A 108,275-nucleotide genomic window follows, 5' to 3' on the forward strand; every position below is an offset into this window, starting at 1 on the left:
ATATCGTAGGCACGCCTCATTTGTAGGGTGCAACCTATGAGTATCGTATCTGACATCACTTAGACTTGTATTAAGGACATTAATGAGCTCAACAAAATACGTGTTAAATGACGTTCTATCCAGGTGCGTTCTTGATATTGCACTCCGGTTGCATACATTGTGTGTGTGTGTGTGTGTGTGTTTGGGGGGTGGGGGGGGGGGGGGGGGGAAGCATTCCAGTTGCTGCACTTCACAATCAATCATAAATCCAAAATTAGTGCTTGTCAAAAAAAATCGAATTGAAAACAAAAACGTTACAGCATATTTTGGGTAGTTCTTCATTCAACCGACCGGTTTAAACGATAAGTGATTCTAAAATTTAGAAAGTGCCTCTAAACTAATGTTGCGATATTTTACTGAATCGTGGACCATAAATGAACTTTTTCAAGTTGTCGTTTCCTGGGGAAAATGTAGTAGCAGCATTTTACCGCAAACCGTAAACAAAAATTCTACCAATTCTTTACATTAAAAAAATGTACGTAAGGATTAAAATATAGACTTAAATCGGTTACTAATTTGCACAAATATGTGTAATCTGTTTTATTTGGTATGCAGGAGTATCAGAAAAAGTTTGGGACTGAGACGTTAAAATTCTCTGAACACAGCAAGTGTTTTCTATTCTCGATACAATCATATCCAGTCACATTTTAAATATAGTTACTATATTTGGTTAAATGTTAATATCATATATCAGCTAGTGGTAAATTGATATATTTGAATATTCAAAAGAATAAAAGTGCTGCGGGCGGTACTACTATAGGGAAATCAGATCAACTTTTTAAAACATATTCCTACAAAAATGTGTCCGTTAATTTGAACACTAATTTACAATTATCGCGGGAGAAGTTTGACACTCAATCTACTCTATTTACACAATATATTTTCTAATAGGATACCTATTAGCGGCATGCATTATGTACGAACAAAGTAAAGATCATTCCGTGTAAACGAGAAACAGTTAATTTAAATTCCGGTTCCGAACACGAAAGGCTATTGCAGTCCTCGGCAAGAGACTACAAGAAACTTATAAATTATAGGAATGTAACGAATGAAGATTTTTGATATATAATTATAGGATTTATTGTTGATTTAAATATCAAAACGACCAATGAAAAGATTTAACAGACAAAATAATTCGTATAATGTTGAATTAGTTGCCCCAAAAGAGATAGAAACATTAAAATGATTTAAGTACCGCAGCTCCGTCTACAGATTTGCATGCTTGTATCCCCAACAAGCTGCGAATATGATCGCTATAAACTGCGTTGGATTTGTGCCACTTAAAAAATTCTGCAAGTAAAATGTTACAACTAAATGGATTCCTCGCACAAGATGAAATCTGGTGTACGCCGTGTGTTTACAATCTTGTACTACATAGTAAATTACATGAAGCATGTAAAAGCTTTAGTTCTGTTATAACTAGTATTTTAACCGTGAAATAAAGAAATATACTTTTACTCCTAAACATTTAAACGCATCCTTCCCAGCTAATAATCAATAAAACACGCAAGATTTAAAACTATCATAACCGTCAATCAAAAGGTAAATTTGAGATTCTGCAAACATGCAACACGAAATCAGAACTCGCCGCAAAAATGATTAATTATGTGAAGGAATAAAATATTTCCAAGGCTACACGGATTCCATTCGTTTTATTGTTTTACTTTACACATGAATGTATACAAACTGGCAAAAAAAAACAGGATCTGTGACATTCACTTCACAGACGGAACAGAATGAAAGTATATCCATATACAAGCACGATAATATCTTTACAGAATAGACAAAATTTACATATCAGCCCTGAAAAGCGTCATAGACCCCCACGCCCCCTCCCATCCTCACCCCAAACTCCTATTGCAAACAGATCATAATATACTCCTCGGAGGATCTTTGTCACTTGAACAACGTGGCAACTTCAGGAATTGAACTCTAAAATTCTACGTTTCTACAAAACGAATGCATTAAAACCTATTCTATAATCTGAGCCGTCTGAGAACAAATAACGCAAAATGCCACTACTCTACCATTTAAAATAATCTGTACATGTGATTTATATAGAACCGTCTCAACACCAACGATAAATGTTGGCCACATTGGAATTGAATCGAAGTTTCCTGTACAGACATGATTTACATACCCAAATTTCAATTGAAGTACGAGGTGGTGGGGAGTTGGGGGCTGGGTGGGGAGAGGTCTGTACAGATGAACACACGGATTTTAAACTTCACTCTTATAATTATTTATCACATTTAAACACTGACGGGGTTTACAAAACACCGGCCTGTGCATCCGAGCCCGGGATTGCCACCGTAAACAGGCATCATCACCACAACCAGGAGAGGAAAAGGGGCGTCTTTGTGCAGCAAACTGAACTCTCGCTTTTGGCACCAGCCGTTCGCTGATCAAAGAGCTGGGAGCTGGCGTGGCTTTTGGCACTTTCTCGGGGAGGCGAGAGACTTGAGAGGCAGGCGGGTCCTCCCCGCCCCGGCCGGCCGGCCGGCCCGCAGGGAGGCCTCTAGGCGTGAGAGTAGAAGCCGTAAAAGGCCATCTCCTTGGCGCAGTTCTTCTCGCAGTCTCTCGGGGTCAGCGCCTCGCTCTTGAGGGGAGACGAGCTCTCGGGGGCGGCGGCCGGCGCCGGGGCGGGCGGCGGCGGCGGCGCGTCCGCCGAGATGCGCCTCCTCTTGGCCTGCTCGTAGATGCCCGAGTCGCCGGAGTCGATGGACTTGATGGAAGACTGCGTCTCGATCCAGGCGGCGTCGGGCAGCTCCTTGGCTTTAGTGTCCTCGGCTCCGGCCGCCAGGGGCGAGCGGTCCGTGCCGGGCCCCGCGCCCGGGCCCAGACCCTCGGCGGCGGCCGCCGCGGCTGCAGCCGCCGCCGCCTCTTCCAGGTAGGAGTTAGTCGAGGCGCCGCGGCCCCAGGGCAGCACCGAGCTCGATTTACACGAGTACTGCGGGCTGCGCGCCCCCCAGCCCGAGGGGTCGGGGTAGTAGCCGAGGGGCCGGGTGCCGGCCTGCAGGGGCAGCGCCTTCACCCCCACCCCGTACGACAGGATGGCGTTGCCGGCGAAGTCGGTGTCGTAGGCCGAGAAGTCGAGGCGGTTGTTGGCGGGCTGTTGCAGCGGGGTGACGAACCAGCGCTGAGGCGAGGGCGCGGCGGGCTCCTCGGCCTGCTGCGGCGACAGCAGCCCGTTGCTGTGGGGGACGCTGCGCTCGCCGCCCCCGGGCCCGCCGTGGTGGAAGCGGGCCTTGGCGTAGTTGTTGACGAACTGCTCCTGCAGGAAGGACTGGGTGACGGCGTAGCGGGTGCCCGGCACGATCTGGGAGCGCGGCGAGTCGCTGGGGGACGGGGTGAGCCGGTCCACCTCGCAGCCCGTGTAGATCCTGCGGCGAGAGGGGATGGGGATTGGGGAGAGAGAGAGAGAGAGAGATAACGTGAGAGCCCCTGTTTCACTGGCACTACCTTCACACTAACCTCGCACTTGTTGTGCACATCAACAACCGGGCACCCCATGTTGGTTTGGTCACCTGGAATATCGGTCACCTCGGAGAAACCCCAGGCGCCATTTGAAATATTTAGACATTAGATGCGAGTTGGCCTTGAGCATTCCTGTACTATTGTTAAGTTATTGACATCCTCATGGAAACCGCGCAGTACAAAATAGATTGTCTCCTTGGAGCTTTAACATCAGACGTGCCCAACGTTATTCAAAGGAGTTATTTAAAATAAAATGTAAATCACTGTAACAAAAACAGTCATAACGCTGAGCCCAAATTGAGAATGCCTTCAGGTAACTGAAAATAAATTTCTACTTTTAAAACGTTAATAAAACCATTCAGCAAATGTGTTAATTAAAACAATAATAAACTTACGTGTCATAGTTATCTCTGAATCCTTTGGCAAAAGGATTGTGGTCTATTTTCAACTGTGTGATCTGTTTAAAATATAAAAATAATACGTTTGTATCTAGTCACTCCGGTTTCTAAGGAACCAAACGATGTGCAGATAACTTAAGGTATTGATGCAAATTGCATGGGGGGTCGTTTTTTATGGATTTGTGGGATACAGTGCGAGAGTAGAGATACAGCAGAGGCTGTGTTCCTGGTGGGATTTTATTCCATAACTCAGACGATGACATTTTTGTAAGTGATCAGAAATAGAAAAACTCGGCAGGTATGATTTCCAGTTTTTTTTACAGTATTACCTCATTCCGTGTCCTGTTCGATATTAAGTACAATTTAATTTTTGGCATTTGATTTTGGGGGAAAAAAATCACTTATAAACAGAGGGAGCAGACTAAAATGGTTCATAATTGTACACGTTTAATTTTTTTTCCTGAAGACAATTATTCAGCTTTAAATTCTATACTCTGCATTCCCAGTTATTTCCTTACATCTGTATTTTGATATGCTGTAACTGCTATAAACTGCGTTTCTGGAAAGGTGAATGTCTGAACCCTGCCGGGCTGATTAGAATCCTCCGCTCCATCCTCATTCACTTCAACTACATGTAGTCTTGGCTGGTATTTATGTAAAGACTGCAAAACGACCATCTGTCGGTAAAACAACATGGAAACGCATTACTTTGATTTCATAAAACACACGGATAAGCAAAAGCGCTCACTTTCTCAATATTTTAGCTGCCATACAATATTTCGTCAAAGTAGCACTCACGTACCGCGGACTGTAAACTCATTTGTTAAATGCTGAAATTAACTTAAAAAGAAATCTTGTCACATGGAGAACAACGAAATTGCATCAGGATAAATTCATTACCTGACCGTTATTGTTTGATGCACCCTTGTTATTGGTCAGCTTTAATTTTCCAAAGGAAATTTCTTGTCTCATCCAGTGAGCACCCGTGTTTGGTGAATCTGGGTGCATATAGATCCTATTGCCTATAAAAGATTAAGAAATAACAACCCATTAATGGAATGCCCCTCTAATAAAAGAGCAAATATATCACAAAACGGTAAACAGGTAGCAGGTTTGATCGAGACTTGAGGAATAAAGGACAACTCTGGGAAGGAGTTACCAAAATAGTTTGATTGTACATTTAAGTTGTTCCAATTGCTGAACCAAAGCTAGAACAGATTACTGGAAAAACTTGCCTTGCACGTTAGTATCCGCTTTTCCACAAGGTACCCATTTTCCTCCTTGAAATCGCCAGTGATTGGGATCGGCTAGAATTATGTCAACAAATATGTTGTAATGTGCAGTCGGATCTAAACCAGAGATGTTAAAACTCAAAAATGGAAACATCCGCCTGAAATAGAAGGATCAAGATACAATCAAAAGAAATAAATCAGAAAGACATTAAAATTTAAAATATAGATGTGTTCAGGCTTGTTTGTGTCAGGGCACATAGTATCAACTCACTGTATTTCACTGCGTAATCTTGATTCTTAAAATGTTAATACTTTCATGTGCTTTTCTTAAAAGTGAAGGAGAGATGCCAGAATAAAACCCGTTCATTGTTGTTACAAATGCAAGTTTCTTTGTAAAAATGCATTTATCAAAGAATAGGAACACAACTATTTGAATAAAAGCGAATTTTAGAAGTCCTAGCAACTGGGGACACTTGTTCAGACTCTAGGCTAATAAATTATACATAAATATTTCACAATTTTAGTCCAGTCAAAAATATCTGTCCCTTTGAAACTCCATTTGCAATTTCTACTATTTCAAATTAATAAACATGGTTATGTCTCCGTAAAAATGATTCAATTCTCGCAACTGGAATTGGTTAGCATTCTGTCCGACGTGGATTAAAGATTGGTGGCTTTGGCAAGAAAGAAAACGGTCCACTTACCTGCCTTGCTTGGTGATGATCATTTCCGTTTGATGCCTGTGGAATTTAAGCCACAGCGGCCTATTACATAAATACACCTGGGCTTTGCCGGGAACCAGTCCTGGTTGACCAGAAGAGAATTGATAGAAAGGTCCTCCCTGGTAGCTGTGTCCATACTGTTGAGGATAAGGGTAACCAGTGCCCGGATAGCCTTGGGGAGAAGAATTGGACAGAATGCTATTGTAGGCTCCATTTGTGATCACAGGATGGTGAGCCATGTACCTGCTCGGACTGCTAATGGAAAAAGCAGGATGTGTTGGTCCATGCTGGCCAGTGTAAGGAAACATAGCACTGGGAGCAGCAGCCGGTTGCTGTGGTTGGCTCGATTGTGACAGGATATATCTGTCTGCCGCTGATCCATCGAAATTATGACGAATTTCAGAGACTCCGTCCAAAACAGGAGAGAGCTTGCTTCTCTGGACGTCCCCCGACGCGTCCTTGGAGTCAGGAAAATTGTCTGCCTCTGATTGATTCGTCATCCCCCTGGTAATTTTTTTCAGAGGTGAACTTCTTTCGAGGTTATCACTGGCCGAGATGATGGGATCGTGCAGAGCAAGCTCACTGTTGGGATAAGTGCTGTTCACATTCAGAAATTTCTTAGAGAGCATTATAGATGAAGATAAGCAGTGCTCCAACTGCATAGCTTTACAAGCAAGCACTTCACCCTATAGAAACCCTCAGCAACAGCAAAAACCCAACCCGCTTGAAAGCAATTCTTTAAGCACTCTCACAAAGGGCTTGTACTGGATTTTTCTCCCAAAAGCGATTGGCCAATTGACAGTTTGCAGTAGTAACGAAGGACTCACTTTTGATCTCCCCGGTTGCACAACTAATGAAACGGCTCTTGCTATTGGTTAACAGCTGACAGTAATTTAATTAGACAGACATTAATTAGGATAATCACCTGAGTCCTAATGGCAATGATGGCAAATTGCAAGATGATCTCATTTCAGAGACAGTTTGCGTGTAACTAACAAGGAACTATCCCTTCCCCGTTTTTTGGGCAGAGAATGATGTGGACACAGTGGAATAAATTGTAAAGAATAAGGATCCACTTAAATTGTTTTGGAGTTTGATTTTACGCATCCTCATTGCCGAAATACTGATCATTAGCAAATCTAAAGCGAAACAGACCAGCTGCAGGAAGAAAGTATTTCATTATAAATAAGGGAACAATTATCCCATGCCACTTATTTGGTGTGGTGCTCTTGCAATTCAACATTGCTCGTCATTTTTTTCATAATTTAAAGAATACTTTTGAACTGTGAAAATAGTTTACGACATTACTTCCTTGATAAAATGTCGCATCAGCTAATGCTCAGGACTTCCATGAAGCGCTTTAAGATCTATAGGGGCATCTTCTTGCAGCCCGTTTGACAACTTTTTATTAAATCTCTGTATTTATGAATCGCAAAAAAAATCTAAGAGCCGCGCCAGCGATTGTGCGTGTTTCTAAAACATTTTGGAAAGAAGTTATCCAAGGTTACGGATGAATCGCAAAAAAAAATCAAAAATACAAATGAACCATGGTTTATAATAAACGAGAAACTATGTAAATGCAAAGTTGTAAAAGAGTACGTAAATGTGAGGAACTAAAGATATTTTACAAAAGCGTTCGATTCCTTTCCTTTCCAACGACCGGGAAGTGCAGGGTATAAAGTTGCATGCTCGCGGTGGCTGTAATCAGGTTGCGTCTTTATGTGTATGAAAAAAAACTCTTGCCCTGCCGTTTTGAACACGTTGCTCAAATAGATCCGAATAATTCTTGCATATAGTGATATGTTATCAATAGAAAACGCGTAGATAAATACACATTGCAAATCATCTTATTTGCATACGAGCAAAGGTACTTTAAGTATGTTCTATTTCTACCCCATATATTGTCAGGCATCACATTACTTCAATTACCGATATTTTTAAACAGTGGACTTTAATTCACTTGTACCTAATTACTCATTTTAAATTACTTCAAATCCATTCTTTGGATTTTTTTAAACGATGCAAGGCATATTATTTGCCTCGTATCATCTTTTCGCTCAAGATGAAGTGAACGCAATCGGCTGCATAACTTAATTTGGAATGTTTTACTAAATATCATTGTTTCAATTTTGCATGCGTTTTCTACTATGCTGTGAAACGGAAAGCCTTATAGTCAATGAAAATGGCCTTTTAATAATTGTTCCTCGCGAAAGAAAAAGAATTCCCCCGTGATGCTCTGCACCATAGCTTGAAAAGGACCAATTATTTTTCGGTGTGAAAGTTCCCGTGATAAGGTGGACATTGACAGTTTTTAATCACTAAAAACTTCTGAACTAAAATGGCATTTGAAATTGCCTTTCAGCTTCACCAGCTCCACCATGAGCGTTATGCTCCTACTGGAGTGGAAAATGTAATATTTACAAGTACTTGACATTATTAAAGGACTATAAAAAAATCACAACTTACTGTGGTTAAGAAACTACAGAGATGAATAAAAAGTGACCAAATAGCCAACATAATATGGAATTCAGAATTCAGGCACAAGACGCACTCGTGATCCTTTGTCAATACACTCGATGTCCCATTTTCCAAATAAGGAGCGCAATCATAATTCCCGTGGCCATAAATTAATATCAGGGTTGAAAATAACTCGTTTGCATTTGTCGTTTCGGGAACTTCATCGATTACCCCTCAGCATTTAAAAACAAACAGTGATGTATAGGGTAATCTGGCATAAAATAATAAAACCTATTGTGAATTGATTTTTGCCCTTTAAAATGTTTACATTGGAACTTATATTACAGTGGAACTTATATTAGTGATTTAATCCCGCCGCTTTAAGTCAGGGTACAGTAAACGCAGTTTGTGAATTGCTACAAGCAGGATTAGCTGTTATGACTCTACATAGTTCATGTTATTAATTACATTTTTACTCGCGCACATTATACAGTTTCTTTTGGGAGTTTTTTTTTAATCAAGGTAATCGTTGGTAGAACTATACCAATACAATAAAAGCAATTGGAGGATGTGTCCACAAAACAAGTGACTGGTACATTAAGATGTTCCAGATATATAATGAAATTTCGTTAGTATGGGAAATTGATTTTTCAACAACTCAATTAAATGAATATTCGTAGCATCGTCCCCAACCCATTTCCAGACGGTACTGTTGCTAAGTTCCCGATCAGTGGGGGGAAGGGGGGGGGGGGGGGGTTGGGGGAAGGGAGGAAAATATCCACCAGTAGAAGAGTTGAAGACAATACTTTTCCCTCTGAGAGGCTAACACACTCTCATCTGAAAATACCAGCTGTACCTTCAGATATTTCAAAATCTTTGAGAACAATTACTTAAACAGGGACTCAGAAATCAAACTTCTTATGACGAATTTCAAATACAAGGCCTTAAGGATTTTCAGTGTTGAAAGCGCCGACGAGACACTCAAATGCTCATTACATAATAGGCAAAACTGCATTCTCACTGTGGTTGAATAATTTTACCGCCGACGCTAAAACCTTCCATAATAAATGTGACGATATCCAATGCACCACATAATAAGTAACTTTATATCCTTTCTGTAGTTGCATTTCAATTAGATTGCGATGTTTGTTCTTTATTCCAAGAAAATATTAATGTTAATACCTGAATAATTAAATGTTCAAAGCATGCAAGAATATCACACATACCAATTGTGTCAGTTCTGTAACTCCAGGATACATTTAGATGGTTTTAGACCATTTATTCCAGATAATGTAAATCCACCAACCCCTTACAAATAAATGATAGAAACATTTTTTAAAATATTATCTGTAATGACTATGGAGTATTGTAGTTTAAAGCTGCCAGGCATTGCACGTTATGACTGTATTGTATCAAGGTTAATCAAAACATAACATTCTCAAAAAAATCTTGTGCACCTCTTATTCATGAATTAGTGGGTTAATGTACCTTAACGTTCTCCGTGCCAAGCAGTTGGTTGAGAAATGTCATTCTTCACAGACGAGATTCTAGTTTGACCTTAGCATCTGCCATATTCACAGCTACGACCCTAGAGGTGTTAGACATGTGCTACCTCTGTAGTGCTGAACAACTCTTAATAAACAAGGATGAGAACATCTAACTGCTTTTATCTAGTTGAGATTTCTGCTTTAAAAATCCTGCAACATATCATGTTGAAGTCTTCATTAAGTGGCAAAGCCTTTTTTTTAAAAGGTAGCACAAATCTGTTTTTATGTGACAATGGGAAGTCACATAACAAAGACAGATCTAACTTTTATTTTACTTACAGTCTGAGATCTAACAAAAAATACAAAATGAGTGCAAATACCAAAATCAAACTTGGACACTCGTTTAAACTTTAAAAAAAAGAAAAAGCTGAAATGCAATTGTCCTGACAAATGATTCAAAAACAACAAAGGCAGGTACAGCATGGTTGCTCTCAGCTCAAGATATAATGGTGTTGGAAGTCTGTAGTTTTAAGTAGTCTCCAGCAGCCTCAGCATTACAGAGAATTAAATAGAAACTGCACAATCAAAAAAAAACAGAATGCCTTAATACCTTATAATATTACAGTTCACTATTTAAATACAACTGTATCCAACATTGCTGCTAAGCATTGCACAATATTTGAAGTCATCACAACATCCACATGCTCTTCCAAATGGCGTTTTGGATCCTGAAAAACAAAAATGCGAGCCATTAACAAAAAATATTTTCCAAGCAAGGCAATAACTTTGTTAAAATGCCATATTTTTTCTAGATAATCACAAATTTTAAATACAATAACCAGACCAATATTGTCTGTATTTTCCAGTATGATATTAGTCCAGTTTTATACCATGTGGAAGTGCCTTACAGCTTTAACAACAAAGTAATTATAAAGTATTTAAAAAGGTCCTTTAACTGTAACATTTATGATTATAAAGCAAAATAATTTGTGAACATTTTTTATTTCACAGGTCTCTAAAATACATCTCAGACAAGAGTTGAGGAGGGATCCAGGTGGTAGTCCCCAGAAAAAAAAACAGATTAATTACAGTTTAAAATTCATTGAAGGATGCCAGCTATTTTTTTTTACAGACAAAATGTTTTAATGAAAATACGGAGCAATCATCTTTACTGATTTCCTGATCTCTTAATGACATTCTAATCAGGACAAAACTAAGTTAGTTCATACAGTAAGTTAAAGAATAGTGGTAAAATGTACACAAAATTTTATTTTAAATTTTTGAAGATGCATTTCTGAAATTGGGTCGTCATTTTGCATTTTTTTTAAAATTGGAACATTTTACAAAAATGACTATAATGACACTTTTACATGGTCCATATTCAGACATTATGCTCTAGCTGTTCAATCACCAGAACAGTTTTATTTTTCACTAATTTATTTCACAGGCAAGGCCAACATTTTAACGCCCAACCCAAATTGTAATCTTCAAGTGCAGTTAGAGCTCAAACAAATCTGTTCTTGTTCATATCCAGACCACATAAGGATGGTAGAATTCCTTCCTTAAAGAACTTAACTTGAGTTTTTAAATGATGATCCAGAAGTTCAGCAGTTATTGTAACTGATACCAGTTTTTTTTTCTAATTCCAGCATTTAATTAATATGTTTAAGTTCCCCAGCTGCCATGGTGGGATTTGAACTCTTAACTGTAGACAAGCCCTTTGATTAAAAAACAAACTGCAAAAAGTTGGAAATCTGAAGTAAAAACAGAAAATGCTGGAAACCCTCAGCAGGTCAGGTAGCATCTATGGAAAGAGAGATAGAGTAAATGATTCAAGTCAAAGATCCTTCATCAGAACCTAGACCTTTGGATTTCTAGCCCAGTACTATGCTACTGTGCATCTTAAATACACAAATATAACATACAAATATATTCATGTAGATATTTTATGAATGTGGTATTGAACAATGAGGCTTCAGAAGAAAACATTCTCCCCGGCCTCAAACTGGAAACTTAGTGCACATGGAAATCAACAAAGCATCTTCAGCAAAGATGAATTGATTGGGCTAGACAATTAGCATCACCATTGGAGATGCAAAAGAAGTCCCAGAATATATAGAGTTTAGCCAAATATGATGGACAAAAACATATTTACTGAATACTGAAAGGGTGGCACGTAACACTATTAAAGCGCCAGCAACCTGGGTTCAATTCCCACCGCTTTCTGTAAGGGGTTTGTACATTCTACCCGCGACTGCATGGGTTTCCTCCCACATTCCAAAGACGTACAGGTTAGTAGGTTAACATGGGTGTAACTGGACAGCGCAGGCTCAGAGGGCCATAAGGGCCTGTTGCCATGCTGTATAGATAAAGTTTTGAATACATCTTATACTTCGACTGTGACCTAATTTCAGCTGCTCAGTACTGGGAAATTTTAAAAACTCATTTATTTTGTACATTATCTGTGGGGCTGGTATGATGCACTGCTTTAATAGGAAGGGATCAGTGGACCAGAAAGGGGTATTGGTGTCCAGAGTTTAGCCTGCATGGAAGATCTGCCTTTGAGACTCGTTAAAATTATCTAAGGGATTAAAGTTATTTTTAGTCAGGTGTGTATGATTCAAAAAACAAACTTTTGAAAAAGAAATAGTTTGGGAAAGAAAACCATGAGACTTGTGCTGAATAGTGAAAACGGAAAAAAAAACTGCAGATACAGGAGATCTGAAATAAAAACAGAAAATGCGAGAAACACTCAGCAGGTCAGGAGGCATCCGTGGAAACAGAAACTGTTAACAAATTTTGTTTTATTTCAGATTTCCAACATTTGCAGTTATACTTTCAAGCCAAAGGCCTAGACTGATAATCTAGAGATAAGAGTTCAAACCCCACCATATTAATTAGTTCCTGAAATTAAAACGCTGGTATCAATCTCCCTATCTATTTATGCTCAAGCAAAAGGTTTCAGGAGAAGTGGATAACATTAAGTCAAAGGAGGCAAAATGATTCCTGGAAAGCTAGTCAGAAAGTTAATCAGGATGGGAAGCAAGTGACCATTCCTCAGGGTGGCAAGCTGAAGAAAACAGTGCAAGAATCCAAGAAGTGAAAAGTTCACGAAATATTTAATACAATAACTGTTACAATGACAATTTTGAAGAAGGCAACCGAAGACAAAAAAAACATTAAAGAGCAATTCATAAAATTTGGGGATGGAAAGATAACAGCCAGATATTTTTATGGAATTTCAAAATTGCATAGAATTTACAACACAGATCCACCTCATTCAGCTTAAGGAATCTGAACCAAAATTCAGACATCACATTTGTATCTGTCCAACCTGTTTGGCTTCCCTAATAACTCTATATTCATTTTTCCTAACTTGCACCAAGCCTGCCCTTAAAAACATCAACGTTATATGCTTCATCCATTCCACATATATGTGATATCCACATATTGTCTAGAGTAACAGCTTTGGCTCAGTGGCTGGCAATCAGTAATCCCACTCCGCATCTCCACTCAGAGAAGTCCTGTCTATTAGACCAGATGTTAAAAAAAGCCTCCAGTATATCCCATGACTCAGTTTGAAGGGCAACAGAGTTCTTCTTGGTGACCTGTCCAATATTAATCCCCAAAGTAACATGAATAACAACAGAAATATGGCCCTGATCTCATTGTGGATTGTGCCTACTTTTAGTTCACAGTGACCAAACTTCAAAAGGATTTTATTAGCTGTACAGTTCTTTAAACATACGCAGGATGATCATCTCCGAATTTAATTGCAGCAGGCATGGTTGAAGCTCTGGAAGTCCCTCCCAAAACCCCTCTGCCTATCTATCTCTCTTAAAGCCTTCATCATTGGTACAAGGTTTTGGTCATCTGCCCCAGGAGACAAATGAATTATAAGATTAGGCCACCCAGCCCCTTGAGCCTATTCCATTATTCAACACAATCATGCTGTCCTGATTACAACCTCAACAGTTTTGGTCACCTAGCTACAGGAAAGATGCTATTAAGCTGGAGAGAGTGCAGAGGAGATTTACAAGGATGTTGCAGGACTTGAGGGACTGAGTTATGGAGAGAGGTTGAGCAGGTTGGGACATTTTTCAATGGAGCGGAGGAGAATGAGGGCTGATCTTATAAAGGTGTAGAAAATTATGAGGGGCATAGGTTTAAGGTGAGAGGAGAGAGATTTAACAGGAACCTGAGGGGCAACTTTTTCACCAAGAGAATGGTCAGTATATGGAATGAGCTGCCAGAGGAAGTGGTTGAGGCAGGTACATTAACAACATTTAAAAGGTACTTGGACAGGTACACAGACAGGAAAGATGTAGAGGGATATGAGCAAGCACGAACAAATGGGACCAACTTCAATGGGAATCTTATGATGCTGGAGGAACTCCTACTGAGGTCTGCTGAGTTCCTCCAGCATCATAGTGTTTTTCATCTAGATTCCAGCATCTGCAGTCCTTTGTTTCTCTAGATGGGAATCTTGGTCGGCATGGACTAGTAGAGCCGTGGAACTGTTCCCGTGCTGTATGACTCCCAACTCCACATTCCTGCCTTTCCTCAGGAACCTTTCACCACTTTGTAGATCAAAATTTATCTCTGCCTTATAAGTATTCAGATATTCAGAGTCTATTTCCATTGCCCTTTGAGTAAAACACTTCAAGATTGATGACCTCAAAAGGAAGAAAAATTAGTGATCCCTTATTTTTAAACAGTGATTCCCATTTGTAGATTTGCTCAAGAGGAATCATTCTTTCCACATCCACCTTGTCAAGACCCCTCAGAGTCTTATATATTTCAATAAAGTTGCGTCTTGCCCTATTAAACATCGGTGAACATAAGCCTCGCACATCCAATTCCTCTGAACTGCTTCCAGTGCTTTAACTCCCTTCCTTAAGTAAAGATCAATACTGTACACAGAACTCTAGATGTGGTTTCACCAATGCCTAATATAACTGAAGAATGACCTCCTTACTTGTTTTGATTCACCAAGTAATAAAAGATAAAATTGTTAGTCGTTAAGATTGTTTGCAAATCCAGCATTTGCATGTCCATATCCCTACGCCTCTCAAAACATTGCATTCACACTATTTAGATAATGTTTTTTTTCCAATCTTTACTGCAAAAATGCACACACCCATTCACTTAACCAATCCATATCTCTCTATATCCTTATGCTCTATTTGCAACTTACTTTCCGACCTGAGTATCAGCAGCAAATTTAGCAACCATACCTTCAGCACATTCATATATCCTAATGTAGCTTAGTGTTAAATGTTGTTTTCTAAAATTGTGATATGTCTTGGGATATTCTGATACATTGCCATTGTTCCCTTTTGCCAAAAACAACCCTGGCCTTCTTTAAGGGTTTCCTGTGGTAACATCCTTGCACGTTTTCTCCTGACATCTTCATTGCTTTAAATATCCTTTTTGTAGTGTGGAAACTAGAATTTCAACAGTGTAAATTTAACCATACTTCCCGACATTTGCATTTTATCCCTCTAAAAATATACTTCAATGCTTATTGTACTCTTTATTTATCACTTTTGTTGCCATTTTTACTGAGTTAGGATTCAGCATTCCCAACTGAGTCTCCATTCAGGTGCCTCCTTATTTTTCTTCCCAACTTGTACTTCACTGCATTAAATCTCACTTGCCATTTATCCATTCACTCCACACATGCATTCCTATATTTTGAAGCATTCTCTTCACATTAGTTCTACCCTCACAATTTCATATATTCTACAATGTTAAGTAGACTATATCTCCAAAATTATATATTTAATTATAAAATTATTTACAGAAATGACAAACAACAGTGATCCAACTATGATTTCTGTTGGACTCAGTTCTCCCTTCCTGGCAGACCAAAGTGCTGAATCCATTTTATAATCCATTCTGCTACTTAAGCCTCAGACTCTACCCACCCTGACCTTTGTTACAAATACCTTGTATTGGACCTTACTGAAGGCATTCTGAAAGTCTTATGTGGCATCTATTACATTGCCCTCAGCCCCATTTGGTTAATTATTCAAAGAATTCATTAAAAGTAAAATATGTTCAAACTCGATATCTTTCCAACCACTGGATTTAAGACAATTGATCAAAAATTTCCTGAAAATCAAAGAATTGCAGATGCTGGAAATCCAAAATAAAAACAGAAAATGCTGGAAAGACACAGCAGGTCATACAGCATCTCTGAAAAGAGAAACAGTAAATGTTTCAAGTCTGACACCCTTTGTGAGAACTGGGAGAGTTCTTGAAAGGTTTCCTGAATTAACTAGGTCCCATTCTGAAAATAGAAATTAATTGATGGTTATTAGTCTTGAGAGTTTTCCTTTATTGTTGATACTGAGAATCTGAAAAAAGAAAGTGCTGGATACAGTGGCATGCAAAAGTTTGGGCATTCCTGGTCAAAATTTCTGTTACTGTCAATAGCTAAGCAAGTACAAGATGACCTGATTTCCAAAAGGCATAAAGTTAAAGATGACACATTTCTTTAATATTTAAGCAAGATTATTTTTTATTTCCATCTTTTATGGTTTCAAAATAACAGAAAAGGAAAAGGGCCCAAAGCAAAAGTTTGGGCACCCTGCATGTTCAGTACTTAGTAACACCCCCCTTTGGCAAGTATCACAGCTTGTAAACGCTTTCTGTAGCCAGCTAAGAGTCTTTCAATTCTTGCTTGTGGGATTTTTGCCCATTCTTCCTTGCAAAAGGCTTCTAGTTCTGAGAGATTCTTGGGCCGTCTTGCATGCACTGCTCTTTTGAGGTCTATCCACAGATTTTCGATGATGTTTAGGTCAGGGGACTGTGAGGCCCATGGCAAAACCTTCAGCTTGTGCCTCTTGAGGTAGTCCATTGTGGATTTTGAGGTGTTTAGGATCATTATCCTTTTGTAGAAGCCATTCTCTTTTCATTTTCAGCTTTTTTTTTACAAACGGTGAGATGTTTGCTTCCAGAATTTGCTGGTATTTAATTGAATTAATTCTTCCTTCTACCAGTGAAATGTTTCCCGTGCCACTGGCTGCAATACAAGATCAAAGCATGATCGATCCACCCCCATGCTTAACAGTTGGAGAGGTGTTCTTTTCATGAAATTCTGCACCCTTTTTTCTCCAAACATACCTTTGCTCATTGTGGCCAAAGTTCTATTTTAACTTCATCAGTCCACAGGACTTGTTTCCAAAATGCATCAGGCTTGTTTAGATGTTCCTTTGCAAACTTCTGATGCTGAATTTTGTGGTGAGGATGCAGGAAAGTTTGGAGAAAAAAGGGTGCAGAATTTCATGAAAAGAACACCTCTCCAACTGTTAAGCACAGGGGTGGATCGATCATGCTTTGGGCTTGTGTTGGAGCCAGTGGCACGGGGAACATTTCACTGGTAGAGGGAAGAATGAATTCAATTAAATACCAGCAAATTCTGGAAGCAAACACCACACTGTCTGCAAAAAAAAAAGCTGAAGATGAAAAGAGGATGGCTTCTACAAAAGGATAATGATCCTAAGCACACCTCAAAATCCACAATGGACTACCTCAAGAGGCACAAGCTGAAGGTTTTGCCATGACCCTCACAGTCCCCCGATCTAAACATCATTGAAAATTTGTGGATAGACCTCAAAAGAGCAGTGCATGCAAGACGGCCCAAGAATCTCTCAGAACTAGAAGCCTTTTGCAAGGAAGAATGGGTGAAAAACCCCCAGTCAAGAATTGAAAGACTCTTGGCTGGCTACAGAAAGCGCTTACAAGCTGTGATACTTGCCAAAGGGGGTGTTACTAAGTACTGACCATGTAAGGTGCCCAAACTTTTGCTTCGGGCCCTTTTCCTTTTTTTGTTATTTTGAAACTGTAAAAGATGGAAATAAAAAAGTAATCTTGCTTAAATATTAAAGAAATGTGTCATCTTTAACTTTATGCCTTTTGGAAATCAGGTCATCTTTTATTCGCTTAGCTATTCACAGTAACAGAAATTTTGACCAGGAGTGCCCAAACTTTTGCATGCCACTGTATACTCAGCTCATTAGACTGCATTTGTGGAGAGAAGACAACAATATTTATTGTCAACAATCTTTCATCAGAACTTTTGTTTCTTCTTTGTGCAGATGTTGCCTGATCTGCTGAGTATTTCTGCTATTTTCCATTTTATTCCTTTTATGATTTGCACATCTGTAGAATGCGAAAGAACAGAAAATGCTGGAAGCACTCAACAGGTCAGGCTTTATCTGTGGAAAGAGAAACAAAATGAAAATTTCAGGTCAAAGACTTGTGGTCAGAATTGGGAAAGAAAATAAACAGGTTAGTTTTAAGCTACAAAAAGGGTAGTGAAAGAATGGAGGACAAAGCATGGAGATAAGCCAAAAGACAAAGTAATTCAATTGAGAGGTTTATGAGAACAGTTAGAGAGAGAGCTCATGAATTCATGAGCTTATAAAGGAACTCAGAAGCTATGAAATGAGGGCAGTTACTCAGCTAGAACACAATGCAGAGCCATAGAAAATCCCCAGCAGAAGACACAAGAGACCTCAGATGCTGGAATTTTAAGCCACAAACAATCTGTTGGAGGAACTCAGCAGGTTCAAACAGCATCTGTGGGAGTAAAGGAATTGTTGACATTTTGGGTTGAAACTCTGCATCAGGGGCTTTTGACCCGAAACATCAGCAATTCCCTTCCTCCCACCGATGCTGCTTGACCCGCTGAGTTCTTCCAGGAGATTGTTTGGAAATCCCCACAGGTCAGGCTATGTTAATGGAGAAAGAAAAACTGGGCCAGTATTACAGCTGGATGACCTACAACAGAACTGGTTCATGAAAGCAAGTTACTTAAGTTATAGAATTCAATATCAAGTCCAGAAAGCTGCAACATGCCCAGACAGATGAGATGCTGTTCTTCAAGCCTACATTGGGTTTTGTTATAACAGTGCAGGATGTGGAATTGAATTATCAGACAATAGGAAGCTCAGAGTCTCCACTGCAGGCTGAATGTAGGTGCTCTGCAATCATCTAACCTGTGTTCTGTTTCTCCTATGTAGAGAACACCACATTTGAAGAAGTCTTTTATGGTTCATTTCCCAGGACTTGGTGTAAGTAATGTCTCCACCCTTGTTGATCCTCATATACTGGTAGATAGCAGTTGAATATATGCTGTAAAGCTTACTATTTTTACCTTTACATTGTCAATTTACTTGGGAACAGGTGAAATCACCTATAGTTATGATTCTGTGTGTTACAGTCACAACTAAATATTTCAGCATCCACTTTGTGTGGATGTGGTATACCCTTCACGGCATGACCAATCCTTCATATCAGTTATCTCTGTCAATATGGGTTCTATTTTATCCCTTTTTGTAAGCTTTATCCTTTCTTGCTTCCACCGTTAATTCTGATTAATACAATTCTCCATGCTCATCTTTTCTTGACCACCACTGTCAAATACATTTCCAGAAATGTTTAAATCTCAATCCACTTCTGTCTACAACCGTTATTCTGATATGATAGTGGCTGGCACAGTGGCATAGCTGGTAGAACTGCTGCCTCAACTCCATGGATCTGGGTTGGATCCTGAACTCAGGTGCTGTGTGGAGTTTGAACGGTCTCCCTGTGACCACGCGAGTTTCCGCCAGGCACTCCGTTTTTCTCCCACATCCAAAAGACTTGTGGGTTGGTAGGTTGATTGGCCACTCTGAATTGCCTCTAGTGCATAGATAAATATGTTTGAAGCTGGAAAGTTGAAGGGAACATAGGGAAAATTGGTTATAAGGAAAATTAGTGCGGAATGGGATTGCTCTATTAGGCAGTAGTTATTCTCTTCGATTTACAAATTTTGATGCCAGTACTCTGCACAATGCTGGACAGGTGACAGATTATGCTCTTACTTTTTACTACTCGTGCTTTATTTTAAATACTATTTATTTCCAAAACTTTTTTCTTTTCTGGGTAATTATTATTTTTATTTTATTGCCAGTCTAGCAGTACCTCGCCCAATGATGCAAATATCTCAACTAGGACTCCCACAATTTCTTCTCTAGCTTCCCACAATATTCTTGGATATACCTGGTCAGGCCCTGGAGATCTGTCTACCGTCATATATTTTAAGACACCCAGCACCTACTCTGCTATAATGCCCACTATTCTTAAGACCTCGCCATTTACTTTTCCTAGTTCCAAAGTCTTCATGTCTTTCTCCGAGGTAAAAACAGAGGAGAAATATTCATTGAGAATCTTGCCCATCTCCTGCAGCTGTATACAAAGATGTCCACTTTGGTCTTTGAGGGGCCCTATTCTCTGTCTAGTTACTCTTTCTCCCTTAATATACTTATGGGTATAGTCTATGTTACAGGAAGATTTGATCTGCTGGTAAAATAGGGAGAGGAATGGCACATGTTATTTAATCCTGATAAGTACCAGGTGATGCACTTTGGGAGGACTAATAAAGGGCAGGAGATACACAATGAATGGTATGGCCTTAGGGAGTACTGAGGAAAAGAGGGACCTCGGTATTCAAATCCAAGAATCCCTGAAAGTGGCAGCACAGGTAGATAAGACAGCGAAGGCAGCAAACAGAAGAGTGACCTTCATTAGCTGGGGCACTGAATTTAATAAGAGCAGGAAGGTTATGGTATTGCTTTATAAAACAATGATTCGATCATAGTTGAAGCAGTGTGCAGTTCAGACACCACACTAGATGTAGGAAGGATATGATTACACTGGAGAGGGTGCAGAAGAATGTGCCTGGGATGATTCACTTATGAGGAGAGACTGGACAGGCTAGGTTTGTTTTCCTTGGAGCAGGGGAAGAGGAAGGGCATAGACAAGAGTAGATAGTAGAAAACTTTTACTCATAACATAGGTGTCAAAAACTGGAGGGCATAGATTTAGGGCAAGGGGTAAGGAGGAATTTTTTCACCTAGAGGGTGGTTGGAACCTGGAACGCACTACCTGAATGGGTGATGAAAGCTGGTTCTCTCACAATATTTAATAAGTATCTAGACAAGTACTTGAATTGCCAAGGCACAGAAGGCTACTGACCAGGTGCCAATGGTCAGCATGGACATGGTGGCCAAAGGCCCTGTTTCTGTGCTCTATGACTCTATGATCATCAGAATTCAGAAAACTTCAAAATCACGCAACATGTAGGAAAAGAATGGTCTACACTAAATTGAACGATACAGAAGGATATCATCCAGAGAAGGAAGTATAGTATCTGTAAAGCTAAACAAAAAAAGACAAGCATTTTGGACTTGAAAATGAAGACAAAGGATGAGAGCAGTCATTATTAAAAAATACAAACTGAATGATTAGAACATATATTAAACACGATCATAGAAAATATAGATTCTTCAAAATGAGCGCCTACAGTTACTTGAAAAGATCTGTGATAAAATGATAACTTTCACAACAGCAAAGAACACCAAGATGAAACTACAACAGCTTTATTTTAAATTATCAAGGGTATTGATGGCATGAAAAGGTATAGGCAATTTTTCTGTGGTTGATGTCAGTAATGAAGGGTAATCAATTTAAGTGCATAAACAAGGCAGTTAGAAGCCTTCTTAGAAAACTTTAGCAGAGAATAAAATACTCTGTCACAGAGAGTAATTGAGACAACAGGGTTTAAGGAAGTTCTCATGATAATATCTGAAGTAAAGCTATGAAACACAGGTACGTCCTCTCTCCATGCCAATTCAAGTAGTAACCAAGCAGTGGGTGTAACAGACTTATAGTTTGAGGCTAAACATTACAAACATCATTCAAATCCCATCATACAGGAGAGCAATGCCAAAGAAGATTTGACACCTGTAGTAATAATGGTGATGGTTGGAAGTATTCTTGTCAGAAAGGTCTAGGTTCAAATCCCAATCCAGAAACTTGAGCATAAAAATCTAGGCTGATGCTCAACTGAGAGAATATTGCACTGTTGGACCAAGGCCCCATCTGCACTCTTATGTGGACTTAAAAGATCGCATGACACTATTTCAAAGAGCAGGGGAGTTGTCCCCAGAGTCCTGGACAACATTTGTCCCTGAATCAACATTCCGAAAACAGAACACATTGCACCTTATGGGAGTTTGTTGTGCGTAAAATATACTTCAGAAGTATTTCATTTGCTAAAAGGTGCTTTGTGATGTTCTGAAAGAGACATGTAATGTTCTACACAAGTGTATATTTCTCTTTCTTTTGTATGAAGGTTCATGTAATTATCATCCAATGCCTTAAAAGCTCAGGACTGTACCCAAATACAGTTCATCCCAATCATCAATTTGTATATGATTAAACTGATAATGGGAAATTATCAGTTAGTCCATACTTACTTGTTTTCCAACATTTTTAATTGCCAGTTGTTCAGGTGTCATTTTATCCTCTTCCTCCACAGCCTGTCAGAGAAATAAATATTTAAGTATACATAGTTTATCCTACTTTTCCTTTAAAAATCCTTTAAGGAAATTCACTATACAGTTCAAAAATAGGATTAAAAGTATTTTTGATGTGCAATATATTTATTTGTACAATTTTACCTTATTGTAGTTCTTGGCCAATTCTAGCATTTCTTTCACAACAGTTTCATTAAGTTTACAATGCTCACTGTAGTCCTGAAGTGTCAGCCCTTCCATCCAACTTTTTTTATGCAAGTTCAACAACATCTGCAGTGATGAATAAAAGCAAAGGTAACCTATTTATTGAACAGCAGGAAGTAGAATTTCAGCATGAATAAAAAGAGAAAATAAGAACTGCCCCCAGTAATGTTAAATAATTCAAAGATAATATGTTCCAAAACACCAAGTGACCTTGCACCTTATTGCACTGCACTTTCTCTGTAGTTGTGACACTTTACTCTGTACTGTTACTGTTTTTACCTGTACTACATCAAGGCACTTTGTACTAACTCAATGTAACTGCACTGTGTAATGAATTGACCTGTACGATCAGTTCGTAAGACAAGCTTTTCACTGTACCTCGGTACAAGTGACAATAATAAACCAATACCAATACCATTTGTGCAAAACAAGATTGTCAAACACCATTGTTTTTGTGTGTCAATCAAATTTCTGTGATGATAATCAGGAACACTGTGTACATTACAAAGACCACAACTTTTGAACATCAACACTAATCACCAATTCACTGTGTAGAACAGCCCATATTCTGTCATCAGAAACCTCACCCCTCAATTGTCTCCAAGTGCAGTGGCATGGTATGGCCATTAATTAGGGATATTGAGGAAAAGGAGTGGGTGAGGTTAATGAGGGCAGGAGGGAGGGTGTAGGCAATTGGAGAGAGGCTGGCAACTGCGTGTGGGTCTGGGAGAGTGGAAGCCAGTGGGATGGAATGGGTGGGTGGGCAATGGGAGAGGATAATGAAGGCCATGCATTGGTTGAGATAGGGCTTGTGCTGTGGAAGCATGCAGGCAGAGGAATGGGGAGGAGGGGAACAGAACAAGTAGGACATGGGAGGGAGAGCACATGCAGGTAGCTGGAGAAGGAAGTATGTGCATCATTGGGAGGGGACATTGTGAGCAGAGAAGGGATTTGTGGAAGAGTTGGGAACAATTCTTATGTTTAACTATGCTAAAATTGTAAAATGGACTCTATTGGCTAAGGAAAAGGATTACTTTAATTTTGGATGGCTGTTGTCTATTTTGTTTTAAATTGTATGATTTGCATGTACAATTGGCTATTTTCAGCACAAAGTAATTAGCAATAAATTTGCATTTCTGGACTGCCATAGAGATCAAGTTAAAAAATGTTTCCATAAAGTATGTATATTTTTCCCCTTAGTATTCAATACAGGTAAAACACACAGTTAAGTTAGCAGTAATGTTAAAATAGCAAAAAGCCTATGTATAGTACAGTTTCCCAGCAATTTTCTGTCTGGCTTAGCTCGGTTGAGCACCTTTCTCCTCCTCCCAGGGAAACAGCTGAAGCCACACTGGAGGTTATCAATTTTTCCTTCACACTTCCCTCAGCATTTGTTCATCACTGCTTTGCAACAGACCACCAATAACTGCCTCATATTAGACATATTGTGATTTACTGATGTTTAACAGTTTTGTATTTTAGTACATTGTTTCAAAACTGCACTTCAACATTATTAAGTGTTAAGATCCCTCACAAAAGGAAAGTACACTAAAAGTCATCTTTTTTTAATTATATTCATTCAAGGGATGTAAGCTTCGCTAGCTGAGCCAGCATTTAATTGCCCATCCCTATATGCCCCGAGAAGCTAGTGGCAAGCTGCCATCTTGAACCACTGCAGTCTTTGAAGTGTTACAATGCTGTTAGGGGGAGTGTTCCGGGATTTTTATCCTCAGTGACAGCAATATATTTAAGTCAAGATGTTGTTGGGCTTGGAGGGCAACTTTCAGGTAGTGATATTCCCGTGCTTTTGCAGCCTAGATGGTAAAGGTCATCTGTTTGGAAGGTGCTGTCTGACGAATCTTGCTGAGTTCCTACAGTGCATCCTGTAGATGGTACAAACTGCTGCTACTGTGCATCAGTGGTGGAGTGAGTGAATGCTTGTGAATGGGGTGCCTTTCCAGCAGGCTGCTGTCTGTATGGTGTTGAGCTTCTTGACTGTTGAAGCTGTAATCATCCAGACAAGTGAAGAGTATTCCATCACACTCCTGACTTGAACCTCGTAGATGGTGGACAGGCTTTGAGGAGTTAGGAGTTACTTGGATGCAGGATTCCTAGCTTCTGACCTTCTTGAGCTCACATTGTGTAAATGGCTACTCCAGTTCAATTTCTGGTCAATGGTATTGGTAGTGGGGGATTCAGTGATGGTAATGCTATTGAACATCAGGGGGTGATAGCTGGATTTTCCCTTGTTGGATATTGTCACTGCCTGGCACGTGTAGCGAAAATATTTCTTGCCATCCATCAGCCCATGCCTGGATATTGTCCAGATTTTACTGCATTGCAAATGGTGCTGAACATTGCACAATCAGCAGCAAACATCCCTACTTCTGACCTTATGATTGAAGGAAGGTCATTGATGAAGCAGCTGAAGATGGTTGGGCCTAGGATACTACCTTAAAGAACTCCTACAGAGATGTCCTGTGACTGAGATGATTGACCTCCAACCACCACAACCATTTTCCTTTGTAATAGATAGGCTTCCAACCAGCAGAGGGGTTTCCCCAATTCTGGGACTTTGGCACAATCCAAACTGAGCTTCTGTGTGCAGGGTTGTTGCTAAGCAAGTGCCACTTAGTGGCACTATTGATCATCCCTTCCATCACTCCGCTGATGATCAAGAGCAGACTAATGGGGTAGTTAACTGGCCAGTATGGATTTGTCCTGTTTCTTGTGGACTGGACACACCTGTGCAATTTTTCACATTGTCGGGTAGATGCCAGTGTTGTAGCTGTTATGGAATAGTTTGGCCAAGGGCGCAGCAAGTCCGAGAGCAGAAGTCTTCAGCACTATTGCTGGAATGTTGTTCAACCTATAGCCTTTGCTGTTTCCAAAGCCTTCAGCTGTTTCTTGATATCACACTGAGCAAATTGAATTGGCTAAAGACTGACATCTATCATGCTGGTAACCACAGGAGAGGACTAGGATGGATCATCCACTCTGGCTGAAGATGCTTGCAAATGTTTCAGCTTTCTCTTCTGCTTCTATCTCAAATTTCATCCAATGACGAAGTACTTGTGAATTGAGATACAGCCGTATTTATATTTCTCATTTTCTATAAAGACATATTATGTCACTTATGTCATGAAAATAGAACATATACTTTGAAACAGAATGAGGCTACATCTTCAAAAATCTCTTTCCACAAGGACAGAACTTTCAGAAGATTGACTATTCTTCCAGAAATGAATACAAAAAAAAAATATAAGAATTGTTCATGACCTAATGGAAACATAGGACAAATTCAAAAGAGACAAATCAGTCCATTGTTCCTTTGTGGGCTCTTTCACTATTCCTCATAGCCCTGAAAATACTTCATCGTCACACACTTAATTTAGGTCTCCATAAGAGGCAATCAATGAGCCATCTCCAAATGCATATCTATCATGGGTTCAACAGATGAAGCTTTAACTGTACAAAGCATGGACTCAATATTACATTTTAAACTTTCTGGAGCTGAAAAGGAATGAATAGACTGACCCATTACAAGTAATTAATTAGGAGAAATGGGGGAAAGTGGGGGGGGGGGGGGTGGGGGGGGGGGGGGGGGGCTGCAAGTGGTCCAAAATTATAAGTTTTCAATGCTGCAGCTGAATGGCTTTGTGAAATTACTGATCATCAAAACAGCTACCATCATACCAATCATACAAATTACCTTGCTAATGTTGACTCTAACTTCTCCTTTTGCAGGTAATTTATTCAAATACTACAGATTTGTACCTTCAGTTATATCTTATGTTAGACATAATTATCAAATATTTGAGCATTAGGCTCAATTACTCTGTTTGCATCTCTCCTGGCTAAGCACAGAGTATGAATTATCCATCTGTTTATAAATCAGTGCAGTGATCAGATGAGAAAAGATAATGCTTCTGTTTAAGAAATGTCATGTTCACCCAATACATGACACAGAAGTACTAGACTCTACTGAGCAAATTGTCATTTCTTACTGGTTGTCTAATGAGTATCCTCCAAGATGGCCTTTGAGAGATTGACAGACTCCATAATCCAAAACATGAATAAGACATTTTCATATCATTCCAGACTATTGCTTATTGACCTGTTGAGGCATGGAGTTGTAAGAACAGTGTTGAAATTCTTCCCACTTGGATCCAGGTAATCTCAAACCCAAAAAGGTATGATGATTCAAAATGCACAAGCACAAGGATCATAGTTAATTACCCTTCCTTCACCTGTTCATTTCATCTCCCACCAAACGATTAAGCTAGTGAATTATTTGAATGAAGGATGGCTGACAGTTTGCAGATCATTGCACTTTAGGACACCACATAGAATCTGCTCTTCATTGATGCTGCACCATTCATTTTAAGATCAACTGAAGAATTGTAAATTAAGATGACCAAGTTCTCTGTTACTTGATCAAGGAAATAGATTACATGTCACATGGTACGAATATTCAATCTAAAATCTGCACCAATACCAAACCTCTGGATAACATGGATCATTACTGTATTTTGGCTTAACTCTTTTTATTCTTTAGCAGACAATTTGTAGTGAAAATTAAAAAAGACTCTGTCATCTATTCCCTCGTGTGGAACATGGTGCTCCAAACTCTATTTCAAATGCTTGTGTTTTCAGTACTCTTCTTTCTGGCTGTCTAAGACATGCCATGTACACCAAGCAAACGCAAACTTAGAGGAATTTCCACCCTTGGTGTCTCAGATAATCCCTTGGGAGTCATTCATAACCCACAGATCACCAACAAGATCTTTGATAGAACTGGCCTACAACCTAAACGGACTACACAGGATGGTCACAGTCATCTGCTGATGGTTACTCTCCATGGCCAACTGAAGAACTGCTCATGGTACAGAGGAAGGTCAACATTCCCAAACAGCAATAAGGTCAACAAAGCACAGAAGAAATTCAGTTTTACCATTATTAAATCCAACAACTCTACCCACAATTGCTTATTCTGGAGAAGCCAATTCAACGTTGTTACAGTCACAGAATCCAGGCTGAGATCCACAGATGTGCCAGGCAGCAGAGAATGCTCCAACCTTCATGTGAGAGTAAACCTGTCACCATTGTGACAAGTCTTGTTGGTTGCTCATCAGGCAAAAGAAAATAAACTATTTTAAAGGCAACTGAACGCAGAGATCCAGCAGACCTAAAGAACAGATGGTGGATGGCAAGAACACAGGAAGCTTAGCAACTCACCAGCAGCCATGCCACGCACAAGTCCTTCAGCCCCCACACCCACGGCCCAACACACTGACAGCCAGGAAAGGGGATGAACGCATCAGGGACAGAGAAACAGTCAGTACCTGATGGAAGGAACATTTCAAAGACTTTCTCAACCACACTGTTCTTGATGTGAATGCACTTCACTCCATAGAAGCCTATCTGGGCCAACCATGCCATAATTCCTGACTGATAAGGAATCCACGTTCCATCTAAAAATACCAAGGCCTTGGGAGCAGACGATATCTCTGCTGAAATCCTAAAATTCAGCACTAAAATACTCAGTCACAATTCCACAGTTTCATTACCCATATCTGAACAGAGGATCATAACCACCTTCAAGAAAAAAGACAAGTCTGACTCTAGTAACTACACAGGAGTTTCCATGTCTGCAACAGGGAAAATCATCGCCAGGTTTCTCCTTAACCACCTCCTTCCAGTGGCTAAAGAGTTGTGCCCTGAATCACAATGTGGATTTCATTCATCAAGAGCCACAGTGAACAAGGTCTTTGCCTCATTACAACCTCAAGAGAAATGCAGGGACCAGGACCAACTACTATACATGGCTGCTTTCGACCTCACTAAAGCCTCTGACCATCATTTGGAAGGGACTACAAGACACCTTTATCAAATTTGGCTGCCCAAAAGAATTTGTCTCCATCTTAAACTTACTTCACGACAGCATACTAGCAACCAACCAATGTGTCTGCAGCAGAACCATTCTCAGTGAAGACTGGTGTCAAACAAACCCGTGTCATTGCCCCATCACTGTTCTCAATTTTTCATGCTGCAATGTTGCATCTCACCTCCAACAAACTTCCTGCAGGAGTGGAAAACTGTTCAACCTATGGAGGATGCGCTCCAGAAACAAGGTTACCAAACTTCAGTAGCCAAGCTGCAACATCCCTGACTCCTAGAAACCCCTGGCCCACAACCAAAGTGGAGGCACAGCATCCCAGAAGTCATGCATTGGGAGCACACAGAAGTGGAAGGAGCCTTACAAGCAGCCACCAATTCCAGCAGCCACCTCCTCCCCCACTTATGGAGGCATTTACCGTTTCGTCACTGGCCTCAGTAACCAGGTCAGAATCCACAAAACTGAAGTGGAAGCAGGTCGTCTTCAATCCTGATGGACTGCTTAAGGGAGAAAGAAAGGTAATATAGAGTACACAGCAAACTTAGATAGCTTATAATCAGGAGAGGTGTGAAAAGGAGTCATCCATTGTTAACTTCTTGACAATCTGAAATAGAACATGCTAAACGTGCTAAGGAATGCAAATATTAAAAATGCAAATCATAAATACAAAACTAAGGTTAATAATTAAACTTACCTTTTGTTCAAGTTCATTCTTCCGATAATTGATGGTGATAGAATAGTAATGTCTGTTTAATCCATGAATCAAAGCCTAAAAGTACAAAAATCACAACTTAACAATTGAAATGGGAACAGCTACATGACTAAGCTAACCTGCATATTTTGGTTGTTTCGATTTATCTGCTGAAAAAATTGACAGAAGGTGTATTTGGCAACAAATTGATGCTCAAACACGTTTAAAAGCATACACAATTTGTATTTCTCACATCAAATTTACAATATCACAGTCAATTATGACCAGATTTGAAAATAATTTGTACAGTGAAATTCATTCATAAATTCATTTGAGATAAAAAATTGAATCTCTGCTACTCTTTAATGTATTTAAAAAAAAACTATTTTATCTACAAGGATTTACTTCAATAATACTTTTTTGACTTTAAGACAATGAAATATGCCGAACCAGCCAATCCCAAACTTCTCTGAATCAATGACTGAGGAGCTGGAGGAGGATGGATAAATTGTTCACTAATCTTCCTTTGCCACAGGAAGCATCTGGCCTCACCAAAATGTGGTCAGGATGAAGTTCCCATTGAATTGTACAAAATAAAATCTACCATTCCACAACAAGATCCAGTAAAAGGTGAAAAATATTCATCTTTTCAACTGTATCAGGTATATTTTTTCCCCTTTCTCTGGAGACTTGTACATTATGACCCAATGAACATGAATCCATCCTGGATCTCCAGATGAAACAGAAGATGGCTCAGGTGGCCACCACAGCATAGAAGGGAAGTATGGGCCCTAACAGCACCACGTACAGCAACTCAGAGTAGCTCACACCTAGTGACCAGGTTCTTACCCGCCATTGTGAGGAGAACCACTGTAACGTCCCTAATTTTGTTGGTAATTTGCTCCTGCTAATCTCTGCCATACACCCTCAACTCCTCTAACAGATTCCCACTGTTAGTCAGATTTGAGTGAATGGAACAAAGGACTGGTCAGCCAGTTGCCAAAGACCACAGCTTCACTCTTGCAACAACTGGCTCTGCCCCATCCATTGTGTGACATTGTCACTACACTTGTGTACCTTTGTGTGTAGAACTGATGTATGCAAATACATGCTGAGGTTCTGTGTGTCCCCAGTGTAGCAAAGGATGAGCCTGGCCTCCATGTAGCAGGATGTTGCATTCAGCTGGACCTTGCTGCATTACTTGTCCTTCACAGAAAAATTTCTGCAGAGACTTTCCTTTAACCACAAGTCCATCAGGCAGCAGTCAGCACAGAGATTCCTGCCAGCCCTGTGGGAGATGGACATGATGGATCTTGTGGGATGGTTTCCCAAGCAGAATGTCAAAGTCATTAGGCAGTATTCTTCATCATCAGAACTCATGGACAAGTGTCAAGACTTTTGGTCGGCTAGCAGTGGGAAGAGGCCCCATCAGATCCTTCCTGCACAGTCAGAGTCTCATTCCCAACAGATGCTCACTTTGCCAAGGAGACCAGGAAAAGGATCTACAGGCTCTTCCCAGGGATGCATACCAAGATAAACATCAACTGCTGCTGGAAGATCATCAACTCGGTGAAAGATACACTTTGGTCTGCCCAAAACTTGTTAGTCTGCTGGCGCAAGGGCATGTCCAAAAATGAATGCAGCCAGCATTCCAGGGTACAGGAATACATGCTTGGGGATACATTTGAACTTGGTGCAGCCACAACAAAGGCTGTGTGGGGAAAGTCTAGGGGCCTGCTGCTGTAGTCCGCTGGAGACCGAGAGGATGAGCCCTGTGTAACAGCCTGTCAAACATTTCATGGGTATATTATTTAAGAAGGCAACATAACTAGCACGGACAACAAAGGCTACTGACAACATAATTTCATTATGATTAAAACTGTTAATCACTTTTCATTCTAATTATTATTTAATTGACGCATTGATAACACTATGACTGTAAAGCCATGTACTGATTGCATTTCCTGTATATATTTTATGAATGAAGTACATTTTTTAAAATAAGAAGTCTTCAGGACTGTGTCTCTGAGACACTCAAATGGGCTTGTTATAAGGCTTTTTAAACTACTTGAGCCTACTTGTACAATGTGGGCTCATCAACAAGCTGCTGAGAAGGGAATTGAAAAGAAAAGTAATTCCCTTGTACAATGAAAAAAATAAACTTATATAGGTTAAATATCATTTTTGCAGCTGGTTTGTATAATTCAGATACATGCCTTTGTTTACAAATAACACAGTACAGCTGTCTACATCCATCTTACAGAACGAGCCACTTCAATCACAGACCAGGAACTAGGTCAAAATATTGACATTGACAGCAATAGCAAGCCATCTGTAAATATTGATGTGTGGAATTCTTTAAAAAGTGTAATAAATAATTTTAAGATGTTCCTTGAAAAGTTTGCTTCATCTTTAACTTAGTTAATCTACCTGTAGGGGGAAAAATATCATCACTTCCTTTCGTATCTTACAGGATTACGATAATTTCCTCCTGTATTAAGCAAAGAACCTCGGCCTCTGCAGATACATTAGGGACATTTAAGAGACTCTTAGATAGACACATGAATGATATAGAAATGGGGGGCTATGTGGGAGGGAAGGGTTAGATAGACCTTAGAGCAGGATAAAATATCGGCACAACATTGTGGGCCAAAGGGCCTGTACTGTGTTGTAGTGTTCTATGTTCCACTTCTTTTCCTGTTAAAAATGCTAAGTTTTTTTTTTACATACATTATTTTATTAATTTATTTTACATAAAAGCATCAAGTTCATGCTGTGGACCAAGCAACCTTTAGGATTAAATCAGCTGTACACTGTAAACAACACAAAAATAGTTCAATTAAGCGATGATCCAACTACATAAAATAACTTTTCTACTTGCATGATACACTGATACACAATTCAATTAATTAGTTATGAATTAATATTCAGAGGGTATAAAGGTCCTAATTTCATCAAAGATCAAATTTATGCTCTTTCGGAAGAGTTTTTGTTATTGCAATTAATGAGTAAAACTGATGGAGGCTTTCAACATTAATTAATTATAGAAGTCGTAAGAAACATATCTTTGCAAAAATATTCACATGATTACATTTTAATTACAAGTAATCCATTGCCTTGCCATTGACCAGCGAGGCTTATTGTTGTTGGAACTACTTGGATTCTTCAGCACAACTCAATTTACCATAAAATTTTGTACATATGCAAAATGTGTCAATTAAATACATAATTAAAATGAAAAGTGATTAACAGTTTTAATCATAATGAAATTATGTCGTCAGTAGCCTTTGTTGTCTGATATAACATAGATTGTCTGTTCTTTAATGGCCATTAGATAATAGGTCATGGACTTGGTCAAATCACAAAAAAATCCAATGACCAACATTACATCACCGACTCTTTTGATTCAAGTATCAACTGAAAATGCCTTCTAACTGCTGCACTGATGGGCTAATCATGCTTAGGTAGTATGCAGGAAAACTATACAATAGTCTACAGATCAGTGTGGTAGGTATTAATGAGAAACCAGAGCAAGAAAGTGGAATCCTTAGCACTGCTTTCCCCCTAACGAGGCAGGCAGCAAAATGTCTCCAATTTTGATAGGTTTATTTTCAGCAATACCTGGTCCCAGTATTTTGTATATCCCAGCGGTGAAGGACTTTTATTTATTTATATTTTGAGAGTTTGAATGCTTCAGAAGCATCGAGGAAAAACCTTGACAGCTTTGAAACACAGCAAAGTTGGGGAATGTGGTTTTACTAGCCATCAAGGTTATCTGTGTCATTTCATGGGTAGGGGCTGTGCAATACAATCAGTTACATGGGCCAACCCTAAAAATATCCAAGCTCTATACATAGTATTCCTAAACCAAGCCCAAGCGTCTTTTGTCTAGCAAATTTGTCTTCATGGATATACAGAAGTGTGGAATAATCATATCTCTCATCAGTGGCAAACAACACTCAGCAAGATCCAGGCTAATGTGACTTAAGATCTCACAACAGAGATTTTTATTGTGGGAGGTACTCCTAAAGATGTTATAACAAACTCCTTCAATGCATTTCAGCCAAGATAGTGGTAGAAGGAACAACTGCTTAGCATGATGGAATGAGTGTCAATCAAGGTGCTTCTTGACCTGGATGGCCTTATGCTTCTTCAGTTTGAATGATCTTGTAACTCACTCATCCAGGCAGGCAGAAAGTAATCCATTACAGTACCTCATTGATGAGAGACTTTGGGGAATCAAGCAAGTGACTTGCCGCAGAGTAACTAGCCTCCAGTCTGCCACTCTAGCCACAGTATTTCTATAATCCTTTAAGTTATTTTAAGGTTTTTAATTCTTTTGGAATAGAAAGGGGCATGCACAACCTCATATGAAAAGCAATGCTTATGTACAGCTGCAGTTATTAATACAAAGGGCACAGAAATACTTCACTTGCATTTGATAAGCTCCATCCACAGAAAACCATTATCCTGTAGTTATGATTTGGAACAATGTCATGAAATTAACAAGAGAGGTCATTACAGCACAGCCATAAAAGGGTCATGGAACTAGTCTCATGAAACATGCATGCATGGACTTGTCTATGCCCAGTCAAAACCCCTGGCACATTTCTGCTCATTATCTTTCACAGTTTCATAGACTTCAATAAAAGTACAACTTAAAACAATAAGCTGAGACCTATACAAATTTTCAGGCTTAATATTATAGAATTAATACTTTTCTTCATTCCAGTAATTAATTAGGGTTGAAAATCCAAAAGTCAACAAAAAGTGGATTCCAACATAACCAAAAAGTTCAAGTGTTACTAGTACAAAATTCAAGACTGGAGAGAATAAAAGATACAATTTTCTATTTCAGTAACTCTGTAAAATATAAAATGTGCCTTGACAAATCATACAAGCTATTAATTTACAACTGTATAAATGTACCTGGATAGATGGTTTATTGAGGTGACCAAGATTTGAAGTCGTTTGCCTTGGCTCATGTCCTAACACCATCATATTTGCATTGATCAGTCTAAAGGCATCAATAACAACCTATTTGAAGGAAAAGAAAAAAATATCATTTTCTTTCAGTTGAGGAGAATGATAGAACCTTGGTGTCACATCTGGTTCTGGCTCCTATCCAGACAAAGATTTAATGAAAAGCCAAGCAGAAGGAATTTCCTGCTGATTATGCCATCAGCACACGACTTTATAACTTGTAATGCAAGGTGACATCAATTAAACACATAATTTGTATTCAACATCAATAGGGGAATATATTGTTATGGAAGGATGTTTGCTCATCTCATAAGCTATTTATCTAAAAAGTTATTAATAACCTGTATCTTCCAAAAATACATAATGTAATTCATTTATTTTATCTTGATACAATAACTGAATAATTTGTTGTCCTAACATATATTAATCAGCCAGATAGCATCTAATCAATGTGAATGACAGCAAGCAAATAAAACTGAAAGTGAGCACAGGCTAAGGGATTATATGTAAAGCCCAGCCCTGTCACATCAGTGAAATGATCACAATACTCGAAATGACAACAAAATTATAGCCAGCAAGGAACTCCCTCTTGCATTCTACCCTAGTCATAAGCCTTTGCTTACCCTGTTCAACGAAAGAGTCTGTTCCTTGTCTAATAGATTAGGATGGCCCTCATCAGAGTCACAATCAGGACAAAAACAAAGGCTGATAAACTGAAGGCAAGGTCATCAGTGATTCACGACAGGTTACTTTGTAGCTAGCTTTACAGCATCAATAAAAGATGAATATGGATACATTAATGGTACTAGACAATAAGTTACCTAATGCTATCCAACCATAACAAAAGAAAACTTAAATTTATCCAAATTACTTCAACTTTTTGTTCTTCAAAATAAAATTACAAATTTTACCCCATCTCCATCTAAATATCCAAGCCCAGAACAAGACTTGTCTCTGGTGACATTGGAAGTAATCTTCTCTCAGTTCAAGACTTCTAGTGTCGAAGCAAATCAGTTTCTGCTTTGGAAGAGAGAACACCACTCATCCTCAGAGAAATGTATGGACAATCACCGTGTTTATTAAGCCCTTATTAACTCATTTTATCCTGAGATATGGGTACTCATTATCCCAGGTGATTTCAGTTCACTTTCCTCCAGAGTTATGTTTTAAATTACATTCTCACAACTTCTATTTTTATGATAAAGGTATGAAATATTCAGTTCAAGTTCAGATTGTAAACCTTGAAAGTGATCACTGTGAATCAGGAACAAATTACACTGAAGATGGATACAAGGCAAAAGTGTATTTAAAAGCAGAATTAGATAATTAAACCTCAATGGTACCTGTTTATTTAACCATTACAGATGGTCAGTGATTAAGATAGTGAAAGAAATTGTCATATTTAATATAATTTTAATACTAAGATCTAATCCATCTATATAAAACCAGTATAAATGCAGTAATATAGACCAAATCTACAATATCTGTAAGCACGTTATATATCTGTTAAAATTTAAGACTAAGTGGTTACACACTAATGCTCTCAACCATTTTTGTGATACCCTTAATTCATTTTGTAGTTTTTTTTCTGTTTTTGACACTTGTCCTGCCAGTGAATATTGTCAAAAAATTGTAATTTTGCCACTGGGTTCTATTCAGCTTTGTTTTATTTCTTGGAGCAAATAACCCTCAGAATCAGATTTATTATCACTGACATATGCCGTGAAATTTGTTGTTTTTGCGGCAGCAGTACAGTGCAAGACAAAAATTACTGTAAGTTACAAAATATAGTGCAAAAGAGGAATAAGGAGGTAGCGTTCACAGACTGTTCAGAAACCTGATGGCAGAAGGGAAGAAGCTGTTCCTGAAACATTGAGTGTGGGTCTGTAGTACATAGAGAAAACATAATCAAAATAATATTCAAAAACATCAAGCTCTGAAGATGCTAAATCAATTAAATGAGAATTAAAATAGTCACAATCTGTGATTAAGCAATAATTCAGAAATAAAATAGTGCAGATACCAGAAATCTGAAGTAAATACAGGAAGTGCTGGAAACAGCAGCTCAGATAGTGCCTGTGGAATGAGAAACAGATTTCTTAATCAGAAATGGTTTAAGTTTTAGTGTGTGAGTGAGAGTGAGTGAGAGTGTGAGTGTGGTTGGCAATGGGAGGTCTGTAATGGGGCGAGGTTAAACAGCAAAACTTAGAATACAGTAAATAGCAGGAGTAGGTCATTTGGCAAAGCTCCACCTTCAATATGATCACAAGACAAGGGAGCAGAAGTAGGCCATTTGGCCCATCGAGTCTGCTCCAAAGAAAAGGGAAAAAGAAAAAGAAATGAGAAATTTTGGGGGGGGGGGGGGGGGGGAAGGCAGGCACAAAAAAAAAACAAACTATTCTAACCCCCAAATTTCCCCGCCATATCCCCATATCCCTTGATACCCCGACTATTTAGATATCTATCTATCTCTTCCATAAACACCTCCAATGATCTGGCCTCCACTGCTGTACCTGGCAAGGAATTCCACAAATTCACCACCTCTGGCCTAAAAAAATTTCTCCTCATCCTCTGTTTTAAACCTGTACCCTCTAATTCTAAGATTGTGCCCTCTGGTCCTGGGCTCACCCACCAAGGGAAACAGCCGAGCCACATCTACTCTGTCTCTCTCCTTCTAGATAATAATCTGCTCGTTTATTTCTGTTTCCAAAGTGTACAACTGCACATTTCTCAACATTGAATCTCATCTGCCATTTCCTTGCCCATTCTCCTAAAACTATCTAGGTCTCTCTGCAACTTCCTGTCTCCTCAATACCCCCCACTCCTCCACCTATCTTGTGTCATCCACAAACTTAGCCACAAAACCATTTTACTCCATCATCCAAATCGTTTAATGCTACAAGGTATAAAAGAAGCGGCCCAACACCGACCCCTGCGGAACACCACTATTAACCGGTAGCCAACCAGAACAAGATCCTTTTATTCCCACCCTTTGCTTCCTGCCAACCAGCCAATGCTCCAACCCATTCTGTTATCCTACCTGTAATTCCATGACCTCTCCTCTTCTAATCAGTCTCTTATGCGGCACCTTGTCGAAGGCCTTTCGGAAGTCTAAATACACAACATCAACCGCCTCCTCCCTTATCCACCCTACCTGTGATTTCTTCAAAAAAACTCCAACAGGTTGGTCAGGCAGGACCTTCCCTTCACAAAACCATGTTGGCTAGGACCTTGCACCTCTAGGTATTCCATAACCCCATCCTTGAGATCATGGCTTATCATCCTCCTCAGTACGCTATTCCCATATTCCTTGATTCCTTTGGCATCAAAAAAAATCTTCCTCCATCTTGAATACATTTTCAGAACTTGACATTCACTGCCTTCTGTGGTAGAGAATCCCACAGTTTCATTTCCCTTTGACTGAAATTTCTCCTGATCTTGGTTCTAAACAGCATTTCCCATATCCTGAGGATGTGATCCCTGATTTTAAATGCCCAAGCCATTGGGAATATCGTCCCTGCATATAATCTGCCTAGTCCTGTTGGAATTTTATATCTTTGTACAAGATCTCATTTCAATCTTCTATACTTTAGTGAACATAGGACCAATCTCTCCTTTTGTTAGTCTTGCCACCCCAGGGAAATCAGTCTAGTCACCCTACGTTGCACTCTCTCAGCGAACAGAACATCCTTCCAAAGAGAAGGAGACTAAGACTGACACAGAACTCCACTAGGAATTTCAATAAAGCCCTGTACAACTACAGCAAGTCATTCTTGCTCCTGTACTCAAACCCACTTGCAGTGAAGGCCAACACACCATTTGCTTTCATAACTGCTTACTGCACCTGAACACTTACTTTCAGCATATACAAAAAAAAGGTCTTTCTGCACCTCCTCCTTTCCCAATCCATCACCATTCAGAAAATAATTTGTCTGTTTTCATAACCAAAGTGGATAATTTCACATTTATCCAAATTATATTGCATTTACCATGCATCTGCGCACTCACTCAATGTCTAAATCATATTGGGGCTTCTTTGCATCCTCCTCAGAGCTAATAATCCATCCTTGCATCCTCCTTTCCACTCAGTTCTTGAATCCTCCTCACATTCCATGCACCCACCCACTTTCTCTGCAAACTTAGAGATGTTACATTTAATTCCCTCATCCAAATCATTGATATATATTGTGAATGGCTGGGCCCCTGTACTGAAACCTTTAGCACCCCATTAGTCACTGAGAAAAGACCCATTTCTTCTTGTTCTTCCATTTCCCATCAGTCAATCAATTCCTTAATCCATGCCTGTACATTACCTACAGTCCCACATGCTTATCCCACACCAACCTCTTATGTGGAACCTTAATGAAAGCCACCTTTAAAGTCCAAAAACACAGCATCCACCAATTCTCCCTTTCTCATTGCTCAACCCAGTAATTACCCAGTCTAGGACATCCTAGCTACTAGAACAATGGTCTCCAGTAGATTTGTTAAACATGATTTCCCCATCATAAACCAATTTTGTTTAATTCTGTTTAAGTTCTCCAAGTATTTTGTTACTATATCTTTTATAACAGATTCCAGTATTTTCCTCACTACTAATACTCGATGTACTCTTTCCGAGGCAAACCTGCTCATTGCAATCTGTGGTGTCTAGAATTATCCACAGTACACCCTCTTCCCCCCCCCCCCCCACCCTTACATACAGTGAAATCAAGTTTTTTTAATGGTTTTAGCACTGTTATTACTCATTGTACTATGGTCCTCTAGATAATGGTTTCCATTAGCCTTTGTGTACTTGACCATAATATTTTAATAAAACACAAGAAAACAGGAGAACTTGCAGGTGGCCAGACCCCTTAAGCCTGCCCCACCATTCAATATGGTTGATCTATGCTGGCCTCAACTCCTCTTCTGTGCCAGTGCCCCATAGCCCTCAATTCCTCAATCTTTCAAATATTTATCTATCTGCATCTTAAGTATTTCTAATGAGTTATCCTCTTCCATCCCCTGGAGCAAACTCCAGAGATTCACTACCTTCTGAGAGAAGAAAGTCTCCGCACCTCAGTTTTATTTGACTGGTCCCTTATTTTATAACAATGTCCTCTTTTTTCACAACTCCCACATTAGTGAAAACATCTCAATATCTATTCTGTCAATCCCCCTCATGATCTTATTTGTTTGAACAAGGTCACCCCTAATCCTTTTAAACTGCAAGGAATATAAACACAAAGTGTCCAGTCTCTCTGTAGAGTAGGACAATCCTCTCATCCCAGGAATTAGCCTGGTGAATCTCCTTTGGACTGCCTCTCAGGCTTCTACATTCTTTTTAGATAAGGGAACCAAAACTGTGCACAGTATTCCAGGTGTGGCCTCACCAACACAATGTATAACTGTTACAAACCCTCCCTATTCTTAAATTCCACCCCCTTCTCAATAAAGGCCAAAATGCCATTTGCCTTCATAGCTACTTGTTGAAACTGCCTGCTAATCTTTTGTGATTCATGCACTAGGACACCGAGATACCTCTGAACTTCATTCTTGTTTGCTGTCTCTCTCCATTTAGACAATAATCCACCTTTTGATTCCTCTTATCAATGTGCATGGCCTCACACTTTCCCACCTTCAACTCCATTTGCTAGGTTTTTATCTAATCACTCTATCTATAAATCATTGTACAATCACAATGCAATCATCACAACGTGACTCTTAATATCTTAAAAACCCCAATAACCTTCCTAACAGCTTGTGTAATCTCTCCTCAAAATTTAATTGGAGCCTGGAAGCCTAGTGGTAAATACTCCATCAAAAGCTGTGGTGCCTCAAATCATCCACGGTATTCCATGTATGTGCGGTCTAATCAGGGTTTTTTTTTCCCATAGTTTTAGAATTATTTTTATTGTTATACTACAGTCCTCTAAATATAAAGCCCTGGTTTCCATGCCTTTGTATACCTGAGCAAAATATCTTAATAAAGCACGTGGACAACTAAGTCTCTTTGTGCCTTCAATTCTTTTCATCATTTTTATTATTTTTTTAATGTCTACATTAAAGTCCATTTGCCACAACTTTCCCAATGTGGTTAACCTATTGCCAGCTCCTTACAATTGAACATCTGATCAATCTGGAACCTAACAGTGTTATTCAGCTTCTGACTTCATTACTACCTTAGTCCAATATAGACAAAAGACTTGAATTCCTGAGATGAGGTGAGATGACAGTGATTATTTCTTACATCAAGATACTGTTTGTGCACTTGAAGTCAATGGGAATCAAGAAGGGCTTTTCATCGGCTGTTGTCATTCTCTGCATAAAGGGAGATGGAATAGGTGGAATTTGCTGTCAATTTGAACTTAAGGGTTGTGGCATAACATTTCTGCACATGCACGGATTGTGGAAGCACAGAACAGATTTCAAACTGAAAATGATTTGCTCAGAGTGGAAAGCTGTTACTACTCCAACTTAATTTTGGTAATTGGTTTAATATTGTTACATTTACCAAGATACAGTGAAAAACTTTGTTTTGCATGCCATACATACAAATAATTTCACAACATAGGTACATCAAGGTAGTACAAGGGAAAAGCAGTAACAGAATGCAAAATATAGTACTACAGTTACAGAGAAAGTACAGAGCAGGTAGGCAATAAGGTGCAAGGGCCATGACAAGGTAGATTGCAAAGTCAACAGTGCATCTTTATCGTACAAGAAGTCCTGTCAACAGTCTCATAACAATAGGATAAAAGCTGTCTTTGAGCCTGGTGGTGCACATTTTCAAACCTTTATATCTTCTGCCCGATTTTTTTTTGGGGGGGGGGGGGGTAAAGAAGAGGAGACAAAATGTCTGGGGTGGGAGGGGTCTTTAATTTTATTCGCTGCTTTTCCGAGGCAGTGGGAAGTGTAGACAGAGAACATGGAGGAGAAGCGGAGTTTTGTGATGGAGTGAGCTGTGAACTTTCTGCAATCTCTTGTAGTCTTGGGCAGAGCAGTTGCCAGACCAAGCTGTGATGCATATGGATAGAATGCTTTGTGTGGTGCATCTATAAAAATTGGTGAGGGTCAACAGGTATATGCTGGATTTTCTTAGCCTTCTGAGGAAATAGAGGTGCTGGTGTGCTTTCTTGGTCAAGGTGTCTACATGGTTGGACCAGGAAAAGCTGTTGGTGATATATTTACACCTCTGAACTTGGTTTTAAACAAAGGAGGTAAAAGTGCATTAAACTGAAAAAGGTAGAGGTAGTTTAATCAAGGTGATAGTTTAATAAGTATTTCAAACAAAGGTTTACTCAATAGCTCTGGTCAAATACCCAAGACCAGTTGCTTACAATTCCTGCTCCATATGGGAATTTAAGACACTTGGATGACCACACATGTAAGACATGCCTCCAACTACTTAATCTCAAGAGCAAGATTTCCAAACTTGAGGGCATCTAAAGGAATTACTGCAGAGCTTAAGGGAGGCCACAGGGTGTGTGTTCCTGAAGTTGGCCACCTCACACAGCCTCAGCAAGTTCAGGATAAGACCGTAAGATAAAGGAGCAGAATTATGCCAATTGGCCCAGAGTCCACTCCACCATTCATTCAATCATGGCTGATTCTTTTTCAACCCCATTCTCTCACCTTCTCCCAGTAACCCTTAACCCCTTTAACAATCCAAGAACCTATCAATATGCCAAAATTTCATCCATAATAATTGGGTTGTCATCCAAAAGCTCTGGAACTGAGAAGAAGTAGAGGAATCTTCAGGCTGTAAGTCAGTCTCAAACCAGTGCTCAACAGTGGGAGATGGCATCTTGAAGGAGTGCAATTTAGAAAAGGATACCATGGGACAATTGACAACAAGGGAGGGCAACTGAACAGCTCAGAAAGGCAGTAGTCACACGAATGTCCAGTTAAGAAGACATTAAGGAGTTACAGTTAAGCAGCAAGAAGGGCAATATCATGCTACAGGGAATATTGCAGTGGCCACCAAATAATGAGGGGAGAGATGAAGGAGCAAATCTGCAGGAAGCGTGGATGAAGTTTAGAGTGGTGATATTGGGGGGTTCAATTATCCCAGTATTGACTGGGTCAAAAGGCAAAGCAGGAGGAAATTTCCAAAAACCTGTTGAAGAGAACTTCCTTGAGCAATATGTTTCCAGTCCAAAAAAAGGCATTGTTGGATCTGCTTCTGGGGGAATGAGATGGACAAAGTGGCAGTGGCCAAGAGTTGAACAATGATAAGTTTTAAGCTAATAATGCAAAAGGAAATCAGAAGTCTCCTTAACGTGAAAATAAAAATGTTGATTAAGAAAGAGAAGGGGTGGAGTAGATCAGGGATAAAAAGGGTGATCTACGCAGAAGTTGATGGCACAGCTGGAATACCAAATGAGTATCAGTCTTTACAAAGGAAGAGCATGTTGTCAAGATATCGCTAGAAGGTAGTAGGATAGTTGGGGTAAAAATTGATGAGGAAGAAGTACTAAAAAGGCTGCCTAAGTTTAAAATACCCAAATCACTTGATTCAGATGCAGAGCATCCCAGGTTGCTGCCAGAAGTGGGGGCAGAAATTGCAGAAGAAGCCAGGTGACTGGAAAATGGCCAAAAAGAAATGTCCAGCAACTTCAGGTCAGTCAGTTTAACCCCAGTTGTGGGAATTTTTTATAAACAATAATTATGGAAAAATAAGTGAATGAGCATTTTGAGTGAAGAAGGGAAAGCCAAAAGGTTCCTTAAAGACAAATCACGTTTATCTTATCCGATTGAGTTTTATGATTAGGTAAGAGAGGTAAATGATGTAAATGCAGATTTGCTTACATAGATGTTTGGAAGGCTTTTGCTAATGCCTCACACAAGTAACCAGGTAACAAATTTAAGGACCATGGAATTAAATTGTTTTCTAGACTAGTGGATAACAATGGTGTTCCCCCCGAGAAGTGTTGGGACCACTGTGTTTTTCTCTACATTTATTAATGATATGGATGTACACTGTAAAATGTTCAAATATGAAAATGACACAAAGGTTGCAAATAGTGAAGCTACAAGAGAGGTAGGCTTACAGAAAAATGGCAAATAAATTTAAAACAGAAATGAAGTCAAGAGAAACAAGACTAAATGGAACACTTCAAAAGGCTGTGCAGGAACAGAAGTTCGTGGCTGTATATGTAGGTACATTTTTCAAAGTGACAGGACATGTTGCAAGTACAATAATTAAGATTAATAACGAAGTATAGCATTTCCTGGGATAAAACTATGGAGGTACTGAGTAAAAAAAGTAGGGGGGTTAAATTGAACCTATATAAACAGTGGGCCAAAAACTGGTTCCAAGATTCTGTGAAACTGGAATATTGCATCCATTTCAGGTTACATTATTTTAGGAAAGATGTGAAGATCCTGAGGAAGATGCAGAAGAGAGTTACTGGAATGGTTCTGAAGATTATATTGCAGAAGTTGGGGCCGTTCTTGGAACAATGAAGCTTAAGAGAAGGTGAGAGCCAAGTTTTCAATACTGATTTAAATGTGATAAAAATGAGGAAAGCTCACAAGTCCAGGACATAGATTTATAGTTTTGGGAATTGAATCAGTGATACAATCAGCTTTTCTTTTAAACAACAGTAAATATGATCTGGAACTCATTGGCTGCAATGACTGTTTCTGGACCTACCAGGGCTTTCAAAAGTGTATCAAATAATTACAATAGTCTTGCTGAAATAACTGGCCTCCAGAACCATAGCCATAGATTCAGAGAATCATCACACAAAGAAAGAAACCCATAGAGTCTGTGCTGGCTCCAAGTAGCAAACCTGGCCAGTCTCATTCCCCCAGTCTTACCAGTTACCCAATATTTTTTTTTTCCCCTTATAATACAAGAAAACATTGAACTTGCTTGTCACCCTGAAGATTCCCTCCCGTCTCTAACAGGACACTATGGCAGCATAATGCAATCCAGCATTCCAAGAATGGTGCACAAGCTCAATGCCCATGGAATGAAAACATTAGATGCAACATAGATAGAACATTGCCTTAAAAGCAGAAAGCGGAGTTGTGATAAAATGTTGTCTTCCGACAAGTGGCCAAGCCTTTTCGGTGATACCCTCCCCCCAAACATGCAATCTTAAAGACCTATAATGAGACAGGATGGTTGCTCACAGAAACATCACCTTTGGCAAGTGTTCCCAAAGAGTACGTTATCCCAAATCAGAAATAAATTACCATTCCTTCAGATTCATTGAGTTAAAAACTTGAAATTTCCTAACTAACCATACCATAGTAAACATTCAAGGAGGACTTCAACTACTCAAGATGGCAGCTCATCATCAACAAGGTCAATTCACCAAGATGGACAATTAAGCATGGGTAGTAAATGCAGGCATTGCCAGCCACTCATCTCTCCTGAAAAAATGATAAATTACACTACTTATGTAAAATAATGATTATTTGTGGAGATGGATTATGGGCTTTTTTGAGATCAATGATACTGTGCATAAAACAGCAGCAGAACTGAACAGTAGTTCAAAATGAACAAATTCACCCTGTGCAATCCAATGTGAAGCTTGCAAAGAAATTTCACAACTGGACAAAGATATACAATCATGATATTTGAGTGTATTATTACTCAACAATACTATGAAACTCCGAACTAAAAATGTTTCACAATAACAGCTATTCAGTTTTATAAATTTAAATGGATTTTTGCACTTCAAATATATTCAGTGATCAAAGCATTTAATGCAAACTATCATGATTCCTTTGAGGCAAACAGCACAAATTCAAATTATCCCAAAGTAAACAGCAAAAAAAACATTCAGGGCTATCAATTCAAAGAAAAGCTGCACTGTAATTGCTAATTTTGGTGGAACAATAATTCTGTTCTTCCCCAAGCAATCATGACCCTTAATTCAGGCACATTACTATAACAGACTCATTATTGGCCAGCACTTTAATGAACACAAGGTAAGCAAGGTGTTAATTACACTACAGTGCTTCAGAAATGGCCCTTATGGAACTCCTTTTAATCACAGATAACCAATTTGTTTCAGTTTTTTTTGAGAATCATGATGTAAATCAAAATAAAGCCACAAAAAACTTTGGAAAAATATTTCAAAAGTGTGATTAGTGAAATTTAGAGATATATGATATAAATTATTGTGTGCTATATTATTTTAAGTATAAGAAAGGAGCAATAACTGTTTATCAAGAACAAATTGATTTAACAAGTTTGCACTTAGAATGGTGGTGTTAAGAAAGAAGATGTGGACTGCTAAACTCTGCTCTCAAATTAAAGTTACTTATCTGAGAAATTCAACTTCCTACTGAGCTAGAGAGTAAAAAAAAATCACTTTAGTGAAATCTGTGAATTTGTGAAACATTAAAAACTGTAAAAATATAATTGAATAATATTTTATTCATTTCTGTAGTCATTACTGGATAGGGAATTATTTATTGTCCATTCCTAATTGCTCTTCAGAGGTGATGGTACATTGCCTCCTTGAACCTTTGCAAACCTTTTGGTAATAGTACGCCCATGTTGGGTAGGAAGTGTCAGCATTTAGTTGGAGAAATGATAAGGAAATGGTGATCCAGTTTCAACTCAGGATAGTATGCAACTGTGGAGAGGAACTTCCATAATGTGCTGTTCCCATGGTAGAGATTGAGAAATTGTGAATTGCTGTTGAGTAAGGGGAGCTGCTCTTGTGCATATTGTAAATTGTAGCCATGGTGGAAAGAAGGAATATTTAGGGTACTGGATGGAGTGCTAATTATTTAGGCTGCAGTATATATTGCATCAACATGCCCATAATTTCTCCATGACTTTTAAAATCATGACTCTTTAATCAATAAACTGCTCCTTTCATTTTCTTCAAAGTCCCCCAAACTATGGAACATCTAAGATGACCTTTCTTTTTTCTACAATACCCACTTTGGGCATAACCTAGACCTAACAGTTCCATAGAAACATAGCTCAAAGTACACAAATTAAGAGGAAGCTCGCTCATCTCTCATGAAATTCACAAACATGCATAAACTGTGACTGCCCACCGTAGTAGAAATACTGAAATATTTTACGGTTCAAAACCCAAATGTTGTCTAACCTGAATTTCTATTTTTAATTACCATTTAAGTTTTCCAAAGTTGTAACTACAAAAACCTGCACTTAACAGGCCCATTATCAGTTCTGTTCACTCAGGAAGGAACTAATTTTGTTTTTTGCTGCTGATTATCACTGTATGTAGCTGGGCACACCAATAGATTTTTATTTCTCAGGTTTGCTAAATTCATGTTAAAGGTCTATTTTCTTGTTGAATAAATTTGATTCTTATGCTACTATCTATTTCATGGAACTAGACTTTAATGGCACCTTTAGTCTAAGCAGCATCCACAGATCAAAATATAGGACTAAGTGGGGGCTGATGATGCTATTTACATGTGTGATTCCTGCTGTCTTCTTGCTAGTAGCTTTAATATAATGGAAGACCTTGTCTGATTTGTAATTAACACATCTTTATTGGAGAGATGTTCAGAAGTGATTGCTGTGAATTTACTCGTAGCAAGATAAACATTAGCATACACCATTTTCTGTTTTGAGAGCATTTCTTTAAAAGAAAGATCAATAAATTGCAATGTAATAGCCAAACAGGCTGAATCATAATTATGTAACCCTATATTTTGCATAAAGTATGCACTCACTACAACCTTGCAAATATAATTAGCTTATAGCAGTAGGGACTTGGTTAGCTTTCTATACAAACTGTCATTTCTGGAAGCAGATGTTGCATGTCAGTCATAAATAAATTTCTTTTTGTTTGCTTCTCTACACTACCATGCCAAAAAAAGCATATTTTGCAAAATTAAGCTTCCTAAAATTCAGTATTCAGGGTAAAAGAGTATTCACAGCAAATTATGGGCTTCATTAATATAAATTTCCTAAAATTGTAAAATTTAAAGCCTATATAAGAAAAACAGAACAAAGCTCTTCCAATTCTACCCAAGGTAAACCAATGTAAACAAAAACAGCAAAAAATTAGAGCATAAAATAATAAAAGGCATTATGTGAATCTGTCAAGCTGGCAAAAAGATTAATGTCCCATCTAAAATTTCTTTTATCACCCACAACTGACCAGTTATCGACTACTCAGTTTGCAGCAGCTTACTTTAAAAATTAAGTGAAACGTGTGACCTTGAAAGAGCAGCTAGGTTTTGTGGCCATTTGGTTTTTTTATGCTGCAATGCACTGTCAAGCATCCAGAGTGAAAAACATCATCCTCTATCCTCAGTAAGCCCACAGCATAAAAAATTCAGATAAATCTTACTTTTCAAGCCATTTCTGATGAAAAGCACACAGAAATGAAACTGACTTATGCCAAATGAATATCATTGAAAGACTGTGATTGTGAGCTTAGACTTTGAAACAGTGAAATAATTTATAAAACATCAATTTTAGCTGAGGAAAAGAGATTCCTAAGAGTAAGAGTGTGTGCATTTCTCGTATTTTCCTCAGAGACTTCTTAGCTTCGTGTCCCCATTACTATAAACTTTAAAGGAGTAGATAGTGAGGTGGGAATAAATATGGCATTTGAGCCAAGAGATTTCATTGGGAAAGTTGAAGTGGTCTGCAGTTATCTGCATTAGTCCAAGTGAAATTATTATTACTACATCTTGTAATCTCAAAGAATAACTCCAACAAAAAATCCTCTGCAAGGGGAATAGGAGCATGATTAAAAACCTCAAATACAATGCCTTTGTTAACCTCTGAACAGTAGGCATCAAATACTCTTGAAAAAATTTACATTATGCTGCAGTTTGATCAGCCTTCAGACTTTTGTTAAACTAACTGGTATACCCAAGTGATTGCAATTTTGCATTATGATTAACAGCTGTAGATTTTGATATGAAAAGAATTGGAGATTTATCTTTCTTCACAAATGCAACTTTTTCAGTGCATTCTGAGTTAAATGTTCCTTTCTTGCACAAATCACAATCCCAAGGGATTTGGATAATATATTTTCATTATGGTATGACAGTTTTGCCTTTTCCTAATATTAAGTTTTTGCCCAGAACCAACAGGTAGTTTCCATAAACAGACCAAAATTTACAGTGAAGTTAAATCTATGTTTTGTGTGTGTCAATTTAGCCAATATTGCAAAAGACTAACAATTACCCCTTAATAATTGTATAACATAACAAAAGTTAACTGGGATGCTCGCAGTGTTATTCAGTCTACTTCTGCCAAACTGCAGTTAATACACGCAATTATATCATGATGTTCAAAAACCTGACAATACATAGCACAGATTTGACTGCATTAGGACCACTACTAAATCTGCTACAATAAAGCTCCTGGTGGAAGTGACATAAGTGCCAACGCTGCTGAAAGAGGTCACAGTCTGGGTTGATATGGAGCAAGCGACTCAATTCATAACTTCCCAAACCTCTCCACTCCCTCATGGCTCAAGTCATGAGTGTAATGCAATGTTCTCCACTTACTATGAATGAAGCACCAACACAGAAATGGCTTGGTAGTATACAGGTCACAGCTGTCTGCTGAACAGGCCAATCAACAACCTCAAACATCTACTCCTTCACTATTGCCACACTATGGCCAGTGTATGTGCCATCTGTTAAGATTTCATGGCTTCTTCAACAGCATTTCCCACACCCATGATCTTTTAATAACCTACCAGGCAAAAGCAGCATCTATAGAAACACCAATGCCAGATCCCTTCAAGGCGATGGAACTTCCTAACCTGAACTAATAATCATAATTTCTCCTTCCTCATTGAATCACATTCTTGAAAGTGCTTCACCAACCATATATAGTGCAGCAGTTCAAGATGGTACTTCACCAAGATATTCTCCAAGATAACCAGGGAAGGGCCAGGAATGGCAGTTCAAAAAATAATTTTTGAAATTAAAAGCAGAAAATGCTGGAAACACACAGCAAGTCAGACAGCATCTGTGGAAGGAAAAACAGTTAACAATTCAGGTCTGAGACCCTTCATCAGAATTGGGAAAGACATAGAAATAAGTTAGCTTTCAGCAAGAGAGAAAGTAGGAGAGATAGTTAGAAAAAATAAGCATCATCTTTGATTGGGCAAAACCAAATGGGTTAATGCGGGCAGTTACAAGGACTTAACTTGTAACTTAAGCTTCTTCATCTGTGTATAATGTATTATAAATAGCCAGACTATACAAATAAAGGAAGAAAAACTGAGCCAAAATAATGACAGGCAGAAATGGCCTGTTCTGTTCCAGACAAAAAGGGAGAGCTACCTAAAGTTGGAAAATTCAATAGGGAATCTAGAAGGCTGAACTGTGCCCAGATGAAATATGAAGTGATGCTCCCCAAGCTTCCATTGGACCTTATTGTAACAATGCAGGAGGCCACAGACAGAAAGGTCAGAGTGGAAGTTAGCTGGTGAATTTAAGTGGCAGGCAACCGCAAGCTCAGGGTCATTCCTGCAGATTAAGTGCAGGTGCCCCACAAAACAATCACCCAATTTCCATTTGTCTTCTCCAAGGTAAAGGAGACCATATTATGAACATGAAATGCAGTACACTAGACTGGAGTAAACTGCTACTTCACCTGGAAGGAATGTTTGGTTCCCTAGATGGTGGGAATGGAAAAGACAGATGTTGCATCGCCTGCCATAGCTCACGGAGTGATTGGTGGGAACATAAGAGTGGACCAGGGAATCACAAAGGGAATGATCCCTTTGAAATGCTAAAGGAGATGAGAAGGAAATGTGTGGATACAAAATTTTTGAAAAGTAGTTTCCACGTAATTGGTGACATTAACAAACCAGTGAATAAGTGATCTTAGTATGATGTATTGACATTCTGCTCAAAAAAAAATTAAAATTATCTTTCAACATACCAGTAGCTTCAGATGGTTTAAAAATAAATCCTTTGGTCTATTTAAAGAGCCATTATTAATTGGTTTTCATGCATGAACAAGCAAAAATGTTTAGTTTTCAGAGTTCTGTAGGTTAATTGTATTTACATAATTATGAACAAAGTACACAACCCAAATTTGTCCTATGCTTGCACAATTGTTATAATGGAAAGGTTCAACTTCTTTACAGTTGCATATAACAAACTAACAATGTCACCACAACAGTCAAGATACCAGCTCTGAATGTGCAAAACCCTAAATTAACCATTTCTGTATTGTACAGGTTAGCGAAAATGCCAAAAATAGGACACATGCAAAGCAGGGAATGTCAGAAAGGGTAGAAAAACTATTTACTGCCACTTGCATCCTTAGGACAGTAAAAGTCATTGATTCCGTGAGGAATGCAGTACTGCTACGACACACCACCAATTCTATTTGTTGCTCTAAAATGTCATATGATAGGGCTCACAAGCACTATGAACTTTTGATTGGCCGTGTTTTTTTTTTAGAAAGCCCTCTGTAATAAACACAGTTTAGTAATCTCAGAACCAATGGATGACATAGCTTTGCAGTCCTACCACACAGTTGTGAATGGTGGGGACAATTAAATGGCTAATAGGAGGCAAACTTTCCAAGAATATCTCCATGCTCAACGATGATGGCCATGGCATGGGAGTGCTGAAGACTAGGCATTAGCAGTCATGGTACGTCCCTGAAGATCTGGAAAACTGCACAAGTATTTTCTGCTCACATAAAGCAGGACAAATCCAATCCAGCTAATTACCATCCAATCAATCTAGTCACCATCAGCAAAGTCACAGAAGGCTTGTCTATCATGCTAACAAGCAGCACTTACTTATAAGTAACCAGATTGGGTTTCACCAGGATCACTCAGTTCCAGAGCATATCGAAGCCTTTGTCCAAACATGGACCAAAGAGCTGAATTCTATCGTCGAGGTGACAGTGACATCAAAGTGCCCTGGTAAAAGTGGTGTCAATGGGCATCAAGAAAAAAGCACTCCAATGGTTGGAGTCCTACCCGAGAGGGAGCATGGAGGGAGTAGTCTGTGCTTGTTAGAAGTTAATCATCCCAGGATATCACTGGAGGAGCTCTTCAGGGAAATGTGTTAAACTTAACCATTTTCCATTGCTTCTTCATAAAGTCAGAATGAAGAATGTTTTGCTGGTGATTGCACAATTTCAATTCCATTTGCAACAATTTCACAAACGAAGCAGTCTACATGCAGCAACACCCAGATAACATTCAAGCATTGGCTTATAAGTGGCACTTGATATTCCTGCCACAAAAGTTCCTCACAATGACCACCTCCAACAAGAGTTTAACTAATACCTGCCCTCAATATTCAATGACATTATCATTGTTGACTTCCTCGTTATCAACATCCTGGGGGTTACCATTGACCAGTATCTCAACTGCCCCAGCCACATAGATACTACCTCAGACAGCATGAGGTAGAGTACTCTGTGGCAAATGACTCATCCCTCGACACCCACTCTGGCAACTAGTCAGAAATTTAATGTAATGCTCTTCATTTAACTGGATACTACAACTCTCAAGTTGCTCACTGACATCCAGAACAAAGCAGCCCACTTAATTTGCATCCCATCAACCACCCTAAACATTCATTCCACCCAACAGTGCTGCAAAGTGGTGTAGTTCTGCATTCTGTTTTATTTTCCCTTGCACTACCTTAATGCACTGATGTGATGAAATGATCTATATGGATAGCACGCAAAACAAAGTTTTTCACAGTACCTCAGTACACACGACAATAATAAACTAATTTACCTCGTGTGTACCATCTACAAAATGCAGGATTGATACCCATCTAGCTAACTCCAACAGCACCCCCTAATCAGTATTCTCTACCCCTAGGACAAGAGCAGTGGGGTACACAGGAACCTCAGTTACACATTTCCCTTCTAGCCATATACCATTTTAAGTTGGAAGTATATCACGATTTCTGAGGCGGGAGAGGGGGAGCAGTGTGGGGGGGGGGGGGGGACACAGGATGGGGAAAGAGACGGCAACTGTTCTCCTACATGTTCCCCATTCTACTTCTGTGCTTCTCATTTTCTCTTCAATCCAGATTTCCTCTCCCCTCAGTCCATCAGGAACTCCTGCTTTCCAGCAGTTTGCCTGGCAGCAAAAATCAAAGCCCATTATTAGTACCAGCAATCATGGATGTCAACAGGTCAGATTAACGTTGCCCCCCCCCCTTTCTAGTGCTTCAAGGTTATCATGGGCTGTCAAGGGAACATGGATGGGCATATGTTGTGTTTGGGGAACTCAGAGGTGTTTGCATCTGACAGTCTGGGGTGGTGGTTGCAGGCATTTTTCTCCCACCATTAATGCACTCAATTAACAAGTGAATTTATGCTTGTGTTAATCACCGGTGTTAACAGCAATTAACTGACATCCTGAATAAAAATGAATAAAACCAGTAAATATAATTTAAAAAAAATATCAAGGAAAGCCAACATCACTTGGAAACAGTGGGTCATTCTTGACATTTAACCTTTTCTTCGAAGTACAGTGAACAGATAACACATTAATCGTTTCACAAGTGAAGTTTCTGAAAGCATCAGTTAAAGTGCCACTAAAGACTTATTACAAAGATTAAGCCACTTTGCACAAAAGGAATGTACCCACATGGACAGAAAGGCAACTGGGGACAAAACCAAACTGTAGAGTGAATGTGTATTTTCAGGCTTGAGATGTTGGTAGCGGTATGGTGTGATTTATAGGAATATAAGATGAATTGTACCAAAATTGTTACCAATACCAAAGAAAAAACTATCAGCTGTGAAGAAGAGTGCAGGGAAATTAAATGAAATCAAATAGCACATGCTCTGTGCCAATCTAAGAAATCTGAATGAAGACTTTAGGAAACAAAAACAAAAAAGCTTCAATCAACACTACAATGATCTAACACAGGTTAGGAGATAAACAGTGAATACTTTCATTGGTTGAAAACAAAGAAGATTAAACTAGAATTAATTGTAAAATAAAAATGCCTTTAGTTATTAAAACAAGGTGATGTGATGGGGTGAGTTTATGTTTTGTGAAAGCTTATTCTTCAAATAGTACTTAGCATTGGGAATTAGTTAGATAGCTCCAACGTTAGCTATGATTGATTACATCAAATGATCTGCTTTAACTTTTAAAAATAAACTACTAGGATCTTGTTATTACTACAAACAGAAACGCTAATGATGTAAAATTTCAAAGGTTTCAGAGTTTAAACGTTGCCATCAATTATGCCACCCAAGTGACAACTCTTCGAGTATGCAGTTAGAGACACCTGCACCGTATTCATTTATGAAGGACATATCAGCTACCTCTGATCATGTTCTCACTTGATGGTTACACACATACTTTCCAGCAGGAAACAACTGGAAAGCAATAGGAAGCCAGAACTCCCATTGTTTTTTTTAAAATCCCTTCTTAGCTAAGGAGCACTACTGGCAACTGCAGCATCCCAAGTTTTGCACTGCCGAGTTCAGACCAGGGAGTGAACCTGGTACCTACTGTATGAATTGGCATAAATCATACAAAACTACTTAACCAATACAAATTATTTTAATAACAAGGAATCACTAATTTGGAATCTGCATTTTAATTCCATTTATTTTCTTTCATAAAATATTCCTTCATTAAACTTTCAAAAATAACTAAATGCAAAAATAAAATTTGGATTAAAATTAATATAGAATATATGCAGAACACTTACTCAAAGTGTTTTTTTTATTCTCAGCTGGTACCTACGATCATTTTGTGCTGTTCAAGTGGAACCTATTTATATCCCATGCAAATCCTAGAAAGGACTGAAAAAGTTTGAAACCACGGTAAAAAGCTGGTGATACACCTAGCTTTGCACTACTCAAACTAAGTAGCTTTTATAAAAGACAACAATCAAATTCCAGTTTTCAAAACATATTACAATCATAAGATCAATAAATGATAGACATTTTTTTCAACAAAATGGGGTAATACTTCCAGTATGAAAATTGGCAAGATATTCAGATCTACTTCTTTATGGGTACATGGTGCTGTGTGACCGGGGTATATTGTACATAAATTGCAATAAGGCTGATTTGTTGACACAAGCACTATTAATTTGTTTACATATCAAATTTGAACAAGCTATGTAAATGCTACTTATCCCATGAAATTTAGCAGCATATCATGATCAAAATATTATCAAGATAATCAGTTCAACTAGCAATTCCTCCTTCATGTTACAGGCTAAGCTAATAGACCTCTCCCCCTTGCTTCTCCATGAACTGAAAGAAAGATTGGTTATTTTTAAAGATACCAAACATTTCACCTGAAAAAGCAAATGTCCAATCCACAAGAAAAAAAATATGGAAATTAACAGTGCCCTAACATAATTGAATGGCATATCTAAACAAAATCACACTGGAAAACCACAAGCACATGTGCACAATATCCAATTAATCAATCTGAAGAATAATTACAATCTGCACAGCTGACAAAGTTTACATCATAATAAGCACCACACAAATTCAGATTTAGAATATGTAGTATACAATTCCCATTTCCATTTTTCTGTGGTAGAGTAGGGGACTGGGCAGGATGTGCACAAGTCTGGTCAAAAGCAAGAAAATGAAACCAAATTGTAAAGGAGAAAAAATGGCTCCTAGTAATGAAAAACATACATTATATTGATGTTAATAAAAATAAACAATGATGCTTTTGATTTCTTAAAGCCTCAAAGGTACTAACGTATCTTCTCACAACGTGATATCAAATACTTTTGTTCTGGAAAGAAACCTCAGCAGCTACTTTTAAAAGTACATCTCCTGTACCTTTCATATATTGCCTTTCAAAAATTTAGTAAAACAAATCTTGTACATGAATAATAACTATTGTACTATCATAAAACTAGTCATAAAATGCAATAAATACATTTATCTCCAGTAACTAAAATGACAAATCATTAATAATTAGTTCATTAACTTCCACATCAGAATGGCCATACATGCTGCAACAAGACAACTCAGCAGTAGTTTAAGCCAGTAATCCGCCTAGTCAATTTCTTTACATTCTGCTCTCTTTATAACATACCCTCCCTGTGGTAGAGCAAAATCGAATTGCCTCTCACATTTGCAGACAGCTCTGAGAAGGTGATAATAGACCTGCTCCCTGCTGTCATGAGACAGGAAATAGGAAAATGGCATATGGGGCCAGAAAGAATAAAAAAGAAAGGAACAGAACAACAACAGAAACAACACACTACAACAAAGGTGAATTGTACCCCAAACTGTGGTTCAACCGTCTCTCTGGAAATGTTAAACATTTCCAATTATCTAACTTCCAAGTACATTAAAGTGACAGAGATTATTGGAAACGGCCATTAAACATGTTTAAAATTTTGAATTAATTCTTTCTATAAAAGGTATTCTAAGCTGGATACTCAGCAAGTTAATATCTCGCCATTTAAATTCTTTACTATTTACTAGACACAACATGAGCTTAACAATCAAAGAACTCAAGCATTAATGGGATAGGCACTCAAATCTCCAGAGTAATATTGTCAAAGTTGAAGACTATCTTCACATATTAGAATGAATTCAGCAAAGTGGGCATAATATTGTGCAGCCATCATAGTAATGTTGGTTAAATGTGTACTGCTTATTTTTAGCTATAATCAATTTGGCAAATTTATATTCTATTTTTATCAGGATCCAAAGCCATCCATTTCAATTCTACTTTACATCTACTAATCAGCAGTTAGTTGAACAGAAATTCACAATAACTATGAGACATTCACCTCACTGGTAAATATGTTTTGTTTTACATAAAAGGAAAATTAATAGACCCTAACGTGATGGGTCTTCTTTACAGTTAGCTTCATAATTAAATTATTTTGTAATTCAACCCTCATTATAACCTTTTCCTTAAGATAAAGCAAAATTCTTCACATGAATGTAAGGAGGTCTGTTTATCAAATGCTCAAGTTCTACTACATGCCTCTAAAGAATCAATGTCGGTGTGCTCTAATTTTTCTTAGTGGTGCTCTTTTCAAAACAAACGGTCAAATACAGCTTTGGACGAAAAGGAATATAAATTAAGACTACGATACAACAACTCGATCATTAAAAATACTGTAAGGTGAAAAAAGGAGAAAATTTAATGCATATTTGTGATAATGAAACTTCAAGGAAAATTATCAGTTAATATATGATCCAGCTCACATTTTAATCTCTTATACTTATCATTCTTAACAATATAATGAAAAGGTGTGCATTATATATAAACATGAAAGCATTTTCAGTACTTTAAAGAAATAATATTTAACGTGCATTTAACAAATGGAAGATTTAATGTCATATAAACAGCATATTTACTAAGAATCTAATCATACCTTCCCCTTTACGCTCTGAATAGGATCCACTACTACGGCAACAGCTCGCTCCGACAGGGCTTCAAAGCTCTGCTGAGTGTTGATGTCAACTCCTGAAAGCCAGCATCCAAAGCCAGGGTGACTATGGTACCAGCCAACAACCATTTCAGGCCTAAAACAGAGCAAATGGTTAAGTGTTTTTATTTAGAAAATAAAAGGCCAAATACAGCTATGAGCAAGGAAGGCAAAAAATAAATTAAGCTCAACAAAAAGGACAACACAAGCATTATAATATGATAAAGTATGAAAAATGGAACTCATTCAACATACATTTATGATGGTGTGGAAGTGAAGAAAGTGTGTCATACAAGTGCTATCATTAAAAAGATGTGCATTAGCAGTGGTAGATCATGCTTTCAATTTTTCACCCTGTTACCACACCTTCCCCGAGCCAGTTTTTACCCTTTCAGCACTTGAGAGTAAATATCCACCCTTCAAATATCAATTAAAGCAGCAGTGGGACCAGGAACTCAGTCAAGAAGCAATTTACACTATTCTGCAGTGCTGCTGAGCCTTTTGTTAACATTAATTTTTAAGCTTTTTTCACAGTGAAGGTATTTGAACAAGCATTCGACAACTGTTGATAGGTATAAAATGAAACTACAAAAGATACAAAATAAAATATGAACTTCAGAAATATAAACAAAATTATTTATACATTAACTACAAATAAAATTAATTAAATTGCACAAATTAAAATTTAATAAAGAAAAAGGTATTCTGACTGTCGATTTCTGATGATCATATTTATCATATATCCTACCTGCCTGTCTGCTTCAACATGTCCAGCATCTTGGCTTGAAAAACAGGGTCAACTGCTTCCACACTAACACCCTAAGAAAAAAAATAGACAAAGTCTTTATCTATGGGTTAAAAAAAGTTGTTTATATTAAACTTGGGACAAAATGATGAACAGAAAATTTATATCTGAATCAATTATCTTTTGGGTAAAGGAGGCAAAAATATTGCTCACCGTGCCTGACTGAGGCATCGCAAAAACATCAATAACACGGACAGTATAGTCATCAACAAATTCGCCAAGCATAAGGCCCATCACTTCCATTGGAACGCCAGCTCGTCCATGTTTCAACATCTGCACATCCCCAAAGACATCAAAAAAATTACATCTCAGTATTTTTCAACTCATTGAGACAACACAACAAATTTTAATGTGTTAAACATTGCCATGTAATGCTAAGTCCACAACTTAAGTTCCTTCCTCAGTACCTTTGCATATCTTGATTAAGTATTATTAAGGCCACTATGCACTGTTTTGAAGGCGAACAGAAAGCTAAGCAGTTAAAATATTTCATTTAAAACCAAGATACAGGTGATGGCTGAGAAAAGCTTTAACTCATTACATTCTAAATTACAAAATTAACAAATACGATCAAAGAGCCATCAAATTTAAACTTACCTTTAGTAGAGCGAGTGAAGATATGTAAACCTGTTCTGCTGTATCAACAGCTGGGGCATCAGTCGGCGGGCCCTAAAATACAAGAGAAACAAGTTTTCTAACCACGTCGTAGTGTTATTAATACAAACTCATTCACTTACTTCTTAATGCTTTACATAATACCATAGCTGAGATAATCTGTAGCAAATAGGCAAACAAAGTGAAATTCAAATGTTAAACCAGATTTTATATTAGATGACAACTTGAACTTAAAATTTATATTATAACTTCATCAGTATTCAAAAGTTTTGCACCTTGTGTTTAAAACCCTCACTCAAATGAAAGTTCCCAAAAAATGTACCTTGTAACAATCAACTAAGTCACTTAAAAGTTGAATGTTTTTTTTAAATGTGTAAAAATGCAATCACTCCCTCAAAAGGATACACAAATAATAATAGACATTAGCTGTGTTTTTATAACACAACTACTACTAATGGCACTTAAATGAGGTAGAAATAGGAATTTGATCTTCTCAATAAGCACCTGGTTGAGTGCTCAGAAAGAATGCCACATTAATGTTATCCTGTCACAGATGTCAAAATCTGATTTGACAATACCTGTGTGGTTAAAACAATGGTGTAACTGCAAGTGCCACTGGTCTAACATGAATAATCTTCACTGTAGCCAACAGCAAATTTCCTTCTTCTGCAGTTACAAACTAAAAGACATACAAATGAGGGATGTGGGAGCACTTACAGGAACAGCCTGTGCTACAGCTTGTGAAAATACACCAACATCCCCTAGGTATAACAGCTATGAACAAAATATACCACAAGATGTCTTACGAGCCATTCAAACAATAAAGCTCTTCAATTATTTAATGCTCATTTATCACAAACATTTAGATACAGATTTATGTACTTTGTTTTACTTTAAACAAACAAAAGGAACTTCATTAAATTGTAAGGATGATTTTCATACCAGAACAGAGTTCAATGAAAAATGCTGCCATTAATGTTTCATTAAAGCTGCAGTACCAAGCACCTTAACTGCACAATTTAACAGCACTCACAAAAGCTGAACCTTGATTCATTAAACCTTAGACATTAACAAGTAAGAAAGTTTCTTTTTGGCCAACTGATTTGGTTCATTTTCAACCAGTAAATCACACAAATGTCAAATATCTACCTGTATAATTAGGTGTAACCACACAGTGAATCACATTTTAAAAATGCAAGATGGAAGATGCAAACTTATGTAGTACAAAAAATGTCTGATCAATCTGTTTTGTTAACAATACCAAAATAATTGAATATGTAATCAGGAAATAAACCAAACCACTCAATGTCCCCCCCACCCCCACAACAAAGGCATTAATAACATTAGCAGCCGACATTGTGAACCAAATTCTTTTCATGTAGCTGAATTATAAAATCAAAGGAATTTTAAACAAAATCAAGAGAATAGCTGATCTACTATGTTTGTGCCAGGTCTTTTCTTGAACAATTTAAAATTAATAGAACTTGTTTCCACTCTCTTCCCAGATCTTCATTATTCAAATTTTTATCTACCTTTCCCTGGAGAGATGCAAAGGTCTCTGCTTTAACCATTTCTTGAAGCACAATATTCCATATTTGTAAGAAATCTCTATTTGATGATACCTTTGCATCACTGATACTTCAAATAGAACTAGTGACCTTTTGTAACTAACCTATTGAAACATTTGAAAAATTTTCAAATATCTCAACTAAATCTCCTTGTGTCTTTTCTTCATACATCTTTCATCTAGCTATAATTTCTGTGAGGAACTTTACCACATGATTCTAGATATTTAGTGTATTGCCTGCCCAAATGACCACTTCATGCACGTAATCCTGCATACACGACCTTTATATCAATACATAAATTTAAAATAGTTCCGGGAAAAAGAAAATGAAACACTTAATGTTTGACATCTTCCTTCCCAGGCTTCCTTCCATCTTAGGTTTCCCAAAATTCCATAATGCATCTGAGCCTTCCAGGAAGCTCAGCCAAATGGAGGGCTGCCGTGTGCACTTATAAGTTCTAAGATGACCCTTTCTTCTTATCTAATGCAATAGGAGAAAGGGATTTAAATACAAAAAAATTGTGGCACACTGGTGAACAGCCAATGATTAAAAATAGTTCTGATGATTTAGAAACACCTTCTAATTGGAAGTCAGATTCAGTCCCTGAACAAATGCTATTACAGATTCCAGCACCTCCTATTCAATAAACCAGGCATACCCTCTTTCTCTCAAACTACAATTGTTTTAATTTTAGTGTCATGCATCCAGCTTTCCATTATTATCAGTTCCTGAACTTCATCAGGAACCAAGCACCTCTGTTCTCACCATTCCTTTAAATGATTACCTTGCTGAACATGAATTTTATTTTTTTCTTCTTCTAATGAACAATAAATTTTCCCAAGAAGAAATGTTAAATATTATATTTGTGTTCTCCATTTTTGTGATTGCCATTGTTTACATTGAATAGATCAGAAGGGTCTGTCAATTTTAATGCCAACCAGGAAAACTAATGCAATTTCAGCATTACGTGACTCTCTCTTATGCCCTTCTCATCAACTATTCAACAAGGAACAATTATTTTCACCATCAGCTCCTGAAACCCACAGCAATCAGGCACTCAAAATTTATTTTTTCTTAAAATTATTTTCTTTCTTGTTTTTCTCAAATTAAGTGATATTTTCCATTTTCCAGTTGATATAGCAAGTAGTCTATTTCATCACCATCTTATGTTTGAAGATAAAGAAATGTGGTACCATAATAATTCTGCTTTACCAACTTCTGCCCTTCTGACGTCAACATTAGGAAGAAAAGTTCCAAGAGTTCAGCAAGTTGTCTCTCTAAGATGATTGATGGAGATGAGTATCTTTAATAAGGAAGACGATAATTACTATAATTTCATATCAGCAAGGATTGAATAATGAAATATGTTAATAAGTTGCTTTTCAAGTTTGAGATCCGGGTTTTCAAATCAGCATAGGCTGAATAAATTAAACTCCTTGCCAGGTCTAAGAACCTGCCATTAAATGAATCTCAGCATTTAACCACAAGTATGTGACCAAATATGAACCAACTCATTTTCACCAATCATAAATTATGACTTATGTAGAAATGGAAAAGATTACTAAATGTATTAGAAAGAGCTCATCTTAAATTGAGAACATTGTTAAGAAACCATACAGCAAAAAGGATTCCTCCTGATCTTACTGTTAATGTTTCATGCTTACTGAGCACAATACAAATTCAAAACAGAATATGAATAGCAATTCACCCCCAGCTTCACTTCAGAAATTGATTTTACATCAATAATGATCTAAGATGGGGAGTTCTAAAAAGAGATATTTCATCTTATACTCTGGTTAAAAAAAATGCCAGGTTGTTAAACTGATAGATGCTCCAAGTCCAACACATCCATCCCTGTACTACCAAATGCCATTTAAATGATTCAGGCAGAAGGCACAGCTGCTGTGCCAAGTCTAAGAGCTGGTGTAGGTCACAGAAGTGGGCCTTGTAGAATACCAGAAGTGTTCCCTGGTGCTCTATTTAAATATATTCCTTGTTCTTTCAATCCACCACCTAGCCCCCATGAAAATCATTTCTGAAAAAAAGAAAAACTGACAATTTTAAGAAAAAAAAATTAAACTTGAATTCCCGTGGTTCTTGAAGTGACCCTGTTCCATTCATGGCAAGTACTAACCTTCAAAGCAGTGGTTAGCAACAACAGTAAAGCAGAACAGCCAAAAATCAGGGAGAAGGCAGATGTCAAATAATTGGAAGCAAGGTTACAGGGTAGAAAAGGAAATCATTTTGACTCAGAGGTTGGTGAACGTCTGGTAAAGTGGCAGAAGCAGAATCCCTCACCACATTTAAAACGTAGCTGGAAACAAAGAACTGTGACCTCCAGGACTCAAGATCTAATACCGGAAACAACATTTTGCTGGGTAGCTTTTGTAACTATTGCAGACACAAATGACTTTTTACTGTAATTACAGGGATGAATGGTTAAAACTTTCATTCATTGAGAATATAAACTCAATCATGCTAGGATGAAGGTTGCGACAGATGGCTGGATTTCAGCCTGTGTGATGATATCCTGACCAGGAAACATTTTGGATTGGACAAGATTTGAGATCTGCAAATAGAATTGTTGCTGACACAGAACCTGAGAACATTCAACACCAATAATACATAAGAAATATCTAAAAATAAAGCTAATGGGCCAGAAAATAATGAAAAAAAGAAATAGGCTGAATGGGCTCCTTCTGACTCATAAATTTTCTTTGATTTTATGATATACGTCTATATCAGGATTAAGTGAGACTTCAAGGGTAACGAGTTCTTGCCATTTCTACATTGTTGCTCAACAGTAAAGTCACAAGAGATGGGGCAAGGATGTGTGTGTGGGGGTGGGGGGAGAGAGATCCTTTTAAAATCATACTGATGAATTCTACAATCATATCCTTCAGATTATAAAGACTCCAGCTGGTGGTAGAGATGGAGGAGATGGAGTGTTTATATTCAGAGCTCTGTCCTAGATAATGTTTGCGCTGTTGCTGCAGTTTCTTTCTGAATGAGAGGTGAGCAACCTGCTTGGGTTGTGGTTAGGGGTCAAAATCTGAGCCACATTTTAAGAGCAGCCAGTTTCCACCCTCCCCTTGTGTTCTATAATTAGACCAGAGAAATCCCTATGATGCTGATGACAGAAGATAATGCTGTCACTGCTTGGTCAAAAGAACAACCCTGAGCTTTTTCTTCACCAGCCACCCGACAATTTGTACTTGCATAGCACCATATTGAAATATGCTTCACCGAAGAATAGACAGCAACAAATTGAAAGCCAAAGATTATACTAGGAGAGCTAACCAAAAGCTTAGTCAAAGAAGTCAGTTTTAATAATTAAATAAACTGAGGAAGCACTTTGGGGCTTAGAATACCGGAACACAAAATGTAGAAAACTGACCAATTAACAGTGCAATGGTGTGAGCAAGGTAGTTCAAAAAAAATTCGAGGTCCAGGAGGATGGCGTTTATAGGCCAGATGATAAAGATAGGGTTAAGAGGCCCATAAAAAGAGTTCAAAACGAGGATGAGTTTTTTTTGAATTGGGAACATTAATCAGCAATAGGTGAGATAAGCGCAGTTGAGAATCTCAACAGCAGATGGGCTGAGGTAGGCATGGATGTAAGCAATTATGAAAGAGCGAATGGGCAGTCATTGTGATGGAGAACACAGAACAAAAGAAAATAGGTGCAGGAGTAGGCCATTCGGACCCTCAAATCTGTCCATGGTCATGGCTGATCTGCCCCAGGGCTCAACTCCTCTGCCGTTTTCCCCATAGAAGGATTGGTGACAAATACATGTGGTAAGAGTGAAAGTCGAATCTTTTGTCCCCTTCAATTAGAAGTTGAAACTGAATGTTGGAGAAACTGTTGAAAACAAACACTAGATGAGCTTACTAAAGCTGAATGGTGAAATAAAACTGTGGAAGATTATCCCACACTTTTGAATGATCTCACCCAAGGGGAAGCATGCGGTTGAGGAAAATATGATGGTAAAGGATGAATCCCATGGTATCTCCAAAAGCATTGTCACAAGGTTTGGAAAAGAAGCTATTAATGGAAATTCTCTGGCTATGATTGGACAGGCAAAAATGGAGACAGGTTAGAGCTGCACAATGGAAGACACATGTTGGATGAGAATGATGTGATCCTCAGTGATGAACACTATAGAAAAATCCAGACGAGAATTGAGAAAGAGTCACTTAGCCCCACCCTGAATTTTCTTAAGAGTCCAGTTGAAAGCTGGCACACGTTGCTTCATGAGAGGGTATTATCAATGGAAGGCAGAAAACAGTCATAATCCTGACCTTATGAAAGGAAGGCAGCTGAAGATGGCTGTTCCAAGGACTTTTCTTTCAGCAACTCCTGTAGCAAGATCTCAAAGCTGCAATGACTGGCTTCCAAATAAGTTAAGAAATTGTTTTAATAAATAAATTTTCTATTGTTGTAATTGGATTCTATATCATATACTTTAAATCCTCACCACAACTTTTGCTCTTCACCATTCTTGCAGAGTTAGATAATACGGTCCACTACCTTTTCCATAATCAACTAACATCAGATGTAGACTGATAAACAGAGTTTTAACCAGGTGATTTTGGTTGTTAGCATTTGAATGTGTCAACACCTTGAGTGCTTCAGTGCCAGACTTGAACATGTCACAGTGTTCAAATCAAATGGACTTCAGAAAATAGGTTGTTATTTGCTAGAAATGATTTCAAAGTGATAACCTCTCACATTTTTGCTCATCATTTGTACAGATATTTGTGGGAAAATAACCAAAAGGGCAACAGGAAAAGAGCAAGAGCAGGGCAATGGAACTGAAAGGATTGTTCTGCAGGAAGTTTCAATGCATTTTAATTTAGTATTTGTAATCCAGTGGATTTTAATAAAATTTTGTTGGGCCAAAATATACTTATCTCTAGCTGATGACATGCTCGTCCTGGGTCAGCTCATTTCTGACTTCTGTACCTGTGCATTACAACACTAAAGCCAAGAACAGGCTTGATATCAACTGTCAGAGCATCTGACCACCTGCTCCACTGCTGCCAATCCTAAAAGTGGAGCTCAAGCAAATTGAGCCAAAAGGACAGATATATCACATCCAGCCCCAAAACATTATTCACATGGATCACATAAGAAACAGGAATAATTTCAGTGGTGTCACCAATCATATCAAAAACCAAGTCTAGTTAAGTATTTTGTTTATTTTTCTCTACTTTTGTTTTTAAATTTTTAATGCTTGAAGCTATTTTTAAATACATTTATTCTATTTTACTTCAATTATCCAGATTTATTTTGTTTATATGTCTGATTATCGGAGACATTTATGAAACAGCAGTGGCTTTTTAACAGCTCATCGGGGCACTTGAGAGGCAGGAATTCAAGATTCATCACCCGAGACCTAGTCACCACTTGCAACCCAGTTCACAGGATGGCCAAAGCAGCCAGGCCTCAAGCTCAACTGGAAGCACACAGAGCACATGTTAAGTGCAAACATGGTCAAACAATGGGAGTGGCAGGAGGTGGGGAGCACGATATTTTAGAGCAGAAGTCACTGCAAAACTAAATTAAACTTTAAAAGAAATACAGATGTTATACATAGAAAATATGTTTCAAAAGAACACTGAATACCTTCACAGATGAGGATCAAATTCATAATTTAAAATGTAACCTGGCATTTAATTCTTTAAGATCAGGCATGACTGCAAATCATGAACAGCTAAGAATTTTAAGAACCATCAAGCTCAAAAGAATTTCTGCTTCAACTACATGTCATGCACTATACATCATACATAGGAGCTTTTTGAAAAGCTCCTGTCTGTTCATATTTCATAGATATCCACATAATGTGACTCATCTGATACAGATACGTGATTAATTGGACAATATGTACCAGATGCGATTTTATCAAGTCTTGATTTTCTTTTCACCATTTACTAACAGATCACTATTATGACAGACTTAACAACATTGATGACAATATTACAATCCCGACATTGCTACACTAAAAACAGTCCAAAAATTACTGTGAAATATTTGAGGTTATAAAAGGCAATGTAGAATACAAGTGTTATTTTTCCGTCAACACACTTACTGTATCACAGTCAGTCAATTACCTTCGGTGAAATGATTTATAAGATTAGCGTTTTTTGGGGTGTTAACACTTGAGCAGGAACATTAAAAATTTCTTTTATCTCCAAACAAAAGTAATAAGTGGAAACTGCTCATTGCACAAAATCAAATGCCCATGAACCAACAGCAAACCTTTGAAGAGTCCAAAACTCACTCTTCAGCTATACCTAGTTAGTAAATCTCAGCAACCTAGTCTGCCAAGTTCATGCAATTTGATTCTATTAGTATTCTTTGACTTTATTTGTTCGCTTGTACAAAATCAGTTGTCTCCATGGACAAATCCAGAAAGAACATATATGCTATAAACAATGAAGCAAAAATATTTTCCACAATCCACATCCAATACCCAGGGAAGTTTTAAAGAACCATTAAGGTTCTTTGTTGGACAGCATAGTGAAGAAACAAAATATAATAAAGCCAAAATGTTAAAGCAAAAATGTGAAATTAGGTAGCTTTTGCAGCTCTTTCATAAACTTGCATCTTTGGTTGCCCTTGAAATAGTATTGAGCAGATGGATGTGATGTGTGGGATAATGTAAACCTCAACACATATGGGTGTGCGCACACATAATTAAGTAATGCCCACTTCTTTTCTAGGTAGGTTGAAACCACCATGTTTAATAGCTGGGACCATGACCAGTCACTTTGTTCCAACTCCAGGGTGAAATTGCAGAACTCATGGCTGGGTAAAGGATATGTTCAAAATTTGCTGCATAATTGCAACCACTTTTCAGAGATATCATTGAGGCGTTTGGTTGATTGCTAGAAGAGAGTTAGTTCTTACTCAAACATTTCAGTATCTGGTCTTCCTGACCTGATATTTGGTGAAGCAATATTCAAAAGCAATCAAGACTTCAGTGATTTGAGATTCTATTTGCATAATGTTGTTTTGAACCTTAAACGATGTCCATGCATTGGCTATCCAAATGCTGCACAGTGCTCCACTGTGCACTATTCAAGGGACAAAGTAGAAATCAGGAGGATTGTGTGTTAATCCAAAATGTTAAAGATTGACCATTTGATCTCAAGTCTGCATTAAGTCATCTGCTCTCACCTGGGATAATGTAAAAAGTTCTAGTTAATCCTAAAACTGTATTAAGGAAAAGTCATGCCAATGTTTCTATTATAGTCAGTAGCCCTAAATCAAAAGTACTTTTGTAGTGTAAATAAGTTGAATTAGACCGAGTTTTGATATTGGTATGCTATTTCTCCCCAAGACACAACTGATTGTCTTGTTGATATTTATTCAGTAGACACCCACTTAATGATTAGCCACATGAACAAGCTACTTAAGTCTGAAGGCAAATGAATCTACAAATCTGCAGGAATAATTAGCCTTAAGAGAGGCCAAGAAATAAAAATAAAACAAAAAAAACAGAAACAAGCATTCACATTGCAAAGTAGAATGTTTGATATATTCACTGGCACTATGAGTTTGCACATATGCACAAAATTATTCGACTAAATGCAGCATCTTGTCTAATTCTACGAAAGCAGGATTAAAAATGCCTTGATAAAACCAAACATTGTAATCTTTTGTTTGGTTCACCCCAATTCATCAACCAACCTGCACACCTCCTGCAAAGCACTGCATGTTACAATGAACTGTTCAAGCTGCTTGGCACATAATTGCGTAAATTATGTTGTTCCTAGCAATTAGCCAAGTTGCAATGCATTTGAGCATGACTGTATGGCTTGCAAGGCTGAGTCATTTCTGACTCTATCCACACACAGACACACACACACAGATCGCTGTTACAAACTGTTACTCAGTGAACTGACCTCAATGGCAATAATCGTAACCCTGTCCACTTCTGGTGCTTCAATAAAGCCCAGAAAGATTGCTAATTTTAAGCTTACTTTCATCATTATGAGAGAAAAATCAACCTCCTCCCACTTACAGAAGATTGATTATGGCAACATTACAATTAAAACCACTCATTTGAAACCTTGCAAGCCTTACTGCATTAGGAAACAAAATCTTTGCCATGATTGAAAGATATGTGGTGCCTATGTGCATCCCAAGGAACAGAAAAGCACAAGTATCAGCTCCTTCAGTTACAGTAATATGTGAACCCATAAAAACCTCCAGTTTCATTCGGGCTGCTCTTGTTGACAAAGTGTTAAAAAAGGCTTTTGCCATTATAACAGCATAAAGCTAACACCTCAAAGTGTTATCTGCTCAGTCCTTTTAGCAAATTTATTAACACTATTAGTTAGATTACTCCACCTTTTCCATGGTGTGAACCGGTATCAATTATTTAGCCAATTCTATTCTATGTTAATAAAATACCTGCTGATTAAACATATACCAAAGTGTCACTTTGTGCTACACAGAACATTGACACTATTTATTTTAGCTTAAATAAATGCTACAGTCAGAAGCTGGTGCAAGATTGTGATGACAGAAGTTGTGAAAAATAAAAAAAAATGTATGCACCAAAAGTCCTTTTATTTCTGTGTGAATGTGAATATAGGACAGTGGAAGCAGAACAGACAATAATACATTCTCATCTCACAATTTTACCATTGTTAAGTGGATCACTTGCAAAATTTAAAAAGCAAATGTGTCAATATCTAACCTGACATAAAGCAAAATCCACTACTACATTTTCTATATTCCACAGTGAATGCAGTTCAAAAGTACTTCACTGGTAGTAAAGCAGTTCAAGAAAGGTACAGGAAAGGCGCTATGATATTTGTCTCCTTATAGGTACAGATTAGCATTGAGAAAGGGAGCAGTACTTTAATGGTTCTTTTCCAGCTCTTGTAAAAAGAAAAAGAAATGACTATTTATATTGCGCCTCTCCAGACTTAGGCGATGCCAAAGCACTTCACAACCATGAAAATACTTCTGAAATATAAATATCTGTGAAGAAATAGAGTTGACATTTTAGGTTAATGACCTTTCTTCAGAAGAAAGAGATATAGTTGATGCTTACTAGAGACCACCGAAGCATTTACCATCTATTATGGAATAATTACTGTTTATACCATTAACCCTGAGTTTTATAATTCCCTATATAAAGATTTATTTTCTGTCCAAAATGTTTAGAAAAAAAAGGATAGAGAAATATTCAAAATGCTTATGAGGCATAATAGGACAAAGTTTCCTCTGACCTGGAATTAGAGCCTCAGATTAAGAGACTGGCCATGCAGAACAAACTAGAAAAAATGTCTTCATCCAGAGAGTAGTGGATCTTTGGAGCTCTTTATCCAAGAAGGCAGAGGAGGCTCAGTTGCCAAGTATATTCAAGACATAAGATAGACATAATTTTCAATATAAAGGGAATTGGTGGCTATTGAGTTGGTAGGGAAAAGTGGCACTGAAGTAAATGCTCTTTTGAATGCCAGAACAAGTGAAAGGAGCCACATCATTTACTCCTGCTTTTGTTTCTTGGGTTCTCTGTTTTTACATTGCAAAGAATCCGGTTAACCACTTCCTTAAAATGCTTAGTTCAGCACTGCATTTCAGAATATTCAACAGATAAATTTGAAAAGGTACAAGCATTGATGAATGACTGTCATGCTGGTTCTCATCTTTTACAATACTGAATCACTATTTGAAATTATTGAAGTCTAAATACTTTCAAATCTGCATTAAAAAAAATTGGAGCTGATAATATTAAAGTGGATTAACAATTCTAATGCATGTTACATGAAATTATAATACTATGTACTTTGGTTCTTGGTCTGTGATCTTTGCATTCTGTTTTACAATCAAAATGAAAGCACCAATTCACAAATGGTGTATGTTATATTCTCAATATCTATTTCATGCTTTCAATACTGCTGATAATTTTCTTGACAAGAACATGATCCCCTCATATAATGCTGCTAAATTACTGTTAATTGCTAAGATATAGAAAAAATGGATTTAACGGTATTACATCTAATGTTAAAAAAAATATGAATGTCTGAAAGCCAGATATCAATAAACAATTTCTTCAAAAGATTGGGAAATGTGATGTTTAAATACAAAGTATTAATGGTACCATTACAGCTAAGTACAAATCTACATTAAAACCTCTACTTAGTGCAGCAAATCAAAACTGGAAAAACAGGCTGTCTTAATATCAGCCGAATGTAAACTACTTCTGCTATCCCTAGTTCAATGATGAGTTGAGGCAACCTGTTATAGGAGGTGTTAATTGGCAAATGCTGTACAAGTCGGGAGCATGTTCCCTGTCGTCCTAGCCCAGCAAGGCTAGGTCATTAAAGTGGAAATGAATTCTTTCAGGCTGCCTTAACCCCTTAAAGGCTCAATTTGTTTCCACTACTCAGATGAAAAACTAAACATGCATTTTATATCACTCATTCAATAAAGTATTGAAATAAATTAAGGTGACACCATGACTCCAAAAGAGGATAAACATGGTCTGCACACAATTGAAATTATTTCTGGGAGTAGATAAGGAAGAAACAACAGAAAACCTCAACTAAACTCTTAATTCCATAATTTAAACAATAACTATAAGTCACTATCCTCTAGAAAGGCACATATTATGCAAAATTTGTGACCTGAATGTAGTTTTATTACCTCAAGCAGACTACAATATTTCACTAAACATTTCTTATACTATTTACTTCCCATTACATTTTTAGCTGGGCTAATCAGGAATTCTAACTCAATTAATCATCTCGAACAACCTTTCTAAATGAGACTTAAATGTGCCTTTGGCTGCTTTGTATCTGGGGAATTTCTAACTCAAATCCAGGAAATGCATGTTAAAATACTGGACTATTACACCTTTGTGGGAGGTTCCTTGACTTAAAGCAGAGTGAATCCCTCATCAAATTTCAATTTAAACTATAAACTAACAAACAGAATTGTACATGGCAAATGGATATGTGCAAAGAAGTAATAACTCTCCACATACAATGGCAAAAGAATTATGCTAAACTACAATACAAATCTCAGATCCTTCTGAACATAAATCTTCATGTTAGCTTATTGCTGAACATCTGAAAAGTCTCCCCCTGGCCTACTTTACCACTCTCAGATGGTTTGAGAAACTGATTTTGAAGTCACACAACGACACGCTTTTCTAAATTTGATCAGGCACACAAATTTGTTAGATTCAATTGGTTGTTTTTGTTCCAATTATATTATCAAGCCAGTACCACAAAGCATTACAAATAAAACTATTAAAACACTTAATCTTCTAACAGCATCAGTACCGATAAGCACGTGTAGCACAAAAATGTGTACGGAAGTTTAAAATCAGTAACTGAATAGCTACAATGGGTCTATCAAGGTCTTTCATGCAAGAACAAAAATAATGTTATGAATCATGTAATATTCTATTTATTCACAGACAATTTAGCTGTAGATCTTTAATATATTCTGGATTTGGCAATTACTAATTATTCAATACAGGGATGCAGTATTGTTTACATGCATGGGATAAATAACTTTAAAAGTAGTCTGGAGCTGTTGCTAGAGTAAATAATATGAATTTAATTCAAAAATACACCTAAAATGTATAGAATTTTGAGATATCATTTTGAAAAAGTTCAATTCTCAGGAACATAGGTTCTGTATAGGTTCTCTTTTGCACCCATGACATAATTTTGTGCGTACCCAAGCCTTTCAGCAAAATTTCAGCAAGAGAAATGCAAACCAATTTCAGCAGAAACTGATTTTTTTTTATATATTGTCTAAGATGTTAATTTAATAGGAAGAAGGGGACACTAACCTGTCCAAGTCCAGGCATACCACCTCCTAGTCGTAAAAGTCTGTCCATTTTTCTGAAAACAAAAACACACAGAAGTAATTAACCATGAAACTTTTAAACTCAATTATCATCTATATAATTCACCTTCAATCTTTCCTTATGTCAAAAATATTGGTGGTAATTACAACACAACATCAGATTTCCTGTTAATTAGCACCACATACTAATTCAAGAACCTGTCTTCCTTGCTAATTAACAGACCCAATTTCACCGCTTTTGTTTTTTATTGGGTTATCCCCAATTTCATAACAGTATTTCACAAGTGAAAACCACCTAAAAGTTCTTACACACGATCACAATGTTTATACTTGCCACTGCAAATATTAGATGTGGGTTTTTGATTATATAGTTCAATCATATTAAAAAGATTGCTTTTTACTAATTGATGCATTCCTTTCAAGTACTAGATATATTACGACAACTTGTACAGTCTGCACAAATAGGAATCATCACTTTCAAATTAAAAATTGTACATCTAATTAGTAAGTTGTGTGTTAATTAACTTACAGCTTGTCAGTTATCATCAATATTGCGTGCAAGTGATGGTGTGATCAGATAGAAGTCTCAAGATACACAGTCCTAAAGCTTTAAAAATGGCATTAAAAGATTTTGCAGTGCACAGAACAGATTTCTCTCAACATTTCCTAAGGAAGAGTACCTTATCAATAGAAACATGTTTATTATTTTAAAATGTTACTAAACACAGTGGGTTGGATTGTCCAGATGCAGCTTGCAACCCAGACTCACTGCCCGCCATCTCAGGCCCATACTTATCTTTTACACATATGGATGACCAAATGATCTAACTCTTCACACCCATAAGACATCCCACGAGACAGATCAGCTTCAAGCTGTGACTGGACTTCAGGCACTATATCACTGAGGTTCTGCCCCAACCCCCAAAATGTTCTGATAACTTTTGCCACCTTTAGTTTTTTTTAAAATATCTGAGTCATTTAAAATCTATGCAAATAGATCTAAATAACTACAAACATTAAAATAAAGAAACTCAAGAACTTAATTTTTCCCCTACTGGATTCACAACCCTGTTAAATTGAGTGAGGTATTCTCTGTTGGACTCAAGTATTTCACAAGGCATTTCACCTATTTTTGCTACTTCAATAAATCTAAAGCTACCTTGGATTCATGGAATGGCCTTGGAGCAGACAAAACTCATTGGAGTTTTGAAAAATAAGAGGTGGTCTCATTCAGATTTCCAAAGACGAGTCAGATCAACAGGATAGATGCTGAAAGGCTGTTCCCTTTTGTTGGAGAATCGAGAACTCAGAAAAAGGGGCTGAAATGCCAAACAATTTCTTTATTCAATAACCAACCATCCGTGGCCTTCTGAGTTACAGATACACAGTCCTCTTGAGTAAAGAAAATATTTTGGCATTTCAGCCCCTTTTCTCGAGTTCTGGGATCAATACTGAGATTGATACATTTTTGGACTCTGAGGCAATCAGGATTATGGGGATGAACGGGAAATTAGACCGGAGGCACAAGATCAGCTATGATATCAATTAAGTGACAAAGCAAGCTTGAGAAGTGAAATGTCTTATTGCTGCATTTTAAAAGGTTCTTAAAAATAAACAATTAATGGAGAGAATACTTCAACAATCTTGAATGCAAGATATTCTACTAATTAACAGTTATTACATTGCAGTTGAGCAACAGTATTCATTTTTCCAGTCACCTTGTATCAAACTGTACAAAATACCCACTTTGAAACTGCTAAACAAAAGATACCAAGGGGAAATGTTTCTGAGAATTACAATAACTTCAGAAAACCTTTTCAATTTATGCAGCCACTTTTTACTCCTAGAGTACACTTGCAATTATTTAACAGCAACTTACGTTTGCACACTAAATTTGACAGTTCAGGATCTGCAGTTTATTCTTGAAATACCAAAATCAAGTGTATATTTCTGATACACCAGCTTAACTTCCAATATGCATTCAAGTAACTAAATTAGCACATAACATTTATTGTCATTGTTAGTACTAGTTAGGTGACCCAATCCCAGCTGTACAATAGCATCTCTGTTCCTCCGACATTGCAAATTTAAATGTACAAATTTCCATTAAAATTTTATTACATGAAATTTATTTGATAAACCTGCACATCTCCCAGAGCACTACTCAAATGCAATTATACTTATTTATAACAATAATTAATAGTTATAACATATTTATAGGGTTTGAATTTTGCTTTATAGTTGCTATAGTTCAAGTATTTTGTTTTTGTTTATTAGTTTGGCAAAATCGGTTGATTTTGTTCAAGAGATGAATCAACTTTCTGTCTGCACGAACACAATTAATGAATAACACAGAGCCCTCTCTCACATTTCCTGTTTCTCAGAACCCTGCTCTCACCCCAACTTTCCTCCAAACAGAACAGAGATAGAGTTCCCCTCGTCCTCACCTTTCACCCTACTAGCCTCCGCATCCAGAACATCATCCTCAGTCATTTCTGCCAGCTGCAATGAGATTGCACTACCAGCCACATCATCTCCTCCCCACCCCATTCCACCTTCCACAGGGACCACTCCCTCTGTGACTCCCTGGTACGCTCACCCCTCACCACACACCCCTCCCTGACCCCTGGCATCTTCTCCTGCAACCACACAAGGTACAACACTTGTCCTTACACCTTCTTGCTCACCACCATTCATGGACCAAAACAACCCTTCCAAGTGAGGAAACTGTTTACGTGCACTTCTCCAACCTTGTCTACTACATTTGGTGCTCCCACTGTGATGTCCTTTACATCAGCAAGACCAAGCACAGACTAGGAAACCAATTTGCAGAGCACTTGCACTCTGTCCGCAATGGCCACCCCAAGCTCCTGGTTTCATGCCACTTTACATCCCCTTCCCATACCGATCTCAGCCTTGTCCACTGTCAGAGGGCCAAGGTAAACTAAATGAAGAACACCTCATTTTCCACCTGGATAGTCTTCAACCCAATGGTATAAGCATTGAATTTTCCAATTTCAAGTAACTCTCATCTCTTGTGTTTCTCTCCCCACCCCAATTTGATCTGTCTCCAGTCCTCCCATTTTGTCCCCTTTCCCATAATTCCCCTCCAGCCCACCATTACCCATTTCCATCCCCCTCCTGATTCCATACACCAACTACCCACACATTTTCCCCACCAAATCCTCCCCCCATCCGGTTCCTTCTGCCTTTAACCTCTTCCCTAATGGTTCCCATTATCACCTTCCTTACTCAACAGATTCCAGCACTGGTTGCCTTTGTATTCCTGCTTATGACCTTTACCCTCCCCTCCCCTTACCTGGTTTCATTTACTTCTTTATTTTCTTTGTCTGCTTCCATCTATCCTTCACCTGCTTTAATCTCCCTCTCCCCACCTGGCTCAATCAGCCCATCATCCTTCACATCTCCTTGGTCTGCCAATCACCTATTAGCCCTTGTCTCACCTCTCTCTCTCCCCTGTCAATACTTCCATCTGCACCCTGTGCTGATGCAGAGTCCAACCCAAAACATTGACAATTCCTTATACCCACAGATGCTGCTTCACCAGATGAGTTCTTCCAACTTGATTGTTGCCCCAGAAAACTGGGTCCATGAAAATCAATAATAGTCAAGACATAAAAAGCCACCACTTAAGCCTTTCACTCTGCATTCCCAACTGAGGTATAAACAAGTGTAATTCAATAGTCCATTCTTATTTTTATTCTTCATTTCCTCAGGTGGAGGATGACTTGCTTATGTCTGACTTGGTGGATTCTAGGCTGACTTATAAAGCCAATACAGGAACTGTAGATTTTTCCACTGATGGAACAGAAAGTGTATGATGGTGCAGGTGATTGGGTTGTTTGAGAGTTGGTGCACTCCTTCTACTCCTTACACAGGCCCTCTTTGTGTCCTGATGCAAGCTCCTCTACCAAGCATGGGTCTAAGATTCCCACTCCCAGGCCCCAGTAGGAATTTTGCATTTCTGAAAAAAGGCTTTGAGCACATACTTAAATCTTTTCCTCTCTCTGGCGATGACAGAACATGGTATAGAGTGTCTGTTGCAGCTGTCTGGTATCAGACATGTGAATAACGTGGGCTGCCCAACGTAGCTGATTGAGTGTAACAAGGGCCTCAATGATGGGGAATGCTAGTTTAAGAGGGACTGTTGACATTATTTCACTAGTTCTTCCAGTGAATTAGGAAGATTTTGCAGAGGCAGCATTGGTGGTATATTTCCAGTGCCTTGAGATGCCTGCTTTAGGCAGTTAAGGTTTTAGAAGCATATAGGGGGACAGGGATCACTGTTACAAGGCAGATCATTTATTTTGTGCCAGGTCTGAGGTCATGGTCTTCAAATACTCCTTTCCCCTCATGACCAAAGACTGTGCTGGCACATTGGGGTGGTGGTGCATTTCATCATTGATATCAGCCTTTGCCAAGAGGAGGTTCCCAACGGATCCACATCTTCCAGTGTCTCACCATGAACTTTTATTGTGGTACAGTGGGAGCAAGTTGGGAAAGGACCTTTGTTCTGTAGATATTGAGTGCAAGGCCCATCCTCTCATGTGCTTCAATGAACGATGGTTTGAAGCTTAGTCTCCATGCATGCGCAAACACAGAAGTCGTCTGACACTACAACTCAACTACTGAGGTTCTAGATTGTAGTCCTGTAGGTTGAACAGTTTCCTATTTATGCTGAAGATTTGCCCAACTAATGTAGAAAGGAACCCCAATTCTCCATCCCACCGATGAATAAGAAATATCAACCTACACTATTCCCTATATCATTCAGTAAGAACTGTCTTTCTCCAATGTGCACAATTCCAGTAAACACAATGCACAGAATCAAACTCTGCATCCAGTGTAGAATGGAACACTTCAAATCAAAGATGTAATTGGCGCGGAAGACCTAATGAAATCAGAATATGATTATAGTACCAAAGTTTTAGTCTCCACAGAAGGTGTCTGGCTAGTATATTTCAGCCTCAGTATTATTTTGCTTTTAATCTTTTATATATTTCGTAATGTCGTTGAAGGAGGCTATTCAGCTACCAAGTCTTTGCTGGCACTCAGAACCATTCCATCAATCCAATTCCCCAGCTTATCTCCTTGTAACCTATTCTCGCACACATCCCCATTAACACTGCTCCGCCCCCCCCCCCCCCCCCAACTCCCCAGTCCTCCCTGCAGCAGCTGGAGTGCAGTGGTTGATGGGTTGTAGCAGAAGCAGTTGCAAGGAGAATGCACGAACTCCACACAGACAGCACCAGAGGTCAGACTTGAACCCAGGTCACTACAGCCACTGTGCCAAGCACAGAAGCAATCAAATAAATATCCATCCACAAGCAAAAGGTATGAGGGAGCATCAGATCAGGCTAACCATCACTTTGCAACAAAACTAGAAACACATCTGCTAAGCAAAAAATGCACTTAGATCCCCAACAAGGAAAGTCATCTCAAATAGTCTTCCATGCACAAAGTTGTATCATCAGCACAACCTTTGTTCAGAAATTCTCTTGTACCATACACAGATCTTATTACCTTATTGCAGAGGACAGACATTTGGAAAGAATTCTCAATCTATACCTAGGACACCAAACGGAGTGCTCCTCCACTCCACTCATATCAGAGCTTTGTCTAAAAGTTGGTATTGGTTTATTATTGGCACTTGTACTGAGGTACAGTGAAAAATGTGTCTTGCATACCATTCATACAGATCAATTCATTACACAGTGCATTGTGGTAGTACAGGGTAAAAACAATAACATAATACAGAGTGAAGTGTCACAGCTACAGAGTAAGTGCAGTGCAGGTAGACAATAAGGTGCAAGGTCATAACAAGATAGTTTGTGAGGTCAAGAGTCCATCTCATCGTATAAGGGAACCGTTCATTGTCTTATCACAGCGGGATAGAAGCTGTCCTTAAGCCTGGTGGTATGTGCCCTCAGGCTCCTGTATCTTCTGCCTGATGGGAGAGGGGAGAAGAGGGAATGTCCCGGGTGGGTAGGGTCTTTGATTATGCTGGCTGCTTCTCCAAGGCAGTGAGAGGTATAGACAGAGTCCATGGAGGGCAAGCTGGTTTCTGTGATGTGCTGGGCTGTGTCCACAACTCTCTGCAGTTTCTTGCAGTCCCGGGTACAGCAGTTGCCATACCAAGTAGCGATGCATCCAGATAGGATGCTTTCTATGGTGCATCAATAAAAGTTGGAGAGAGTCAAAGGGGACATGCCAAATTTTTTTAGCCTCCTGAGGAAGTAGAGGTGCTGGTGAGCTTTCTTGGCCGTGGCATCTACATGGTTGGACCAGGTCAGGTCATCACCAGGCTATTGGTGATGTTCACTCCAAGGAACTTGAAGCTCTCAACCCTCTTGACCTCAGCACCATTGATGTAGACAGGTGTATGTACACCGCCCCCTTTCCTGAAGTCAATGACCATTTCTTTCGTTTTGCTGACATTGAGGGAAAGGTTGTTATCATAACACCATGTTACTAAGCTCTCTATCTCCTTCCTGTACTCTTACTCATCATTATTTGAGATACGGCCCACTATAGTGGTATCATCTGCAAACTTGTTGACGGAGTTAGAGCAGAATCTGGCCACGCAGTCATGAGTATATAGGGAGTAGAGTAGAGGGTTGAGGACGCAGCCTTGTGGGGCACCAGTGTTGAGAATAATCGTACTGGAGGTGTTGCTGCCTATCCTCACTGATCATGGTCTGTTGGTCAGAAAGCCAAAGATCCAGTTGCAGAGGGAGGTGTTGAGTCCCAGGTCTAGGAGTTTGGTGATGAGTTTGCTTGGAACCAAAGTATTGAAGGTGGAGCTGTAGTCAATAAACGATAGTCTAACTTAGGTGTCTTTACTGTCCAGATGCTCCAGAGATGAGGATAGGGACAGGGAGATGGCGTCCACTGTAGATCTGTTTTGGTGGCAGGTGAATTCCAGTGGGTCGAGGTTTTCTGGGAGGCTGGAGTTAGTGCATGCCATGACCAGCCTCTCCAAGCACTTCATGATGGTGGATGTCAGAGCCATCAGTCAGTAGTCATTAAGGCACATTACCTTGTTTTTCTTAGGTACTGGGATGATAGTGGTCTTCTTAAAACAGGTGGAAACCTCAGACTGAAGCAGGGAGAGGTTAAATATGTCTGCAAATACTCCCGCCAGCTGATCAGCACAATACCTGAGCACACAGTCAGGGACACCATCTGGGCCAGATGCTTTCTGTAGGTTCACTCTCCAGAAGACCGATCTTACATCCTCAATGGTGATGACCACACAACCCACCCCTCAACCATTTACATGACCTGAACACACGAGGATACAAAAAAAAGTGCAAAAGGCTTTTTAATCCACTGAACCTACTCCACTACTTAATTAAACATTGCCTGGTCTGTAACTTAGCTGCACTTTCCCTCCTTTGCTGTACTTTTCTCAGTACTTACCAAACAAAATTTTCCTCAGTCTTGGAAGTGCCAACTCATCTATTATCCATGGTCTAATAAATGGTATTTTGGACAGAGTTAAGAAGGGGTGAGCTGTGGTGGAGAGAAGATTAAAAATTTCTACTTACCATTTTATGGAAAAAGTTCTTCCTTAATGGCTTACATCTAATTTATCATCTGCCCTTGATCCCAATAAATGAGTTTCTTCATATCTGCACTATAAAATCCTTTTAACATCTCAAACAACTAAATAAAATTCAAAATGCCATATTTTCCCATTATGCTCACAGGCCTTTATCCTCCTGAACTATTTATAGGCCTCAAGGGATATTTGCCCTAAATGCATAGAGTCCCATTCTCCTACTTTTGAGTCATCAGATAACTTTTAAGATCATATTCCCTTTATACAAATGTACATCTGGAATAATTAATGAAAGCAAGTAAGCCTACCACTAACCATTGCACATAACAATTCTTTAAGCACATTCAAACAGTCAGAAGATTTCCCTTGACAATGCACATCAGAAGTCAAGATCAGGTGTCGACTTCAGATGAAACAGAGTTGGAAGGTAGGGAATAAAGGGAGCAGGATGTACAAATTTAGTTTCTTGCACCTTTCACATACCAGCAGTTCACACAGATGATCACTATTTAGTAACGGAGTGGAAACCTGAGAGTCCTGCACAAATGTTGAAATTGTGAACAGCTACAGGGTGACCACCTGGAATTTTGCAACTGTCCTCCAACTTTGGACTCTCCTGGCGTCCAGCAGCTGACAGCAAATTCAAGCAGTTTGTCCAACACTTGTGCTGAGAATTCTTTTTACTGTTCCTGCAAAAGGTCGGATTGGCTCAGAAATAGTGAGTACTTTTATTTGAATGAAGAATAACTGCAAGGAAGAAATACACTGTAATTAACTTGTTTGTGATTTAATTGGTTTAACATAAATGTATCTAGTTAAGTGTTTTCTACTAATGAAGTGTTTTAATTTAAATTTTTTATGATCAATTAGCATTTTAAATTTTATTAGCTTGAATGCTTCTAAACATCCAAAGCATTCATATATTTTTAATGTCTTTTTCAGCCTGCAAGTTTTGGGGCAAGATTTTATTGGTTGTCAAAGCAAATTTGTAAGTTGGGCTTACTGCTTGCAATTAGAAAGACCTTGTCCTGAACCTCACCAATCAGCCTGAAGCTGACTTACCTGAGGAAGTTTGTGCCAGGGAACCATTCCAGCTATGTGCAAGTTGATTGGACAGGCAACAGTGAATGCAAGAGGCTAGTCAGTCCATGCAAGACTCAAGCCATCACTATTTGAAACTTGATATTATAAAATCAAAGTACAAGATCAAAGGGAAAGTGGTCCAAGCAGTGGCAGGTGAAATTTAGCTTGGACGAGTGTGAAGTGTTGCATTTTGGGAAGTTAAACCAGGGCAGGACTTGCACAGTGAACGGCAGGACCCTGGAGAGTATTGTAGAGCACAGAGACCCAAGGGTACCAGTAAATAGTTCCCTTAAAGTGGTGACACAGATAGACAGTGTTGTGAAGAAGGCATTTGGCACACTTGCCTTCATCTGTCAGGGCATTAAGTACAAGAGCTGGAATGTAGTGTTACAGTTGCACGAGATGTTGGTGAGACCACACTCAGAATGTCATGAGCAGTTCTAGTCACCTAGCTAGAGGAAGGATGTCCTTAAGCTGAAAAGCGTACAAAAAAGATTCACAAGGATATTACTGGGACCGGAGGGCTCGAGTTATAAGGAGAGACTGGAGAGGCTGAGGCTGTTTTATCTGGAGCACAAAAGGCTGAGGGGTGACCTTATTTGGGTATATAAAATCATAATGGGCATAGATAAGGTGAATGGTCATAGTGGCCATAAATTTAAGGTGAGAGGGGAAAGGTTACAGGGAACCAAGGGGCAACTTTTACCACAAAGAGGATGACGGGAAAATGGAACGAGTTGCCAGAGGAAGTGGTAGAGGCAGGTAAAATTACAGCATTTAAAAAGGCTTTTGGACGGCACATGGATAGGAAAGAAGGATATGGGCCAAATACAGGCAAATAGTATTAACTCAGGCAAGCAACTTTATCAGCATGGACGAGTTGGGCCAAAGAGCCTGTTTCTACAGGTCTATGACTCTACTACAGTATATAAATTCATAAGATTTAATAAATTACAAAACTTACAACAATTTGGAAGCAATGTTGATTGGGACAAAGAAATTTCTCAGTAATCAGACTGAGGAGTTACAGGATCATTGGCAGTGGGAAGGTGTAAACGCAGTGTGGCAAGCTTCCATTATTAAATGTAGAAATAAAAATTGAAAATGTTAAAAAAAACTGACAGTACAGTGCAATAAAAAACAGGATTGAGGGGAGGAAGCACATGCAAACACAAGATTATATACATATGCACACAAAACCTAATTTAAATATCTCATATTTGGTAACACATAAGAAGTTATATTTTACTGCACTTGATGTGGATCTTTGCCAAGGTAGAAATGGGAACTATCTCCCACATTCCAACAGTTCTGGGGAGATAGTTACAACTTTATACCAGAGGGACTCCCTCAATTTGTGACCTCTGAAGTACAGTGGGGAAATCTGTAATTTGACAGAATGGAGATGATGAAACATGGGTTTGGTTCCCTGACAGATTCCTGTTGATGAGATCAAGAAAATATGTTTTGTAATGTGAATTTGGATATCCCAGGTCTGCCAGTACTAATCTATAAATGTCTATAGATCTCAACAAACCTTAACTGTAGCATTTTGGAATTGACTCCTAGAGTATCCCTTGCTCAATAATTAGGAAGTCTACTTTTTCATAACCATCAGCAAAATACAGATAATAACTAAAGATTGTACGGATTCAAATTCAACACACCTTAGCTCATAATTTGGTTTCTTAAAAGGGTGCACCTCTTTCTCTATTAAGTATATTTTGTTTATAGACTATTTAAAACTTAAGCATCAATAAAACATATGCATCTAACTAGTAATTTGTGTATCTACAGAATGCACAGCTATTAGTTTTTAAGGTTACTCCATTTGCACTTCCAACATTGCAACCTCTACCACTAAGAACAAGGGTAATAGATGAATCAGAATAAAACCTCCAGCAAGTTTCTCTTTGTCACACAATGTTCTGACTTGAAAATATATGATCATTCCCTTAGCATCACTTGGTCTAAATTGTGAACTGGTTAATCAACTGCCGTGTACCTTCAGGATAAGGACTGCAGCAATTCATGGTAGAAGATCACTCCCAGCATACCAAAAACAATTAGGGATTGGCAAAAAACACTAGCTTTCTCAATGGCTGTGAAATCTCATGATCACATTTAAAAATACATAACCTAGTTCTTTAATAAAATCATATGTAATTGATTAAATTACTATAACTTTTACAGTGAACGAACATTATGCAATCTGTAAAATTATTGGATTATAATTCAGACAGCATTATTTCTGAATTATTTCTACACCTTGGCATCCAAGGGTTGAAACAGAATGCATTTTGTAAATATCACTGTTAAGAACAAAAAAAATTCTCCAAATTAAAACCATGCACAATTATAAGTGAAATAATTCAGAAATATACAATTGTGTAATGAATCTCTTTTCTGCTGTATTGCTAACACTATTTATAAACCTAAAAGAGTTGCTCGCAAATTATTTTGTGACTGGAATTTCAAAACTGCTGGTTTTTCAAAGCCAGTTCACACAGTAATCTGGATGTCTGTCACTATGCTGAAGGTGTCATGCTGTATTTAGAATTCAAGGCTGCCAGTTTATCGAGGCTAAATCCCATTGTGCAGACTTGTTTATCATAATAGAGTTCTGGAATTCAAAGGCTGGAGGATAAACAAGTTATGTGTAAAAGCCAGAACAAGCAAGATCATCAATAAGAGATATAACTCAATAATGATCATTAACTTTTCACAGCAGGTAATTCTCCTAGGTTTCTTTTCTATAGAATCTTTCAAGTATTTGTACTTACTGGAAACAGTTTGGCCAACTGGCTCCATGTACCTTCCTAATACGAATTCAACTTGGCAACTCTGCTCATAGATCACCTGCACTTCTTCAGCAGCCTTTCTGACCTGTCAGTTTCATGACTTTCCTCAGGTACTCAAATGTGAGAAATTAATCTAAATATATCTGAAATCAGGGTGTAAACACAATGTGGATGAAGGATATTTGTGGATGGCCACATCATGTAAATTTCTACCTCCACCTCAGGGGAAAAAATTAACTTTTGTCTTTTTCCTTGGTTTTATACTTAGGGAGAAAACATTCTCATAAGAATGTTGTAAAGATAGATTGGAATAAGTTTGTATATTATGATCATGTACTATGCACATTTCAACAACATTAAATACAAGTAATAGCTGACTTGAAATATTGAAACTGCGACATTTACCACATTCAGCAACTATTGCAAATTAACTGTTACATTTTCCCCTTTAGTTTTGCTCGTGACGGAAAAGGAAACACTTCCAAATTGTGGAGTGTTATTTGGATAAAATCTGAAAGAATTATGATAATGTTTCCCAAACTTTTCCTAAGGAAGATCCCACTTAAACATGAGAAAAATTCTGCAACCCCAAAATGATGTTGTCAACATGTTATGAATTTGTGTGACAGTTAACCAGACAGCAGCAATCCCTGCCATCCTGCAAGTCTGAAACATGGCTCCAAGAACCTCAAAGCACTGGAGAAGTACCAACTGTCTCCGCAGAATCCTCCAAATCCACCAACAGGATGAAAAAACCTACACCAACTTCCTTTCCCAAGTTAACATCCCCAGTATTGAGGCCGCAACTGAACTCATGTAATATAGACAGCCAACACCAAATTACCAAAGCAGGCATGCTATTCAGAGCTCTATTCATGGCAGGAAATTACCAGGTGAACAGAGGAAATAATTCAAGGGTTTTCTCAAAGAAAACTTGAAAAAGTTTAATATATCCAGCTCTGACAAACAACGAACCCACCCATCCCTCTTCAAGCACCCACTGCCCATCTGCTGTACCCACACTGACCCCCTAAACAACCTCAGAAACCACAGACCTGGAGTGGACACAAGTCATCCTTGAAACCCAGGGACTGCCAGAAATGAAAGCATGACCTGTCATTAAAATTATGACAGGTCACAAAAATACCTGTTTGCAGTCTTTTTAAATTTAAAGTATTCAAAATTATTTAAAAGATGAATAAAAAACACTGACCACTGTATAAAATGGTACTTAAAACTTCTCCGAAAATGAGTTTATTTGCTCCAAATATGGATTGTATTTACTGCAGTGAAATGCTATTAAACCTTAAAAGCACCATCTAATACATGGGAATTATACGTGAAAACATATATGCCAAGATGCTGGTTGCATTAAAGGTCAGCACAACATTGTGGGCCGAAGGGCCTGTATTGTGCTGTACTGTTCTATCATTCCATCATACCAATTACCCTGCCAAGTCAAAATAATCACATTAAAATTGCATCATCTCTCCATCTGCAACTCCGAAGTGGTTCATAATCACAAGTTTGGGAACCACTGATTTATAGTCGAGATCTTCTTAAAATTGTTCTAAAGTCTAATAAAACTAATTCATTTGCAGTTTTATTTGCATTTCTGGAATCGTTCTATTTTCTGACCAAGAACAGACTAATGCTTGATAAATTTGAAATGTTCTGTCGTTATAAAAGGTCCTATCTAAAATGTGAGATGATGGGCAAAAGTTGCAACTAAGTTGCTGACAAGTCAGCTAAAATAACAAATAATCTGCATAAGTCAGTAAACATTTGTTTCTGGGGGTACAGAAACAGGAAACCATCTTAAACTACATAAGGACCTCATACTTTTTTTTAAAAAAAACAAACTTTACTCTTCCATTAAATCATGTATATGGAGTGCTTTACCTTGGTACTTGCTTTTTTCCCCGAGGTACATCCCTTAATGCACAGCAATTTATTGGTCCAATCCAAGGATGTGATTGGTTTAGTTCATTGAAGAAACAGGTAGGTTTGGAGCAACAGAAAGGGAGATCAGAAATGCCAGGAACAGCTGAAATGAAATTCAGAGACCCTAAAAGCAAGAGTGGTTCAGAAGATCCAACCTATTGCGGTAGAGGCCTAATATTGCTGAATCTGCAAAACTGCAACTTTGGTAGGGCTTTCCTCATTACATTCTGGTACTATCACCCTTGCCAAAAGAGAACAGTACGCTTAAGGGTGAAATATAATTCACATCAAACTTTGCACTGAAAAAACATGCATCTGGTCACTACTTCTAACCCGTTTCATCTTAAGAATTTACTTACAAATTATTTGTGTCTTTCTTGCCACTTCAAACTTCATGAGGTCACTGCTAGACAATAACTCATGTAGACAATATGATTGTAATCATTAGTCGAGATAGAGATGAAGATTGTTTTCATTATTAATCGTTCAAAAACCACAACCCCCAATTGACTGAAGGGTTCCAATCTGGTTGTACACAACCTATCAAACCTGATAACTGCTTTGCCCAAAGTGATTTGAGATTGACTTAAGCAAATAATTGGAACATAACTGTCCTCCACATCACATTATCCAAAGAAATTATCCTTCTTTTATTTGAAGTTACTGTAGTTTCTGTCAAAATTTTTAAGTTTCCCCTGCCATTTAAACACTGAGTAAATCGATTTTGTTTGTTGTACAATAGGGTGTTTGATCCGAGCTAGCCATGTGTTCCACCCCATCTCTGACACATTGTTATCACTAATATTTTAAAGGGCAGAAAATCTTAACAATTTCCCTTTTTTTCCAATCCCAACAGTTTGTCTCATTAACATTCATTTTCCATTTAAATTGCAGTGCAAGACATATGATGGACAAATAGATCAAAGTTAGAGATGTAATCAGCTCTATTAATGGAATAAAAATACAAAACATGAGCATATCTAAAGAGACTTTCATGACCTCTCTGCTGATAACTTTCTCAGACAAATGACTCAACGGGAAACTGCATCATTGTAGCGCCATGCTGTAGGCCATAAAGAAACATTGTTTAGATTCTAGTCCCAAGCACCTCATTTTCCGTCTTGGAACCTTGTAGCCTAATGGCATGAACAATGAGTTCTTCCACTTTAAGTAATCCACTCAAACCACCCACCCCCAACCATGCCTCTTTTCTTCCCTTGTCTCTCTCTTTTTTCTATTTTTTTTCCCTTACCTTTGACCCATCGCCCAGTGGATCTTCTCTTCCCTCCTCCCCCACACCTGCCTATCACCATCTCTGACCTGCATCTACCTATCACCACCTTGTGCCCACCCCACTTCCCTTTTTTTGTCCACCTATCACTGCTCTGCTTTTCCCTCCTAAATATTGGGCTTCCCCTTTTCCTGTCTTCAGTCCTGAAGAAGGGTCCTGACCCGAAACGTTGACCAACTGCTTTTCTCCATGGATGCTGCCTAGCCTGCTGAAATCCTGAAGGAGATCTGCTAGATTGTTTCTGCAGCAAGTACACAGTAAAGCAACATAAGGGATAAAACTTTTTGAACTCATCTAATGGCAGTGACAAATGCACGATTATGGTAGAGACAAATTCTCACTTTCACACTGAGAACACCCTCCACTATATAGTGTGGCATTACAAAAATCTAAATGGCACAGACTCAAAACAGAACAAAACTGTATCCAGGAGACACTGTGAACCACCAGCCGCAGGAGAAATATACACCACCACAATCCATTGCCACTTAGTCCAGCATATTCTTTAGTCTACCATTACCATCAAGTCAGTTTAATAAGGAATGCAGAAGAGCATGCCAGCAAAAGCACTAGGCTTACCTAATAAAGAGGCATCAAACTAATAAAGCTGCAACACAGAACCACATATACCCCAAACAGCAAAAGATAGCAGGCAACAGACAGAACTAAGCAATTCCACAAGCAACAGGTCAAATGACAGTGCTGAAGTTATACCACACCTGGTCATGAATGGGGGTGGATAATTAAACAGCTAATAAAAAAAAGACTCCAAGGATATCCTCAGCAATGACAGTTTCTAGCACACAAGGAATAAGAAGTCAGAAGCATTTTCAACCATGTTCATCCAGAAGTGCCAAGTGAATAATTCATCTCAGCTTCCTCCCAAGGCCCCCTCATCAAAGAAGCCTGTCTTGAGGCAATTTCACTCACTTTGCCTAGTAGCAAGAAAGGGAAAAGAGAGCACTGGAAACAGCAAAGGCCATGGGACCACACCACATTCCAGCTGCCAGTCTGAAGAATTGCACTCCAGAAGTGGCTAAGACATTGCAGTTACAATTTCAGCAGCCACCTGACAATGTGGAGAATTGCACATATGTGCTACACACACACAGAAACGACAAAGCATTAATCACCACCCAATCTTTCTACTCTCAATAATCAGCAAAGTAATGAAAGTGTCCTTGGCAGTGCCATCGAGCAGCACATACTCACTAATAGTAAAGCCCAGTTTGGGATTTGCCAGAGTCACTTGGTCCCAAACCTATCACCACCTTGGTCCAAACATGGATCAAAGAGCCCAATTCAGATGGGAGGCAAGTGACTGCCCTTGACATCAATACAGTATTTGACCAACTATAATATTAAGGAGCCCTGGTAAAAGTGAAGTTAATAGGCATCAATGGGAAAATATTCCCATGGTCAGAATCATCCCACACACTAAGGAAGATCGTTATGGTTATCCATTGTCAATCATTGCCATTTAAGAACATTGCGGAGGGAAATTTTCAGGTTGCAGCCTTCAGAGCTCCATATCAAATTTAGCTGACCTGTAAATGTGTACTTGATTTACAGTCATCCCATTTAGCAGCACCTGGTCCATAGCCTTCTATGGCAATTTAAGTGCTCATTCAGATACTTCCTAAAGTACCTGCCTCCACCACCTTCTCAAGCAGTTTTTCATCAGTTCACCATTAACTCTCTTCTGCCTCACCTTTAGCCAAAACCCTCTGGTTCTAGACATCTCCATTATGAGGAAGCGTTTCTCACTATCCACCCTATCTACGCCCCTCATAATTTTGCATACTTTGATAAGGTCCCTCAGCCTTTTCCACTCCAAGGAAAGCAAACTCAGTCTACCCAGGCTCCCCTCATAACTTAAATGTTCCATCCCAGGCAATATCCTGGTAGATCTCAAGTGCTATCGCATCCTTCCTATAATGTGGTGACCAAATCTGCACAGAACACCCCAGCTGTGCCCAACCAAAGTTTTGTAAAGTTGTACCATGACCTCCATGTGCTTACATTCTGTGTCTCCTTGCCTACCTTTGCTGCCATCTTCAGGGATCCATGGACATGTACGATATGCCTCTGAGGGCCCTACCATTCATTCATGGTGTATTACACTTTTCTTAAACCTCTCACATTTATTGGGATTAAATTCCATCTGCCATTGCCCCGCCAAACTTACCAGATGATCAACATCTTCCTGTAACCTTAAGACTCTTCAATATCAACACCACCACTTTTCCTGTCATCTACAAACCCACTAATTAAACCTCCTATATTCATTACCAGATCAGTTTTCTTGTACCTTAGTCACTGAAATCCAATGTGTACATGCAGCAAGCAGTTAAAAACATAAATGATACATTGGCCTTCATTGCCAGAGTGTTTGAGTACATTAGCAAGAATGCCTTGCTACAATTATAGAGGGTCTTGCTGAGACAACAGCTGTATTGTGTGCAATTTTAGTCTCTTTACCCAAGATAGGATGTACTTGTCAGAGGGAATTCAGCAAAATTTGATCTGATTGATTCCTATGACGGCAGGACTATCAAACAAGGAGATTGGGTCAACTAGCCTGTATTAACTTGAGTTTACAATAAGAAGGAATCCCTTGAAATGTACAAAATGTTGACAGGGATAGCAAACTGGAACCAGAAGTCACAGTTTAGGATATGGGACAAAACATTTGGGACTAAAATGAGAGAAATTTCATTACTAACAGGGTTGTGAACCTGTGAAATTCTCTGCTGCAGAAGGCAGTGGAGGCAAAGATGAATATACTTAAGGAAATAGATTGATTTTCAGAAACAAAAGGCAATCAGGGGTATGGGAAGAGAATAGGAATATGATATTAAGATTGAAGATCAGCCATTATTGTATTGAATGGTGGAGCAGTCACAAAGGGGCGTATGGCCTGCTCCTACTCTGCAACCTCCTTATGTCATCTTCACATCTTACTTTCCTACCTACCTGTCATCTGGAAACTTCACAACCATACCTTAGTCCTCCATTCAAGTTATTTGTCATCAAGTTATTCACTAGATCTAAATACTGTGGGTTCCATTACCACATGGACTGCAGTTCAAAGCTGTTCATCAATTATGAATTAACAATCAGGACAGGCTTTACCAATGACCACATCCCATAAATAAGTCATTACTGAGGGACAAGGCTTAAAGGTAAAGTTAGGGAAGAGACCAAGGAAGGATTTGTTAACCAGAAAAAGAAAGCGTTGCCAGGCCAGGAGTTAATATTGGTCAGCAAAAACAAGGCTGACACATGAATGGAACTTTGTGCAGTTTGGGACAGGAATAGAGTTTTGGGGCAAGTTCAGTTTTATGGAGGTCCTTGGGGTAGCTCCAAGGATAGTGATGCAGGAAGAGTTTATTACCCAAGGTTTCAAACTAAAGCAGTTTGGGACACTGAGTGGTGTGAAAATTGCTCTGTAAGGTTATTTTTTTTTGCCACCTTGTCCCTTTTCTTCTGCCCATACTCCAAATCAATACATTTCTTCAACGCCCAATATTCCAAGACCTCGCTTCTTCATTAAAACCCTCCCTAAACTTCAACCCAGTTAAAAGTTAGCCGTTTATGTCCCCTTAGAAGCAGCAGCATTCTCCATGGGCTCATACTTTGGTTTTAAAATCTACATTTCTCCTACTGCGGTGTTCCAATCTACCTTCATCACCTCGCCCTGTCCATCATCAATCTTGGACTCTGCTGACAGAAGTCACCTGCGACCCCACTGCCAGTCTTTCACTGCCCCCAAAATGCAGGTGCTCATTCAGTATCGCTTCCTCCACGATCACCTCAGCAACACTACCTCCAGCCCCACTCTCGACTCCCTCATGCTCCATCACTCCGAGCTCCCCACCCCTTCGTTGATTTAAGGCGGCGTTAGTGATGGCATTTCAGTTTGCAGAAACAGCGGTGCTACATCGTGCAACTTCCACAGCCGTGGACCCGAGGTGCCGGTCAACAAGCCCGAGTCCGTGAGCAGGAGGCGGCGGGGACTCGGCCTCCAGTCCCGCTGCGTTGTTTCCTGGGCCTGGGCCACGCTCGGCCACCAATTCCCCAAACTCATTTCAAGCCATTTACACGCGAGTTCAGCCGTAATCTCCGCTCAACTCCAAGCTCCCTCCTTCCCCCGGCCCCTCGGATTCAGACCGCACGGTATTTTTCATATAACGTGGAATCCGATGCATTAAACTCACCGCACACTCTCGGCGGGGCCTCCACAATGAATCAGTCGGTCTCCGTACTCACTCTGCTTCCGGGCCAAGTGATCACATCCGCCTCCGCCAGATGTGACTCAACCTGTGGAGACAAAGCAGAAGGTCTACAGATGTTGAACACGGGAAACAAAAACTAGTAGGTGCTGGAACCACGCAGGTAACATCTGTGGAGACAACATTTGTGCCCTATTCAACAGTCTGTCAGTTGCCTTAAGTGCTAGGTGATAAAGTGAGAATGCTGTCACTACAGCAGGTAAGTTGTTTGTGCCCTGACTAGAGTCTGTAGTATAACCCGGACTAATATGCTGTGACTTCATCCCTTTAATACTGTTCTACACTAACGTAACTAAAAGCAGCCGCAAATGCTGCAAAAGCAAACCAAAACGTTGAAAATCTGAAAAAAAAACAAACAGAAATCCCTTGACATATTCCGCAGGCCAGTCAGCATCCATGGAGAAAGAAACAAGTTTGACGAAATGGGATAAGTGATATCTTTGGGGGAAAAAAAACGTGTACATATCCAGGATATTTTTTAAGACATCAGTTCATGCTGATGACCTTTCTTAAGAATTTCAACAGATTGTCCAATGCATGGTTTGGTCAACCGGTATATTGCAAAAACCTCTGAAGCCTCCACAATATGATTTTGTCTTGCATTTACAGTGACTGAATTAATAATTTACAACTAAAATCAGGGCCACTGTATTTTGGAAATACAATATTTTGAAAATACAGTATTACTGTATTTTGAAAATACAGTATTTTCCATCTTAAGACCCAAATGCTAAATTAAACAGTTAAATATTGAATTATTGCCTCAATGTTTACAACGAAAAGTGCCTAAGAAAACTTATGCTATTATCAAACCTTCCCACTAGTGGTGGTACTGCAGCACTTCAGTTACATAATTCACAAACACCTTCACTTTCATTGATTAGAATAGAGATGTTTCAGTTTCCCAAATTGCAATATTTTTCACTTTTTAACTGCATAAGTATTAATATAAAATCAAAACGTTACATAAAGTAAGGACAGAATAAATGGGTTTGAAAAACATGTATAGTGTATCAATAATCCCCTTCATATTCCATTTCATCAAAAGATGAAGCAACCAGATCATCCAATATATTAAACTCTTGCACAAAGCACACACTTCTGTGAACAAATATTATTATCTTTGGTCATGTTTTTCAAACAATTCTCATTCAATTTTTACATTGAATCATATAGTTGCAGTTTAATTGATGACTCTATGAAGCAAGTTTCTTTAAACTCTGCACCAGCTTTGTCATGATCCTGTGTATGATGTATCATCTTTATACATTTCTTAACTATTTCATTGACAAGTTACGTATACGCTTAAAATACACTTTTTGTTGTATATGGATATTCCAAGCTAATTGGTCCCACATGATTGGTGGAAACCACTTTTCATTGCTCACTACTCTTATGTAATTTTTTTTAGTAACTTGCTGCTAACATTACTCCTGGTATTCCAAACTTAGTGGCCTTATTTTCCAGAGAACCAGTTCAGGCCAAGCTAACTCTTTACATGATCCCACCGCTCCCAGAACAACTTCAATCCATTGTTTGTCCAAACTTCAACTTTGAAAAATAAATACAATGTGCTCAACCACATTAACTATGAGACTCGTCTCCACACAAAGCTGCATTGGCTAACTAGGAATCTATAATTCTATGGAACACTGCAACCCCCCCCCCCCCACCCCCGCCCTTTCAGCTGTAATGATTTACTGCTGATGTCTGTGTATGCAAAATCAGTTTCTCTAATGCAGAATTTAATTGAAACAACTCCAAGGATAATAGAAATGGATAAAACTGGGCATGAGCAAAGCTAACTAACTGAAAGTCAACAGGATCAAAATGATCAAGGACAGAGCCCCAGAAAGCCAGCAGCAACAGCTTGATGAGAAACAATAATGTGTTATGATCACCACACCACAAGAGACAGAGGAATGGAATGAGTGGGAAGAGGAAGCAGCAGGGAGGAAAAAAAGTAATAAAGTGGTAAAGTACACAGAAAATTAGATGGCTGAAAGAGAAAAGCAATTGAAAGTATCCCAGAATAAATCATAATAGAAATAAAAATGGAGAAGAGCTTTGCAAAAAATAAACACAATAAAATCATATTCCAATGGCACTCTAGATTTAGCTGACATATATAGAAGAAAGGAAGGATATATTTCACAAACTCAGGACATCCAAAAGCACTTTACAACTAAATAATTACTTTTAATATAGTCAGCTTTGTACAATATATCCGGGGTGGCCACACAACCTGTTTTTAATAAACCATAACATGCATATCCCAACATTTTCTTGTGGAAAATTGTCCTACATTTTCTGACTTCTAATTTTTGTTACATTTCACAGTAATGCATAATTTGATTTTGCCAAGTGACTATGTTCCTGAAACAAAACCTTGTGTATACATAGATGTGTAGGAGTTCTGCTGTGCCACCTAAGAATAAAACCTTGCTGTGCTCAAAATAATGGCAGTTGCATTGAGCAATCCTATATTGTGCTTGAACACCGTTAAAGATGGCAGTTAGCCAGCCACACCCACCTGCTTCAGCCTTAGACATCCCTCCTCAGGAAGAGGCTGGGACAGCTGCAATGTGGTCAGGAAAAGGGCATGACTGGGAGCAGAATCAGGTACGCAGCTGGAACACAGTGGGATCGGGGCTATAATGCAGATGAAGCATATCAATGTGGGGCTGGATATGCAGATACGGCACTGTGGGAATGAGGCCAGGCATGTAATTGGAGCACGACGGGAATGAGAGTTGGGGACTGGGATGTGCTCAGAGAAGACGGGAGTCTGGAGGAGAATGAGGGGAGGTCAGAGAGTTGAGGGGTGGAGTGGTTCGGAGCTTCAGGGATCGGGAGGACTGGAGGTGCGAGGGATCAAGAAGAGAATAGCTGTGGGTAAGAGAGGACGTATGCAATGGGCAAGAACACTGAGCCCATTGGTGTATGTGTATGCATGCATGTGCACGAGAAAGCATGGGTGTTTATGTGCCGAGATGCACCCAAACATATGTACACCAATGTGAAAGTACTAATCTCCATGCAACAAGGTCTGGTCTCCTTTGTTCACTGGCATGGATCAAGACCTCACTCTATCAAGTCTATGTAGTGGTTGTTGTGCTAAGGCTACCCCACATTAAAAGAAGCCACAGACAGAAAGTGGAAAGTGGTGCAAACCTCATTAACACTGTTGACAGGTCGCAAAAGCATGCTTGTTCTTTTAATGAGAATGTTCAAAAAGATTTCAAGTTTTGGAAAAAAAGCCTGGCTGGTTGATGACAACAGCAGTGAAATTTGTCAGACTTGAGGAAGAAGCTTTTCCATCTCTTGCGGTGGCCAAAGTGATATTTCTCAATGATTATTAATAAAAAAAACACAAGGTTACTGAAGAAAGTAAGTATGTAGCTCCAAGTGTTTCACATCTTTGTAAACTATTGTCAACCTATGAACTGCTGGGTGATTTAAAGGAATGTTCATTTATGTCACTTAGCTTGGATGCATTCATGGACGTTTCCAGTTCTTGTGCGTTATTTTCTTCTAATGACAAGAGTGCCACTTGACGAGGAGTGCTTTGCAATAAGAGTTCATGAATGCTTTCAGATTTACACTGTTCCTCAAGTATAACTGGTGAAAGACTTCTGATTTGTGAGCTTTGAGTATTCTAATTTGTTGGAACACAGCCACATACAGTTCCTATCTCTCGGATCAGGCTGGAATTTCATTTATTTCTGAAGGGCTGAAGGCATATTTGCTGTCACAAGAAAAGTGTCCAACACTTATAAAATATCTTTCATGACTGCCATATCAAACTGTGGCTTGCTTTTGCTAGAATACAAATAACCACTTTTCAGAAGACAGAAGAGGTAGAAAAATGAATTGCCGGACACTGAGGTTGCACTGCAAATTTGTGGCCTTTGAGAAAACTTAGCAAAAAGGCTTGAAGAAAGGATCATTGCATGAGACACAAAGAAATTCTTGCAATGTTTGCTTGAGGAAGAGGAAAACAGTGAAAGGAGATTCCAAAATGCGGTTGAATTTTTTTTTCTCAATTTTAGTCCAACATGGCCACATCAGCTGTTAAATACCCATCTGTACTAATCCCATTTTCCAGTGGTCTGTAGCCTTCTCTGCCTTGGCCATTCAAGTGCTTGTCTAGATACTTCTTAAATGTTATGAGAGACTCTGTCTCCACCACAAGTTCAGGCATCCACATTCCTGATTCCAACCACCCTCTGGGTGAAAAAAATTATCCTAAAATCTCCTCTAAGCCTCTTATAGTTTGCCTTCGGATTTTATAAATCTCTGCTGTGGGGGAAAGTTTCATAATATTTACCTTATTTTTGCCCCTCATTATTTTATTTACCTCAGTCAGGTCCTTCCTCTCAGCCTCCTCCACTCTAAGGAAACCAAACCCAGCCTATCCAGACTTTCCTCATTATTGAAATATTCCATCACAGCTTTGACTTAACCAAGGTTTCACAAATTTGTGTCTTAACTTCCCTGCTCTAATATTTCTTTTCCCCGGCTAATGAAGGCAAGTATCTTGTTTACCTTCTTAACCATATTATCCACCTGTGCTGCCACCTTGAGGGATCCTTGGACTTGTACATCAATGTCCCTCTGTTCCTCAATATTCCTTAGGGCCCTATCATTCGTTGTGTATGCCCTAGCCTATTAGTTCTCCCAAAATGTTTCATCTCACATTTATCAGGATTAAATTTTATCTGCCATTGCTCTGCCCAAATTATTAATTCTTCAATATCATCCTGTAGCCTAAGACTACCCTCATAGAGTCATAGAGTTTTCAGCACAGAAATAGGCTCTTTGGCCAACCATGTCCATGCTGAACATCAATTACCTATCTACACTCATCTCATTTACCAGCACTTGGTAGTTTTCTGTGCCTTGATACTGCTTAAACATTGTTTAAAACCTGTCTCAACCACTCAGGCAATGTGTTCCAGATTGTAACCACCCTCAGGATGAACATATTCTTCCTCATATCCACTCTAAACCTCTTATCCTTTACCTTAAACTTATATGTCCTTTAGTTTTTGACACCTTTGACACTTTTATTGGGAAAAATTTCCTATTATCTAAAGTCCATGCCCCTCATGATTTTGTATACCTCATTTGGGTCACCACTCAGCCTCCTCTGCTCCAAGGAAAACAAACACAGCCTATCCAGTCTCTCCTCATAAGTGAAAAGCTCCATCCCAAGCAACATCCTGTTGAATCTCCTTTCCAGTCCAATCACATCTTTCCTATAGTTTGAACCATAGAACGATACAGCACAATACAGGCCCCTCGGCCCACCATGTTGTGCCGACCTTCAAACCACACCTAAGACTATCTAACCCCTTCCTTCCACATATCCCTCTATTTTAAATTCCTCCATATGCTTATCTAACAATCTCTTGAACTTGACCAATGTATCAGCCTCCACCACCACCCCAGGCAGCGCATTCCATGCACCAACCACTCCCTGGGTGAAAAACCTCCCTCTGACATCTCCCTTGAACTTCCCACCCATTACCTTAAAGCCATGCCTTCTTGTATTGAGCATTGGTGCCCTGGGGAAGGGGCGCTGGCTGTCCACTCTATTCCTCTTAATATTTTGTATACCTCTATCATGTCTCCCGTCATCCTCCTTCTCTCCAATGAGTAAAGCCCTAGCTCCTTTAGTCTCTCCTCATAATCCATACTCTCTAATCCAGGCAGCATCCTGGTAAATCTCCTCTGCACCCTCTCCAACGCCTCCACATCCTTCCTATAATGAGGCGACCAGAACTGAACACAGTACTCTAAGTGTGGTCTAACCAGAGTTTTGTAAAGCTGCAACATTACTTTGCGGCTATTAAACTCGATCCGACAACTTATAAAAGCTAACATCCAATAAGCTTTCTTAACTACCCTATCCACCTGTGAGGCAGCTTTCAGTGATCTGTGGATATGAACCCCCAGATCCCTCTGCTCCTCCACACTGCCCAGAATCCTGCCATTAACCTTGTACTCCGCCTTGGAGTTTGTCATCTGCAAACTTGCTAACCCACACTTCCACCCCCTCATCTAAGTCATTAATAAATATCACAAAAAGTAGAGGTCCCAGAACCGATCCCTGTGGGACACCACTAGTCACAGCCCTCCAATCCGAATGCATTCCATCCACCACAGCCCTCTGTTTTCTACAGGCAAGCCAATTCTGAATCCACACGGCCAAGCCTCCCTGGTTTGGTAGTTTGGTGACCAGAACTACACACAGTATGACAGACGTGGCCTAACCAATGTTTTATGAAGCTGTACCATAACCTCCTTGCTCTTATATTCTGTGTCCTGGCTAATGAAAGCTAGTATCCTGTATGTTTTCTTTATCACCTTAATCAACATGTTGTTGCCACCTTCGGGGATCCTTGGACTTGTACACAAAGGTCCCTTTGTTCCTCAGTACTCCCTCAGGCCCTACCATTCATTGTATATACTCATACAATTATATGGAATAGAAACAGGCACTTCGACCCAAATTGTCCATGCTGACTGTGATGCCTATCCATACCAATCCCATTTGCCCACTTTAGGCCTGTATCCCACTACTCCTTTCTCATCTAAGTACCGGTCCATATGCCTTTTAAAGATAATTTTATCTGTCCATTTCCTCTGGCAGCTCGTTCCATATAACCACCATCCTCTGTGTGAAAAGGTTGCTCCACAGATCTCCTTCAAATTTCTTCCTTCTCACTTTCAACCTATGTCCTCCAGTTTTAGACTCCCCAAACCTAGGAAAAAGACTATCTACCCTCTCTAAGTAATTTTCTGAACCTCTATTAGATCACCTCTCAGCCTCTGATGTTTTGGTGAGAATGAACCCAGCCTATCTAATTTCTCCTTAGAAGTAAAGCCCTCCATTCCAGGCAACATACTGGTGAGTCTCTTCTGCACTTTTTCTAATGCTTCGACATACTTCCTGTAGTGTGGTGGCCAGAACTGTACACAATAGTCCATGTCTGGCCTGATCAATGTTTTGTACAGCTTCATCATGACATCCCAACTCTTATACTCAATGCCTCATCCTATGAAGGCAAGCATGCCAAAGCCTTCTTCACAACCCCATCCACCTGTGTCGCCATTTTCTGGGAGCTATGAACTTGCACCCCAAAGTCCCTTCTATGTGGCAACACTCCTGAGGTCCATGCCTTTTATTGTATGTCTTCTGTTAGCATTTGATGTCCCAAAATGCATTGTCTGGATTAAATTCCATCTACCACTGCTCCACCCATGTTTCCAACTGATCTATGCCCCTCTGTATCCTTTCACAACCTTCCTCGCTACCTACTACTCCACCAATTTTTGTGTGGTCAACAAACTTACTAATCAGTCCACCTACATCCTTATTCCAAATCATTTATACATATGACAAACGACAAAAGTCCCAGCACTGATCCTTGTGGTACACCAGATGTTACAGACTTTCAGTCAGAAAAACAACTCTCTACCACTACCCTCTGCCTCCTGTCACCAAGCCAATTTTGAATCCAGTTTGCCAACACATCTTGAAGCACATTGCCCTAATCTTCTGGACCAGCCGACTTCGTGGGACTTCGTCAAAAAAGCCTCGCTAAAGTCCATGTAAACTATGTCTACTGTCCTGCCTTCATCAATTTTTTTACTTACCTTCTCAAAAGACTCAATCAGATTTGTGAGACAGGATTTCCCCTGTGAAAAACCATCTTGACTCCTAATCAGTCTCCGCCTTTCCAAGTCAACAGAAATCCTGTCCCTCAGAATTTTTTTCCAGTAATTTCCCTACTATTGGTGAAGGCTCACTGGCCTATAGTTTCCTAGCTTATCACTACTGACCTTTTTGAATAAGGGAACAAAATTAACTATCCTCCAATCTTGTGGTACGTCACCCATGGCTGAAAAAGATGGAAAAATCTCTGTTAGAACCCCAGCAATCTCCTCCCGTGGCATCCTGCCCTTCTTAGTCCTTCGAAAGTGCATCACTTCTGCTCACTGTCAACAACGTTGCAATTTTTGTGTCATCAGTGAACATATGAATCATGCCTCCTAGATTCACATTCAAATCATTAATGTATTATTGAAGTCTCACTTCAATCCCTGCAGTTCCCCACTGGTATCAGGCTTCCAGTCACAAAAGAAACCCACCACCATTACCCTCTGCCTCCTATTACCAAGCCAATTTTGGATCCAATTTGCCAAAGTGCCTCGGATCCCATGGGCTCTAACCTTTTGGACCAATCCTTCCATGTGGGTCTTTATCAAATGCTTTACTGAACTTCTTGTAAACTACATCATCAATACTCTTTGAAAATGCTTCAAAAAATTCAGTCAAATCAGACAGGATTTTCCCTAACAAAGTCATGCTGACTATCTTTGATTATTCTCTGCCTTTCCAAGTGCGGATTAGTGCTGTCCCTCACAATATTTTTCAACAACTTCCCTACCATTGATGCTGATTATAATTACCTGGCTTATTCTTGCTGCCCTTCTTAATAACATTACCTCATTTGCTATCCTCCAGTCACCTGGCACTTCATCTGTGGCCAGCGAAGAAGTAAAAATCTCTGTCAGAGCACCAGAAATCTCCTCCCTTGTCTCCCATAGCAGCCTGGGATATGTCTCATCAGGCCCCAGGGATGTATCCACCTTTATGCCCAATAAGACATCTAGTGCTTCCTCCTTCTTAATGATGACTTGTCCTAAAATTTCACCATCCCCTCCAAGCACGGATTGCCACTTTAGTCCCTGGAAAAATCCTTAGGATAGGATTTATGTTGACTTGGAAAAGCAGGGACTGATTAGGAGGAGCCAACATAGTTTTGTGCAGGGGACTTCCCTTAATCTTGTCTGCCAATGATACTTCGTGCCCCTCTTTGCCTTCTAGTTTCTTTTTTAAATACCCTATGACACCTTCTGTAGCTCTGTTGGGCCTCTCCAGTTCTCTGTACTGGCTATATCCTTCCTTATTTTTCTTTATCTAACCCTCACTATCCTTTCCAGGGTTCCTTGGACTTCTTTTACTTTTATGGGAACACATTGACTATGACCTCTCACCGTTTCAGCTTTGAATCATTCCACCTTTTGGATGTAGACCAACCTCCATGTAGCTGCTCCCAGTCTACTTTTGGCAGTTCCTCTGTTATGGTATGGAAATTGGCCTTATCCCCAATTCAAGACCAGAATTTCAAGGACCACCCTTATCCTTTTCCATAACTACCTTGAAACTTACAGAGTTATGGTCACTATCTCCAAAATGCTCTCCCAGTGACACTCTGACCATCTTCCCAGCTATATTCTTTAATAATAGGTCCAATACTGCCCTTCACCAGTCAGATTATGTATGTAATCGCTCAGAAAACTCTCCTGAATGCAATTTAAAAGTTCCACCTCCTTTAAGCCTTTCACACTAAGGCAATCCCAGTTAATACTGAGGAAATTGAAATTCCCTCCTGCTATAAACTGTTTAATCTTACACTTCTCTGTGATTTGCCAACATACAACAACATTTGAAAGACATTTAGATGAGTACATGGATAGAATGGGTTTAGAGGGATATGGGCCACACACAGGCAAATGTGCAACACACACACACACACTAGCTTGGTGGGCAACATGGTTGGCATAGGAGAGTTAGACCCAAAGGGCCTGCTTCCGTACTGTATCACTCTGTGACTCTATATCTGCTCCTCTGTCTCCTGCTGACTGTTATAAGACCTCAGCAAAGTGATTGCCTTCTCTTTGTTTCTAAGTTCTCCCATATGGTCTCATTGAAGAACCAACAGGATAACCTCCTTCATTACTGCCGTAATGGACTGCCTAATTAAGATTGCAATGTCTCCCTATGTTTAATATCTCCCCTTGTCACATCTGTAGATACTATATGTATACAATACTATACTATTTACCTGGAACATTGGGTTGCCATTCATGCCCTTCTTTCAACCATGTCTCTGTGATATCAACACTATCACATTCCCATGTGTGAATCATTGCTCTCTGTTCACCTGCCTTACAGGACTTCTTGCATTAAAACACATGCAATTTAGCCTTGCATTCCTCCCATGTGCCTGATCACTCCTATGTATCCTCTGCTGAATGGACTGTCTCAGTTTTCATTCTAAATTTAACTTTACCTTCTACTCCCAACCCCCCCACCAACCAACTGTACATTTACTCTGTGTTACATTTCCCTTCCAAATTAGTTTAAACCATCCCCAACGGCACCAGCAAACCTCCCAACAAGGATGTTGGACCTGGTCCAGGTTGGGTGCAACCCGCCTTACCCAGAAAACGTCCCACAGTGATTCAGAAATCAAAAACCCTCCCTCCTCATCCATCTAGTCTATCCTTCACTCCCTATACTTGCTAGCACTTGGCACTGAAAGTATTCCAGAGGTTTGAAACTTAGAGGTCCTGCTCTTTAATCTGCTACCTTGTTTGCTCAATTCATGTTGTAAGGCCGCATCCTTTTTTAGCTGCATCCTGAGTACCAGTGCGAACCATAACCTCTGGCTGTTGCCCCTTACCTTTTTGAATGCTCTGCAGTATTTTTGTGACAGCATTGATCCTTGCACCAGGAAGGCAACACACCTCAATATACCAGATGCCTATCTATTCCTCTCACCACTTTCCACTACTATTGCCCCTGGACCCTTGCTCCTCCCCACGTGCAGCTGAGCCACCCATAGGGCCATGATATTAGATATTTATTTATTAGTCATGTATACATCAAAACACACAGTGAAATGCATCTTTTTGCATTACTGAGAATGTGCTAGGGGCAGCCCGCAAGTGTCGCCACTCTTCTGGCGCCAACATAGCATGCCCACAGCTCCTAACCTGTACGTCTTTGGAATGTGGGAGGAAACCGGAGCACCCAGAGGAAACCCACGCAGACACAGGGAGAATGTACAGTGGCAGAATTGAACCCAGGTCGCTGGCGCTGTAATAGCGTTACGCTAACCGCTAAACTACCCTGCTGCCCATGGTACAGCCACAGATCATGGCTCTGGCTGGACTCTCCAAAGGTGCATTCACTTCCAACAATTTCCAACATGGATAAATGCTTTTGGAATGAAATGCGCTTTGAGGTTACCCTGACTACCAGCCACCCTTCCTCTACCTTCTCTGACTGCCTTCGTCTACCTGGCAGCAGAGCCCATGTTGAATGAGTCTTTTCAGTAATGCACAAACTTGTTACTTGAAAATTCATGTCTCAGTATTTCTACAATGAACCTTCATGCAGGTAAAGTTTGACTGCATAGCCTTCTCTGCTAAATTGCTGAAAGACAAACAGACCTTACAGAAAATTGCCGTGAAATAGAAGTACAATCCACGAGAAGCATTGTATGCGGACAACATAATGATGAGAGGGCGGGCCCTTCTGAAGAAACATAGCTGCTCAATTGTAAATATTGCGACCTTATCAACACCATTTTTTATGCCTTAATAATTTACTTATTATTAATGTTGTAATATGTTGTAATAATGAGAAGATTTTTTTTCTTTCACATGTTTTAATGTTGAGTGGAACATTTGTGTTTCCATTCTGAGTTTTTCAGCAATTTCATTCAGGACGACATGAAGTGGGAAGGGTTGGGTGGCCAGTCAGTGTACATCTTTGCAGTTTTCAGAGGTCAGTGTCCCACAATAATAAAATGGGCAATAGTCACCCTCAAGATATCAAATTGTTTTCCTTCTGCATTAACATGCCAATGATAATCGTCTGAATGAATAAATCAGTGCAAAATAAGTTCACCCTTTCCAGTATGACTCAAATCTGTGAATATAATGCATGGTTTAAATCTGGATTCTGCTTTTGATAAAACAATCTCCAAAGTGAACAAAAGCCAATTTACTCATTCCTGATAATATGTTTCCCTTGGATGACATTAAGAGCACTTTATTTCCCATTCTGATGTTTCTTCCAAGTTCATTGTGAGGGTCAATATTAGAAGAGGTAGCCGACAGCTCCTGTATAAAAAAATTATTGAAGTAAGGAGCCCTCTTCTCATGGCAGCTTGATCCAGGGAGGGAAAGTGCTTCTGTCTTCACTTCTGAAGCTTATTCCCAGAGAGTCTGGTTTTATTTCCTACAAGCTGCTATCATGGGGTCCTGAGGGAGGCCAGGGATATGCTTCAAAGTCAGAAGTCAAAGTCGAGTTTATTGTCATATGCACAAGTACATGTTTTCAGAGACCAAAGTATTCTTCAAAGACCATGATATCCACCCGTTGCTATTCTACTGAATCTGGGGACCACAGCCCTACTGATCAACAAGGTGCCAGTATGTACAGATACTGAAAGCCCTGAAGGATAGGAGCCTCTGTGGTTGGTTGAGAGTCGAGAGTCAAGACTTGGTTGAGAGAAGGGCAGGACCGGCAGCTCAACATTCCAGGATTCAGATCTTTCAGATGCAATAGAGAGGGATACAAAAGAGATGGGGGAGTTACATTACTGATATGGGAGAATGTCACAGCGGCACTTGTCCTGGAGGGCTCATCCAGTGAGGCTATATGGGCGGTGTTCAGGAATAAGAAAGGTGCAGTCACTATGATGGCACTACACTATAGGCCTCCCAATAGCCAGCAAGATATAGATGAACAGATATGTAGGCAGATTATGGAAAGATGTAAAAGCAACAGTGTAGTTGTAGTGGCTGATTTTAATTTCCCCAATAATAACTGGAAATCCCTTAGTACCAGAGGCTTAGATAGGGCAGAATTTGTTAGGTGCATCCAGGAGGGTTTCTTGGCACAGCACGTAGATAATCCAACCAGGAATGGGCCATACTACATCTTGTTTTGGGAAATGAGTCTGGCCAGGTGATCAACGTTTCAGTGGGAGAGTATTTTGGGAACTGTGGTCATAACTCCGGTAAGTTTTCAGATAATTATGGATAAGGATAAGACTGAACCTCAGGACAACATGCTAAATTGGGGAAAGGCTAATTATGATAGTATTAGGCAGGAGCTGGGGAGAGTAGTTTGGGAGTAGCTGTAATTCAGTCAGTCCACATCTGACATGGAGTTGTTTAAAGACCAGATGATAAGAATTCAGGTCCAGCATGTTCCTGTGAAGAAGAGAGACAAGGATGGAAAGGTTCAGGAATCTTGGATGACAAGAGAAGTTGCAAATTTAGTCAAAAGGTGAAAGGAAGCATTTGTAAGGTTTATGAAGCTGAAACAGGGAATCAGGAGGGCTAAAAGAGGACATGAAATGTCCAAGGTGAGTAGGATTAAAGAGAATCCCAAGGCATTTTACACATACATTAAAAACAAGAGAGGTCACGAGGGAGATGGTAGGACCACTGAAAGACAAAGGGGGGTATTTATGCCAGGAGCCAGAAGAAATGGGCAACCTACTAAACGAGTAATTCGCATCAATATTCACCAAGGAGAAGGATGCAGAGAATAGTGAGATCAGGGTATGCTAATATTCGAGAGCATCTTCACATTAAGAAGGAGGAGGTGTTAGGTCTCTTGAAGAGCATTAAGCTGGATAAGTCCCCAGAGCTTGTTGTGATTTATCCCAGGTTATTGAGAAGGGAAGAGAGGAGATTGCTGGGGTCTTGACAGAGATCTTTGTACCCTCTTTAACCACAGGTGAGGTCCCAGAGGACTGGAGAATAGCCAAAGTTGTTCCTCTGTTTAAGAAGGCCAGTAGGACAAACCAGGAAATGATAGCCCCGTGAGCCTTACATCAGTGGTAGGGAAATTATTGGAGAAGATTCTTAGGGATAGGATCTACTTGCATCTGGAAAAGCATGGGCTTATTAGGGAAAGTCAGCATGGCTTTGTGTGGGGGAGGTCATGTCTTAAAAATTTGATCAAGTTTTTTGAGGAGGTGACAAAGATGATTTTTGAGGATAGGGCCATGGATGTTGTCTACATGGACTTCAGTAAAGCTTTCGACAAGGTCTCTCATAGTAGGCTGATCCAGAAGATTGAGGCACAAGAAATCCATGGAGACTTGGTAGACCGGATTCAAAATTGGTTTGGCCATAGAAGACAGAGGGTAGTGGTAGAGGGGTGTTACTCTAACTAGAAGTCTATGACGGGTGGTGGTAAGCTGGGATCAGTGCTAGGATCTCTGTATATACATAAACGATTTGGATGAGGTGCACATTCGCATTGCAGATGTGAATGTAGTGGACTGATTAGTAAGTATATAGGCAGCACAAAAAATGGTGTTGAGGGTAGTGCGGAAGTTCATCAAAGGATATAGAACCGGATATGGATCAGTTGAAAATGTGGGCAAAGAAGTGGCAAACGGAGTATAATCCAGACATAAGTGTGAGCTTTTGCACTTTGCAAGATCAAATGTAAAGGGAAATGTAAATGGCAGGACCTTTAGGAGCACTGATGTACAGAGGAATCTTGGGGTGCAGGTCCATAGCTCCCTGAAAGCTGCAACACAAGTGGATAGGGTGGTAAGGAAGGCATACAGTGCAGTTGCCTTTGTCAATTGGAGTGTTGAGTATAGAAGTTGGAAAGGCATGTTGCAGTTGTATAAAACTTTGGTTAGATAGACCTCATTTGGAGTATTGTGTTCATTTCTGGTTGCCACATTACAGGAAGGATGTGGAGGCTTTGGAGAGGGTGCAGAAGAGGTTCACCAGGATGTTACCTGGATTAGAGAGTATTTGCTATAAGGAGAGGTTGGACAAACTTGGATTGTTTTCTCTGGTGCATGAGAGGCTGAGGGGCATGAACCTGCCATCCCAGAGCCATTCTAGTGAACCTTCATTGCACTCCTACTATGGTAAGGGTATCTATATGTAGGTATGGTGACCTCCAAGACTTTACATAATTGCAGAATGAAATCTTTAATCCTATAAAGGATTTACCTTCCTTGTTGCTTGCTGCACCTGCATGTTAAGCTTTCAGTAAGTTGTGTAGAAGGATACCAAGTTTCCATTGAACATCATCATTTCCCAATCTGTCATCATTTAAAAAATACTCTGCTTTTCTGCTTTGTGCACCAAATTGGATGCGCTCCCACTTTTCCACATTACATTCTCCCTACTTACTTACCTTGTTTATTTCCTCCTGAAATCCTTGTCCTGACTCATAATCCCACTTAGTTTTGTATCATTAACAAACTTAAAAATGTGGATTCTCTTCCCCTCAACCAAATGATTGATATGGATTGTGAATTGCTAGGGCTCAGCACCAATCCTTGCAATACCCTCCTAGTAAAAGGCTGCTATTTATTTCCACTCTTTGCTTACAGTATATTAAGTATATACAGTATACAATATATTAATACAATATATTGCAGGCACGGTAGTGTAGTGGTTAGCATAACGCTTTACAGTGCCAGCGACCCGGGTTCAATTCCGGCCACTGTCTGTAAGGAGTTTGTACATTCTCCCCGTGTCTGTGTGGGTTTCCTCCGGGTGCTATGGTTTCCTCCCACTTTCCAAAGACCTACAGGTTAGGAAGTTTTGGGCATGCTGTGTTGGCACCGGAAGCACGGCGACACTTGCGGGCTGCCCCCAGAACACTCTAAGCAAAAGATGCATTTCACTGTGTGTTTTGATGTGCATGTGACTAATAAAGATATCTGATCTTATCTTACAAATTCTCAATCCACACCAGTGAGTTATCTCCAACACATTGTTCACTAACATGAAATTCAACCAGAAAATTCAAGGGAGCACTTAATGGTAAACAATATTGTTATAGTCTTCTTGGTTGAATCCATCAAAAAGATGTAATAAATTAGAAAATATATCTAATAATTAAACAGCCATAGGTTCAAATCTTGAAATATTTGATAAAATGCCAGCTGAAGCTCAGAAGACTGAGATCATATGATAAAGAACATTGAAGATGAAAAAAAACCTTTTTATAACAAATGAATGTTTTCACCAGACCGTGTACAATCTAAACTACCAGAAACCTTTCTTATTCAATCTCTGAAGGTGAAAAACAACAAAATTAAACTAAAATGCTGAAATTCTCCAATCTTCTAATGTAAACATCAAATTCCACTGTTTGACATAACGTTATTACCTACATTTTTCATTTCTAATATGTTACACTCAATAAACACATTCCTAGAATTCAGAGAAGACTTGAACAGTTGGGTTGAAGAGGTTATTTAATCAGCTATGTTCATAAAGTTATCCTCAAAACCTTCAGTGCTGTTCTTAACCATGAAGTTCTCCAAATCCTTTTGAAAGTATTTAATTATTGCTTCCTATAGGAATTGATTCTCTTTCCCAAGCCTATGCTATTGCAAGAGGAGGTACCTGTAGATCTTGTTGAAGTTTGCTGTTTTGTTGCTAATCCAGTCTGGTTATGTGTTTAAACCCGAATCCAAATATCCTGATGATTATGTAAGGGTTTGTCGAAATGTTGAACTGAGCAGCAAAGCTAAGTGTAGCGATCAGGTGAACATCACATTCGGAAGCAAGGGATTGCTGTTGTTGTTCTTCTGTAAACTTTATCAATATTTCCTTGAAAGTCAAGTGCTATATTTATAATTTTATATCTTAATAAGTTAAACATTATCAAATCACTGGTTTCAACTCACAGTGCCTTCAAAATGCACTGGACAACAGGGTCATCCAAGCTGAACACAGTTCATTAATGGGGTATTTTCAGTAAATGGTGAAAGAAGCAAGTCCAGTTTTGCTTCCTTTATTAGTGTGCAGCTTTACGTTGGTCTGTATGAATCTGATCTAGAAATTATGATGGCCCGGTAGTTGTCAGAATGCCACCCAAATAAGGGAAACATGGCAGACTTTCCACAACGTAGGATGAATAGCCATTCTGTACAGACCTTGGTGGCAGCCAAAATGCCATCACTCGAAAATCATTGTTAAAAGATTCAAAGAGAGTCAAAAAACTGCAGATGCTGGAAATCTGAAATAAAACAAAAAATGCTGGAAATCTGAAATAAAACAAAAAATGCTGGAAATACTAAGCAGGTGAGGCCTTCCCGGCATTTTCTGTTTTTATCCTGACAAAGAGAGCTCTTCTCAGAAAGTACCTCAGAGATGACTTGATGACCCCAACCAATAGGAATCACAGATTGTCTGAACTGTCCCTCTGAAGGTACGCTTGGCATCTCATCTAGAAAACTCTAGGACTGACCTGATGATAGCGACCAAATGATCCAGTAACTATGCATCATCCTTTGAAATATCCGCCACCTTCAAGAAGATTCCAGCTCCAAACACATCTTCCCCTCCTCTTTCAGGATTCCATAGGGATCATTCCCTTCCTGGCTCTCTAATCATTCTCACTAATGACTCTCCTCTTGTCAAGCCACTTTACCATGCAACTGAAGGAAAGGCAACACCTGCTCTTTTACTTCATCCCTTGCAAACATCCAGGGACCCAAACAGTCCTTTAAGATGAAACAATGATTCACTTGCACTACTTCTAATCCAGTGTATTGCATTCAGTGCTCATAATATGATCCCCTCTACACTGGAGAAACTAAATGCAGATTGGATGATGGCTTTGCGGAGCAGCTTTGTTCAGTATGCAATTGCTTGAGCTTCTCCATCGGTCTCCCTCTCTGACCTATCTGTCCATGGGTTCCTGCATTATTCCAATAAGACCCAATAGAAGCTTGAGAAACGACATTACATCTTCCGGCTGGGCACTTTGCATCCTTTGGGACTCAATATCAAATTCAGTTATTTCAGCTAATTTGCTTTCTCTGTTTGCTTCAGAACTGCCCAGCTCTACTGTAAAGTTATATCAAATTTAGCTCACCACAGACACCATCTGATTTGCTGGACAATCCGATGTTCTCCCTTTGGTATCAGTTCTCTGCAACAGCTCAAAGCTGCATTTCACAACTTTTACATTTGTTTTCTCTCCCTTGAATTGCCTTGAGTAATCTATCGACCTGGCACCTTTGTAAACAGCATATTAACATGGCAGTCCTGGCCTTACCCAAACAAAGATAATTCACTTTGTCCTGTCCACCTCCTGCCACTCCCACAATCCCCCCCCCACCACGACCCACCCCCCTCAAAGAACCCTCTCTGCAACTTAAAACTATCTTGTTCCTTTTCCAGTTCAGATGGAGGCTTCAACCTAAAATGTTAAATTTGTTTATCTTTCCAGAGATTCTGCCTGACCTGCTGAGTATTTCCAGAATGTTTCAGA

At 39.0% G+C, this 108,275-nt stretch overlaps 2 protein-coding genes and 1 long non-coding RNA gene across 3 annotated transcripts; 1 reads left to right on the top strand and 2 right to left on the bottom strand.

Moving 5' to 3' along the window:
• Window positions 1-1,672: 1,672 nt before the first annotated feature.
• Window positions 1,673-6,632, bottom strand: LOC127575750 (T-box brain protein 1-like). The gene is made up of 6 exons (XM_052025788.1): window positions 5,851-6,632; window positions 5,150-5,304; window positions 4,815-4,936; window positions 4,433-4,591; window positions 3,912-3,973; window positions 1,673-3,422 (listed from the first exon to the last, which is right to left on the bottom strand). The coding sequence occupies exons 1-6, from the start codon at window positions 6,528-6,530 to the stop codon at window positions 2,558-2,560; spliced, it is 2,043 nt and encodes a 680-aa protein (XP_051881748.1). The 5' UTR covers window positions 6,531-6,632; the 3' UTR covers window positions 1,673-2,557.
• Window positions 2,811-43,333, top strand: LOC127575752 (uncharacterized). Its single transcript, XR_007957125.1, has 3 exons — window positions 2,811-2,929; window positions 18,845-18,895; window positions 43,299-43,333. It is a non-coding gene; the product is annotated as an uncharacterized LOC127575752 (long non-coding RNA).
• psmd14 (proteasome 26S subunit, non-ATPase 14) lies at window positions 9,458-90,154 on the bottom strand. The gene is made up of 11 exons (XM_052025773.1): window positions 90,053-90,154; window positions 71,112-71,163; window positions 57,698-57,769; window positions 57,254-57,373; window positions 57,044-57,114; window positions 56,242-56,392; window positions 33,907-34,014; window positions 28,981-29,055; window positions 22,328-22,453; window positions 22,124-22,186; window positions 9,458-10,540 (listed from the first exon to the last, which is right to left on the bottom strand). Exons 2-11 carry the CDS (start codon window positions 71,157-71,159, stop codon window positions 10,442-10,444), a joined length of 933 nt encoding a protein of 310 aa, XP_051881733.1. The 5' UTR covers window positions 71,160-71,163; window positions 90,053-90,154; the 3' UTR covers window positions 9,458-10,441.
• Between the last annotated feature and the right edge of the window lie 18,121 nt (window positions 90,155-108,275).

The sequence above is a fragment of the Pristis pectinata genome, chromosome 1 (assembly GCF_009764475.1).
Source record: "Pristis pectinata isolate sPriPec2 chromosome 1, sPriPec2.1.pri, whole genome shotgun sequence".
Classification (NCBI taxonomy): Eukaryota; Metazoa; Chordata; class Chondrichthyes; order Rhinopristiformes; family Pristidae; genus Pristis; species Pristis pectinata.

Excerpts from the sequence above, each read along its gene's own strand:
- LOC127575750 (XM_052025788.1), bottom strand. The coding sequence starts at position 6,530 with ATGCAGTTGGAGCACTGCTTATCTTCATCTATAATGCTCTCTAAGAAA. Across the intron at positions 4,937-5,149 it reads AGCGGATACTAACGTGCAAG|GCAATAGGATCTATATGCAC; the intron begins GCAAGTTTTTCC and ends AATCTTTTATAG. Across the intron at positions 3,423-3,911 it reads TTCAGAGATAACTATGACAC|GATCTACACGGGCTGCGAGG; the intron begins GTAAGTTTATTA and ends CTCTCGCCGCAG.
- psmd14 (XM_052025773.1), bottom strand. The coding sequence starts at position 71,159 with ATGGACAGACTTTTACGACTAGGAGGTGGTATGCCTGGACTTGGACAG. Across the intron at positions 57,770-71,111 it reads GTATGCCTGGACTTGGACAG|GGCCCGCCGACTGATGCCCC; the intron begins GTTAGTGTCCCC and ends CTTGTATTTTAG. Across the intron at positions 34,015-56,241 it reads TTCAGAGCGTAAAGGGGAAG|GTTGTTATTGATGCCTTTAG; the intron begins GTATGATTAGAT and ends TCCTTCAAATAG.